This window comes from Biomphalaria glabrata, chromosome 18 (assembly GCF_947242115.1).
Source record: "Biomphalaria glabrata chromosome 18, xgBioGlab47.1, whole genome shotgun sequence".
NCBI classification, from domain to species: Eukaryota; Metazoa; Mollusca; class Gastropoda; family Planorbidae; genus Biomphalaria; species Biomphalaria glabrata.
The window spans coordinates 23,082,774-23,226,952 of NC_074728.1; the positions used below are offsets into that span (position 1 = coordinate 23,082,774).

The window sequence follows — 144,179 nt, forward strand, 5'->3', positions numbered from 1 at the left end:
GAGTGTGGTACTGACCAGGCCTGCCACATCAACATAACGTGACTCAATGGATACTTTTAAAGGGACCACAATGAATTTTGTTTCTCTATCACGAAGCTCAAACCCAGGCAGTTCCCGAGAAGGAATATTAGTTCGTTTATTTATAATATTTATTACTGGAAATGTCTTCAATTCCGAAGATTAAGGATGAGTGAAGTGTTTCACGTGACTAGGGGGAACCCATTTGCGACCTACATATTTTTCCGCAGCTCGTTCAGAAAAAAAATGGTTGCCTGCCGGCAATCTTTTTCAGTTTTCTTTCCATCTTCTACAGAGAGAGAGAGAAAGAGAGAGAGAGAGACTGGACAAAAGAGAAGTATTATCAAGGGAAACATTAAAAAAATATTTATAGTTCTTTTAGCCATAAACTATATAATTAATAGAACTTTTTCTGTATTATTATTATTGTTATATCTCTAATCGGGCCTACTAAGTCAGGCGGGCATTATGATCATCTTTTCTTATAAAATTGTTTCCATTTTTAGCATTCTGCTGAAAACAAAATCCCTTAATATTCAGATTTAGCTTGATTGTCACCCATGACTTCTGCTTTTATTTTTAAAAATGCAATTTAATTTAAAATTGGACTAGTAGGCTACTAAATAAGATTATAATAACAAAATTACTATCACACAATTATTGGATGGCCGGTTCTTAGAGACAGTAGAGTCCAGTAACCAACATTAAAAGTATCATAAATGAAAAACTGCGTCAAAACAATGCTAAACAAAACAAGAGTTTACTCCATACATCTCAAGAAATGTCTTTGTCAACAAAAAAAATAATTCATATTTCTATTCAACATTTTCTATATGTTAACATGGAATTGAAATCTAGAACCAGACAGATTTCAGCACTACTCGGCACCACGAATAGACAGATGGCATTCTTCTTGGAAGCGAATGTTTTGATCATTTTGTTGTTGTTTATTGTCTTACTGACTCTTCAAAATCTTTTCATTTGGATTATATATAAAATTACAAATTTAGTATAGTTAGACTATTAGTCTAATAAGTATTTGCTCAAAGAATCAAGTATTGTGGTAAAGTATAAAATAATAAGATAAGATATTTATCTATTAATCTTATTTACTTATTTATCTTATTTTATATTATAAAATACAGAGGTTACTTCAAAAAAAGAAGATGATGTATTCAGTCATGCATATTAACCAATGACTTAAATTCTGCCAAGTCACTGGTTTTCCTGGCTCAGGCAACCCATTCCATGCTCTAATAGCACTAGGGAAGAAGGAGTATTTGTACAAATTAGTCCTAGAATATGGGACGAGAAATGTGCCTTTATCTTTGTGTCTTTCTGAGTATTTTATTAGATTTGTTTTTCGTATTTGAAGATTATGGTGTTTTATGTATAATTGCTACTTTGCTTTTAGGCCTCTATTTACATTTGCCCCAATAAAGGTTGCCAGCTAAAGATAAAGTGTTTTTTTTTTTTTTTTACTTGACAATGGTACCCACTTACAAATAAAAAATGTTTATTGCTAATTATTAACAAAACCCTTAAACATAATTAAATGTAAGAAAGAAATACTGAAATCTTAGCAGATGTAAAATAAAGTATGCGCATGATATTAGATATATAAACTACATTCTATTCATTAGGTTCATTAACTTGTTTTAAATTATTGCGTTCTTTATAGCTGATTATGGAGTTGAAGTTTACGCATTTAAAATCAAATACTTAAAGTATGACTATGGTCGTATCCCCAATTGTTTTTATTTAGGAAAATGGCGAGGTCCTGTCAACATAAGAAGATAGTTCTGACTGCCTGTGTTGTTTTTTCTGCTACCATCAACTCGGGTAAGATATGCAAATCTGTGGATACCTTTTTTATTTTTCATAACATTATTCCCTCCCTTGTATAACATAATCGACATGTCTATGTATCGCAACGAATTTGCACATAACGAGGTCTAGAATTAAGGTTCTACCAAGGGGCGTACTGGCTATATGGGCATTTGGGCTAATGCCCGGTGAGCCGGTACCCTAATGGGCCGGTAGGGCCACCTTAAGGGCCTCATGAATGACTCTGTAGAAAATGTTATATTAAATTGTTTAAAGGTTTTATACTATTCTCTTGTAAAAGGGGCCATCTGAGCTTCGTGTTAAAAAAATCTTTTACAGTGTGATTAGTACTAATTTAATCTAACACATTTTCCGAAATAATGTACATCCATTGGCAAGTACTATTGGTAGGGTTCATCCTGTCAGGGCCTACCCTACACACTTCGCGATTAAATAGCAACATAAGGCCTACATATTTCTTACTTGTAAAGATTCATTGATAAGATTCATTGTATGCATGCGTTCAGTTATTGATACATAAGGTAGACTTAGAATTGGATGCCCATCGTATGATAAAAGTCTATAATTTGTGGGCCGGATTGTATAGAAATGCCCTGACCGATCTTAACACCCAGTCCGCCTATGGTTCTACAGTTTCTCAAACTGTTAGGCGCGCCTATATAAATCGGTTCGCGGTGAGAATGAGTGAGACAGATCAATATTTTTAAGGCTAAATAAATAAAATAAAATTCATTTTGATTCGGTATGAATCTATGTTTGAAAATAAAACATTTAAGGGGGCGTTTTGTGGGACCTTTTAATTTTAAATGTATGTATTTTTTAACTTTAACACTAAACATTTTACAGAAGACGCTTTAATGCGTTTGCGATAACGCGATTCTCTTCAAGTATCTCCTCATACGTATGTTTAATAAGCAATTTTTTTTCTCTATGTCAAGATATTCGTTCAACTGAATATCCGAATAAAGTATAGTATAAAACTGTTGAATTGTGAGTTTATATATATTGTATATTATATATTGTATTTAGTGGTCATTCCTGAGACCGTCTACGTCCTGACCACGGTGGGACACGGAGGTGCCAATTTGACCTGTTTGATTGGAGCCCTCGGCGAAGGGGTCACGGAGATAGAGCTACAGCAGCGCGGCTCTTATAACCGGACGGAGAGGATCCACAAATATGACGTCATCACAGTTCAGTTGAAAACTACAAACTTGTAAGTTTGAAACTCGCGAACATTACGACATAGCTTATAATAACTGACTCCGTCTGTCTGGACTTAGATTTTCACACATCTTTTCTACCACCTCCCATTCTCGGGTCAAGTTGACATTTGGAACCGTTATTAACATCGTTTACATTACCAGTGGCATAACTAGGGTGGGGGTGGGTGAGAATTTGAAAATTCCCCCCGGTGCCACACTTGAGGTCGGCCCCCCAAATGAGTGTTTTTTTTTACATTAAAAATTAAATATTACGCAAAATGCAGCGGCCCCAAAGAGTCAAGTCCCCGGGCCCCCAGACGATGGAAAATTCCTAGCTACGCCCCTGTACATTGCTTCATCTTTAATCCTTGACAATCTTCTTTCATTTCTTTCACCTTTCTGTTGTAAATATTTTAAAGATTAGTTTGTCATTTTAGCTCTCGTGTTTATGTTTGTAATGTTATCACAGCGCCTCGAGCCTCCATTTTGTTTGTTAACAGCGCTCTATAAATTAAATTATATAATGATTATTATTTATGGTTCCCCCAATTTACTTCGCCTAGGGGCCTCCAGTTATCTAATGCCTGCCCTGGTGCCCCTCTAAAAACAAAACACACTCACTGAGGAAACACAGCACAGACTATTTTTTCTTAACTCTTTCTCTCCGTTATTATTTTTCCACGTTTCGAAGGAATTCTTCATTCTGTTTAAGACTATTTCACTCCCCTGTTATGATAAAGCTTCAATAGCTTTGTTGTTTGTTATCAGAAAATGTTGTATTTGGGATATAATTAAAGGAAAATGCATGCACTTTCTATATAACACAAAGTCATGTTTATGAAATTAAACATTTATTTAACTAAATGAGGTCAAATCAACGATAGTATCGTCGATTAGGAGAGAAAGAGTTAACTTTGATATCTTTAAACTCATTGCATTTAACAATTTATCTCCATCGATAAACATGGATCACTTGTGCACATCTTAATAGGTCGACAGACAAATAACAGGAATGGTTTAAACAGAGCATAGCTAATGAGCAAAAGACTGACGATCAATGTATACTGACCAAAGAATAATGACCAATGACTGTTTTATTACAAAGCTTATTTCAACTCACTCTGTCTGTATAAATCTTGTATTTCGCCCGCTTCCGATTTCGGGTCAAGTTCAAACTTTGCACAATTGCTTATTGTGGTGAACAAAACGTGAATTAGAAAATCAATTATTTACTTAATTAATTAGCGGTGATTAATGATTAATTAATTTTGGTTTTATACGAGAATAGTAGATGAATATTGCAATATTGAGATAAAAAGTTGAAATCTTTGATATTTTTTTTTATTGTGGAAGACACCAAATGAATTTTTAAAAATCATTATTTACTTAAATTTGATTAATTTTGGTTTTATACTGATAATAGGAGAAAAATATTGTAATATTGAGATAAATAGCAGTAATTGTGCGGTACTTTCTGTTATATAAGCTTTGTTTTTTACGATTATTTTTTTTTAAAGTCACAAAAGTCTTTTATAAGCAGTCACAAAATCCATAATATAATATATTCTATATCTTGACCGTCACTCTATGTTCCAGTAACAGAGACACAAAACGATATCCAGCAATGGTTGTCCAAAGTAGTGGACAGTTGGCTGTGTCCCTGCTGATTGCCTCTGGGATTAATTTGGTCGCATACCTGGTCCAGCCAGTCAGTGCCTGGGGAACTATGTACATTGTTTCATCCTGCCAGTAAGTCATTGATGTCTCTGATTTAGTGATGGATACTTTTACACTATTGTGAGTACTAAAGTGTGTACTAGAGGCGCGGTGGCTGAGCGGTAAAGCGCTTCGCTTCCGAACCGGGGTCCCAGGCCCGAATTATGGTGAAGAGTTTGATTTTTAATTTCGGGATCTTTGGGCGTCTCTAAGTGTAAATCCTTTATTATTGCTCAATTTATTGGATTTTACTTTGTGATCTTGTGGCTGCCTGGTCGTGCGGTTTGCGCGCTGGACTGTCGTTCGGAATTAACAATGGTGCCGGGTTCAAACCCTACACGCTCCCATCCCCCGACGTCCTGCGGGAGGTTTTGACTAGGAAGTGGCATGTAAAACATTTTTACAAACAAACAGTCAAAATTTTCCGAGCAACACATTTGGCAGCAGACAATATATATATATATATATATCAATATGAAATAACACATAGGCAATCCATTATTATTATTATTATAGCTTTTATAATAGCGATACTTTATAGCATGCTCAGAGCGCTTTTGGTCCAATCTCATTTGTGGACCGGTGGGGGGGAGGGGGTATCTAGGAGTTAGTTTTCCGTGCTGCCTTTAGGCGCTAAGTAAACACAACTCTGCCCGAGTCGGGTGTCGAACCTCGAGCCCCCTTCTAGGTAGCCAAGCCGAGCTCAAGTTCAAGCGCACTTAGCCTCTCGACCACGCTTCCCATCCATAAAGGCGCAATGAACAACTGAATATAATTAATGTAAGGAATCATAAATCACAAATCGTAGATCCCAAATAGGAATACATTTCACAAAGACACGTAACACAAATCTACTGCTTTTAAAATCAATAATTATATGTCCTTCCTCTCTGAGGACCAAGCAACATCTGCTGTTCCAGCGCGTGGTCAGATTCAGATCGAGGTTCTTCACTTGCAGAAATAACACGATATATTCTTAGTGAGCACTAAACACTACCTGTCACAGAGATTCTCAAACGAGGCTGTGGCACTGAGTCCAACCAGCTCTAATGGGTACCTCACATTGAGGGGAAGTATAGGCTGGGGGCGCGGTGGATGAGTAGTTAAGCGCTCGGCTTTAAAATCTGGGGTCCTGGGTTCGAATCTCGGAGAAGACTGGGATTTTGAATTTCGGGATTTTCAGGACGCCCATGAGTCCACCCAACTCTAATGGGACCTGACTTTAGTTGGGGAAAGTGTAGGCGGTTGGTCGTTGTGCTGGCCACATGACACCCTGCTTGTTAACCGTTAGCCATAGAAACAGATGACCTTAACATCATCTGCCCCATAGATCGCAAGATCTCAAAGGGAAACTTTACTACTTTAAAGGCTGTTGGTTGTTGTGCTGGCCAAATGACACCGTCGTTAATCCTGGGCCATAGAAATAGATGACCTTTACATCATTTTCCTTTTAAACCGTATGAAATCGTAATCGGCTTAGAGAGAGTTGATATAAAATTACTTCTCATATCACGTGATAACCTTAGAGAAATGTTTTTTATATATATAATATAATAAAATAAATAAATAAATATATATATAAATATAATATATTATATATAATTTATAATATATAAATATATATATATTGGGACGCTTCTCTCTCGTAATCAGGCCTTCTGTAAACACTGCTAAACACAACACAACACATCAACACATCAAGAACTTGACAACAAGACTCCAAATAATCTGGTACTTTAATAAGGGTCAAATAAAACAACCAATATGACACAATTGGCAACACAACTGTAACAACGTTAGACCGTTTATCACTGTACTAAACTCTTAACTCTACTGTCTCTTCCTGGACTCGTACGTTTCACTGGAGGACTGCACCAGGACCGACTTCATGGCTGACCAACAGTCCGGGTCTCAACGCTCTCCGGTCTTGAACTGCCGCTGTCCTACAATCTGTGTCTCTCGTCTGCCAGGCCTATGATCAGATGACCATAACACGGGCGCTATTCACGTGAAATGTTCATGCCAGTACTGTCCATTGCCTTTCAATATAGCACGCTAAACTGTATTACTGGCCTGTGTCACCTATGTCAGCTGATCACACACAGTTAACCCTTTTGCGTCGCGAATAGGGTTATAACAATATATATATTTATTTATTTATTTAAATTCAGTACTTTTAGGAACTTTCACTGTAAAAGACGCTCTAGGAATTTAATGTTTCAAAGTAAAAAAAAAAAAATGAACTATAAACAAAAAGTTTAGAAAACATGTTTCTGCAGTGTTAAGAAGGGCACGCAAATTATTCTTTATTCTGCACACCGGATACGCCAAAAAGGCTAGCGATTTTTAGATCTACCCACATAGGTGAAGTAGTATAATTTAGTATAAGTTGTTACATTTTTAAAAAATTCTAAATTTTAGATTGTCTGTCAACAGTTTTAGCTCTCATTTTGAAAATGTGTTTAATTTCACAGTTGGCAATCTACACTGCAGGTGATAAGTGCTTTCAACAAGACAGAGGCGAAACTCTACCCACCAAGAGTGACAGGGTTTACTTCTTTCAGCAACAGAGAGAGAAGAAGTCTTTTTGACGCAGACGTCATCACTATGACACTGAATGAGTTTGTTGAACGTTAGGTTTTAAGTTCTTAATTAGTGCCGCGAATAAAAGTTGAATGCCTTGCGGTACGATTAGTCGTTAAAGTCCAGTTTTCTGACCAAAGCGATTTATCTGGCCATTTTCTTTTTGACTGTCACAGACCTGTTGATCTCCGTCTCGACAGGTCTGGGAAAACACTAATTCTCGACCTGTACGGTGACATGTAAGCTTTACGCAAAATTGAAGGGTTTTTGTCCAGGGCTTTAGAAAGAGAGGATTGGAACCTCTCAAGCATGACGATTTATTGGCAGATGATGTAAAGGTCATCTCCTTCTATGGCCCAGGGTTTAAACTAAAATTTAAAAAAAAAATAACTTGGATGAGGTTCATGTGATTTTATAAATGTATTTATGTCAGCACCAATTTCGAGTTTGTTTCTTTTTATTTGGGATGAGATTCGTTACGACAATGAATGCACCATATCACAGCTGTATGCCTCCATGCACTAAGGGTCCGAACTGGGATTAATCCCTTACAGCACGGTCCAGGTATCTGGCAGTGTTCTGTAGTGTCTGCTTGTCTCCGTACGAGGCAAGACCCCAGCATGCACCAGTTGTATCTGTTCCAAGACTGGTCGTATCTTCGAAAGTGTCTCTCATCACCCTGCATCCGCTGAGGATGTCTTCAACTGTCTCGTCTTCTATGAGACAGTGTCCACATCTGATATCATGGTTCTCTCAGATCCTAGCGAAGCAGGCTCTTATCGGACAGTGTCCAGTGCGGAATCGTGCCAAGATTGCTTGGTCCTTTCTGTCTAGCTGCCACCACACTCATCTTTTCTGTTTGGGAGTTGGAGAACTTTCCAGATTTTCCGTCCCGTGCTACAAAAGTACCATCTTTTGTACCGTTTGGACTTGATCCATTCACAAATCCTAGCTTTTGCACTTACATATGTACAATACAAAAAGACGGGGACTTCTTTATAAATACCCGTAATGCAGAATTTGTGGTACCCTTGATTAAAGAATGGTTTCAGTTCCTCGTTTGTAGATAGTTCAAGTGACTATGTTCACGTGCAAAAGGGTTTAACACCCAGTCGGGTATATTCAAGTGAAGAATGTCTCCCTTAGCAGAACTCGATACCCACAATAATTTATAAAGAATAAAAAGCGCGTGTTAACGTGTCTGTATGTTTGTCTGTCTGAGTAGATTTTTTTCATTTTTTTTCCTCCAAATTTCATTTTCTCGGAAGATGTTGAGATTTTGCGCAATTATTGACTGTGAATGTTCACACATGAACATGTTTTAATGATTAATTAATTAGTTAATCAATTAGTGGTAATTAATTAATTGTTTATTTTTAGTAGAAAAGAGAGGCAAAACTTGCTATATTGAGAGATGTGGCAGCTAATCAGTATGTATTTATTTAATTTAAAACATTTTTTGTTTTTAAATATTTTTCTTACTTTTGTTTTTTTTTTAAATCAGATTTCAGGTTTACGCATTAAGTCTAGCTGAAGTGAATAGTTTGAAAGGTAATACTGCAGGTAAGTTCAACTTAAAATGTAATTAATTGACTGCGTTTCTTTTAAGCCCAAACCGACGACCTTAATATATAGGAACAAAAATATTAATTGGAAATAAGCGACGACAGCAATTTTTAGATATTTCAGCAGAATACATTCCCTTTAAACGCTAATATTTTTAAAATACTATGAGGCACTTCACATCTCCAGGAGGGCGATCTGTTTCACTTTTAATTACTTACACTGGGGCCTCGCTCTAGAATCTACAATTTAAAAGCAAAAAATAGTGATACTTGTGACCAGTGTTATTGTTGGAGTCACTGGCTTTTAAAATAATTAGGGTAATTCTATTTTTTCGCAGTTTTAATTATATTTTTTTTCTATTTTATTTGGGGGCCACCAAATGTGTTAATCCTTTGAGTGCAGTTACAGAGTCGTTGAGATAGTCACTGCACAGTTCGTGTATTGTTTGATCGGATGGTAGCGGTAGTGTTGTTAATTATTATGTTTATAATTTTATATTCGTTATGGCCAACATTATTTCATATTTCTCGACACTTACTATTAATTGGAGTAATTTGAGAGTAAATATTACAGAAAATATGCAGAGTATCCGGTACCAGGAAAAGAAGACAAATGCCTTCGTGCATTTAGAAGTTAACACTCTGGCTTAAAAGGCATACAGCAACATTCATGAGAGACAAAAGCTGAGTTGGTTTGGTACTATTGTAAGACATTGTGGTGGAATAAGTCCGCAGATCGGTTCGTTTGCACTTCCCGATGGGGATGATGGCCAGCGACTTCTAGGGGCAAAGTCTTAGAGCCACAACCTGCATTTTGCGTAATATTGAATATTGTAAAAACACTCATTTGAGGCCCCCCTCAAGTGGGGGCCCGGGGAGATTTTCCATTTCCCCCCCTCCCTCACCCTTGCTACGCCACTGATAATATTCTTATATGGAATACTTCACAATTTTGTAAAAATAAATCACTTAATAGAAGATAATTAAAATTTATTTTAAACTAGAACACAAATGAACTTATTGTAGATTTATATCTACACTCTCTAATTGGCCAAAACTATTCTTTTCTCAACTAACAGCCATCTCAAATAAAAGTGACAATATTTTAATGTTGACTTTGTACTTACTAGGAACTAGAGTCTAGATTTTTTGTCTCAGAATAGTCAAATGAGTGTTTTTACAATATTCAATATTACGCAAAATGCAGGGCCCCCCAAAGAGGTCCAGCCCCTCCCGGGCTCCCAAATGATGAAAAATTCCTAGCAACGCCACTGAATATTTTTACTATTATTTTGTTTTGCATCATTGATCATCAGTATTTTTAATGCAGCGTTTCTCAAACTTTGGGTCCTCCCCCGTGGGTGGGGATGGCGAGTACCTTGAATTGGGGGATGGGGAGACGCAACTTCCTGACAAAAAGGGGTGTCATAGAGTGTGTGTGTGTGTGTGGTGTCTGGTGGCGATAAGAAGAGGTTAAGCGACTGATTTGTGTTTATGCATTGAGTATGATGAAATTAGCGTAATGCAAATGTGAAACGGCAGACAATCTTGAGACCTAGATTTCGTTTAAATATAAGTATATTTCATTAATATTACATCTCTATCAAAAGTTAAATATGTGAATATTGTAATAACAGTTAGGCTATATTGAGTTGTTCACATAAGAACTTTATTTTAAAGTTTATTAAGTTTATATGTTATTATAAGGCTTGTCTTCGAGTCCGAAGATTAGTGAGGAATGCAGTTTTTCCCATGGCTGCGCAGTCCCAGATGTGACCTATATATTTTGCCACATCCAGGGCAAGCATAACCACTGTCCGCAGGTGGTCCATTTAGTTTTTCTTTTCGCGTCTGCGTTTGTCCTCGGCAGCGGATTTTCTTTTGGTCTCAAATGTGTATCCCGCGGCCTTCGGGAGTGAACTGCAACTGACTCGTTCTAAGGCCGCATGCAACCAGGTGCTCTCTTCTATGTCAGCTAAGCAAAGTTGACACCTAAGCTGGTCTTTGAAGCGTTTCCGTGGGGCGCCTCTGTTATGGCGGCCACCTTTTAGCTCACACAAAAAAAAAAAGACTGTCTTTGGCATACGTTCGTCTACCATACGGGATACGTGCCCTACCCAGCGTAACTGCCGGACCATAAGAAGTCCCTCTATACTATCCTTACCGGTAAAAATATAAAACGCCTATATTGGTTGAATTGTACTAGCTGTTTGTAAGCGACAAACCAACGACCAACTAACAAGGAGAGGGGGCATAGAAAAAAAAAAGTTTTATTTTCAGTGTAACTTATCTGAATATTAGTATAATTACATGTTTAAAAATTAAAATATATTAAGTAGGAGATGTCATTTTATCTTCTAATAAGACCTTGTCAACTGTAGATTGCTTTTTGCGAGGCGCGTATGCACAATATGGGTTAAAACGTTTTGTAGAAAACATTTTAAAACATCTCCGCTATTGAGATTCTTCTGCATTTTTTGTCTCAGAATAGTCGAATTTCTACCGTATATTCCAATTTATTATAGTGACGACTTATGTGTGAAAAAAAAATCCTCGATAGAGACGTCTTTACACGAAGAATATTTGTTTTTTTATTATGATGAATTGTGCGTTCTGAAAGAAAGCACATCGATATTAGCCTTTTAAAAAAATATCTCTTCTTACTAAGAGAAAAAGGTTAGAATACGCTTAAAAACCTGCCGCATCTTCAATTCTATCTCCATTAAGAAATTTTTACATTGCTTAAAATGTATGTAGGCAACATTATTTTGGAAAAAGTATTGCCCATAGGCCTATTATATGTTGCAAAGTATTTGTTTTATGTAAAAATTAAACTTAAAGTGTTTTATCTGATAAATTGTATTAAACCTTATAACTTAATTTTGCTATTTAATTTTATAACATCGAACCGAGCCGAACCCGAACTTTAGACCTGACCGAACCGAACCGAACCCGAACTATACTCGTCATCGAACCGAACCGAACTCGAACTTAAATCTGACCGAACCGAACCGAACCCGAACTTTAAAAGTTGGGTTCGATTCCCATCTCTACTCAGAACTAATGACATTGGGGCCTCGCTCTAGTCTAGACAATTTAAAAGCAAAAAATTGTGATACCTGTGACCAGTGTTATTGTTGGAGTCACTGGCTTTTAAAATAATTAAGGTAATTTTATTTTCTCGCAATTTTAATTATTATATTATTTTTCTTTTTATATGGGGGCCACCAAATTCAGTTTGGGTTGCTGTGTTAATCCTTTGAGTGCAGTTACAGAGTCGTTGAGATAGTCACTGCACAGTTCGTGTATTGTTTGATCGGATGGTAGCGGTAGTGTTGTTAATTATTATGTTTATAATTTTATATTCGTTATGGCCAACGTTAATTCATATTCCTCGACACTTACTATTAATTATAGTAATTTGAGAGTAAATATTACAGAAAATATGCAGAGTGTCCAATACCTGGAAAAGAAGACAAATGCGTTCGTACACTTAGAAGTTAACACTCTGGCTTAAAGTACATAACACATTATACCCTAAAAAGACAAAAGCTGAATAGGTTTGATCCTATTTTAAGACATTGTGGTGGAATAAGTCCGCAGATTGGTTCGTTTGCACTTCCCGATGGGGATGATGGCCTGCGACTCCTAGGGGTAAAGTCTTAGAGCCACAACGTGGTCAATATTTTGTTGATATTATATAGGCACATAGACAGGCACAAGCAAAACGCAAAGCTTAATGATTTTGTGGGAGAACAAATATTTAATAAAGATTAATTAAGAAGAAATACAATCAGCGAGTAAGGGGGGGGGGGTGTACAGAATGATTTAGGATTTTATGATAACGCTTAAGATAATATCATCACTGGGATGTTGCTCATAAAAATTCGTGTATGGTTTGCTTATTCGGCTGTCTCTCACTTATCTGTATTCAAGGTTATTCTTCGGGGTGGGGTGAGTTGAAGCTCCGTTGTGCTGGCAGCCAGTTGCTGGTGCCCTGCAGGTAGGCAGGCACTAGTGTGTGATGAATATGAGGATGCCAAGCGGTGGGTTTACTCCTGTGGTAGTTGCAGACCGGTCCTGGGACTTCAGCCTGGAATGCCTTCAGTTCTGGTCGAGGGTGATGAGTGACTCACCCTCAACGGAAATGTGTGAAGAGCTGCTGAGGTCTGCCTTCAGACAACAAAACACGCCAGCCCTGGTGTAGGAGGCTATGAAATGAGACATGAGAGGAGCCTGAATTATTAAACCATACAGGCTGGTTGGCGAGGGGCGCATCCTTGATAGGAGCGTCTCACTCAGACTAACTAAGATACATGTTAACGACAGTTCACAAGGTCTGATAATAATTGCTGTACAAATGATATAATAACAATATTACGAATACACATATAAATGTACAAGGCAGGGGCATAAATGAGGAGGGAAAAAGTGGGACCATATTACAGGGTTGTAGCCCCTGTGACCTCACATGTAAACAAGTCCACTGTCGCTCGTGACCAGAGGGCCGTGACAAGAAAAAAAAAAGGGGGGGGGGGTAGAAAAGGGCACATAACTATGCAGTCCGACAAACAAAAAATAGTGGGGTAGACACGCGAGACTGATTCTCGGGCCTAAGGATGCATGGTAACAGCACAGTATGTGCATAGCAAAAACAAGTATGTATATATAGGTGTACATATACAGGTACATATGCACAGGCAAGGAAATAATCTAGACGTGAGTAGGTCCAGATGGATATGGATATGAATGAATAACAAATGCATAAATAGACAATAGGATTAACTAAGTTGTAGGGTGGATGTCCACCGTTGGAAGTACAGTCAACATTGACGAGTGAATGAGGAGCACATATTCATAGAGATTTACAAATATAATATTTAGAAGCAAACAAGTGTTAACATGGTAATGATACATGAACATAAATGTTACAGGCGAAGACACACTAAATAATAATGATAAAGTTTTTCCAACTCACCCGCTTTGCCTTACACAAGTTCCCAGATGAATCGTTGACTTGAGAGTCTTCTGACTTCTCAGTGATTCTGATCTAGAATGACATTAACCTGAAACTTTCGTCTCCGGTTTTTATAGGTTCCCGAGCAGTATGTTAGAGTAGTGACGATCCAATGGCCATCGAGTCTTTCAAATTTAGAATTGTTAAATTGGACCAATTGTTTCATTTGGGGCTCATTCATTTGACTTCTTTAACCCGCGACCTGGGGGGGGGGGGGGGGGGACGAAGGAGGATGAAAGCGGAACCATGCAACAATTATCAGACTGGACCATCGCTCGATGGCACAGCGGACTGGAGCAATTTGAATAGCCATGGGCGTTAGGAGTGTAGACTCAAAGGGATGTACGTGGACACCAAATTTTAATGCCCCTGGACTTTACGACTGTGTGTGTTTGTTCTGGCGTTTAGGGCGTAACTTGGGATGTGTGTTTATGGCCTTTAATTTGGGGGTCGGATCTAACCTTGGTGTAATAGGATATTTGTGTTCTACGCTGGTCAGTTTAGTGTTGAGAGTGGACTATACAATGCTAACTAGTGGTAAAAGTAAAAAAAAAGGGGGGGGTACTTCCGCACTGGTCAGTTCTGTATTGAGAAGGGACGCGTTTCGTCACAGACATAATTATCAAAACTCATTTTCCAAAGTACAGTGAAGGGATCAAGAAGAAAGGGTCTTTCAAAGTAAAAAGCTGACCAGATAAGGAAAAGACTGGACCGGCCCCTCTCTTGATATCCTACTAAGAACAGCTGCTGACCGGGAAAATGGAGGGACTTTGTTACGCGAACTGTCACAGCACCCCTGCGACAAAACGTAAAGAACAGATGGGATCTGAAGATGAATGATTATTTGTATACTGAGACTATAACTTACTGCCTTAGTAACACTTGCGCTTTAAGTCAAAGCAAAATAAATTGTTAGACTGTTTTTGAAGCCCGAGAGTCCCACCAGACAAACAGGCAACACTTAATAGGTGTAAATATAGTAATTTCTTGTCGGCTACTATAGAATTTTTCATCACAAGTCCCTTTTACAATCTAAGGATTAAGAATAGAGAGTAATCTCCCTGTGGGTGTCGTGGTTTCCGGAACTGAAAAGTCTGCACCAGCCGCCTCAGCTGAAGACATTGCCTTGGCGAGAAATGACTCTATTAGCTGGTAAGTACTGCGATCAATTTGGAAGTACATACCATCGTGGCAATGTACGTGGGAAGCGTGGTCGAGAGGCCAAGTGTGCTTGATCTTGGCTTGGCTACCTCCTAGATACCCCCTTATAAAAGCTATAATAATAATGTAAAACTATTGGGGTCGCGGTGGCTGAGTGGTTAGGCGCTTGGCTTCCGAACCTTGGGTTCCTTGGTTCGAATCTTGGTGAAGACTGGGATTTAGAACTTCGGAAAGGAAACAGTCCGTGTCCACGGAATAGTCACGAGCAGGCCTGTCTATTAGACTCGTTAGTCTCTCCCTCTCCCTCTCTGTCGTTTTTCTCCCTTCCTGTTTGTATCTCTATTCTTTTCTTTCTCTCTTTTCTTTTTTTCTTTCTCTCTAATTTCTCTCTCTTTCTCTCTCTCTCTCTCTCCCCTAATTTATACTTTTCTCAACCGAACTTTCCAAAATTCTAGAAACTTCTACCCTCTGGAAATAGACGTATGCTATTTTTTCCCCAAGACTTCTTTCCCTGAGTGGATGATTATAATTAGCGTGTGTTTGTTCTGGTCTTCTATGACCTGACCCCCGGCTTCTAGAATCAGGTCGAATTAGGTCACAGTGTCGACATGTGACTCTCTCTCTCTCTCTCTGGTATTCGAGGGATTTTATTTTTGTAAACATTTTTTGGTGCATATATTATACGGGGTCTATAATGTTAGGTGTCTATGTTATGATCTAGGACCTGCTATAACATGATCATCAAGTTATAGAATGTTATAATAACTTGTTATAAATACCTCTTGGTGTGAACTTGTGTCTTTACCAAGTGCAGCAACTCGCACAGCGCTTTCATGCAGTGGCCTACCTACAGCCTGGGTAAGGACTTTGTCTTGGTCAACCTGGGTGAATCACCTGTGGCAGAGTGCCTAGTGGTCAGCAGCTTTGCACACACTACAGCCAGCCTTTTTAGCGAAAGCGGTCAACTCTTGGGGATAGTGAGGTTGATCTCAAACAGCGAAACCCGAAAGGTAAGTTCTTTTATTTGTACAAAGTTTATATCTACTGGGGTGAAATGTTACTCGTCCTCTCCCCCACACCCGCTTTGAAGTGTTGCAAGAGCTGAACACACACAACTGTTGGCAGCTTTAGAGAAAGCTCGGCTTTAGTTTTGAAGTAGATGTTTAGATATTACGACAATCATAGTCGACGGTACCCTTCATTACTTATTAAAGGCACATTCCTCATCCCATATGCTAGGACAAATTTGTACAAATACTCCTTCCTCCCTAGTGCTATTAGAGCATGGAATGGGTTGCCTGAGCTAGCCAGGAAAACCAGTGACTTGGCAGAATTTAAGTCATTGGTTAATACGCATGACTGAATGCATGACGCGTAGAACGTAATCATCTTCTATTTTTCAAGTAACGTCTGTATTATATAAGATAAGATAAAATATTCAACTTCCTGTTCCACAACGTTCTACAGCATCCAGCACCTTTACAGTGTTGGCTTTTCGCTTGTTGTAGTTGGTTATTTAAGTGTTACCCCAGTTTAGACTTACCTGCACAAAACTTTGTGCAGAGGCGCCTAACAGTATATATCTACACTAAAAAAAATAAAAAAATGAATGGATTTTTTTTCTTTTTTTTTTATTCATTATTTTTAATTACATTCATAAATCAATCAGGACGTAATGTAAGAGCATAAAGGTCTCCCTAAGAACCCAAGCTAGCTAATGAAACTTGTATTCGTTTAGGGTGGGGGGGGGGATGCCACTGAAAAAAGTTCGAAAAAAAAACTAGCATTTACAATAAAACATGGGTTATATTTTCAGATTAATTTTTTAAAACATTTTCTAGGCCTTTACTAATACTGACATATACAACGTGTCTTTATGGGTATTAGTTTCAGCTTAGTGGTGCACGGTACGTCAAGAGTTCAAAGCCAGTCTACGTGTACATGTTGCGTTATACTGTCATAGACCGCAGACTTGAGATGATGGTCTTTCCAGTTCTGCCCACGGCTCTATTTTACCACATCTACCTTTTGAGGTAAGTGAGTTTTATAAAATAGTGTTACGTTCTTCTCTATCAGGCCTTCTGCAAACACTGCTAAACAACACAACAGCACATCTAACACAAGAACTTGACAACAAGAGCTTCAATAAACAATGTGGCTGTTTCAAGACAAATTACATCAACAACAGCCAATAAACACAATTGGCAACACTAACTTCAAATGCTTTGCTACACAACAGAACTGCCTAACTTAACATTGCAAGTCTCTCTAGCTCGTACAGCTACATTTTCGAGGACTCACTTCGTGGCACACAGTCTTTACTGCTTGCTGTCCTGGACTCGACTCCTTTCTAACTCGCTCTGTCTCTGGTCCGTGAAGGCTCTCGTCCGTAAAAGCTTTTTGTTCACATGACCAAAGGATGGCTGCCTGGTCGTGCGGTTTTTCTCGCTGGACTTTCGTTCGGATTTATCGATGGTCGAGGGTTCAAATCCTGCCCGCTCCCATCCCCCGTCGTCCTGCGGGAGGTTTGGACTAGGATGTAAACTATCTTCAACTCTGAAGGAACATCCGAAACATGTAAAACATTTTACAAACAAACAAAAATAACATTGGTCATTTGCGTGCATTAGCAGTAAAGTCCCTTGTTCAACATCCCTGTGTGATTGGGCTGAATCGTGTGTGTCAATAGGCCGCACACACATTAACCCTTTCAGTCCGCATCTAGGGTTATAACAATATCTACTTTGGAGAGCCGTATAAATTTACAAAAACAAAATGTTATGGAAATAAAACAACATTTATTTTTTTTGTCTTGTTGAAATTCAGATATATATTTTTTTATCGCTTTTTTGGAGGTCCCTTCGGTGAAGACCCTGTAGCCCTGCCTGGCCTCCCTGAAGTCCAATTCTGCTTACAACAGTTATAGGTCTTATGTTGTTTGTTGATCTCTTAGTGTGTAATGTGGATTGAATCACTATAAACAGCTTTAAGCGAATCACTTATATCGGAATATGTGGCTAGATTTACACGTAAAGAAAGATCTTTTAGAAAACGTAAAGCGATTTAAAGACCACATCGCAAACCAAAGATTAGAGACAGGTCTATTGCAGCGATTGGGCCAATGATGACCTGCTATACATCGAAAAAAAGGAACCTACAAATCTATGGCCATATAACACGGTCTTTGAGGCTTGCAAGGACCTTCCTTCAGGTAACAGTACCAGGAAAAAGAAGAAGAGGCAGACAGAGAAAGCGAAGGGAAGACACATAAGAGAATGGACGGGCCTGCTATTAAAGAGATTCTAACCAAGGCAAAAGACAGAGAGGAATGGAGAAAGAAGGTCGACAAATCTTGCAAGGTACCCTTAAACGGTCAAACAAACTAAGTTATAGGTAAAGGCAGTTCTTTATTTGTGGCGCTACGCACCGGTACGGCGAACCGGCACCTTTTTGAATGTGGGGAAAAATATTACTTTTCTTGTATTTTACCGTTTATTAATTGATTAGTAGTTAAAAGTTAGGCAAACCATCTTTGAGTACCGGCACCAATTTAAAAGCACTGAGTAAAGGTAAAGCGAGATGGTAATCAAGTCCACGAGGCGTACTCACATAGGCCCATTTGGCAGTCCCAACCTGCCCATTTATGCACCGGACCATGGGCATTTTCTGTCAAGGTAAAAACAAAATTAATGAACTCCTCTAGTTTTAAAGGAAATCGTAGAGAAAGGGAGGTGAAGGGTCGACTTAACAGTTTCCAAAGAATAACAACTAAGAGAGGGTGGTCTTCATCCATTTCATTCTTCTGGTGCATCATCACTAACTCAGATCCATTTCATTTCACATTTAAGTTCTTTCTAGCAATCGGCTACGTAAGGCATTAGATAAAAAAAGTTCAACTTTCAGACCATGTGGTCTATAAGGCAGATGATGTAAAGGTCACCTGTTTCAAAGGCCTACCGTTTACGGGGCTGTCATGTGGCAAGCTCAATGACCTACCGCCTTAACTTTCCTCAACTTATGTTAGGTACACATTAGAGCTGGGTGGACTCAGAGGCGCCCAAAGATCCCGAAATTAAAAATCCCAGTTTTCACCTGGATTTGAACCCGAGACTCCCGGTTCGGACGCCAAGCGCTTTTACCGCTCAGCCACCGCGCCTCCAAAGCATTAGGGGATATCGAATTACTCGAAGATTTTATTATGTGTTGTCTTGCAGGTTGGTGGAGACACAAGAGAAGCCTGTGAAATATTACGTCATCATTGTTGTACGCTCTAGAGAACGAGACAGCATTATAGGTCTCATGGACGCTAAGATCTTCGTAAGGTAAACCTTCGTGTGTGTGTGTGACTTCCTATCCAATAGAATTACGATTACTTCATCAGCATGATATTCAGTGTGTTTAGATGCTCTAAGCCACATTGGGATGCCAACTATATCACTGAAACATTCCTTTCCACAGGATCTCAGGTCATCAGCAGTTTCTCGTTCACGACCAAAATCATTCCTCTCAGCAACGCGCCAGTCAATTCTAATCATTTTGAAGCATTTCTAACATGATTAGGAAGCTTGGGGGGATTGAGCGGCGAAACGCTTGGCTACATAACCGAAGGATGTCGGGTTCGAGTCTCGTTGATGAATGGTGATAATTTAAATTTTGGGATTTCACCCAACTCTATTGGATGCCTGACATTAGGGAAAAACATAAAGGCGGTTGGTCCTTGTACTGTCCTCATGACACCCTCGTTAACCGTCGTCCATAGAAACAGGTGAACTTTTCATCATCTGCCCCATAGATCGTCAGGTCTGAAAGGGTCACTTGACAACTACTCCTTTGATAACATGATATATGGTTCACTCTTGTTCTAACCCCCTCCCCCTCCCCTCACCCTTGTTCTATCCTACCCCCTCACCGTTTTATAAAGATTATACTCCTTCTAGTAGTCTGTCTTTTACACATTTATATTTCTCCCACTTCCCATTATCGGATTAAGATGAAACTTTGCACAATTTTTCATAGTCAATGACAATACAGGACCCAATCAAAATTACGTGTACAAAAGTTGTACTATACTGATAAAAAAAAATTTGATATAAGCTTTGTAAAAAAAAATATAACAAATTGTCATCACGTGTCTTATGTGCAATACATTATTTTTTTTATATTTTTTTTTTAAGTAATTTATTAGGTTTTAGGTTTTAGTTTTGTCGTAATAATTACATGAAAATTACTAAAAAGTAAATAGTTTAATGCTTATGTAATTGTACTAGGTCTTCTCTTGGAGTTAGAAGATGCACGAAGTATTTCCCATAAATACGTATACTTAAATCGCTTTATGCGTATTTAGTCAGATCTGATTCAGAGAAAATGAATCGCAAAGGGGACTGTTTCTATAAGTCTTCGGGAAGTTTGTTTTTTTTTTCTCCGGATCTTCAATGGACCTCATTCACCAATCGTAAACAAACAACATGGTGCTCTATCTCTTCTATATAATTTACGATCTAATGTTTAATTCATGATGGTTGTCACGTGACAGGTTTTTTTTTCGTTCTTTTATCAATAAGAACGCGTGACTAAATGTTGTTTGTGTACGATTGGTGAATGAGGTCCATTCTTGTTCCGAGCCTTTTATATGAGCTAGCTACTAGCTAGCTTTTTTTTGGGTCAAATTATAGATAAATGGATACAGACAGATATAAATATATATATATAAGTAAAGTAAAGTTCCCCCTTTCAGACCTTGCGATCTGTGGGGCAGATGATGTTAAGGTCATCTGTTTCTTTGGCCAACGGTTAACGAGCAGGGTGTTATGTGGCCAGCACAACAACCAACCACCTTTACTTTCCCCAACTAAAGTCAGGTACCCATTAGAGTCGAGTGGACTCATGGGGCGTCCTAAAAATCCAGAAATTCAAAATCCCAGTCTTCACCGGGATTCGAACCCAGGACCTCAGGTTCGGAAGCCAAGCGCTTAGATAGATAGATAGATAGATAGATAGATAGATAGATAGATAGATTGATAAATAGATAGATATATAGATATAGATAGATCAATAGATAGATACCATATGGGTGATCAATATGGCAACAAAAATTAAAAAAAAAAAAAAACAATCTATAAACTAGCACACGCCTCTGCGATGCTCTAAAAGATTTATTTTCCCCTTCTTGATTTAAGTCACAGAGAACAAATACAGTCAAAATGGTTTCCTACTCCAGAAAGCAATACAGACATAGGTTAAACAGCGCTCCGTTCATAGAACGAAAGAGGGAACATCTAGTTAAAGGACAAGATTACCGCCCTTGTTGTCAAAGGCCAAAAAGCACAATCTTGTTATGAACGGCACGAGTTGTCTTCAATTACGATAAGAAGGTTGCGTCCCTTTATTTCTGGAACACTCTCCCTCCATAAAGGTCCAAAAATACTTGAAGTGTTCTATCTGAGGAGGAAAAAAAATTCGTCGACAGTTTCCAAAAATAGATCTCAACCATGATGCCCTAGATTTATTTATTTTTTTTTTTAGTGTTCTCCCCAAATGCATAAGTAGGTCATTTTTTACTTGTTTAAGAAATAGTGAGTGGGCAGCCAGACAGAGAATAATTTCTTTGTACTCTTCCCCCCTCCCACCCTATCTTTTTATATTAGAATCAAACCGCAGACTTGAGATATCTAGGTCTGAAAGACAACAAAGTTAATTTAAATTTTTTTAAGCAGGAAAATAAAGCAAAGAAACGGGAGATGGGGCTGAAAACAGGTTTCTGGAAAGGCCAGGGCGGGAGAGCAAGCTGAGATAAAAAATTACAATAGAGATTTCTATAGATAGATAGATAGATAGATAGATAGATAGATAGATAGATAGATAGATAAATAGATAGATAGATAGATAGATAGATAGATAGATAGATAGATAGATACTGATTGATTGATTGAAAGTTACGTTTTTGCAATATTTTCTTCGGTAGCTTCACATGGAGCACGCCAACGCGGCTCTTCCAATGGACGACCGGAGTATCTCGTATTAAAGGTCAAGGTCCATACCTGATTAGAAGCTCCAGATCCGACATCAACTATGGGTGTTACCTGATGGGTCTTTCAAACAAAACACAGTTCCTGCAGCCTGTTGGATCCTCCGCAACGCTGCCTCCTATTCGGGACGAGAGAATACGTCGCAGGAGACAGGTCGACAGCTCAACTATTGGAAGTGAGTCGAAGTGAACACTACTGTGGTTACTGATGTTCAGAAAGGCAAGCTCGAGCTCCTAACAATGGGTTTTAATATTCAAACCTCGTTAGAGCCCCTTTTGTGAACTGGCCCGTGAGGTCAAATTGAACAGGATTTAGGGTAACTATCATACAGAAGAGAAGAGCTTGGTGAAACGGTTTTGATTTCTATGCGTAACATACAAACACACATACATACACACACCTTACCGCGTTATAGTATAGATATAACATTCTTAATCTATGAAAAGTTATCATCAATATGTAATGTTTTTGAGCCTGTAAGGGACAACGGGCCAGTCCTCATCTTTACGAGGATGTTTTATATTATATGGAAGAATGCACAGTAATTATGGCAATGATATTTTGATATATTTCAGTTTACTCGGCATGGACTCCGTGGTCGTTGTTTCGGTGTCTTGATCCTTGCAGCATCAACGCCAGCATCGTTAAGACTAGGTATGTGCCGTTTGAAATTTAACACCGACAGTTCCCATTCGACGGAGCTTGGTGGCTGAGTAATGAAGTGGTTGGCTTCTGTAACGGTATGGTGTGTCGAGTTCGAACGCAGGTGGAGACTGGGATTTTTAGTTAGAAATTGTGTATGGTTCCCCTTGTGCTATTCGAGCATGGAATGGGTTCCCTGAGCTAGCCAGGAAAACCAGTGACTTGGCAGAATTTAAGTCATTGGTTAACATGCATGATTGAATGCACGACGCGTAGGACGTAATCACCTTCTTTTTTTTGAAGTAACGTCTGTATAATATAAGATAAGATAAGATAAGATAAAATTCGCCCAAATCTGATGGGAAAGTAAAAAGCGGTGTATCGCTGTGCTGGCACCATGGGATACCTTCGTTAGTGGTCGGCCATAGAAACAGACAAGCTTAACAACATTAGTGCCGGATTTAAGAATGTGGAGGCCCCTGGGCAGGATTTTCGTTGAGGCCCCTACAATTTTTCGAAAGCTTTAATAAAGATCCACCTATGACTGGGAATACTTATATCTAAAAGCATGCTACATTTCATAGAGGATCTCAGAGCATCGGGAAGACGTTGTCAATGACCGATCTTTATGTAGACTGCCTGTCGCCCAAAGCGCCGAACGAAGAGGAAAGATCTAAGTCATTAAGTCAACCTTGAATGGTACTACAACGTAAATAATGTTTTGTTCATATCAGCTCATTTTCCGGCCTTCTTTCTCCCTCTGACGTCACTTCCGTTCAATAATACACTCTTTTCGCACCACTTTAAAAGTGCTTCTTCTTCCCTAGTGCCATTAGAGAATGGAATGGGTTGCCTGAATCAGCCAGGAAAACCAGTGACTTTGCAGAGTTTCAGTCATTGATAGATATGCTAACACTAGATTGACACATAAATAGCGTATGACGTAATTATCTTCTTTTTAGAAGTAACCTCTGTAATATGTCTATTATATATACACCACCATGAAAAAGTCATGGAAAGATAACTCTTTTTTTTTTCTAAAAGTCGGACTAGAGTTAACCCACGTAACTTTCGCGGTGACAGAGAGCGAGGTTCGAAACAAAAAAAGAAGAGGGGCGTATGCTACGCCGCGGGTCGGCTCGTATCAGATACTTTACATTTCGCACCACGCTGGATATCGTCCGTAAAAACCTTCTAGATCCTTCCACGGGTCGAAATTAGCGTTGATCTCTTTCATCTACTATCTTTTAACATGCAGACATTGTCTGGCAAGTACAAGAGAAAGCAGAGGATCCTGTAATCTTGGGTTTCAGGAGAATATGGACGACTTGAAACCTTGCCCTTCAAAGCCAACCTGCCCAGAGAGTAAGATATTTAGATTGATGCATGGTCTTGCAGGAAAAAAATGGCAAAATATGTAGGTCTCAGCTGGGGCTGCGTACTAGTACGTAGCCACAGGAAATTCTGCATTCCTCAATAATCTTTGGATTCGAACTATCCTTTTTATTGTTATTAATGTGTTGATTAAAGCATTCCAACGAGAGAAACAATTTCCATGTAAAATGATTTATGCAAATAGTGCTTACCATAAGAGAGATGTATCAAACAAATATAAAAAAAAAAAAAAAAAAATGATCGCAGCATGTACTGCGTACTAATCCTCAGACTGTAATAGCCAGTAATAGATCTTGACCGATCCATACGATTAGAATTAATTTCTACCAATTGTTTTGCTTAGTGCTGCTTCGTGCTAATAGCCTTCTCAATACGCTATGATCCCATCATATCTGGACCAGCTAGGAAAAAAAATAAGGGGGAGGAGGGGACCTCTGTGTGGAAGTTACCGTGACATTGCTTTTTAAAATACATTTTATATTTTTTAAAAAATTGAAAAACGTTGTACGACTTTAATTCAGATTCGAGGGCTCATGTTCCTCAAGCAAACACACCAACCACTGTGCCAGAAAAGTGCTTATGAAAATCAAAGGTTTTTATTGTTAATCATTGTTCGTTTCACACTTTCAAGCGGCGAACCAATTCTCTACACAAAATATAAAGGGATTAATTCAACTTGTACCACCACATCGGTCAAGTACAATTTCTTTCCTTTGTTCGATGCCAAACATAATAATTAACTCTCAATAGATAATTTAATAACTGGCTACTTTAAACCAAAAATAGATTGTGCAAAAAAATTTCAGCCTGGTCCGAGATTGGGTGCGGGAGAAACAAGGTGTACACACCTTTGACCAGACAGAGTTGATATAAGTTTTGTAACAAGTAAGATTCAAACTCATGATATCAGTGCGAAGTATTCATTACACTAGCAGCCTCAGCCCAAAACCTTGAGAATTGTATGCTTCCAGCAGACATACGTGTCTTTGATCGCTAATATTAAGGAGCGTAGCAGAATTCAAGGTGGTAACGCAAACCCAGCTGCGCCCAACACATTTCGCCGCACCCATCTCGGACAAACAAGACACAAAGGTAAATGCAAATTTCTTGTTCCATAGAGGTATTAGAGCATGTAATGCAGCGGTTCTCAACCCCTTAAGCTCGGCAACCCCTTTTTACAATATACCACTCTGCTATTTTTGATGGTCTTAGGCGACCCCTGGCCAATCGTTAATCGACCCCACAAGCACTGGCGGATCCAGGGGGGGGGGCGGTAGGGGCGATCGCCCCCCCCCACTCGGCCGACCCCCCCCCCTTCGGGGGGGGGGGGGGGCGGACGAATTTTAGTACAGAATTAAACACAATTTGTATACGAATTTATTACTTATGTTAATAATATATACTAATTATTTATATTTCAACTTTTTTAAAGATTATTTCGCCCCCCCCCCCAGTATGTTGGCTGACTTAATGGGGTCGGGCGGGGGGGTGGGTGGCATCAATACCGCCCCCCCCCTTCCATAAATTTTCGAGTGGGGGGGGGCGGTCCAATTTATTTGTAGAAATCAAAGCTTGCTAACAATAACAATTAAACATCTATATGATTTAAACTTGTTATTAGTGTTTTAACCAATCTTTATATTATGTCTTTCCCCTGTTGGCCGATGGGGGGGGGGGCGAATACTTCTACTGCCTTTCCCACCTAAACCCTTTGAGTGGGGGGGCGGTCCTACTTTAATGGGGAAATCATAGTTTGTGAGCAAAATTAGTTGAGTTAAAATATAATTTTTATATTATGTCGCTCCCTTTATGGTATCTTGGCCGATTCGGTGGGGTAAAGGGGGGGGGGGAATTGATTGTATTGTCTTCCCCACTCTAGCCCTCTGAGTGGGGGGGGGGCAGTCCTATTTTTATGCAGAAATCATAGTTTGTGAACAAAATAAGTTGAATATCTATATAATATTAGCTACATATTGATATGTGAACCCATTGTATATTATATCGCACCACACTCTAATATCAAATTTTATCATTAGTAAATATAAAATGAAAAAGGGTTGTACCAGGTGGGAGGGGCGATTCATGCAATCGCCTTCCGCCCATCGGACAAAACAATACTTTTTCTTTTTTTGGTTTATAGTTAAGATATTACAATTTTTTAAAAAATCTGTCACTAATATTATTTATATATGCTATAAATTAAATTCTTATATCGAGTCGCCCCACCCCTATTCTTTAATGCCAAATGCAATCATTAGCAAATATTATAAAAAGGAGCGAGGATTAATCGTTTTCACTCTACCGCCCCTCTTTTTCCAGACGAAAACACGATGTTTTAAAACAGAAAAGTTAAATATGGCGACAGAGTTTTTGTAATTTCATCATTTTTTAATCATAATTTTTTAACGAAAGACTTTGCTTTGGAAAATTTGGAATTCATACCAAATTTCTCAGTAGAAGAATAACGATTGAGATGAGTTCTCAACAGAAATATTCTTTTCCAATCTGCCTTTTTTCAATCTTTACTCAATCTGCAATTTTTCTAGTTAAATTTGGGACACAGCTCACAATTTATGCTTGAATCCTAAAATTGCAAAAAAATTTAGAGTAGAATCTAATTTGCCCACTTCATTTCTCCTTCCACTTCAGAAATTTATTTTAGAGCTTTAGATTATAGTTCTGTAAAAGTTACAAACATGCCTATTGAAATAAATGTATAACTTACAAATGAGCTTTTTTTATATAAATATTATTTTTCGAAATTTTGTATTCGGCGGCGATCCTCAAAGCCTTAATCTAAATATGTGGGGTATCTTCTAATCGTTTTATTTGCAATGTAGTAAAGGCCTATAAATTCATATTAGAATATTTTTCAAGTAAAACTTTTTTCAAAAGTTCCTTTTTTAATAGGATGAATAATGAGGTGTAGATGTCATGGAAATGCGTTTCTGCAGTGAAGAATGCAAGAAATCGCTTTTGGCGTCGGGGCTACGCCCCGAACCTCACTGATTACTTATGAGCTCTAGATGTCAGGAGAATGCATTTCTGCAGTGAAGAATGTAAGAAAACGCTTTTGGCGTCGGGGCTTCGCCCCGAATCCCACTGATTAGTAATGAGCTGAAGTTGTCAGGAGAATGCGTTTCTGCAGTGAAGAATCCAATAAAACGCTTTTGGCGTCGGGGCTTCGCCCCGAACCCCATTAATTAGTAATGAGCTGTAGATGTCAGGAGTACGCGTGTCTGCAGTGAAAAATACAAGAAAACGATGAGAAGAATGAGAAGGCTTACAGTGATTCCCCCAGAACCCCAAGCTATCAAGAGAAAGGCCTCAACATGACTTTTTTTTTTTTTTCGCCGAATGTTAAGAAACACTGCTTTTTTATTTTTTTTTATTTTCATATATATATATATATACTAGACATATGTTACCCGCGACCCGCGGGTCTTTATTTGCGCATTACTTTCGATATAGTCACAGAGAGTGTTTTGTAAACAATTAAACGAAATAATAATGTAATAAGTAAAGCGAATGTGTCAATGTAAAAATAGTGTGAATGAAGCTATCAAATCAAAATAGCTAATAGGCTTAAATCCATTTTTTTTTTTTAATTAAAACATTTGCTTTTGAATAATCTAGTGGATTGGATTTATATGTATGTTAAACTTAGCTAATGATCCTTTCACGTTATTTCTCTTTCGCTACGAAAATAAAATTAGTTTTGCGAAAATGGTTTACCCGAAGTCGATACATTCTTATATATTAAAAACGAAAAGAGCGATAGCTTTGTTAAATAAATGGGATTATAGAGTAACAATAAAACGAAATAATTTTTAGTACGCGATTCATGAATGAATATAGATCTAGGCCTTTAACTCGGCTTCGCAACTTTCGTAAACGAATGTAGCTTTAGAAAACCAAATTTGAATGTTTATTTGATCAAAATATGAAATGAATGGACTTTAATTAATATGTTTATGTGTTAAAGTATAAAACTATCTGTGCGAAGAGAAGTTTTATCATCTTAGAGTTGAATTAGAGTTTTAGATCTAGGGATGGGATTATAAAGTAAACAATTAAACGAATTAATATTTAGTACACGATTCATTACTGAATTGTCTAATGAAAGAATGTTCGTCAGGAAATCTGTAATCACAGATATAAGGAACTAATTAATGTAAAAAATGCTTTTGAAACACAAAATTGAAGGTTAATTTTATTATATAATGAAATCAATGGATCTTCTTTTGTCTTTTCATGTGTCAAAGTAAAAAACTATCTGCGCAAAGTGTATTTCTTAAAATTAGATCTAGGTCTAAATCCTTTCTATCTTTTCTCATGTCAACATTGTAGACATGGCCTAGATCCATAAAATACTATAGCTGTAATAGAGTCGGACAACTTTATTTTTTTTGAGGGTCTTACATTTGTTTTAGGGCTACAATACATTCACTAAGGTCTAAGTTGGTACCCAAGGAACATTCCTGCCTAGTTTTATCAAGATTGGTCAAGCGGTTTTGATGTCTATAAGTAACATACATACATACATACATACATACATACATACATACATACCCCTCACATTCTACTTTATAATATAGACTAGACATATGTTACCCGCGACCCGCGGGTCTTTATTTGCGCATTACTTTCGATATAGTCACTGAGAGTGTTTTGTAAGCAATTAAACGAAATAATAATGTAATAAGTAAAGCGAATGTGTCAATGTAAAAATAGTGTGAATAATGCTATCAAATCAAAATAGCTAATAGGCTTAAATCCATTTTTTTTTAATTAAAACATTTGTTTTGAATAATCTAGTGGATTGGATTTAGATGTATGTTAAACGTAGCTAATGATCCTTTCACGTTATTTCAGTTTCGCTACGAAAATAAAATTAGTTTTGCGAAAATGGTTTAACCAAAGTCGATACATTCTTATCTATTAAAAACGAAAAGAGCGATAGCTTTGTTAAATAAATGGGATTATAAAGTGAACAATTAAACGAAATAATTTTTAGTACGCGATTCATGAATGAATATAGATCTAGGCCTATCTCAACTCGGCTTCGCAGCTTTCGTAAACGAATGTAACTTTAGAAAACCAATTTTGAATGTTTATTTGATCAAAATATGAAATGAATGGACTTTAATTAATATATTTACGTGTTAAAGTATAAAACTATCTGTGCGAAGAGAAGTTTTATCATCTTAGAGTTGGATTAGAGTTTTAGATCTAGGGATGGGATTATGAAGTAAACAATTAAACGAAATAATTTTTAGTACGCGATTCATGAATGAATATAGATCTAGGCCTATCTCAACTCGGCTTCGCAGCTTTCGTAGATGAATGTAGCTTTAGAAAACCAAATTTGAATGTTTATTTGATCAAAATATGAAATGAATGGACTTTAATTAATATGTTTATGTGTTAAAGTATAAAACTATCTGTGCGAAGAGAAGTTTTATCATCTTAGAGTTGAATTAGAGTTTTAGATCTAGGGATGGGATTATAAAGTAAACAATTAAACGAATTAATTTTTAGTACGCGATTCATTACGGTATTGTCTAATGAAAGAATGTTCGTCAGGAAATCTGTAATCACAGATATAAGGAACTAATTAATGTAAAAAATGCTTTTGAAACACAAAATTGAAGATTAATTTTATTATATAATGAAATCAATGGATCTTCTTTTGTATTTTCATGTGTCAAAGTAAAAAACTATCTGCGCAAAGTGTATTTCTTAAAATTAGATCTAGGTCTAAATCCTTTTTATTTTTTCTTATGTCAACATTGTAGACATGGCCTAGATCCATAAAATACTATAGCTGTAATAGAGTCGGACAACTTTATTTTTTTTGAGGGTCTTACATTTGTTTTAGGGCTACAATACATTCACTAAGGTCTAAGTTGGTACCCAAGGAACATTCCTGCCTAGTTTTATCAAGATTGGTCAAGCGGTTTTGATGTCTATAAGTAACATACATACATACATACATACATACATACATACATACATACATACCCCTCACATTCTACTTTATAATATATATATATATATATATATATATATATATATATATATATATATATATGCTGTACGCACGTTTATGCATAGGGTTAGGGTTTACTGGGCATTAGGGTTAGGGTTTGGAAAAAAATCGCCCCCCCCACTCCGAAGTTCTGGATCCGCTAGTGCCCACAAGGGGGTCGCGACCCACAGGTTGAGAACCCCCGATGTAAAGGGTTGCGTGAATCAGCAGTGAAAACTAAACGACTTGGCAAAGTATTTTATAAGATTAGACAAGATTTGAGAAACTGTAATATTACTTCGATATTACAACTAATCTGACATTTCTTTGACAGGGCCGGTCTTGGGCATAGGCAAACTAGTCAGGATTCTTAAACAAATAAGAAAGAACAACTTGTCCTCAATGTTATTGTTGGAGTTTACTAGGTTTTTAATAAATTGCGTACTTATCTTATTTGCTAAATATTTTTTATTTCATTTGGGTCCATCAAATTCAGTTGGCTTAGGGCATCCAATTATTTAAGGCCGGCACTGCTGACAACCGTTACAAAAAGAAAAAAAGTAAAGACTCTACTGGACTTAAAGTTTCTCTGTAAACAAAGTTTATTTCTTTTTTTTTTAATGTCTAAATTGTGATTACGTTTTCAGACTGTCCCTTTGGCACTTGGTACTACAACTGTACCAACAGTTGCGGGGAAAACTGCATAGGAGACTGCGACAAGTTTACAGGGGCGTGTACCAGATGTAAGACTGGATACACCCATGACTTTAAATACGAGTTCTGTCAGATAGGTGAGGCTCGGTGCATGGACAATTTGATCTTATTTTTTGAATTGGCTTTTAGTTCCTATGTGAATGAGTTTTTTGTTATTATTTTGTGAGTGAGCTTTAAGTTCTTCTTTTGTAAATGATCTTTAAGCTCTTCTTTTGTGAATGAGCTTTAAGTTCTTCTTTTGTGAATGATCATTAAGTTCTTCTTTTGTGAATGATCATTAAGTTCTTCTTTTGTGAATGAGCTTTAAGTTCTTCTTTTGTGAATGATCTTTAAGTTCTTCTTTTGTGAATGATCTTTAAGTTCTTCTTTTGTAAATGAGCTTTAAGTTCTTCTTTTGTGAATGAGCTTTAAGTTCTTCTTTTGTGAATGATCATTAAGTTCTTCTTTTGTGAATGATCATTAAGTTCTTCTTTTGGGAATGATCATTAAGTTCTTCTTTTGGGAATGATCATTAAGTTCTTCTTTTGGGAATGATCATTAAGTTCTTCTTTTGTGAATGATCTTTAAGTTCTTCTTTTGTGAATGAGCTTTAAGTTCTTCTTTAGTGAATGATCATTAAGTTCTTCTTTAGTGAATGATCATTAAGTTCTTCTTTAGTGAATGAGCTTTAAGTTCTTCTGTTGTGATTGAGCTTTAAGTTCTTCTTTTGTGAATGATCATTAAGATCTTCTTTTGTGAATGATCATTAAGTTCTTCTTTTGTGAATGATCTTTAAGTTCTTCTTTTGTGAATGATCTTTAAGTTCTTCTTTTGTGAATGAGCTTTAAGTTCTTCTTTTGTGAATGAGCTTTAAGTTCTTCTTTTGTGAATGATCATTAAGTTCTTCTTTTGTGAATGATCATTAAGTTCTTCTTTTGTGAATGATCATTAAGTTCTTCTTTTGTGAATGATCTTTAAGTTCTTCTTTTGTGAATGAGCTTTAAGTTCTTCTTTTGTGAATGAGCTTTAAGTTCTTCTTTTGTGAATGATCATTAAGTTCTTCTTTTGGGAATGATCATTAAGTTCTTCTTTTGGGAATGATCATTAAGTTCTTCTTTAGTGAATGAGCTTTAAGTTCTGTTGTGATTGAGCCACTAACTAAAGTCCACGAATGTAAATCCGCTTAAGCTCTTTCACACTGTACAATAATGTTCCTGTAGAATGCAGTGACTGAGTGTTAAAGCGCTTGGTCTCCGAAAGAGGGGTCCCGTGTTCGAATCCTGGTGAGTGAAGGCCTGGATCTTACTTTCGGGACCTTTAGGGCGCCTCTGAGTCCACGCAACCCTACTGGGTACCTGATATTAGTTGGAGAAAAGTAAAGGCGGTCGTTCGTTACGCTGGCCACATGACACCCTCGTTAACGTGGGCCGCTGAAACATATGTCCTTCACATTGTCTGACGTTTAGATCGCAAGGTTTGAAAAGGGCAACTTTTTTTTTTTTACTTTAATTCAAATTGTTATAGAGTGTATACGTGCGATTCCATGGTTACAACGAGACAAGGGAGTGTTAGTATTGGAGTTGAGTAGAACAATGAAACTACGAGCTGGTCTGTCATCAGCTTTTGTTTATTAAGACCCATCGGGTGTTCGTGGAAGTCAGAGACGTTAGAGAGAAAGGACGTGTGTTTGTAGTGAGTTTTTAAAAAAAATTAGAATGTCATTTCATATTATAAACTATAAACTATTAGATGCGCAAAATATTTCTGAACATTTAATTTTATAAACTCTTCAATGAATACAGAAATATTCAAAGATGTCTAGCCCGTACAAGATACAGAATTTCTCGTTCTTTAGCCAAGTTTAATTTTTTTTTTCTTTGAAAAGCACTCCATATCAAACTAGAGCCAACGAGCTAATATTTTTTTCCCAACGATATACATCGTTAGAGCCGTTTTTGAGATCCGTGTCAACCCACCCATAGAGCTTTTTTTTTTTTTTTACGATAGTTAGCAGGTTATCTTGGGGTCCAATTACTGTACTAACCCTGTCTCTAATCTCTTCTTTTGTCATGCGGTCGTTAAATGTGATGCCTAGGATCTTTCTGTAGCATCTCAATTCCATTTCTAGGATCCTCCTCTCTAGCTCTGCAGTCAGCGTCCCGAGACTCGCAAACATATGAGAATATGGCCTTGACCTCATTTTGGTGTCGTTTATATAGCGCCAAAATTGTTCTTCCAGAATGCCCGCCTTTGACGTTTGGTGATGAGTGTTCAGGTTCTTGTATGCAGAAGTGTGGGTCTGATTGTGTGGACAGAATAGAAGGATCATGCACCATACCTGCCTCAGGTAAGACAGCGCTAGAGGCTCCCTGGTCAATGAGGTTTGTGCGCTGGACTGTCGCTTGGTTGTCTCGATGGTCCAGGGGTTCGAACTCTCACGCTGCTACCCCCCGTCAATGTCAGGGTCATTATAGTACCCTATTATTAATATCCAGTCCTTACGAGTGGTAAAGCGCTTGGCTTCCCAAACCGAGCTCGAATCCTGGTGACGATTGGGTTTTTTAAAACATTTTTTTTTTAATTCTGTTTTCTAATTCCACCCATCTGCCGTACGTAAAGGAAGAAAAGGCGGTTGGTCGTTGTGCTGGTCACGTGACACATTTATTAACCGTCATCCCTAGAAACAGATTGGATTTACATAATACGCTCATAGATCTTCAAGTTGTTTGTAAAGTGCTTTATATGTGCTGATAACGCGAAAGTTCTTTGTATCATCATAATACCTCTTCTGGTATTATTAGAATGTTCACGGTGTATTAATTAAATTTATTTCTTCACGCTGAACTTGTTGTTGCGTATGTCTACTAGATCGACTGAGTAATACGACCTCAACGCATGTATATTTAGAAACAAACTCTCTAGCAGCAGACGAACTATTTATTCTTTATAAAAAGATAGTACACAATGAGTGACAACTTCAGCCATCGATGGGAATACTTGAAACAATCCACATAATAACGGATGGCTGCCTGGTCGTGCGGGTTTGCACGCTGGAATGTAGTTCAGATTCTTCGATGGTCCCGGGTTCAAACCCTGCCCGCTCCCATCCACCGTCGTCCTGCGGGAGGTTTGGACTAGGAAGTAATTATCTTCAGCTCTGAAGGAACATCCGAAACATGTAAAACAAAACAAGCAAAACAATTGCATAACATAATCCAAATAGAATTTCATTAAACACACAGCTGGCAGTACCTCAATGCTTCAATACTTAAATACATAAGACACGTCTGTCGTTCTTCAATGGAGCTCATTCACCAATCGTAAACAAACAACATTTTGCCACGTGGTTCTCTATCTCTTCTATACAAATTACGATCTAATTTTAATACACAGTAGCTGTCACGTGACAGTTTTTTTCCCCCGTTGTTTTATCAATATGATCACGTGACTAAATATTGTTTGTTTACGATTGGTGGATGAGGTCCATTACATGGCGTAGTAGACTGCCTCTGACCATGTGGCCAAAAACCCATAATGCACTTGTGAGTCCTTGATTTCCCCTTGCGAGATCATAGTCTCCATAAACCTGCATATCTCGTGATCCACAACCAATAAATGTCACTGACTATCAAATAATGATGTGACATTGTTAAAGGGATTGTTAAAAGGGTAATTTTCTGATTTATCAGTGTGGAACGCTATGCCCTTTACCCCCCCAAAAAATGGAAATATTAACTAATAATTTTAAAGAGAATTACGACTGTTTTCAGTTTTTAAGATTTGGCGTGGTTGGCGTGTAGTAAGGCGCTTGACATCTGAAGCGAGGGGTCCCGGGTTCAAATTTCAGGGAAGACTTGGATTTTTTAATTTCTGGATTTAAAGGGCGCCCCTGAGTCCGCCAAACTCTAGTGGGCACCTGACATTATATGGGGAAAATAAAAGTTGATGGTCATTTTGCTTTAACCGTCAGCCATATAAACAGCTGGGCTTTACGCCATCTGCCCTGTAGATCGAAAGGTCAGAAAATGGAATTTTACATTTTACGAGTGTCTGTAATGTTACTCGTCGCTTTAATAACGTGAAGCATGCAAAGTTTGATAGGCCTTGATCTTGTCGTTGTTTATGGCTGTCTGACTTTAACAGATTACTCTGGAGACGTCTGTGTTTCTTGTCCGGGTGTTTTCGATGCGTTTAGACTACAGCAAAACAATGTCCACACATTAACAAGTAGAAAGACTAAGTCCAGATTGTTATAGACTTGAATGAAGTTTAATACTGTCCGTAATACGAAATTATCCACTAGAAGTTCTAACACGAACTGCCTATTAATAATAACAATAATAGACTATAACCCACTAAGCCGTGGTGCGCTTGAACTTGGCTTGGCTTGGCTACCTAGAAGGGGCTCGAGGTTCGACACCTGACTCGGGCAGAGTTGTGTTTACTGAGCGCCTAAAGGCAGCACGGAAAACCAACTCCTACATACCCCCCCCCCCCCCCACTGGTCCACAAATGAGATTGGACCAAAAGCGCTCTGAGCATGCTATAAGCATGAAAGTAGCGCTATATACAAGCTAGTAATAATAATAAGTCGTGAAGTCACTAAATGTCGCGTTGTAAGCCAACTACGGTGCGCCTCGATACTAACTGAATGTCCTACAATACTAATTCAGTGTCTAACAAATGATACTCTACTGTGCAGGAAACAACATGGCCTGGCTGGCCATCTTCCTCTCCCTGGCCACCTTCCTGTTAATTCTCTTCTGCTTAAGACAGTAAGTATTGTTGTGCTCACACACACACGCGCGCGCTCACCGACATGTACTCACACTTTCGCGTAAAGACACACACACACGCGCGCTCACCGACATGTACTCACACTTTCGCGTAAAGACACACACACGCACACATATATATTTCATACAATACTAACGGAGGCGCGGTGGCTGAGCAGTAAAGCGCTTGGCTTCCGAACCGGAGGTCCCGGTTTCGAATCCTGGTGAAGACTGGGATTTTAAAGGAATCTTTGGGCGCCTCTGACTCATCCTATCTCGAATGGGTACCTGACAACAGTTGGGGAAAAGTAAAGGGGGCTGGTCGTTGTGCTGTCCATAAGACACCCTCGTTAACCGTTGGCCAGAGAAACAGATGACCTTTACATCATCTGCTCTATAGATCGCAAGGTCAGAAAGGGGAACTCATTTTCATCCTAACCCTTTCCCAGTGTTTCTCAAAACTTTTACGGGTAGGCACGGCGAGCGGTACACAGTTTGAGAAACACTGTTCTCAATCTAATTTATTTTCCGGAAAAATAAGCAATAAATAAATCAACTTTTTTACGCTACTATGATTGATACTTCATAGAATCCTAAATGCTGCTGGGCAAGTCATTGACCAAAAAAAAAAACCCCATTTGGGCAGCTGTTGACAATCATTAATCAAAAAGCTTAAAAGATTCTAGAAATTAAAAAAATCATCCTTTCGGTCCGGATTTTATGATTTTACGATCACAAAAGAGATACAAGACACCGATAGCAAAGACAGACACACACAAACACTCTTTTGTCCCCCTGGCAATCAAATCATTAAATAGAAACAATCTAATACAAACTTTTCGCATGTAAATTATGAGAGAGTCTGGTTTTGATGTATGCTTTGGTTTTCTATAGTTATAATGTTTTGTTTGGTGTAATACACAAATTGTAAGACAAATTTCCTTATTGATAATAAAGATTATTATTATCATTATTATCATTATTATCATTATTATTATTATTGTTATTGTTACATTTTTATCTTCAGATTCATTTTACATTACATAGATATTTTTTTAGAATTTTTTGTCAACAATTAAAATTATTTTTCACTGATTATCTTTTTTACATTTGATCAGAAATAAGAAATCTGCACTTAAGGAATCTATTGACCCAAGCTCCGAAGACTCTCATTGGGTTTCTCAAGGTCAAGACATCTCTAGCCTGAAGAAGGAAAACGAGCGTAGCGCTGCTCTCAGAGACATCGGTATATAGCTCAATTTATGCCAGGGCGGATCCAGGGGTTGGGGACAATAAAGGGTGCTCGCCCCGACACACACTCGAACGCCCACTCTCGGAAAAAAAATTGGAGGGGGGGGGGCGTACGAATTGTAGTTGAGAAATCACACAATTTTGTATAGAAATTGTTTACCTATGTTAATAATTTATGCTAATTATCTATATTTTAACAATTTTATATTATGTTGCCCACCCGCTCTGGTATGTTGACCTATTTGATGTGTGTGTGTGTGTGGGGGGGGGGAGGAGGCGATTGCTTCCGACCCTAACCCTTTGAATAGAAGGAACGGTTCAATTAATTTTAGAAATCACAATTTCTTAACAGAATCTGTTACATATCGATAGGATAAAGACAACTTATTGTTAAAATAAATTTCAATAAGGGTTTGTTGTCTTATTGATATTTAAACCATTTTCCTATTTTGTTAATATTAATCTCAAATTAGATAATCTAATATAGAAATAGAGCACTGGTAAATATGAAATGAAAGAGGGTTTTCGGTAAGAGGTGGAATCGTGGATGTGACGAGAGATGCCATAGCCCCCCTCTCCCGACTTTTCTAGCATATTTTAATGAAGAAATTACACGATGTTTTTTTTCTTTAAACAAAAATCTGACACTATCATAAGTTATATATAGTATATATTAAATTATTGTATATAGTCGCCGCACTCCCTATTGCAGCGGTTCTCAACCTTTTTAAGCTCGGCGACCCCTTTTTACAAGTCCTCACTTTGCCGCGACCCCCCCCCCCGCCCCCACCCTCACACACACAGCAATAGAAGATAACAAAAACAATCCATATTTTTCGATGGTCTTAGGCGACCCCTGGCAAATCGTCAATCGACCCCCCAAAGGGGTCGCGAACCACAGGTTGAGAACCCCTGCCCTATTGTCTAATGTCAGATGCAGTCATAAGCAATACAAATAAACTGGGGATGGAAAACTTAAAGAATAACTCGTTTTCACTCTACCACTCCCCACCCTTTCTCAAAGAAAACATAACTGTTGAACTAGACGATTGTGACGATCACACTTGCCGGGGATTATATTATCAAACTTGACAATTCAATGAAATGAAGAAAGAAACATCTTTCTGTATTTTCTTAAAACTTCTTTAATAACTTCTTCAACTTTCACATCAAATTAACTTCTTAATTCAATAACAACTTGACACTTCATAAATAAAACTTAAAAATGCATAAAACTTCACTTAGTATAACTTCAACTTCAACTAATAAAACTTTAACTAATGGACCCGCTAATATCACAAAACTTATTACTAATCGAGGACTGAGCGAGGACCATCGCTCTACAAGAACTACTACTATGCGAGGACCCCGTCTAACTGACTTTCCCCTAATTTATACCTTCTTTGATCGTACGTTCCAGAATCATGGAAACTTCTCCCCTAATTATTTTAGTAACTTTGACCTTCTAGAAGCTGACGTGTGCTATTTTTTCCCTTAACCTCTTTCTTTGATTGGATACCTAAAATTAACTTGTTTACGCTGGACACTTGCTTCTAGAAACTGGTCGAAATAGGTCACAGACTCGACTCGTGACAACGATAGACTCTATGTGATTGCGCATGTTAGACAATGTTTGTTCTCCAGCATGAATTTGTCATCATTTTTCAAAGAAAAACTTTGTTTTGGAAAACTGTTAATATCATGAGAAATTTCAAAGTCACAATAGTGACGAGTTCTCAATCGAAATATCATTTTCCTAGTTCGCATTTTCCAAGCTTTTACTCAATCTGAGATTTTCCTAATGTAAATAAAAACGTTGGTACTATAACTCACAATTCATTCTCAAATCCTAAAAATACACAGAATCTAATTGGGCTACAAAACCTCCCATTCCCCTTCTGAAATGTATTTGTTCAGAGATTTGAATTATAGTTGTGTAACCAAAAAAAAGTTACAAAAATGCGTATTGAAAAAAAAATAATCACTTACAAACGATAACACTAGAACACCATAATTTTTTCGAAGACATGTTATTTATAATATAATTTTTAAAATCAATTATGCAAGCAGTCTTTTTTTTCATAAAAATGCACCATATTTACAACTATTCATTATTAATAGAGACAAACATTAGAGACTATTTAATAAGGGATGACTGTATCTACCATATTTTTAACACATTTATGCAAATGGTATTAGATTGTTTATCAAGAAATTATTTTTTTTCACAAATGTATTGCTATGTTAAGTAAGTTCTGTCATACTTATTTACAACATTAAAAAAATGTTTACTTTTTTTTTTTAAAGAGAAAAAATCTATTTAGTATGCATATAATTCGAACATAATTTAAAACAACAATTAATAAGTAGTTCTTCATAGGAATTTTTGTAAAATTGGTGGATAGATAAAGGAAAGAAAGATAGACCTTTTAGAAAACAATTAGAAAATCGTTTTAAGACATCAGTTAGGTCATGTTCATATCCCATTGCGCATTCACTTTCACCTATCTCTTGGTCTGCTGAACCGTTGGTTCACCACACACGATCTGTCAACCTTTTTTCGCCATTCTTCTCTGTCATTTGCCTTGATAGAATTTCATTCTGATAATCTTTTGGAAAATAATGAAACCTGCCTTTTTACCTGCCTGGCTGGATCACTTCGGGGACCGATTTTGAATTTGTTTCCACTTAAACCACGGGTTCTCAACCTGTGGATCGCGACCCCCTTGGGGGTCGATTGACGATTTGCCAGGGTTCGCCTAAGACCATCAAAAATATGGATTGTTATTGTCTACTCTTCTATTGCTGTGTGTGTGAGTGTGGGGGGGGGGAGGGTCGCGGCAGAATGGGGAATTGTAAAAGGGGTCGCCGAGCTTAAAAGGTTGAGAGCCGCTGACTTAAACTGTCTTTGTTACCCTGTTGTTTTTTATGATAAAACACTGCTCTAATAACTGAAATATAGACCAAATTTATTTTTCTCTATTACATCATATATATATATATACACACATATACAGGGCTTTTTTGTGACGGTACGCACCGGTACGGCTAACCGGCACCTGTTTTAATGTGGGGAAAAAAATTCTTTTCTTGTATCTTAACGAATATTATTAATTTATTAGTAGTTAAAAGTTAGGCAATCAATCACTGACAATCACCTAATAACTGAGTACCAGTACCTATTTTTGTAAAAAAAAAAAAAAAAAAAAAAAAAAAAAAAAAAAAAGCACTGTATATATATATATATATACTGTGTGGGTGCTTTTATACATATGATTAGGGTTACTGTGGGTAAGAGGGATTAGTGATTGGAAAAAAATCGCCCCTCCCCCCCCTTTCAATAGTTCTGGATCCGCTTGTAGTGAAGTCGGTTCTGGTTTCAGATGTAGCACCTATCGACAAGACGAAGTGGAATGTACCCGGTACAAGTGCTCCGGAAATACCATCTGGTTCTTCTTTACACACTGATGTCTGGAACATTGACCAGAAGCCCCCTTTCAAGACCCCACCTTCTACGTCCGTTTCGTAAGTATGACCAGAGTGAGTACGGGGCATGAGTGGAGGGGCGGTGGCTGGGTGGTAAAAGCGAGGACTTTCGAACCAAGTGAAGACTTGGATTTTCAATTTTATGGATTTTACGGGCGCCTTTGAGTTCACCCAATTCTAATGGGTACTTTGAGACATAATGGGGAGTTAACTATTTATTTTTCATAATAGGAGTGATTCCCCTTAAGAAGGATATATAAGGCCTTGTAAAGTGTGTTTAATTGCCACTTGCTCCAGAGTTACCAGCTTGACCACTGGACCTGTGTTGTGAAGTGTATATATATATATATATATATATTTTTTTTTCCTGTTTGTTATTGGTCGTATGTCTTTGGGTAATTATTATTAGCAGTAGTAGTAGTGTCTGTAGCAATTGTGGTTTACAGGGTGGGGGTGGCTAGCCCCACACCAAACCCTCCTCCTTTCTCGCCCGGGCTTGGGACCGTCAGAATGGCGGAATTAAATGTGGCTCAACAAAAATGGCTGCGACGAACTGTGGGACTTGGTTATACAGGTCGGGTCTCAAACAAAGAAATCCTATGCCCAAAAGGGAGTTGAACACTTAGTGAGGTTTGTGACAGAGCGGGGGCATGTTCTCCGACATAATGAACTACACATTCCAAGAGTCGCGATGACATGGAGGGCCAATGCGAGGAAAGCGCAAACAGGGACGTCCTCGTATAACTTGGCGTCACACTTTCATGGAGGACCTTAAAACAGTGGACACCAGGTGGGAGGATGCTTCATACATTACTAGCGACATATCTTTGTGGAGACCAGCTTGCGCCCAATGCGCCGAACCCAAGTCTAAGTAAGTAAGTAATATATATATATTGTCTTTAAAAAGTAAGTATTAGTAACTGTGTACTATGCGTTGATTGTATTGATGATGGTTTCAATTCCATCAGATTTCGTTGTTGGATGTTTATATGTATTCGTGTAATCTTGCAGAATAACACGGCTGATACAAAAGACAGATTCCCAAGAGATGAAAAATCCGATGTCGTAAGTGCTGCGGTTGGCGTAGATAATGAGAATGATATGGATAATGTGGATGTGTTGGATAAGTGGTTCTTAAACTTTGGCCAGTGGACCTATAGGGGTCCGCGAGACAATCGTAGGGGTCTACAGAATCGAAGCAGGACGTTTTGGCGCCGCCGTTTTGGCCCCGCCGTTTTGGCGCGAAGGTCGTTTTGGCGCGAGCCGTTTTGGCGACGGGACGTTTTGGCGCGAAATACATTATGAACGTTTATTGTATTATTTCTTTTAAAAGAATTATTCATATCTATGTTTTTCATGAGTGTTTGTGTTAAGACATATTTTTCACGTACTAAATGTAAAATTGTGTGTTTGTTTTTCACATCATTTTCTTTAATAAACATTTTGGCTTATGTATGTGTGTTTATTAAGAGGCACACTTTATTTTCAAAAAAGTTTTTTAAGATATTACTTTAAAAATTAAAAACAATATGAAACGATGAAAGACTAAAAATTGATGCAATTATTTGTTTACATTAACATTTGTTTATTTAATGACTGTATGGTATCTCCAGCTATACATACCAAACATTTGCTAATAATAAGTAAAAATATAATACATGTACCATGTTTCTCAAAATACTTTAAATTACGTATACATAGACACCATGGTTATTTGCCTTAGTCGCTGGAATTCAAGGGTTCATTAAAAAAAAGCTACGTGCTTATTAAATTATCGTCAAATGATATCTCGCGCCAAAACGTCCCGTCGCCAAAACGGCTCGCGCCAAAACGTCCCGTCGCCAAAACGGCGGCGGCAAAACGGCGGCGCCAAAACGTCACGTACCGTACAGAATGATGATACAATGTCTTGGCTAAAAGCCAGTTTATCCGCTTGGATAATTGTACTAAGCATTAACTCGCCTCTCACATCTGTTTAATATTTCCATTACGTACTGTTTTAGGACGTGCCAAACCAAAGATTTGAAGGTCATTCATTACTGGGATGTTACCCATTGGGTATGGAACCATTAAACCTTGAAAAAAAAACCAGATCCCAAAGTCATATAAACCCATAGTACTACAGAAGCAGCTTATTGAAATACCCACAAATAAGGACCTTAGACTAATGTTTTAGCAAGGATACCATACATTCTGTTGTGAGAACAAATTATAAATTTATATCTTGCATCATGAGTCATTGTACAGAAGTTACAGACTGCCTTTTGGTCTTCATATTTGGTACAATTCGGACTTTAAAACTTGAGGTCCTTGGGATTTGCGGTTGATTCTTAAAAACATTGAGCCGGACATAAATACTTTCATAATATCCCAGCAACATCATCAAAGTCATTAATTTATTAAATTTTGTTTTAAACAAAAGTTATATTCTCAATAGACACAACTACAATAAAATGTTGTTTTTTTACATTGTAACTTAAACACTCTGCATTTATGTAGCTTTTTCACTCAGGGGTCTGTGGGCAAGTTTTTACTTTATCAATGGAATAGAGAATATGCCGTCTTGGTATTTCCAAAAGTTAAATCTGACAATCCAATATCCAATTCAATACGGGTAGTGTAGTATAAGTGAAGCAACCCCAGTGCAAAGCCCTCAGCCCCCTGGATGACAAAGTGGTCATCATCGAACCACGATGGACGATATATATATATAAGTAAAGAATCAATAGAACTCATTTTATTAGAATATTTTTTTTCGGAGTCCAATTCGTAAGTGTTCTCAATACTCCTACATGCATGGTTATGAAAGTTGGACCTTGACCGTTGAGGCTAAAAGAAAAATCCAAGCCTGTAAGTGTAAATGCTAAAGAAAAAATGCAGAGTATCAGATACCAGGAAAAGAAGTGAAATAAGTTTGTACATTAACAAATCAACACTAACTGTTACAGCCGCCAAATGCTATCTCACGAAAGACGTAAAAATGAGCTGGTTCTGGCAAGGTGTAAGACGGGACTCACTGGGAACAGAAATCCCCCCAGTTACAGCAGCGGTTCTCAACCTTTTAAGCTCGGCGACCCCTTTTTACAGTCCCCCACTCTGCCGCGACCCCCCCCCCACACACACACACTTACGGCAATAGAAGAATAGACAATACCAATCCATATTTTCAATGGTCTTAGGCAACCCCTGGCAAATGGTCAATCGACCACCAAGGGGGACGCGACCCACAGGTTGAGAACCCCTGAGGTACAGCGGAGGAAGCACGAAGAAAGGGTCGCCCAAAGAAAAGTTGGACAATGTAAAGGAATGGACCGACATGTCTCTCCCATATCCTATTAAGAACAGCATACCGGAAAGACTTGTGAGATTCGGCTACGCTGTTAAAACACAATGAGATGAGAAAACATAATGTACAACACTGTACTTGAAATGAGAACACACAGTATAACTAAAATTCAATTTTTAATTCACAGCAGATATATCGCAATTATTTATTGATTTATTTAAAGGTAAAGATGAAATCCATTGGCTTAATATGTCGATTCCAAACTGAATAAGATTGTCTCTTGTCTGTAAATTTATTATAAAACGCGTCAAATCTTGGAAGCTGAAGTGGAGTAAAATTTTTTTACCGGGAGGACGCTTCGTGTGCAGTGTGCCAATCTATTTATGCCAACTAATTAAAACAATGAGCATAATTTCAATAACTGAAGTCGCTCTACAAGAAAGTGTTTGTTTAAAGTATTGTTAATTAGAGACGTGTATTTGTATTGAAGAAATCAAATGTATTCGTTCGATTATTGATTTCCATCGATGTTATATGCCACAGAAAAACGCAAGAGGACACAGAAGACAAGAAAGAGAAAGGGCCAGTGATGTAAGTTGTGTAGCTGTGGTCGATTATTTCATTTACAATAGGTAGATAGTGCGGGTGGCTGTAGTAGGTCATTTAGATGTAATGGATAAAGTAGAAATTAACTGGATTATGACCGTGGTGGATTATGACCGTGGTGGATTATGACAGTGATGGATTATGACCGTGGTGGATTATGACCGTGGTGGATTATGACCGTGGTGGATTATGACCGTGATGGATTATGACCGTAGTGGATTATGACTGTGGTGGATTATGACGTAGTGGATTATGACCGTGGTGGATTATGACCGTGGTGGATTATAACCGTGGTGGATTATGACAGTGGTGGATTATGACCGTGGTGGATTATGACCGTGACCGATTATGACCGTGGTGGATTATGACAGTGGTGGATTATGACCGTGACCGATTATGACAGTGGTGGATTATGACCGTGGTGGATTATGACCGTGGTGGATTATAACCGTGGTGGATTATGACATTGGTGGATTATGTCCGTGGTGGATAATGACCGTGACCGATTATGACCGTGGTGGATTATGTGGATACAAGGGCTGTGGAACTAATGCTGATGAAGTGACACTGTAGTAATAATGATTATGTAGTGCAGTAGTGGCTGTGGTAGATTTTATGGATGCAGTGTCTTCAGCAGGTAATGTTATTTTAGTGGATGTGGTTATAACGTGAATAAAGTGGATGTATCAGATAATGTTAATTTTGTGGATGTGGTTATAAAGTGGATGTAGCAGGTAATGTTAATTTTGTGGATGTGGTTATAAAGTGGATGTAGCAGGTAATGTTAATTTTGTGGATGTGGTTATAACGTGGATAAAGTGGATGTAGCAGGTAATGTTAATTTTGTGGATGTGGTCATCACGTGGATAAAGTGGATGTAGCAGGTAATGTTAATTTTGTGGATGTGGTCATCACGTGGATAAAGTGGATGTAGCAGGTAATGTTAATTTTGTGGATGTGGTCATCACGTGGATGCAGCAGGTAATGTAAATTTAGTGGATGTGGTTATAACGTGGATGTAGCAGGTAATGTTAATTTTGTGGATGTGGTTATAACGTAGATAAAGCGGATGTAGCATGTAATGTTAATTTAGTGGATGTGGTCATCACGTGGATAAAGTGGATGTAGAAGGTAATGTTAATTTTGTGGATGTGGTCATCACGTGGATGCAGCAGGTAATGTAAATTTAGTGGATGTGGTTATAACGTGGATGTAGCAGGTAATGTTAATTTTGTGGATGTGGTTATAACGTAGATAAAGCGGATGTAGCATGTAATGTTAATTTAGTGGATGTGGTTATAACATGGATAAAGTGGATGTAGCAGGTAATGTTAATTTTGTTGATGTGGACATCACGTGGATAAAGCGGATGTAGCAGGTAATGTTAATTTAGTGGATGTGGTTATAACGTGGATGAAGCAGGTAATGTAAATTTAGCGGATGTGGTTATAAAGTGGATGTGGTTATAACGTGGATAAAGTGGATGGAGCAGGTAATGTTAATTTTGTGGATGTGGTTATAAAGTGGATGTGGTTATAACGTGGATAAAGTGGATGTAGCAGTTCATCTGGATAACGGAAGCTACAAGTTTCGATTCTTAGCCTTACACAAACTAAAACAAAAATATACCATTGTAAAAGCTTTACCCCCCATGTTTATTAATTCACTAAATCGGGAACACACATATCTTTACAAAGTAAAATAGAACGAGAAAAAAAATCATCCATATATCTTGCTAGTGAGGTGCGGTAGCGTTTGGCTTTCAAACCGGAGGGTCTCGGCTTGAATCCTGATGAAGAAAAGGAATTTTTATTTTCTGGATCTTTAGGGCGCCCCTAAGTCCAACCAGCCCTAATGGGTACCTAAAATTAGTTGGTGAAAATGAAAGGCGGTTTGGTCGTTGTGCTGGCCACAAAACATCCACGTTAACCATGGGACAGAGGAAAAGATAACCTTTACGTCATCTGCCCATGTTCTTAAAGTTGAGCGTTTTCTATCTTGTTAGTAGACATTTCAAATATAAATTCATTCATGATATTTATGACTTTGGCAGCGTGTTATTGTTTTTATTTTTAGTTATATAAATTAGTCACACATTACAATAATATATATACTGCCTTAATTATATCATATACCTACAACATTTAATTACGACTTTGACCTACAAGCTTTAATTTGGACATCAAACTATAAGATTTAACTTGGGAAATATACTTGCAAAATTTAATTAGTGCATTGACCTACAAGCTTTAAGTTGGACACATATCTACAAAATTTAATTGCAACATATATCTACAAAATTTAATTTCGACATAGAACTAGAAGCTTTAAGTAGGACACAGACCTACATGCTTTGAGTAGGACACAGACCTACATGCTTTGAGTAGGACACAGACCTACATGCTTTGAGTAGGACACAGACCTACATGTTTTGAGTAGGACACAGACCTACATGCTTTGAGTAGGACACAGACCTACATGCTTTGAGTAGGACACAGACCTACATGCTTCAATGCAGGACAATCCTACAAGCTTTAACATACGACATAGACCTACAAGCTTTAATGTAGGACATAGGGCTACTGGCTTTAAGTACCGTATCGACCTCCAAGCTTTAAGTAGGACATAGACCTACAAGCTTTGAGTAGAACATAGACCTCCAAGCTTTGAGTAGAACATAGACCTTCAAGCTTTGAATAGAACATAGACCTACAAGCTTTAAGTAGGACATAGACCTCCAAGCTTTAAGTAGGACATAGACCTACAAGCTTTAAGTAGGACATAGACCTACAAGCTTTGAGTAGAACATAGACCTTCAAGCTTTGAGTAGAACATAGACCTACAAGCTTTAAGTAGGACATAGACCTACAAGCTTTGAGTAGAACATAGACCACCAAGCTTTAAGTAGGACATAGACCTACAAGCTTTAAGTAGGACATAGACCTACAAGCTTTGAGTAGAACATAGACCTTCAAGCTTTGAGTAGAACATAAACCTACAAGCTTTAAGTAGGACATAGGCCTACAAGCTTTAAGTAGGACATAGAGCTACAAGCTTTGAGTAGAACATAGACCTCCAAGCTTTAAGTAGGACATAGACCTACAAGCTTTAAGTAGGACATTGACCTACAAGCTTTAAGTAGGACATAGACCTATACACTCTTAGTAGAACATAGACCTACAAGCTTTAAGTAGGACATATACCTACAAGGATGGCTGCCTGGTCGTGCGGTTTGTGCTCTGGACTGTCGTTCAGATTTATCGATGTTCCAGGGCTCAAACCCTGCCCGCTCCCATACCCCGTCGTCCTGCGGGAGGTTTGGACTAGGAAGTCATTATCTTCAACTCTGAAGGAACATCAGAAACATGTAAAACAAACAAACAAGCTTTAATAAGCGCATAAAATGAATTAGGACAAAGACCTATATGTAGAGAAATTGAATATGCTTACGTAGAAGGGAAAAAAAGCAAATTATAATACACTATTGCAAACTCTGTTCTTAACCACTCAGTGCCATTCTACCATAATACTTTTTTTTTCTTTAAGCAGGAAGTTTCTTAGAAGATTCTACTTCGTCTGAACGCAGACCCCTAAATGCAGAATCGATGCTCACATGAAGGGTGTTCTCAGCATCGATACACTTATTATGGATGCCATCAGCATCAATGTTTACAGTATCGAGATTACCAGTATCTGTGTTTCAAGTATTGATATTGCCATTTTTTCTTGTATTATATGGTGTCGCCCAAACACAAAGTATTATACAGAAGAAATAAAGTCACAATTTGTTACAAAAAAAGGCTAATAAAGTATTTACTGTTACATGACTTAAGCGTTGTGGACCTTCTACATAGAACGCATAAGTAAACCAATATGCAAGCCCCACCTCCAACCTGCATCTGTTAAATAAAGACAAGTACTCCGAATAACGGAGGCGCGGTGGCCGAGTGATAAAACCGGAGGGGTCCCGGGTTCGAATCCGTGTAAAGTCTTGGATTTTTAATTTCGGGATCGTTATGGCCCCTCTGAGTTTACCCACCTCCAATGGGAACATGACATTAGTTTGGGAAAAGTAAAGGCGGTTTTGCTGGCCACATTACACCCTAGTTAACCGACCTTTAAGTCGTCTGCTCCATAGATCGCTAGTTCTGAAAAGGAAAAATTCACTGGCCCTGAACTACAAAAACAAAAAAAAACTTGGAACAATCGTTACCTTCAAAAAAAAATAAATTTTATTGTATTTAAAAAAAAAAAGAGAGAATTTGAAATAAACAGATCAAATAAACAAGGTCAAGGACATTTTATTCCAAACTTGTCTTGCCAACTCCAGATCTGAAGAGCAGAAGTTGATGTTCGTATAAACTCACTTTTGTTATCAAAATTACTTTCCCATTTGTTTTTCTATTCTTTTTTCTATTTTATGATACTGTAAGACCGAACCTGTACCACTTATTTTAATCATTTTAAGACTATTCTTTGTGAGAAATACTAAAGAGTCGAATCGGACCATTGCATTCATAGTAATGGTTCATGTAGCTTTAAGCACCTTTTAAAAATTCTTTAGCGATCAATACGGGCTCTGATACTAGTAAGAATAATAATGGCGACGTCTTCAATTCCGAAGATTAAGGATGAGTGCAGTGTTTCACATGACTACGCATACCCAGATTCGACCTGCATTTTTTTACGTATCTCATGCAAACAAATCCGTTGTCGGCATTCGGGCTATTTAAGTTTTCTTTCCGTCTTCTGCGCCTGTCTTCAATAGTGTCTTGTCTTTATGTCTAAATGCGTCTGCCGTTGCTTTTGTGAGAGCTCTACAGCTGCCTCTTTCAAAGACGCCTGTATTATGTGCATAAGGGCACATTTCTTACACCATTTACTAGGTAAGAGTGCTCCTTTGTCCTTAGTGTCAATGTAAGATGGAACGGGTTGCCTGAATCAGCCAGGATATAAAAAAAATGACTTAGTAAAGTTTAAGCCTCGAATTAACATTCTAAATTAACCCCTGCGTTATCTTCTTTTTTTATGTTACGTCCGTGCCGTAAGAAAGTGAAAACAGAGCTGGACATTTATAGTTAGTCCTTATATTAGGGAAGCTAACAATTTGAAGTACAATGGGGAAACAATCGAAGACGATGCAATTAATTTGTGTAATTAATATATATCAAATTGTATTTATTTTTGGTAAAAGGGTTTGTTACTGTAATTATGTTGTTTTTTTTTAATTCTACCAGTGTTTTTTTTTTAAATAGATGGGTTGCCTAACTTTTAACTACCAAAAAATTAATAATAAACGTTAAAATACAAGAAAATTAATATTTTTTTTCCTCACATTGAAAAAGGTGCCGGTACATCGTACCGGTGCGTACAGTCACAAAAAAAAAGCACTGAAAACTACAAAAAATAAAATAGGTTTATTAGATCAGAAAGACAAATTAACAGTAGTTAGTATAGTCCAGAGTTTTGTTCTGTTATTCTTGTAAACAGGTGTAGAAGTTAGCGATAATCTGGCATTTTTGTAGGACGTGACGATAGATCAAAAACAACAATCGGGCAAGCCAGTAGACATAACACAAAGAACAACGGGTGATTGATACTTCCCCCGCTGCGGGGAAGAAGAGGAAACCGTGCCTCATATTCTGTTTGACTGCCCCAGACTGGCTGATCTCCGTCTCGACAGGTCTGGGAAACCCAAAATTCTCGACCTGTATGGCGACATGTATGCACTACGCAAGACAGCAGGGTTTCTGTCCAGGGCTTTTGCAAGAGAGGATTTGAGCCTCTCAAGCCCTCACTCTAATGGAGCTGGTGATGATGTTGGTGATGATGATGATGATGGTGATTGATACTTCATAGCGTGATACAGTGGACGAGGGCGACATCGGACTATTTCCCTTCTATGTAGTCAAACATTCAAAGTAGGACTATCAAGCGTGGGAAGCGTGGTCGAGAGGCCAAGTGAACTTGGCTTGTCTTGGCTCGAGGTTCGACACCCGACTCGGGCAGAGTTGTGTTTACTGAGCGCCTAAAGGCAGCACGGAAAACCAACTCCTAGATACCCCCCTCCCTCCAACTGGTCCACAAATGAGATTGGACCAAAGCGCTCTGAGCATGCTATAAGCATGAAAGTAGCGCTATATAAAAGCTATAAATATATATTCCTCACGTCTGCTGTTTAGCTGATATTTATCGAAGTTAGATCAACATACAAGAATGGATTGATAGAGGTTTTAAACAAGGCAAAAGACAGAGAGGAATGGAGAAAGACGGTCGACAAATCTTGCATGGTGCCCCAACGGTCCAACAGACTAAGGGATAGGTAAAGGTAAAGGGTTATTCGCTATTTATAATTAATTATTGTGTTTGGTATTAAACAAGGGAAACAAATAGTTTTTGACCAATGTGGCGGTATTAGTTGAATTAGTCCCCTTTTTACATTGTAAAGAAAAATAGGTCACCGCTTTAAAATTTGAAACTAATAATAGATATTTATAAAAACATTCTTTTTTCATAAGCACTGCGCCGTCACAGTGGTTAGTGTGTTGGCTTGAGGAGACTTGAGCCCTCGAATTCGAATTCAGGTGGTTCAACTTTTAAAAAACAAATGCATTTAATTAAAAAGCGATCACGGTAACATTCTCCTCTTTTTCCTCCCCCTCCCTCCTTTGTTTGTCCCACCTGGTTGAGACACGTGTAGGATCATAGCGTCAAAAGCGCTAAACAAAAGCAATTGGTCAAAGTATTTCTAATAGCACATATTTATTATTGTTAAGTCTAGATCTATTACACGTTTAATTATAGGGACTGATCCAAACTAATTCATACAACTACACCTAAGGCTAAGCTTTGTTTTATTATTGTTGTTAGTTATTACGTTTCAGCCATTGCTACACAAAAAACACAATAGGATGAACTAAGCAAGTCTGGACAATATTTGTGAATACAATTTCTATCATCTTTATCTGTTCCTCTCTGTCTTTTAACATGGATAGAATTTCATGCAATATCAGGCCCGTCAATTCTTTTATGTTGTCTTCCCATCGCTTTCTCTGTCTGCCTCTTCTCTTTTTTTTTTCTGGTAATGTTCCAGGTAAGTCTTTGCGAGCTCCGAGGTCCTTGTGATATGGACATAAGAGTTATAGTTTAAGTTTTGGGACAGTAGTTAGCAGGTTATCGTGGGAGCCAGTCTCTGTGGCTTTTAGGCTCTTATTAATAACGTGAGTACTGTATCTATAACAAGTGAAGCATTGAGAGTATATGGCTAGCTAGGACAGTTTACCGACACTACTTTATGAAGCAAAGACCTGGAGAACCGCTGTCACCACCATGAAAAAATATAAATCCAGGTATTCATCAATACTTGCCGCAGGAAGATCCTTACATGATTCGTTGGCCAGACGAGATCTCAAATCAGGAGCTGTGACAAACCAGTAGCCCATTGAAGTAGATATTATTCAGAATCCATAACAACAAGGCAAGCCCTCACCTGGAACCCCTAAGAAAAGAGGAACAGGATTAGCAAGAGTACACGGCGCCGCGATTTGGAAACAGATGCCAAGCAGATGGGCGAGACGTGGGGACAGTTAGAGAGACTCGCCCAGAACCGAGACGCCTGGAGGAAGCTGGTTGGTAGCCTATTACCAAGACGGCACCACAGTAGTAGAGATTGCCTACAAAGTTGCGATATCACGCAAACATAATGCTTCGATGCAAGATATCGTTTTTCAGCGGACATGGATGTACATAAAATTTCAAAATAAATAATAATTAATTATATTACATTTGGTAACTTTTCCACCACAAATCCTAGAAATTATGTAGAAATAGAAAGCATGGACATTGCCAATAATCCGGTTATGAACTTTCGCTGTCTTAATTATTTACAACAGTATTGGACCTCGTGGTATCCATCTCTATATTCAGCTTTGATGCACACAAGCAGATATAAGATTTCTGTATTTGGAATTATAAAAATAATTGTATGATAATTTTTTTTAATCCAAGAAAATATGTTCATTTTACTATGTGGAGAGAAGAGAATATTTTATTTATTTAAGAGGTGGGGGCGACAAGTTTTCCTGAGCCAGTCATGAGTTGTCCGTAAAGGATGACTTTCGGGATGCGATTGTCCTGCATCCGGAGAACTTGTCCAGGCCAGCGCAGGCGCCGTTGTCTGAGGACTGTAAGGATTCTGGGAATACCTGTTCGCCCCCACCTTCGTTACATGGATGTAATAAGGCGGGACCTTAAATCAGTGAACATCAATACTGACCATTGGGAAGACATAGCTCTGGACCGCACTAGATGGAGAGAGACAGTGACCAAGATGGCTATGGACAGCGAACAAACATGGGCCTCATCTCTGGAAGAAAAACGTAAAATGCGAAAAATGGCCAGCTCCTCTACCACCAAAGCGAAAGCCACCTTAACCTGCGATATATGTGGACGGGAGTGTCTCTCCAAAATGGGGCTTCACAGCCACATGAAAAAGTGTTCGAGATGAAACATAGTCGCCCTAAGTTTAGTACTGTGACCCACTGATTGTACTAAAAGATAGTGCACATAATATTGGAAATTTTCACGAAACACAGTCTAGGTCTCTAGATAGAATTTCACTGTTGACAAGAGAATTAAAAGAATCGAGCTATAGTTTTAACAATATCTCAATGCGTGGTATTTGTATCAAATCTCGTTTTTTACCGTTAGTTATTTGCCCATTTAAACCAAAACCAGTGACTCATCTGGGCGCATCCATTGCCTTCCGAGACAAAAAGGTGCCATATATTTGCCCATTTGTTTTTAAATAAATCATACAATGAATGTCTTATACCTCCTTCATATTGTAGATAAGTAACGTCTGTATTTCATAAGATAAGATAAGAATACAATGAAATTATAATTCGCAACAAACGAAATATCTTGGACAATATTTTATTCTGACGTACTAAAATTGAGTCTATCATTATTATAACAAAAGAGCCTATCAACACTTTACATTGTTTAGTGAACACACTAAGAAACAACAAAAAAAGCAACTAGCTAGTTGTAGTGTATCACCATGTATGATCTTCAATAAATTCAAAATGTAAGTATCATTGAATAAAGCTCATCAATTAACTTCACATTTACATGTATAGTCAACAGTACGTGGATAACCAGTTTTTGTCCTTGTCGAGAATGTACGCTGGGGCCCCGGGGGACCCCTCACACGTGTCTAACACATTCTTTTTGGAGGGCGACACATCTTGGTCAGTCGAGGGGTCCACTTTGATAGAGACGTGTTTGAACTGACCATGGGGGTGGCTGACCACGGCGATCAGCTTCGTCTCCACGTTCGAATCCTTGTAGTCGTTGAAGAATCGAACTCGGCCACTCTTGTAGGCCATTAAATTGGATGCCAGCTCGTCGGCGAGTTGCAAATCGTGGGTCACGCACTGGAGGTGGCAGATTTCCTTCTCTAAAGTCGCAATCCCAACGCCTTCAAGGGGGACTCCCTGGCTGTCTGCGTTGTCGAATCCGAAGAGGCAGGTGGCGTGGCGCGCTTCATCGTCATCAAACACAACGCTCGAGGAAGTCACGATTTTGATTTCCGCCCAGGAGTTTGCCGGACTACCGGAGGAGGCGCAAGAAGAACAAGGGCATCTCTCATTGCTGGACAGGCTGGTCACTTTCCTGACGTCACAGATTTTCCCAGTACCGATTCTCGGACTATTCTCGTTACAGGGTCTCCTCTTGTTGGGTCGCTCTGGGCTGCAATAAGGAACAGTAACTTTAACAGTCAAGTACCCGAGAAGCTTGATCAATTCTACCAGTTCCTTCTGTCTGAAGTTGAACTGCAGGTCATCAACAGAGAAATCCTCTATCGGTATCAGGTTCGAATGACCCTTGTTCTTCGTGCAATTCTGCATCTCGGAAAGCGAGCTTTCAAGCTCTCCATTCATCTCTAAAATAAAATAAACAAATATAAATTTTGTGATTCATAAGGCAATATTCATGCAATATTCATGCAATATGTTCCTTTATAAAAAGATCTCTTGTAATATTTGTTATTAATATTAGCGGACAATGGTTATGCTTGCCCAGAATGTGACAAAATATGTAGGTCACAGCTAGGGCTGCGTAACCAAGGTAAATACTGCATTCCTCATCAATCTACGGACTCAGACATTATAATTATTATTAGCTCTATAATTTAATGAATTTTTTAAAACATAACCAACCTAACCACAAATATCTAAGTAAATCATATTAGCGAAATTAACAACAGAAAGGGAAGGATGTCTATGTATATATTATATCGGTTGTAGCTAGGAATAGTGTCCATTGTTGACTGATATTGTTACCCATAATGGCGTCCTAATAAACAGCTGATTTTGTCAGTTAGAAACTAGTAGAAGAGCAGGAGTTAAGTGCTTAATCGTTAAATGTTATCTACAAACCACAATCCTTATAATGTCGATCGGTATTCTGTTCAAATTAATGTTCAAACTACTGCCCGCGTATTCTATTCGTCTCGTGACGCATTTCTATCCGGCCTTTCGAAATATTTTCCCACAGTGATAAATCCTAGTTCTGTGCTTTGGTGCATTGAAATGTATTAGCGCTATTATTGCGAATATTTTATATTACACATGAAACATCGTCTTGTAAATAAATCCTATAACTTACATGCTCATTGTTGCATTGTAGAACTTTGTTTATACTAGACTACTATAAAATGATCATCCTAGGTAACATCTTCTTCATTCATTAAGTTATACCCGACTCATTGAATTTAGAAAGCCTTCAGGAGAGAAGACTTAAAAGTAAAGTAGCAATTATACATAAAACACTGAACCATAATCTTCAAATACAAAAAACAAAATTTAATAAAATACTTAGAAAGACACAAAGATAAAGGCACATTCCTCGTACCATATGCTAGGACAAATTTGTACAAATACTCCTTCTTCCCTAGTGCTATTAGAGCATGGAATGGGTTGCCTGAGCTAGTCAGGAAAACCAGTGACTTGGCAGAATTTAAGTCATTGGTTAATATGCATGACTAAATGCATGACGCGTAGGACGTAATCATCTTCTGTTAACGTCTGTATTATATAAGATAAGATTGAATACTACCTATACAAAAGCTATATTGTAATATTGAAAGTTCAAGCCTTGCATAGCACACTATATTTGGAGTTCCATCTTTATGTGTTATATCATTGGTCTGAATCTTGATCTCATAGTTTAGAACTAAAACTAAGTTCTATAGTCATAGTGTTGACTATGTTTGTCTTTTAATAAAGCTGCACAACAAAATAGTCCCTTTAAATCACAGGCTTCATGTAGCACCAGGTAATTAAATGGAGCTTAGGTCGTGACAATGCACCAATCAATGCACCAGCCGCCCCCCCCCCCTCTTTTATAATTATGTACAGAAATCGATACGAATGCTGACAGTGGATCGAACTGAATGACTTCCCTTGTCAACAAAAGAAGAAACGTTTCTGGAACTCACATTTGAATAGAAGTTCAAGCGTTGAATTCGATTGATAGTCCTACAAAAAGTATATCCGAAGTGTACTTCAAGTTTAAAGAATTAACCGATTTTTCTAACAGAGACAGACACAGATGTAATCATAATGATTTAATGTTCTAGACTCAAGTTGGTTATATGTATAATCTGTATTTCTCTTTGAAAGTTTACAAATATTTCGTTTATGTAGATACAAAATAGAACTTAACAAAGATATACTCTTTTTTTTTCAGCACGGGACCATTATCAGGCGTGGTCACTAGGTGGTCAGCCTACTAGAAACTCGGTACTGATTCTAATCAAATGCCGCTAAAAAGTGTAGTTCTAGGTTTACAAAGTCTATTGTCCAAATGTGTTTACCAGCCATTGATCAACGCGTTCTCACAGAGACATACACTATGAATACAAAATTTTAACTTAATCCGAGAATGAGAAGTGTTAGAAAAAGGAAAGTGTAAACAAATCCATCTAGACAGACACAAAGACAGACAGACTGCGTGAGTTATTAACAGCTTTGTAAAAGGAGTAGGGCACAACCGTACACAAATACACGGATATTAACTCTTTCTCTCCTAACTGACGATACCAACGTTGATTCCACCAGAATTTGGTAAATAATTCTGGAGAGAAAGAGTTATAGATAGCCAAACGGCCGTTGCCTGACCGGGATCTATTTATTAAAAACTTTTGGATATTTCGGATTATCCATTAATCATCCTCAGTCCAACCAATCGATCTTCTACGCGAGTCCTATAAGGAATGCTAAGGATTATAAATGTTGTAATGTAATAATTATTATCTACTTACTTTTCAGAATTCAAAAATTAAAAGATGTATGTTGTGTATGTATTTAACATAATAAATAATGTAGTACAATTTCAAGAAAGGCAACCTACCTTGGTCGTCTGTGTCCATCTATTATGGGAGTTACTTCCTCCTGAAACCAAATACATAAACAGAATTAATCCCAAAATAAAATCCGATATTGATTAACTGGGAAGAATGTATCGAGTGACGTTAGAAGCTAACTATAACTTCCCCTACACTGGCAAAGTGCTTTGAAAATCTCGGGACAAAGGTAACACACTGACCTTATGCCGTCAGAGATCAGCCATTTCAATGTCACGGAAACTATACGACAGACAAGCGAGTGGCAAGGTCGTGGAAAGGTTGAATATTGAATAAAAGCAAAATGTGGGCGAAGAAAATAAATTGCAATTAAGTTAGAATTTCTTCTTTCGTTAACACGCGTGCTAAGTCTCATACAGTGTACCGTAACTAAGAAATGCACTGGAAGAACTTTGAAATGATAGGTCAGCTGTTCTCGAATTTTGTTCTTACAACTCGACCCCCCCCCCCCCCCCCCGGCCAAAAAAATGTTTTTAATACGAAATATTTTTCAAGCAATTCTAATCATTCGAATTTCGCAATTTTTAGGACGCCCGTAAGTCCGACCAACCCTTAATGGAGGGGGGGGGGGGGCTGACCTTCGTAGGGGAATGTAAGGGCGTTTGGTCGATGTGGTGGCCCCCAGTTAACCGTCAGCAAGAGAATGGGCTCATGGACAGCAGGGTCTGAAAGAGGGGTACTTTACTTTTTTTCTTTTTTTAATTACAAATCATACATAGTCAATTACTGTTCTATTGTTATTTTTATTATGGTTTACAATTTCTATTATACAGATAAATTTATTGTTTTAGAATTGGTATTATACAGATAAATTTATTATGTTTTAGAATGAAACAAAAAAAAAAGGTGATGTAACAATTTCAGATCTTGCGATCTAAGGGGCAGATCTTGTAACGGTCATGTCTAGTTCTACGGGCCACTGTTAACGTGTACGTGACGGTATATCAAGTGGTCAGCCTAACGACAAATCGCCTTTACTTTACCCACCTAATGTCACGTAACCATTATAAGTCCGAAAAAATATGGAAATTTAGAATACCAAAAATTAACCTGATTTTAACCCCAGACCCCCCCCCCCCCACACTGCTAGGAGGGCAAACACTGCAACATTGTTACAATGAGAATACATATTTAAGAAACACTATTCTTTTTGTTATTCTCGCTCGATACAAATATTACTTCAAAAAGAAAATAACGTCCTACGCATGTCACGTGTCAATCTAGTCATGCGTGTTAATTAATGACTTCAACTCTTGTACGAAATTGTTCAACTGCTAGCGTATGGAATAAGAAATATGTCTCTATTATTACAATCATCACTTTGTATTTATATTGAACTTTATAACTGCAGTTTCTGCGGTCGTCAGGATTCGAACATGTAACATGTGTTTAGCTTCACGCGCTATCGACAAATCATGTATGGTGATGAGGAGAGGAAAGAGCCTTTACTGAACCGACCTCCATTCGTTAGCCCCCCCCCCCACTTCGGATTGGTAATGCTCATTATTTCGCTTACTAAAACATGCTTACCATCAACCTATAATTAGAAAAAGGGAATTCCTCATTTCAAGACCTGTCAAAAATGAAAACACAAAACAAGCAAAGAGACGTCGATGACGTCAAATCATCAAATAAACAATGTCCCTTTTAAAGCAACATTTCATTTAAACTAGGCTTTGCAACATGATTTGTTATATTTATCATGATTTATTTAAAAAAACTTATATCAACACTGTCCGTCTGTATGTCTGACTGGTGCAAACATTGTACAACTTAGTTCTACCCCTTCTCGTCCAGTTGAAACTCTGCCAACAGGGGCGTAGCTAGGAACTTTCGTTTGGGGGCTCCGGAGGGGGGCTTGACCTCTTAGGGGGCCCCTGCATTTTGCGTAAGATTTAATTTCTAATTTAAAAAAAAACTTTGGGGGGGGGCCTCAATAGGGTCACTGGGGGATTTTCAAATTCTTCCCCCTGCTCATCCCCCCACCCTAGCTACGCCACTGAAAGCCAACCTGCCTCTATAGTTCCAAATCAATAAATTTTAAGTTTCGATATGTTGATTTGACACAGGGCTGTGTGTCAACTGCTTAGGTCACCTAACAAAACTTGATTCTTAAAAGGTGCCGCAGTCATGTGTTGCTGACATCAGTTTCTTTAATGACCCACTTCGCCCAATCGCCCCTTCCCCGCTCACCGTTTTGACCTGGATTGAAGGCAAATGTTTAACTACAAGAGGGGGTGTGGTGCCTGTGTGGTAAAGCGCTTTGCTTACGAACCAAAGGGTTTCGGTATAAAATCTCGGTGAATTTGAATTTAGGGACTTTTAGGACGCCTCTGAGCCCAATCAACTCCAACGAGTACCTGACACTAATGGGGGAACAGTAAAGGCGGTCGTTGTGCTGGCCACATGACACCCTCGTTAACAGTTAGCCACAGAAACGGATTCCCCTTTACATCATCTGCCCTATAGATCGCAAGGTCTACAAGTGGAACTTTCATTTTACTTACTTATATAGAAACGAGACTAATATCAAGGGGTCAATTTCACTACCATCTTTACCTAACAGTTGAAAGAACTCTTCGAATTGTTAATTCTGTTTGCTGTCTAGGGGGCTGCTGCCGATATGATGTTTTATTTATATGATAACTTCATGAGAAATAAGGCTCTTGAAATTGTGTGTGTGTGTTTCTTATCTTCTTATCTTATATAATACAGACGTTACTTCAAAAAAGAAGATGATTACGTCCTACGCGTCATGCATTCAGTCATGCATATTAACCAATGACTTAAATTCTGCCAAGTCACTGGTTTTTCTGGCTAGCCCAGGCAACCCATTCCATGCTCTAATAGCACTAGGGAAGAAGGAGTATTTGTACAAATTTGTCCTAGCATATGGGACGAGGAGTGTGCCTTTATCTTTGTGTCTTTCACAGTATTTTATTAAATTTTGGTTTTGTATTTGAAGATTATGGTTCAGTGTTTTATGTATAATTGCTACTTTACTTTTGAGTCTTCTGTCCTGAAGGCTTTCTAAATTTAGTAATTTAGTTTCTGTATCTGTTGCGGCTGTTTAGAAGTCTATAGTTACATAAAAATGCTTTTCAAATGGTAACATCAATGACTCATGAACTACCGAAATGTTTAGTGCTTTAAGTTTAAAAAAAAAATGTCGCCAGAGATTAAGACGACTGATATGCTTAGCGTTATCACCAGCGCAGCGACAGAAACATTTGTCTTCCGGGTACCCTGACCTGGTCTGATGTTGGTGAATCTAATCTTAGAAAATACAGACGCTACTTCAAAAAAAAGATGATTACGTTCTTCGCTTGTCCCGTAGGTCAATCTAGTCATGCATGCTAATCAATGACTTAATTTCTGTTAAGTCGATGGTTTTCCTGGCTGATTCAAGCAACCCATTCTATGCTGTAGTAGCACTTAGGGTAGAAGGATACGGACCAAGAAATGTGGCTGTACACAGTGGCGTAGCTATGGTTGGTGCGGGGGGGGGGGAGACGCGTCAAAATTTGAAAATTCCCCCCAAATGAGTGCCCGAAATGTGTCTTTACAGTGCATATCACGTCATTTTCTCATTTCATTATGACGAATGCCAAAATGCAGGGGCCCCTAAAGAGGTCACGCCCCCTCCCCGGCCCTCAGATCCCTACTTACGCCACAGTCTGCACATGGATAAACAAATGTATGTAAACCAACAGACTTGAACCAAAAGTTATATTCTACCGAAGTTTACAAGGCCATCTGTCCCATTGATTTATTATCAATATCTTCATAAACATTATTATTATCATAACTTATAATAATGTTTGTAGATGTGGGGGGTGTATCATCGCTATTTATCATCACCATCAATAACATTTTTATTATCACTAAATTGTTAGCTAATCGAGAATTATTAAAGGGGCAATTCATAGACATGAATAAATATAGACTGGCCAATTAAAGAGTTTTATGAAACGAAAATTTGTGACTTACAATTTTGTGTACTTTATTATACAGCATTTATGAGCAGTATAAAAGTGCTTTTTTAACTTTGATACACACCTATATATATATTGTAAATAAGGAGGCAGTGTAGTTTTGTTTAATCTCTAAGAATGAAGATCATGTAACTTTTCATAATTCGGAAATCCGAATACATTAGATATACATGTTTTCAAGTTACATGAAGTTACTTCCTTTTTCCAGTCTATATTTATTTATGTCTATGGGACAATTCATTGTAATCTCCCTTTTAAACTAATTTAAAAAAAAAACACAGGAAATGAAACCATACTTACCTATGTACGAACAAAGACCTGTATTCGAATAATGATGAGTTATTCTTGTGTAGACCACACCCGGTCCTCTAAAAGTGCATACGACTTATCTAGCTACATGCACAATCCAGTAGAATAGAAAAATACAACATTGTAAACACGATGAATATGCCAGGTCTAGTGGGTGGGGGAGTGAGGGGGTGAAAGGTGAAGGTCATGCTAACCACCAATTGACTGCCGCTAACATAACGTCAAATGAAAGAAAATAACTTCGCTGTGTTTCTGTGGGGGTCAACAACAAATTACTAATAGCTTGGGGGAATTACCGTTTCTAATTTTAGCTATATAGAGGGCTATCTTCCTTAAAAACTGCTAAAATGTTTTAAAATAGAAAATGATTGATTCAAGTCAACACATTTGATAACCTCAGTGGAGATATGTGTGTATATGTTTATTGAACTTTATTCATAGGCTTAGCTGCCGGATTTAAGTTTGAGGAGACCCTTGTCAAGTATTTTGCATAGGGCCCTACTCTCATCTGAGGGCTCTAATGAAAATTGAATTAATTAATGCTAAGGACATGATACATTAGAAGTAGACCTTCGTGTCCGTCTTATAACAATTTCCATCCTTTTTATTTAAATACTTTGTATGCATTTTTTAATAAGTTTTTTTTAGTTGTTGAGGCTCCCAATAAAGAATAAGGGCTATGCGGCTTCAGTGTGCGTATAGACTAGTATATTACCTCTCAGCTTGTCGCTTTCATCATCAGTATGTATTGTAACTCACTTTTGATCCCTTCAATTATGCAATTAGGATATCAAACAAGCAATATATATTTTTTTTTCAGTGCATTTGGATTAGCCTTATCTAACGAAAGAATTCGGTACTTTCAACTAGATCTATATGTCTCAAAACAGGTGGAAGTGTTATTTCCTAATAAAACTCTTGTGGTCCACATAATGGTGCTGTGAGGCTAGCAAGATGATTGATAACTCTGAATTTCCCCTACTTAGGAATAATTGTCATTCTGAGTGAAAATGGCGAATGATCACGAGAGAGAGAGAGAGTGAGAGAGAGAGAGAGAGAGTGACAAAGAGTGATATAGGGACAGAGAGAGAGAGGGAGAGACTAGAGAGGGGGAGGGGCTGCCCACATCAGTTCATTGAGTGACAGCTAAAAGATAATAAAAAATCATAACTAAAGAAAAATAACTTTAATCAACTCACATTTATAATGCTAACCCATCTTATATTCTTATCTTATATAATACAGACGTTACTTCAAAAAAGAAGATAGTTACGTTAACGATAATTGTTAATCAGTGACGTAAACTCTGCCAAGTCGTTAGTTTTCCTTTATGATTCAAGCAAACCACTCCATTCTCTAATGGCACAAGGGATAGAAGTAGCACTTGTACGAATTTGTCCTAGCGTATGAAATAAGAAATATACCTCTATCTTCGTGTCTTTCCGAGTATTGTATTAGGTTTTAGTTTTCTATTTGTAAGTTATGATTAAGTGTTTTATGTACAATCGCTACTTTACTTTTTATTCTTCTGTCCTGAAGTGTCTCTAAGAGATTTTACTAAAGGTTTTACTCTAATCAAATTGGAATACTCGTTTGTTTTAAATCTCTCTATTCTATTTTGTACTTTTTCTAGTTGTTTGATGTTTTCTTGAGTGGATGGATCTCAAACAGAGGATGCATACTCTAATATTGGCCTACCTACAGTAATTATCATAACCCAACAAAAAGACTAACAACACATTGTAATATACGTTTATTATGGAAGGCGTGGTTGTGTTGACACCATTAGTAATTAATGATCAAGTAATTAATTTATTGAATCCAATATCCATTTCCAAATGTTATGCTCCGTAGCGTGGCAGCGTACTAGTATTTCCATTAATTCATAATTCACTATTTCGTGAGTTCATTAATTCATCCAGTACCCACTAACGTTACCCTGATTGGTACTACCACTGTGTAAGTGACAGAATCCGACGCCCAGCCGCCCTAAAATGTAAACAGCAGCCCCGCTGCTCCCTGGGCAGGTGTCTGTGGTATAAGTGTACGCAGTTTCTGCTTCTCTGACAGAATTTTTAGCAGTCCATTCCCCGACAGTCACCTGCTTCGAACACCCGTGAGGATGGGAGACTATGATGACCAGCCTGTGTTCATCCCCTGCCATCCGGTATTTGTTGTAGATCTTTGCGTTCAGCTTCATCAGACTGATTCTAGCTTGTGTTATCTTTTCGACTAATCCCACGTCGTGGGTGACGCAAATGATTTCACACACGTCTCCATGGTGATCAGCCACGCCGATATCTACCCCCTCCAGATCAACAGTCAAACCGTCCCGTAAATGTTCCTCACTGTCATAGCCGAATCGGCAGCTCGTGTTTCGAGCTTCGTGCTTGTCGAAGACGACATGCCGAGCGGTGTAGACTGAAACTCGACCCCATGTTTTGTTTCCGACTCCGGTGCATTTGGAGCATGGGCAAGGTGTGTTGTCAGAGTCTTTAAACACCCGGGTGCTCCAGGCCCGTCCTGTTCCCGTCCGCGTTAAGGGCCTCCCTTGGTAGTTATAGAAAGGGAACGGTTGCAAGTCGTCTGCGAAGAACTGCGGTCTGTCCAAGCTGGTCTGAGTACAGCATATCCTCACAGTGAGAGATGCGTTCAGCTTCACGGTCTGAACAATGTCCTCGTCGCCGTATTGCAAAGGGAGGTCAGAGGCGGTGAAGCTGGGTAACGGGATAAACTTCGAGTGATTAGGGTTCTTGGTGCATCTACTGCGATACACATGTAGGCCTGCCTCACCGTTAAAGGATACCTCACACTCGTGGTTACCTGCAAAGTATGCATCAAAATACGAGACAGTTACTAGATTTTGTCTAGATCTATAGAGCTATATCAAAAACATTTGTCACAAGTATATATTGTTGTGAAGTGTGTGTATGTTTTTATGGCGACTTTGGGAAGAGATTAACAATTGGTTTGTGGCTATGTAGTGTGAATGATGCAAGATTAGCGGCATTTATCGTCAGCTGTCTTGGCTAGGACACAGACGGCTCCAGATTGCCAGAGTGAAAAGACGTGTTTTTATAATGAAATTTATTTAAAATACCATTTTATATTATTCCAAAGTCTACTATATTTATTTCATTTCATCTCAAGTTGAATTTGTCTATATTATAACAAAGGTTACATTTAGATTTGCTAAAAAAATAATTTATTCAAGTTTTTTCAAGTTTTACGAAACAGCGGTTTAGATGACTACCAGCAGTTTGGTGCTACAAGTCAACGATCGTCAACGATATATCTCAAACGTATGTATCAAAATTAAACTGAAGCTTTTTAAATTAAAAGTATATATCAAAACTATATTAACTATATAACTATATAAATATCAAAAGTATATTCCAATGAATGTTCCACAAGCATTTTGTCAAAATTATATATCAAAGTTCATATTTAGAATATGTCTCAATATATTTATGTTTACTATATATTAAAACTTAAAAGTGAACATCAAAAGATATAGAACTAAGTTGTAGAGGCCTGCGATTGTAGGAGGCTCTCCCCAAGGCAAAAGACAGAGAGGAATGGAGAAAGACGGTCGACTAATCTTGTGTAGTGGCCTAACGGTCCAACAGACTAAGGGATAGGTCAAGGGTGAACTAGGAACACGTGTAAGACGTAATCTTTTTGAAGTAACGTCTGTACTTTATAAGATAAGATTTATCCCGTTTCTGGCTTTTATTTTCTCGTAATTTATCAATGACAAAGAGTTTGTGAATGATTATTTGGAACTGTGGTAGAAATTGTTTAATTATTGAGATCTTTCATTTTGAATTTTACTTTCAGTGTCTTTGCTTTCTGCATCTCTTTCTGTTTTATTTGTTGATGTTTTTTTTCTTACAAGACTTTTCGTAACTTTCTCTGTCTGTCAGCTAGAGCACGCTATTTCTCTCACTTCACAGTGGAGCTTTGAAACTTTGCACAATTCGTAGATCGTGGTTATCATTGAGCTAGATATAGAAAAGGGGGATAAATCTCACAGTATTGAGAGATGTGGCAGTAAATAAGATTTTTTTTTATTTTTTAAGTACTTTTTAATTATTTGAATTGTTTTATTAAATATCTGCAATTATTTGTATTAGTTATTTACAATGTAGGTCACAGATGAGGCTGAGTAGCCAGGGGGAAATACGGCCTTTCTCACTTATCTTCGGACTCGAAGACACGCCTTATTATTATGTTAGAAACATACGAATATTCGTTCTCTGGCACTGCCAAGGGTCGAGTTTCGTTTAAGAGAAAAGAAACTCATTGTAGTCCCTTTATCAGTGTCCACTGACAAATGTTCTGGTGATGTGGCAGGTCTGCAGAAGTACCGCCCTCTGACAGGCAACGAGAATGCTCCTGGAATGTTAAGAGCCTTGAATGTATCTGTGAGGTCAGTTGTTATCATCCCCTCGGTTTAAATAACAATGGGGTATATCTTATCTTCTTATCTTATATAATACAGACGTTACTTCAAAAAAGAAGATGATTACGTCCTACGCGTCATGCATATTAACCAATGACCTAAATTCTGCCAAGTCACTGGTTTTCCTGGCTAGCTCAGGCAACCCATTCCATGCTCTAATAGCACTAGGGAAGAAGGAGTATTTGTACACATTTGTCCTAGCATATGGGATGACGAATGTGCCTATATTGCTAATACTATTATTATTATTATTTATAATTTCATTAACAATTAACTAAACTCGGTATTATTATATCTAGAATGTTTAGCGCATAAATAGATATAGATCTAGTACCTTGTAAAAGATTTAATTCTGTTCTAGCCTGTGTAGTCGTGGTCCCTGGGCCTTCGATATCACTCATTCTAGTTCTTATACGACTCTGTAATAAACAAGCAACGAATAGCTTATGATTTCTGCACGTCTAATTCTATTAACTAAGACCACACCATTCTCAGGAACCTAAAGGCTGGAGTTTCTATAGCTTATCACAAGAGTGACTCTTATCACAACACGCTACATTGGCTTAAAGAAGCGCTAGGCTCTGCTAAGCCTGGGAATTCTCTATATATAGCAGTACTGGGATATCCGTTGTTGTTTTGCACACATATTTCCATTTGTAACAGCCCCCATTGTGAAAGTAACTTTGTTTCGTTCATACAACGTTTCACTTCCGTGTTTTGATGACACGCTAAGCGAATGTGTAGAGACACTGTGCAGTAGTAGAGGCTATAAATCTATGTAGTTACATCATAGACTATATATATGAGTTACATTAAATGCATGCATATGGTCTAAATTCAATACAAAATAAAGGAGGACATGAATAATGAATTTGTGCTTATATGTATATAATTGTATTTATGTTTACAAGCTCCCATTTGTAAGTATCAAAGTTCCAAATGAAAGAAAAAAAGCTCTTGTATTTATGTATGTCTGTCCTGTGTTTATGTATATAAGCTCCTGTATTCATGTACGTAATCTCCTGTATTTATGTATTTAATATACTGTATTTATGTATTTGAGATCCAGTATTTATGCATATAAGGTCCTGTATTTATGTATTTGAGATCCAGTATTTGTGTATTTAAGATCCTGTATTAATGTATTTAAGATCCAGTATTTACGTATGTATTACTTCTGTATTTCTGCTTTTATTATATTTCAAGTTGTATTGTGAAGGTATTGTCTTTTGTTAAAAAAATTTTAAAAATGTTTTTCTTGTTTGCGATAAGGTTTGTGACTGCAATGAATCAACGCTGTACCGAATTGGAAGACGGGAAAGCAGTCAACAACTTCTGTACACAGACCCATAATAAAATAAATGAAATTGGATCATGTTTTTCGTATCCAGAAATTGTGGTCTTCTTGCTAAGACATTTGGGTTAATGTCCTCGTTTGTGGTCATTCCAATGAGCTGCTTCTGTATTCATCATCATTATCACTCCTTTGAGTTCCTCATGGAACATAGGGCCTCGACAAAAACACGCCACTCTCCACGGTCTCTTGCTAGCTTTTTGATGGTTTCCCAGTTCTTCCTTGTCTTCTCTGCTTCTTCAAGTACACTGCGTCGCCATGTTCTTTTTGGTCTTCCTCTGCGTCTTGTTCCCTGGGTTCCACTCTAAGGCCTGCCTAGCTCTGTTGCCGGTATCTTTTCTAAGGGTGTGACCAATCTATCTCCACTTCCTCTCTAAGATCTGGACAGAAAAATATAGAAGTGCTTCTGTATTAGTTGATGAATATTGGATGAAATTATATTCGTATGTGAGTGGGATCTGAGTTGGTCTACGCACAAAATGGTTCAATATCCAGTCGGGAATATCCAAGAGAAGAGTATCTTCAAATCTTTGGTTTAAGGTCGTCATAGAACAGTGCGTAATAGACACATTAAACAATAGTGTGGGGTGGGTCGATTATTATTCGAATTACACGATCAGATCAACTAGGGGTCCGCGGATCAGTTTGAGAAACACTGAACAAATTTACTTACACAATCTACAGCATTAAAGTCCAAAGCACAGATATAAGAATATAAGAGGACAGCAGCTAAACGCTGGGACATTTGACATGAGTCTGACAAACAATAGGGCACTTATATTCGTACCATCTGCAGTCAATAGGATGATTTGATTATATCATTTATTCCTAGACAGATTACATTAGAAAGTATTACTATTCTCCCCACCATTGTTTTCTATTTTTAGCCTTTACTGCATACATAAATTTCGGTTATTAAACTAAAGTGATCCCTTTTTATTGTAAGCTGCCTGTGTGTTCTGTTCTCCCACCCAGTAATGGTGTCGTTAGAAACCCATAGTCCTAAAGCTACCAAAACTAATTTCTTTAAAACAACGTTACAAAGACAGTTTGTGTGGAGATGCAAACTCACAATCGGCCCCCAATTGGTCGACCCAGGCAGGTAAAAAGGCAGGTTTCAATATTTTCAGAAAGAATATCAGGAATGAAATTGTATCAAAGACAAATGACTGAGAAAAATGGAGAAAGAAGATCTTGTGTGGTACCCCAGCGGTTCAGCAGACCAAAGGATAGGTGAAAGTGAATGTGAAGTTGGATGTGAACTTGGCCTAACTGATGTCTTATAATGAATATCTAATTGATCTCATTGTTTTGTAAAGGGTCAATCTCTTATTCAAATCCTCAAGAAAAAAAAAACATTTCCGTAAAAAAAAAAGGCTTTTAGTTAAGTGCTCTATGGTTGTAGTACAACTCTGCAGTTCACGCGATAATATGAAAAACTACTTATTATTTGTTTTTTTTAAATTATATCCAACTTATATGCATACTAAATAGATTTTTTCTCTTGAAAAAAAAAGTGTTTTTTTTTTAATCTAGTATTTGTTTGACAGAACTTACAAAACAAAAAATAAATAAAAAATTTTGACAAAAATTCTTTAACTATTTGCATAAATGTGTTATGGTAGTTCATAGCTCCCCTCCCCCCCTCCCATTTAAGAGCCTCCTGTGTTCGTTACTATTAATAGTGAATAGATGTAAAAGTGGTGTATTTTTATGAAAAAACTGCTAGCATAAATGATTTTAAAAATTAGACTTTTCGCTTTCATAAAAGAAAAAAGGAGCCTTTGCATCAGAACTTTGAATAGTCTAACTATTATGATTTCGGATTTTCACTATCTTGTCTAGTTTACGAGATCTAAACGGGACGGACGGACGCACATTCCACACAAAACTAATAGCGTCTTTTTCCCTTTCCGGGGTGGCTAAAAAGTAATAGATTTTTATTAAATCGCTCCATCGGCACATAACACAATTAGAGCTGGGTGGAGCACCCTTAAAAGTACTGAAATTAGAAATCCCACTCTTCACCAGAATTCGAACACCGGACCCCTGGTTCGTAAGCCAAGCACTTTACCACTTGTCCACCGGGTCATACTCTTCATGCCTAAAAATTGTTAAAGAGAGTGTTAACTATGCCGCTGTTTATCCTGCAGACCTTCACCACTTTCACATTCACCACTTTCACCTTCAACACTTTCACCATCAACACTTTCACATTCATCACTTTCACATTCACCACGTTCACCTTCACCACTTTCACCACCAACACTTTCACATTCACCACTTACACATTCACCACTTACACATTCACCACTTACACATTCACCACTTTCACATTCACCACTTTCACCTTCACTACTTTCACCTTCACCATTTTCACCTTCACCGCTTTCACATTCACTACTTTCACATTCATCACTTTCACATTCACCACTTTCTCATTTACAACTTTCACCTTCACCACTTTCACCTTCACCACTTTTACATTCACCACTTTTGCATTCACCACTTTCACATTCATCACTTTCAAATTCATCACTTTCACATTCACCACTTTCACATTCACCACTTTCTCATTTACCACTTTCACATTCACAACTTTCACCTTCACCACTCTCACATTCACCACTTTCACATTCACCACTTTCACCTTCAACACTTTCATCTTCACCACTTTCATCTTCACCACTTTCACATTCACCACTTTCACATTCACCACTTTCACCTTCATCACTTTCACATTCACCCCTTTCACATTCACCACGTTCACCTTCACCACTTTCATCATCACCACTTTCACCTTCACCACTTTCACCTTCACCACTTTCACCTTCACCACTTTCACCTTCACCTTTCCCTTAGTCTGTTAAACCGTTTTTGGGACCACACAAGATTTATTGACCGCCTTTCTCCATTCGTCTCTGTCTTTTGCCTTGGATAGAACCTCTTTCAATGGCACTCATCTTCATTCTTTTATGTTGTCTTCCCAACGCTTTTTCTCTGCTTCCTCTTCTTTTTCCTGGTACTGTTCCCTGTTATCTAGCAAACAGCTTAACAAACATTTCACACCATAGGGACCAAATCACTAAAAACAGGGGAATTAAAATCTTACTCTTGCATCATGCTTCATGCATAGTAAGAGTGTAGCCATGCCAAATACAACGCGACTACCCGAGTGCGTTTGTTAAACAAGGCCTCAACACTGACCTGTGACGTCGCAATATGTGGGTAGTTTAGAGCAATAGCTGGCTGCCACGTCGTAAGTACCAGATGTAGCTACGAGCCATTTGTTTAGAAAGCCCACAAGTTGTGACGTTGTAGTTCACTGTTTAGGCCTCTTCAATAGCAATCGGTCTCGGACTACACAGTGTAAGGCAGCGGTTCTCAACCTTTTAAGCTCGGCGACCCCTTTTTACAATACCCTACACTGCCGCGACCCCCCCCCCCCCTTTTCAACATACACATACAGAAATAGAAGAGTAGACAATAACAATCCATATTATCAATGGTCTTAGGCGACCCCTGGCAAATCGTCAATCGACCCCCAAGGGGGTCGCGACCAAAGGTTGAGAACCTCTGGTGTAAGGTATTTAACAATCAGGGCCAGCCTTATGCATTGTGAACCTAGGTCTAGTATCTCTAATTTGTGGGGGTTTCGTACAGGTCTTTTAGAAAAAAATTGCTTGATAAAATCTCAAGTATAGAACCGCTCTTTAGGTATATGTCTACAGTGTGTTATATTAATAATAATAATATTTATAATAATTAATAATAAATATATAGTATATTTGTATTTAGGCTTTTGAAAAAAGTGTACTCCACTTACTGAAATTCAGTAATTAAATAATACACGAAATCCCTAATCAACAAATTATTTATAAAATAATTTTTTGATGCTGTTTACGATTTGAAGGTTATTAAATTCAATTACAAACCTCCTAAACGACGACGTGGGATTGAGGCATTCAGGTTTCAAACCCGGAGCCCTCGACGACGGGACAGCTTTAAGAATTTAGATCATGCATGACTTAGAATAAAAGAAGATACAACCAAAAAACAAAAAAAAAAAAAAAAATAAGATTACAAAGAGAGTTTGTGTTATCACAAAAACTCAGAGGCGACCACAACAACAACAAAAAAAAAAAAAAAAAAAAAACTTAACTCTTTAGACTTATTTTGTTTTATTTAGACTATTTAATTGAAACAAATAATGAATTCGTTTCATATTCAAAGAGATGAGAAAAACGAGATCAACTTCCATTTTCCTATATATATATATATATATGTGTGTTTATTAATCAAAGAGTATTATACAAAGTTATACCAAGTTATTTGATTTATAATGCAGTATAGAACTAGCTATCATGTACATAAAAAAAAATACATTGCAATAAGCAACAAGCAGTGGCGTAATTAAGACGAAAAAGGGGGCGTAGTTAAGGTGTGGAGGTAAGGGGAGATTTCGAAAATGAAGGAGCCCCTAAAGAGGTCAAGCGAAGGACCCCAAATGATGGCAAAATCCTAGCTACGTCACTGGCAACGAGTTCAGAAAAAAACAACTCGCTAAACCAATCACACACACAACATACATTTTTCAATGGGCTGTTGGAGCGCTTAATTTAAAAAATTCAATCAAGAAACAGTTATAAGTTATTAATATTGGAAAAATGTATTCATAAAACAAATATTACATCTTTGAAAGCTCGAGTGATCCGAACCATGAGACACTCTGTGATATTTGAAAATGATTATTTTAAACGACTTATCAATCAGTCTATCAAGCAGTCCATCAATTAAGCTGTCAATCAGGCTATCAATCAAACAATCAATCATTTTATCAATCAGTGTATTGATCTGTTTGTCAATTGGTCTATAAATCAGCAATCAATAATATTCTCAAGACTCCAGAGAATTTATTAATAATGTGGCTTTACAATAATTATATACATAATATTATTGAGATTTGTTATATTATTTAAAAAATAATAATATTATCAAGATACTATTTTGATACTATATACACGACTCTTTATGTCAACTGTTAAGGGATTGTGTGACAAAAGTAGAATGTCCTACTGCAAACAATTTCTATTAGGGATAGTTACTTTTAGGAATCATAAGCTAAGCCTTTATCAGAAGTGAATTGTGGGAACTGTGATCTAATCACGTGACGGGTGGGTCCGAATGAGTGAAATGTCTAAAGATTACGTCATTAAGAAGAGCTTGGAATCCTGGACTTGAACGTCGGTTTGTGTTTTTTTATTAAGTGAAAACATAGCAACAAATTATACAGAGACATTCAAATTTGTTACTTTTGTATCAAAGTGCTTATAATAAGTACTATCTAGTTTCATTATAAGAGAGGGCTGGTCATTAATGAGCTCCTACAGTGAATACATATTGCATTTATGTCTGTATAGACCTGCTAACTATGTGTAAAAAACCGCAAACTAAAATTCTTTGGCCATATTACAAAGTCTTCGGGACTCGCAAAGACCTTCCTTCAGGGAACAGTACCAGGAAAAAAGTTGAGGAGGCAGACAGACAAAGCGATGGGAATAAAACATATAAGAATGTACGAGCCTGCCTTTGAATGAGGTTCTATCCAAGGCGAAAGACACAAGAGAGGAATGGAGAAAGACGGTCGACAATCGTGTGTGGTACCAGAGCTGTCCATCAGAATAGATGGGAAGAGGTGAACGCAAATTATTGTAGCTTATTATAGACTTATCAATCAGGAACTATTTATTCTTTATTTGGTTTCAAACATTTCCATGAAAGAAAATAATGGTTTTAACTTAAGTCAGTTTCGGGCGGGAAATTCCATTCCTTGCATCACAGCAAACGGGCGTCAAACGGAAGAGCCGTTCACCTCATCATCCATGTACAGTCGCTCTTCGGAATGGGTGGAGAGTTTGTCCATGGAGATCATCTGCCGGATCATCTGCCTCGAGCCGGTCCGTAACTGAGTGGACAGCCTCGCCATGAGGCTTTCTTTACTCTCTTTACTGTCTCTATCATTGTAGACTTTGCTCGCGGTGGCCACGTCTGGTACCTCAACACGTCTGCTCCTCAGCCTGGGGGGGTGGGGGGGGGGGGTGGATGGTGGAAGGGTTAACAGAGAATGAACAAGTTGATACGAAATAAATCGTTTTAGTGCATCTAAATAATGTACCTGGAACGCATACGGCTAGATGTGTTAGATGCTAGAAGTTAGATGTGAACCTGGCCTAACTGATGTCTTAGTACAGCGGTTCTCAACCTTTTATGCTCTAACCCCGACCCCTTTTTACAATGCCCCACTTAGCCGCGACTTCCCCCCCCCCCCCACATACACACAGCAATAGAAGAATAGACAATAACAATCCATTTTTCAATGGTCTTTGGCGACCCCTGGCAATTCGTCAATCGACCCCCAAGGGGGTCGCGAACCACAGGTTGAGAACCCCTGTCTTAGAATGAATCTCTAATACATCTAATGGGTTTGTAAAGGGTCGATCTCTAATTCGAATCCTCAGAAAAAAACATTTCCGAAAAAAAGCAATTTTCCCATTTGGTTGAGTGATCTATAGCAACAGCGCATCGCTGCAGTTCACGCGATACTATCAAAAACGACTTATTAATTGTTGTTTTAAATTCTGTCCGACTTATATGCATACTAAATAAATTTTTCTCTTTAAAAAAATATTTTTTGTGTAAATGTAGTAGTTAGTATGACATACCTTACCTAACTTAGCAATACAAATGTAAATATATTTTTTTAAATTTCAAATCTAAAACCGTTTGCATAAATGTGTTCATAATGTGGTAAATTACTAAAAGGGCCTCCAGTGTTTGTTACTATTAATAGTGAATAGTTGTAAAAGTGGGGTATTTTTATGAAAAGTCTGATTACATAGATAATTTTAAAAAAAAAGCCGTTGCATCAGAACTTATATTGATCTAAAATATCATGATGTCCGATTTTCATTTTTTCTTCTAGTTTCTGATATCTAAACGGGACGGACGAACGGAAGGACAGACGGATGGACGGACAGACAGGCCACTCAAAACTAATAGCGTCGTTTCCCCTTTTTGGGGGGTCGCTAAAAACACACACACACACAAAGCTTGTACGAGGTGTAATTGTATCAATTAGCTGTGATCAGTCATGTAATTAGATTTGTAATAGATCTTGATCAACAACAATAAAACTGTGCGATTAGAACTATTTTGACCAATTGTTTTTGTTTGGCGATATTTCATGCTTTTAGCTTTCTTAATACACTATTATCCTGTCACTTGTGAGAACCAGTTGGGAAGAAAAAAAGGAGGGGGGGGGGGAGAAAAGGATATCTTGATGAAGTTTACTGTAATCACTTTTAGAAGCGTTCATTTTTTTTTTTAAAAAAGGTGGCGATCTCATGCTGACATACAAACCTTTATTCTAGTGAGGTGACCATGAAAATAGAAGATCGTAGTGTTATCTATTGTTTAAAACGGCGACCTTTAAGGGGGACTAATTCAGCTTATACCACCTCTTCAGTCAAGTGCAATTTCTTTCCCTTTTTCGAGATGCCAAACAAAATAATTATTTACCAATAATTAGTAGTAATTGGTCATTTAAAAAAAAATTGATTCTTATGTTGTCAGGTAAAAGAAATAATTGAACGAAATTTCAGATTTATCCGAGATTGGGTGTCGGAGAAATAAAGTGTACAAAAAATTTTACAAGACAAACGGACAGACAGACAAACAGACAGACAGGCAAGCAGCCAGAGGACAGAAAGCAGGCAGACAGACAGACAAACAGACAGATAGGCAGGTAGATAGACAGACAGACAGGCAGACAGACAAACAGACAGACATACATACAGACAGACAGACAGAGTGAGTTGATATAAGCTTTGTAAGAAGGAAATGAAAATTACCACATAATCATGAGAAGCGAAATTGGTATCGTCAGCAGCAGCAGCCACGCTGGAGACGGCAGCATTTTTTCCTCCGCTAAAATTAGTGAACACAGTTAAAAGAAAAATTTTAAAAAAAAAAACGTACGTAAGGAGAAGAACCGCTAAAACCATGCCATATATCTTAAGACTGGAGGAAAAAGCTCCTTTTTTCTATATAAAAGCGTTGGACAGATATTACCACAGATAGATTAACTAGTTTGTTAATTTCTTGATTGATTTACGAATAGTCATTGACTTTATGAATAATTATGCTAAATTTTAACTTGATCCGAGAACGGAAAGTGGGAGAACAAAACGAGTAGAAAACGGGGGTTTTAGGGGAATCATTTTATATATACAGCCACATTTCTAAAAAAAGTAGAAATTACTCCACTTTTTTTATACAATAAGGAGCTTTTTGAAATGTCTACCGTTTTCACAGGTGGCGTCTTTTTCATTACATTCTGCTACAGGTTCCGAGGTGGCTAAATGGGGCGCGAAGGAAGCTGGTTTCTATTAGGTGGACGTCTCGGGTAAATATTAAAAAAACACTGGTCAAGATAATACATCAACAACAGAAGACAGCGTGGAATATTCTGCGTGTTAACATCTTAACAGAGACAGAGACTCGGACCGATCGTTCGTTGTGTAGTCATGCATTATACAACTTGGTAGTTAATGAAGACAGCTGATTCTGGCCTTATTGAATTTTTGAAATAATTAGTTTTTTTTTCGATGTATACGTCTTGAAAGTACAGAAATTGAAATCGACATTGGCTGTAAAAAATACAACAAAAAAAAAAAAAAAAAAGCACAATATAAAAAATGATAAAAATCCTAATAAAAAATGAAAAGCTTATCTAAAGTGGAAGAACTTCGTCCTTAAGTACTTGACTAATTGAGTATTTTTTTATTAGTTAAGTCCTGTTTGGTTAGGTACATTAAATAATTGTTTAAAGTATCAACTTGATCGAAGATTACGTGAGGGAGAAATAGCGCTAAGAATTATTTAAAAAAAGGGGGGGCGGTGGCTGAGTGGTTAAACGCTCGGCTTCCGAACCTGGGGTCCTGGGTTCGAATCTCGGTGAGGACTGGGATTTTGAATTTCGGGATTTCTAGGGCACCCCCCCCCCCCTGAGTCCACCCAACTCTTTAGTGGAGATGTTGAGAAAGTAAAGACGGTTGGTCGTTGTGCAGGCCACATTGTTGGCCCTAGAAACAGATGACCTTAACATCATCTGCCCCATAGATCGCAAGGTCTGAAAAGGGAAACTTTATTTTTTTTCTTTGAATTATTTAAGGGCACTAAACCCAACCAATATTTAGCTGTATCAGTGAATACTGAAGTATTTGTTTCTCTTGCTGCTATTAAACAAAATAATGAATTGCCAGTAATAAATTGGTTACATTTTTTTTTGTTTAAATTGATTCATGTCTTGTTTATGTCAATGAATAATCGTGCAACGTTTCAGCCTGATCCGTGAATGGGTGTGGGAGAAATAACATGTACACACTTTTTACCAGACAGACAGTGTGAGTTGATTTGTAAAAATAAATTGTTATAAATAATAACAATTGTTATAAATAAATGTTACAATACTTACCAATGAAACAAGTACCGTTCACTCTCTCCTGACAATCCTCTCCGTGACATTTGATTTTACATTTACCTTGACAATTTTTCCCATAATAAAATTTTCTACACTCTAAAAAAGAAAAAAAAAAAAGAACGCATTAACTTTATTAATTATATTTAGACATGGAAAAGCTTACAACAAAAGGCTTGTTGAAACATCTAGTTGTTGAATATATTGCAAAGTGATACCATGTTGTAAGATATGCTTGTAAGTAAAAGTCGTTTTAAAACGGCAATCAGGTTCTATAATTACGATTATCATGGGAAAATTAGAGGGACACAATGTGAATAGAAAATAAAGGATGCATAATAATTATAAGACAATTTTTATTGTAATAATCATAACTTATTTTAGAGTTTACCAAATATATAACCTCCTGCAACTAGGTAGATAGGCAATGATACAGGATTGGGGGGGGGGGCGGGGGTGCTTGGAGCATTGTACTTTCCTTGTAGAGCACCGTATTCCCTACGAGCAGGCCCAGGCTTCAAATCTGGGTCAAAACTGGGATTTTGAATTTATGACTTTTTCAGAACTCTCCTGAGTCCACGCAACTCAAATGGGCGCTTATTAGTTGGGGAAAGCAAATGAAGTTGGTCGTTGTGCTGGTCACAAAATACCCAATTAATTGTCGCCCATAGAAACAGATGGCCTTTATATCATTTGTCTTATCCATCGCAAGGTCAGAAAAGGGGTAATTGACTTTCTTCTATTAAGACCCTTGTGACCTCACAAAATACCCAATTAATTGTCGCCCATAGAAACAGATGGCCTTTATATCATTTGTCTTATCCATCGCAAGGTCAGAAAAGGGGTAATTGACTTTCTTCTATTAAGACCCTTGTGACCTCACAAAATACCCAATTAATTGTCGCCCATAGAAACAGATGGCCTTTATATCATTTGTCTTATCCATCGCAAGGTCAGAAAAGGGGTAATTGACTTTCTTCTATTAAGACCCTTGTGACCTAGGCTGCTAAATGGTCAAAAAAAATAATATAAAGCTTGTCTTCGAGTCCGAAGAGTGCGAAGGAGTGCAGTAGGTCGAGTGATTAATTATTTCCCCCCAGCCTGCGCTCAGTATTTTTTAACTTTTTCCCTCCGAAATTATTTTCCATGATGCGACGGAATTATTCATTTAACTCATTCGTAGTTCACTTCTGTGTTCTGATTAAGCTTCGACAACATTTTAATCAGAAACTATTTTATTTGGTATAGAGTTAAATGGAAATGCATGCATCTTTTTATATAACACAAATAAATGTTTATACAATCAGAAAATAATTTAAAAGTGGTCAAATCAACGATGGGATCGTCAATCCGGAGAGAGAGAAAGTTAAATTGATGTTTGGCTTGGGCACTCCTTATACTAAATGTCATTCACAGTGGTACGAAGGTGAGAGTTGTCTTTGAACAAAAAATAGTAGTAGTTTTTATTTCAGAGTTTTCATCTCCTAGACTGGCTGCTGACCAAAACTATAGAGCGCAGTCTGAGACTGGCTGCTGACCAAGGCTATAGAGCCCAGTATGACGATGCTGACCAAGGCTATAGAGCCCAGTCTGAGACTGGCTGCTGACCAAGGCTATAGAGTCCAGTCTGAGACTGGCTGCTGACCAAGGCTATAGAGTCCAGTCTGAGACTGGCTGCTGACCAAGGCAATAGAGCCCAGTATGACACTTGATGCTGACCAAGGCTATAGAGCCCAGTCTGAGGCTGACAATTACAAAATTACTTTTATTTTTAATTACTTTTATTTTTAAAGATAAAAAAAAATTCAATAGGCATATAAATTCAATATAATTTAAAACAACAACTAAAAAGCAGTTTTTCATATTAACGCGTTAACTGCAGCACACTGCCGGTACATGGAACATTGAACTAAAGAAAGGGAGAGAATTATTTTTTTATAGATATTTTTTTCTTTTTTTCTTGAGGGTTTGAATAAGAGATTGACCCTTTACATAACATTTAGATCAAATAGATAAGCATTATATGTCATAAGTTAGTCTAGGTTAGCATTTAAATTCTCCTTCACTTTCACCCATCCTTTGGTAAGCTGGACCGTTAGGGTCAACAAAAGATCTGTTAACCTTCTTTCTCCATTCTTCTCTGTCATTTGTCTTTGATAGAATTTAAAAATGATATTCTTTCTGAAAATATTGAAACCTGCCTTTTTATCTGGCTAGGTGGACCACTTCGGGGGCCAATTTTGAGTTTGTGTTTACACACAAACTGTCTTTGTAACCTTGCTTTTTTTTTTCTTTATTGTGGAGACCCCTTTCTTGTACAGTTTCCTGAGCAGAAGCCCTACCAGGACTCCCCTTAACTTGGCACTGAATGTTTGTAAAATGTTTGACAACATTCGGATGTTTCTTCAGAGATGAAGACAATCTACAGCTAAGACGAACGATAGTCCAGCGTGCATACCGCACGACCAAGCAGCTATCCGTTGGTGGCAGTTGTGTTATGGCTCTTCCGCCGTGTCAAATCCAAACCATGAAGTAAAAAGGAGGTAACCTTTACCAACTCAGTAAACACCGGGCGAAAGGCCGAAACAATCCAATTAGGTAGTCGACACGAGTGTTAACAAAATAAACACTTTTAATACTGAAAAAGTGATCCGTCCAATGTCCTTCGTTATTAGCCGTCTGTTTCTTCAAAAGACGTGTTGTTTCTAGTGTCCAATAGAGCGTTCTTGTTTTTTTAAAGATCTGTCACGTCACTTGTCGCTAAGTAAAAACTTTCCGCTTATTCCCGAAACAAATAACTAAATCCTAATCATGTCACAACAGTAGTCACTGACCTTTGGTGCATGACAATCTTGGGAAGCGATAGCCAGGTTTGCAGATTCTACATTCTCCGGTGTTTTTGTCACAATCAGGGTCACAGTTTATGCAGTTATTGGTACAGTTAGTCCCCCAAGTTAGACGGGGGCAATCTAAATGGTAGAGGAAAGGAGGAAAAACAAACGTATAGCCTTAGAGCAGCGGTTCTCAACCTTTTAAGCTCGGCGACCCCTTTTTACAATCCCCCCACTCTGCCGCGACCCCCCCCCCCAACACAAACACACATACAGAAGAGTAGACAATAACAATCCATAATTTCGATGGTCTTAGGCGACCCCTGGCAAATCCTCAATCGACCCCCAAGGGGTTCGCGACCCACAGGTTGAGAACCCCTGCCTTAGAGAAAATGTGTTAGACATTGAAGTATTAACAAGTGTTATAACATCAGTGAAGTCTGGGATTTTGAGGGTGCCCCTGAGTCCGACCCACTTTAATGGGTACCTGGCTTTAGTTGGGGAGAGTAAAGGTGGTTGGTCGTAGTGCTGGCCACATGACACCCTGCTAGTGAACCGTTGGCCAAAGAATCAGATGACCGTGACACCGACTGTCCTGTAGATCACAAGGTATGTGAAACTGGGACTTTACTTACATACCCCCTTTACAAAAACTCCAGGTTAAGCGAATGTATAAATCGTCTAGACTTTATAATGTTCTAATGGACCTCATTCACCAACCGTAAACAAACAACATTTAGCCACGTGGTGCTCTATCTCTTCTATAATAATTTACGATCTCATGTTTAATACATGATGGTTGTCACGTGACAGTTTTTTTTTTCCCATTTCTTTATCAATAAGATCACGTGACTAAATGTTGTTTGTTTACGATTGGTGAATGAGGTCCATTATAGGCCTTTAGATTAGACTCAAGGACGTTGCACTAAATTGTCCTTAACATTTAGTAATTTAACTCTTTAATGATTGATACCTATATGCCAGAAAGCGTATAGTCCGTTAAAGATACTTCTTTAACATTATCTAGCCAAATTTAAATTTAACTTCCTTTTGTAATTACTATGATAAATTAGAAGTCAAAATATTTTTTATTAGTGTGGCCAACAAGCCAATAATTTTTTCCCAACCGTCAAATTTCTAGGAAAATCCGTAGAGCCGTTTTCGAGATCCGTGTCCAGGTTTTACCGCCCAACCAGGTTCCATGAGGGTACAATTTGTGTAGAGGTATTGTTAAAAAAACAGCAACTATATTTTCATGTTACAAGTTCTCAAAAGGGACGTCAGCTAATCTGGTCTTGTCTTGGAAAAGTGCTTACCTTTAGGACAGATTACTTTACAGGTGGCTTGTGAATGTTCTTGATTATGGCCAATGCAGTAGACAATTGCTTCTGTAACATTTGGGTCTGTACAGTTTCTGACAAATTGAGTAAATGTCAAGTCCGGTAAATCAAAATTATGCAAGATGTAAGATTTTCTAGACATGGGCGGGTAACAAAATTTTAAAATCTTCTTAATCTTCTTAATAGTCCACAAATGCCATGGCACATTATTCAAGAAGACAAATACCTATTGTATGACATAGTCAATTTATTATAAGAGGAATATCAATTCAATCACTTACATATATAAAACCACTATTGTGACACCCATTGTCGAATCAAGACAAAACCTTACACAATTATTCGATTGAACAGACAAGACATGGAATCCATTGCAAAATAAAAAAATAACCCAATAGTCAATCAATTACTTAATCATTTTGTTTGATACCAGCAAGGGGAATTAATCCTGTAGTTACGGTTAATAAAATGTAAGGCTTCGTTCCTTAGATAATTGAACACAACATATCTCCCACACCCATTTGTCGGAGTTGTTGTCACTTGAAACGTTATACAATTATTTATTTTACTTCACAAAACGAAACAATTTAAAAAAATGAACCAACTAGTCAACTGATTATTGGTAATAAATTATTTTGTTTGATATCGAATAAGGAAAATGTTTTCTATATGTTTACATTCAGTACCCGTAAGTGCGGAGTTCTTTCCCTTATAGGTTTTTTGTTTTTTTTTAAAGCTCAGAGGTTCTCAAACTGCAATCCGCAGACCCCCAGGTGTCTAAGAAACGACAGTAGGGGGTCTGCAGAAAGATGAAATTTGCATACAATTAAAATGACAACTTTGCTAAAAATCAGTTTATCCGATCGGATAATTTTAATAATAATAAGCTCTCCCCCTGACTACTGTTTAATATTTCTATTTAGTGGCGTAGCATCCATGGCGCGATGGGGTTCAATGAACCCGGCCCCACAACCGTTAGGGGCCCACCGCGCATGGGCCCATGACTCTTGACTAGTTGAGAACTTTGGGATGATACCAAAATGAAAAAAAAAAAAGAACTTTTGTCAAATCCGATAAAAAAATAGAATTAAAAAAAAAACTTCCTCAAAATATCTTGAACTTTGTCACAGAATTTATATGTGCTTAAAAACTAGTGTTTTAAGCTTTAATGTAAGGATTTGCTTTCCATTAGGTTATGTAAATTGTAATGATGGCTAACCCTAACCGTGCTGTTTGAGGTGACAATCGTTTCCATGTTGTTCCATTCTTTTTTTTTTCCTTGTCTGCTCATAAACTTATTGGTAGTGTTAGGAATGGGGGGGGGGGAAGGGATGGGGAAGAGTTTGGTTAAGAAATAGGAATAGTCCTGATTGTCAATAATTTCGATACAGTTGCAAATTATTCAATTTTTTCAAAGCTTAATATGGTTATTTTTTGTTTTGTATTTAAAGTATGTAAATTCGATCCTCTATGTTGGTATTTAGGTAAGGTATAACCATAATAAGACTGATATCTTTTTCAGTCTGAGGTGTTTAGTAAAAGATCCCTAGCACCCCTCGGTGTCAATGTAGAAGATTAGTTGTCCCGGGCATTCATTGGGGGGAATAATCATCGTTAGACCAGAAATGCCTGTATTCATAACGACGTATATCTAGTCCACCAAATTCCCTATGAGTTAACATATGGAAGCCGGTGCAGTTCTGCCAAATTTAGTGGAGGCCCACCCGATGGTGATGTGGTGAAACGGTCAGAGTAATAAAGTTCCCCTGGATCTGCCCACAATGGCGTCCAAGTCGTTGTTCGCTGTGATTAGCCTAGCTTCAAATATACTGTGTCGGACATAAAAACATTAGAACAAGAGGAATTCACGCTGATCTGTCAGCTGGTAAACACACAGGATTGTGTTTCCCGGAATTTTCCTTCTTGGCTTCCAGGCTTCCATGGAAACTGGTGACGGCTGCCTTCGGAAGAATCCCTGTTTCATCGTTCTGCATGTTAGGACTTGTGTGATACACGTATTCGTACATGTGTATACAACAGAGAACAATGGCCATGATGTCTACAGCCGGAAACAGGACAACAAAATGAACTATGAACAATTTCCGGGGAAGCATGGTAGTACTTGTCGTGAGAGTTCATGAAATGTGCTTGCTTTGTTTTTGACAATGTAAAACATTTTAAACCACTGAATAAAAATGTCTGACATCCAAGATGGTCAATGTACCGATACATTCAGATTACTCAATTGTTTTGTCATATTTTGTATTTGTCTTATTGGGGGAGGGGCCCACCAATATATTCTTGAACCCGCCCCACGGATATCCCTCTACGCCACTGTGACTATTACGTACTGGTCTATGACGACCTAAACCATTGATATTAAGACATTCATTCCTTGGATATACTTGATTGGAAGTGGAGCTGCTTTTGTGCGTCAAGTAAGTCAGACTTCAGAACAGATGAATCAACACCAACACAAGAGCAGCATATTGAAATATTAAGACATTCCTCCCTGGGATATACTTGATTGGGAGTGGAGCTGTTATGTGCGTCAAGTAAGTCAGACTTCAGAACAGATGAATCAACACAACACAAGAGCAGCATATTGACATATTTTAATTTTGAAGAGGAGGAAACAAAACTATGTTCAGACAAGGATAGCACAAAGACTGGATACACAACAGATTACAATTTTATCAGATAAGATAAGATAATTGCTATTGGTCCAACCAAATTTGAATTCAGTTTGACTACACACTTAGCGTAAACTACTGTTACAATAACATTATAGTAATATAGCTTTTTTAAAATAGCGCTACTTTTATGCTTATAGCATGCTAAGAGCGCTTTTGGGGGTATCTAGGAGTTGGTTTTCCGTGCTGCCTTCAGGCGCTCAGTAAACACAACTCTGCCCGAGTCGGGTGTCGAACCTCGAGCCCCCTTCTAGGTAGCCAAGCCAAGTTCAAGCGCACTTGGCCTCTCGACCACCCTTACCACAGATTCAATACGAACAACACTCACGCATGAAACGCATACACACTCACATTCAGAGCATTTTATCGCCACACTTTGTTATCAGTGTATATATAACAATGAGATGCCCCTGTACCTTAGAGAACTGATTACTCCATATGTCCCCCAGAGAGCCCTGCGCTCAATGGACTCAACGCTTTTAGTGGTGCCACGTTTCTCCCTCAAAAGCTACGGTCTGCGGGCTTTATCAGTGCACGGACCAAAGGTTTGGAACTCACTCCCGATTGATCTCAGACAGACAACATGCTACACCACTTTTAAGAAGAACATTAAGACCTACTTTTTAAAAACTTTTTTAGATTAGTTTTTTATTCCCATTGTCGTGTTTGTGTTTGTAATGTTATTACAGCGCCTTGAGCCTACATTTTGTTTGTTAACAGCGCTTTATAAATAAAATTATTATTATTATTATTATCATAAATTGTGGGTTATTGTACGAAAATTGTATATTACTTTCCCATCCTCTTATCCTATAGAACGTGAACTCAGTGCCGTTTTGAACCGACTAAGAGTTGTAGGTCGTGGAATTTGTGGTTGCTACTTACAGACATTGAGCCGATTTTAATTACAAATCCTATCAACCTAATCCAAGTCAATATTTTTTAATGTATATTTTAAACCAACGTTACAATTTCGGTATGTACAATGCGAACAAATTTGTGGATTTATATACTACGCATCTTTATAGTTCCCTCACTTTGGGATCTGTGGGTAAGTCTTGACTATATAAATGGGTCCCCAAATCAAAAAGGGCTTGAGAACCACTGTGCCAGAGTGTAGCACTGTGTGCTAAACTGCAAATAAATATGCTTTGTCGCAGGATCTGCCAGAAAGGACACCAATCTCATCGGCTCCAATTTTTTTTTTCAGGATTGACACCCTAATTCCTTGTTCATGTTTGCATTTATCCTCAAGACGACGGGGGTTCGGCATAAAGATCCCGAAAGTAAAATCCCAATCTTCACCAGGATTCGAACCAAGCGCCTTACCGCTCGGCCACCGCGCCTCCCCTGGTCTGCATAAAAGGTAGAAAAATAACTTCAGTTGAACGAACGTTTAACTTTTGTATCTAGTCGTTTTAATGGCTGGTCTTCGTTACTTTTGTCTATAGAGTTAAACTCAATACTGTTCATTACTCTCTTCCCATTAAAGCCAAGTTTTATTATTTATTATTATTATTATGTATTTTTATATTTCTGTCTGGTTCTTATTTTGAAAACGTTATTTCTCCCACTTCCCATTCTCGGGATCAAGTTGAAATTTTCAATAATTATTGATTGTTCCAAATAAGAGAAGGATCAATATAAAAAAACATTACCAATAATTATGAGTTAATGGTGATAATTAATTAATTTAGTTGGATAGCGAAAAAGGAAAATAGATCTTACATAAAGACCAGTGGGTGGAAGGGGTATCTGGGATAAGGTTTTCCATGCTGCCTTTAGGCACTCAGTAAACACAACTCTGCTCGAGTCGGGTGTCGGACCTCGAGCCCCCTTCATAGATACCCAAGCAAAGCCAAGTGTACTTAGCCTCTCGACCACGCTTCCCACTCAAGTTAGAAATTGGAACTTGTCAATAGACAATTTGGATTTTTTAAAGAGAGAGAGTTAGAGCTTGGAGCTTGAAAAAAGAGTTAGTTCGAACTTGCAATTTGTAGAGAGAGTTAGTTCGAACTTGAAGCTTGTACAGAGAGTTAGAACTTGAAGCTTGTAGAGAGAGTTAGTTCGAACTTGGAGCTTGTAGAGAGATTTAGGACTTGTAGCTTGTAGAGAGAGTTAGAACTTGCAGCTTGTAGAGAGAGTTAGTTCGAACTTGAAGCTTGTACAGAGAGTTAGAACTTGGAGCTTGTAGAGAGAGTTAGTTCGAACTTGGAGCTTGTAGAGAGAGTTAGAACTTGAAGCTTGTAGAGAGAGTTAGAACTTGTAGCTTGTAGAGAGAGTTAGAACTCGCAGCTTGTAGAGAGAGTTAGGATTAGGGTCGAACTTGCAGCTTGTAGAGAGAGTTAGAACTTGCAGCTTGTAGAGAAAGTTAGAACTTGGAGCTTGTAGAGAGAGTTAGAACTTGGAGCTTGTAGAGAGAGTTAGAACTTGGAGCTTGTAGAGAGAGTTAGAACTTGCAGCTTGTAGAGAGAGTTAGAACTTGGAGCTTGTAGAGAGAGTTAGAACTAGGAGCTTGTAGAGAGAGTTAGGATTAGGGTTAGGGTCGAACTTGTAGCTTGTAGAGAGAGTTAGAACTTGGAGCTTGTAGAGAGAGTTAGGATTAGGGTTAGGGTCGAACTTGTAGCTTGTAGAGAGAGTTAGAACTTGGAGCTTGTAGAGAGAGTTAGAACTTGCAGCTTGTAGAGAGAGTTAGAACTTGTAGCTTGTAGAGAGAGTTAGAACTTGCAGCTTGTAGAGAGAGTTAGGACTTGTAGCTTGTAGAGAGAGTTAGAACTTGCAGCTTGTAGAGAGAGTTAGAACTTGTAGCTTGTAGAGAGAGTTAGAACTTGCAGCTTGTAGAGAGAGTTAGAACTTGGAGCTTGTAGAGAAAGTTAGAACTTGGAGCTTGTAGAGAGAGTTAGAACTTGCAGCTTGTAGAGAGAGTTAGAACTTGTAGCTTGTAGAGAGAGTTAGAACTTGTAGCTTGTAGAGAGAGTTAGAACTTGGAGCTTGTAGAGAAAGTTAGAACTTGGAGCTTGTAGAGAGAGTTAGAACTTGCAGCTTGTAGAGAGAGTTAGAACTTGCAGCTTGTAGAGAGAGTTAGAACTTGCAGCTTGTAGAGAGAGTTAGAACTTGGAGCTTGTAGAGAGAGTTAGAACTTGCAGCTTGTAGAGAGAGTTAGAACTTGTAGCTTGTAGAGAAAGTTAGAACTTGCAGCTTGTAGAGAAAGTTAGAACTTGGAGCTTGTAGAGAAAGTTAGAACTTGCAGCTTGTAGAGAAAGTTAGAACTTGGAGCTTGTAGAGAAAGTTAGAACTTGTAGCTTGTAGAGAGAGTTAGAACTTGCAGCTTGTAGAGAGAGTTAGAACTTGCAGCTTGTAGAGAGAGTTAGAACTTGCAGCTTGTAGAGAGAGTTAGAACTTGGAGCTTGTAGAGAGAGTTAGAACTTGCAGCTTGTAGAGAGAGTTAGAACTTGTAGCTTGTAGAGAAAGTTAGAACTTGCAGCTTGTAGAGAAAGTTAGAACTTGGAGCTTGTAGAGAAAGTTAGAACTTGCAGCTTGTAGAGAAAGTTAGAACTTGAAGCTTGTAGAGAGAGTTAGAACTTGGAGCTTGTAGAGAGAGTTAGAACTTGGAGCTTGTAGAGAGAGTTAGAACTAGGAGCTTGTAGAGAGAGTTAGAACTTGCAGCTTGTAGAGAGAGTTAGAACTTGTAGCTTGTAGAGAGAGTTAGAACTTGTAGCTTGTAGAGAGAGTTAGAACTTGCAGCTTGTAGAGAGAGTTAGAACTTGGAGCTTGTAGAGAGAGTTAGGACTTGGAGCTTGTAGAGAGAGTTAGAACTTGGAGCTTGTAGAGAGAGTTAGAACTTGCAGCTTGTAGAGAGAGTTAGAACTTGGAGCTTGTAGAGAAAGTTAGAACTTGGAGCTTGTAGAGAGAGTTAGAACTTGGAGAGTGAAAGTAGAGCTAGAACTTGCTGCGAAAAGTGAGAGCTTGTAGAACGAATAGTAGAAAGTTTGTACAAGTTGGAGTTGTACACAAAATAGAATTTGAGTTGTGCAAATATTTGTATAAGAAATCTATTGAAACTGCTTCAACGTACACTCGTCCTTGCATTAGTGTAGCATAACCCGAAAACAATAGAAATTAGCAACAGTTACAAGAACTCGCATCATAACAATATTTATATTTCTTATATTTTCATTTCATCAAGCTAAAAATGTCACGTTCATATCAATCCCTGAGCGTCAGGTGTCATTACAGTTAATTTTGTTTTTATTCCTACCCTTACATCGGTTTTATTGTCTACCAGCAGTTTGGTGCTACACGTCAACGACCGCCAACAACACCTACCTTTTTCTTAACATTCGCGGATTATAGCAGTTCAAGTTGCACTCCCATTCTGACCAGGTCGTCCAGGCCCCAGACGATACTAGATAATACAAAACAAGCAAAACATCGTTAAAATACTTTTAAAAAGTATGAATAAAAAACAAGGGAAAGCAATTCACAACCATTGCGATATTTCTATACTAAAAAGGGGATGGATGAATTGGTTAATTTTTTGATCATGTATTGTCTTGGAGTAGGAAAAACTGTGCAAAATTTCTTAAAGCGGGAAAGGGGGGATAAAGCGTGTAAAAGAGTTCCCCAGACAGACAGACGGAGTGGCTTAACACAAGTTTTGTAAATAATAACTTTAATGACGAGAATGGGTACATCAATAATGTAAACAAAAGATAAAAGTAAAACGTATTGTTATAACCCTAGTGGCGGACTGAAAGGGTTAATGTGTGTGTGTGACCTACTGACACACGAAAATCGCACAATTCAATGTGCTGTCGTGTTGCTTAGCAGTGTTTGCAAAAGGCCCTGATAGAGAAGATTAACAGTATTCAGGACGACATAATATGCGTTCGCTATCACTTATGTCTTTTTCTCTCGTTCTTCATCCATCTCTCTCTTATTCTATTTGTAATTTCTCTCTTTCTCTTATTAAAGCTCTCATTCTCTCTCTCTCTCTCTCTCTTTGAAATTTAGGTCAGCCTTATATTGACATGTCTTAAACACATTAAATGTACTTCTCTACATGTTTTAAAGTTCTGTTCTATTTCCTACTTTTCAGACCTTGCGATATATAGGGCGGGTGATGTTAACGGTCATCTATTTCTTTGGCCAACGGTTATCGAGCAGGGTGTCATGTGACCAGCACAACGACCATCCGCCTTTACTTTCCCCCAACTCAAGTCAGGTACCTTTTAGAGTTGGGTGGACTCAGGGGCGCCCTAAAAAGCCCGAATCTCAAAATCCCAGTCTTCACACAGATTCGAATCTAGAACCCCAGGTTCGGAAGACAATTGCTTAACCACTCAGCCACCGCGCTCCCCAAATATATTTTCTCGGAGCTAATTTGTCCGCGCTGTTTTGTCGGGTCACCATCGCGAAGTCGGTTGTACTGTTTAAGCTCTGAATGTCGTAGATATAACAGACTAGCGTTGTTTGGAGCCTGAGTTGTCAAGTTCTTTGAAATAGTACTGTGTTATTGAGTGTGTGTGTGTGTGTGTTTCTATGGTGACGGTGGGAAGAGGTCAGCGATTGGTTGTGAATGTTGTAAGAAAAGTAGCATTGTCGTCATTGGTCTTAGTTAGGGGAGACCACTCCAGAACGTGAGACTGAAAGGTTGTGTCATTGTAGTGAGTTAGATTTTGTTACAAAATAGTATTACTAAAGTCTAGTATTTTATCATATCAACCAGATTTTCTCTACATTATAATTACAGTTTTATTTAGAATTGTTCACAAGGAATTAATTCACTTCATTTTAAGTTCTATTCGTTAAAATATAAAACGCCCACAGCGGTTTAATTGTCTACCAGCAGTTTGGTACTATAAGTCAACGACCGGCCATAACATACTGTCGAGTGGTGCAGTGTTTGCAGAGCTTGGATTGATAAAGTTGTTACAATATATATCTAATAGATACAGCAACTAGAACGAAATTTCCCATGTTGAGGCTCTTCTGCTCAATAATAAATTGATTATACTTTGGCTTATAACATATTTCAGTAGATTTTACAATCTAAATTAGATTTAGGCTTTCAAATAAGATACCTAGCTCTAGAAATATTTGAATGAGAATCAATATTGTAAACTAGTCGACCGGCGGCGTAGCATACTCCCTCTTTTTTTTTTTTCGCCTCTTAAATTACGTTGGTTAACTCTAGTCCGTCCTACTTGCAAAAATAAAAGAGTGATCATTACATTACGTGGTGTCCAAACTCTTGAGCCATGAAGAGAATTATAAATAGATCTATAGTATATAGATTTAAGATTAGTATGATATACAGAGTCTATAAATCTATCTACTATCAATAAAGGTAATAAATACGAACCTTCTTGTGTCAAAGGTATGTTGAACAATAAGAAAATAACGCGTAAAATGATACCTAGTTTCATTGCTTAGAAGATACATAGTTTCTACACATCGTGGCATAGCTTAGACTAGTCCGGACAAACACCTAGATCTAAATCTTAAATCTTTTTGCCATGATGATTCAAAACTTGCACCCACAACATTTCGTATTCCGTTTTTCTTAAAAAGCTTAGTATACATAAGTCTATGATCGTAGATATAAATAAATATAGACTGGCCGATAAATGAGTTTTATGAAACGAAAATTTGTGACTTGCAATTGTGTGTACTTTATTATTCAACATTTATGAGCAGTATAAAAGTTATGTATTCATATCTATTTCAGCCACACACCTATATATATTGTAAATAAGGAGGCAGTGTAGTTTTTTTTAATCGCTAAGAATGAAGATCATGCAACTTTTCAGAATTCGGAAATCCGACAACAATAGATATACATGTTTTCAAGTTTTTACCTTTTTACATTTACCTATCCCTTAGTCTTTTGGACCGTTGGGGCACCAGGCAAGATTTGTCGACCGTCTTTCTCCATTCCTCTCTTTTTTTTTTGCCTTGTTTAGAACCTCTCTCAATGGCAGGCCTGTCCATTCTATAATGTTGTCCTCCCATCGCTTTTTCTGTCTACCTCTTCTTCTTTTCCCTGTCCCTCCCATCCCTTTTTCCAGTCTATATTTATTTATGTCTATGTCTATGATATAAGGCTTGTTTTCGAGTCTGAAGATTAATGAGGAATGAGGCATTTCCCGTGGCTACGAAGCCCCAGCTGTGACCTATATATATTTCCACATCCAGGGCAAGCATAACCATTGTCCACCGGTGGTCGATTAAGATTTTCTTTTCGCCATCTTCAGTCTGTCCACAGCAGCGGATTTTCTTTTGGTCTCAAATGTGTATCCCGCGGCGTTTTTGAGTGACCTCCAGCATTTTCGTTCCTAAGCCGCAGGCAGCCAGGTGCTCTCTTCTATGTCAGTTAAGGCAAGTTGGAGCCTAAGCTGGTCTTTAAAGCGTTTCCGAGGGACACCTCGGTTCATAAGAAGTCCCACTATACTCTCCATAACGGCGTTTGTAAAATTAGGCCCATAATCATTATAAAAAAAAAGAGAATTTGAGTCATTAAATTCTCAGACATTGAAGTAGATTTTTAAAAATCTTTTCAATAACCGGAAGTTATTTTTTCAGACGTGTTTAAAATTCTACACGAAGCTGAGGGGCTTGTTTACCTCGTTGCGTGGACAATGATCATAAAAAAAAATAGATCTAAATGCACAATTACCAATCAATGCTAGATGATTGCTCTGACACGTCGGATGAATGTTGTGCTTTTTGCTTTTAAATTACGTTGTACCAGTTTCAGGTCATTAGATCTAGTAGAAAAAAGGTTCTAGATTCTAGATTATAGATCTAGGATAGCTGGTCTAGATGATAGATCTAGCATTCTAGCTGGTCTAGATCTAGTATTCTATCTGTTCTTGATCTAGGATTCTAGCTAATCTAGATGATAGATCTAGCAATCTAGACCAGCTAGATCTAATATTCTATCAATTCTAGATCTAGGATTCTAGCTGGGCTATATCAGGAATTCTAGCTGGTTTAGATCTAGTATTCTAGCGGATCTAGATGCAGGATTCTAGCTGTCCTAGATCTAAAATTCTAATTGGTCTAGATCTAGGATTCTAGCTGGTCTACATTTAGGACTCAAGAGTTTTAGAACATAGTATAATAATAATAATAAAAAATAATAATAGAATTATAAAGCTATAATCTAGAATCTAGATCTATTTTGGTGTCGAAAAGGATTAAGACCGATTTTTAGTGTATTTGAAATATGTCTGAGTTGTTATTTGTTTTGTTTTCAGCTACTGGTGATGTATATGGTCAAGTGTTTGTGATAGCGTTTCCCCATTTCACGACGTGGTCAAGGGCCATATACCTTTCGCTGTACACCCTAGCGCATTACGAAATTAAGGTAGTGGCATCTTTGTATTAGGCCTTAAGTATTGCATATCTCTCTTTCATTCTCTCTCTCTCTCTCTCTCTCTCTCTCTATATATATATATATATATATATATATATATATATATATATATATATATATATATTTATGTATATGTTGTGACAAGAGGGACAATAAGGGTGGCTACTTTTATTTTTTTATTAGAGTTAGTCCCCTTTATTACTTGATTTAAGTCCCTGTTAACTGTTTACAATTGCCACTCTCTCTTGAGTCTTTAATCTGACTAGTGTATTTTGAACTAAATCTCTATAATGTTTAACTAATACTTGTGTTGTACTATTGTTGTGTTACTCAAGAGGAGTGTGCCACTGTTGTGGGAAGAGTGTTTCGATAATGAGCTAAGTAGACTTTATTTATTTGTTAGTACTAAGTTGGTTTATGTAAATAGTATAGCTCTACTTAGTCTCTTATCCTCTCCTGTATGTTTTTTTTGAAAGACATCTTTTGTTTAGATACGAGAAAGTAGTGTGTCTCATGAATGACGTCATTTCATTGTTTATGCATGTATGATAATATTGTAAACCATCTTTTTGGTTTTTCGGCATAAGACATTATTGTGCCTCTATGATGGTGGTTCTTTAATTATATTGACCGGAAACTGTTTTGCTACTTTGCTTTGTTTCATTATGTCATTTTCTTTTGTGAACCTTTATTGCCATTTATATTTTCCATGATCTTTTTTCTTTTGTCTGTAAATAAACTCCTTTTTTGTTGCAACTGAAATCTCTGACTTATTACTTGTCTGTCTCAGTAGTTTTGTACATCTAGGGGCTATAGTTATTAGCCTAGATAATATAATTGGGACCACAAAGTACCACTGGACTAACTTGCCAGTACAGTACAGATCACTGGTCTTATGTCCTATCCTAATTCTAGGTCACACACACACACACATATATATATATATCCCCTACAAAGGCCACATCACAAAGGAGAAGATTCGAAAAAGGATCACAAATTGGTTCCCAGGATGACCTGCTGATCACTTTAAAAAAAAAATACAAACAATAAAACCTACTAGTCGACCCAAGGCGTTTATTACGCCGCGATTTTGCAGGGCCGGTCTTGGGGCACTGCAAATTATTCGACCGCAGTAGGCCCCGCACTTTCATAGGCCCCACTCTAATCCTAGGTGTAAATTATTCAATAAGACCAATTTATAACTTGTAACAGATATCCGAGGCCTTCTGATTTACCAGGAGATCCTGGAAATCTCCTGAAATTGCAAAATATACGAAAGGATCCTGGAAATTTCCGGCAATTTTTTTAATTTTTTGAAAACTCATAGACATGGTTGGGCCATGAAGAGAATTATATTTAAGGAGAATGGATAGATTTAGCCATATCACAATGCTATCGGAGCTCGCAAGGGCCTTCCTTCAGGGAACGGTACCGGGTGAGGGAGTTAGAGGCGGACATGGAAGGCGAAGGAAAAACACCATTAAACAATGAACGGGACTATCATTGAAGGAGATTTGCTCAAGGCAAGATACGGGGAGGAATGGAGAAGGACGAATGGAGAAAGACGGTCGACAGATCATGTGTTTCCCCAACGGTCCAACAGACTAAGAGAAGGGTTAAGGTGATTGTTGGCATGTATGAAATGAAGCCTCGCCATAATTTGTATGCATCCCAAGGAAGAATTGGTCTCATATGGAATGTGGAATCGCTTCTTCGATTTTTTTTGGGTTCTACAAACACACTCAAACATACTCAGTTGCAAACATTAACATCTTTCTACTTTACAGTCAATTCGCTGTTGTCTGATTTTAAAATATTGCTCTATTATTTGTTTTATAATAGGTGAATGTTACGCTGAATTGGAACAAAGACAATTTAACTTCTGCGCTCGTAGTGAGTAGACTTAATCCCCTGTTTTATCATCTGGCAGAAGAAAAAAGGTAACTAAGTAAAACATCTCTCTTAGTTTCTCTTTGTTTTTTTTGCGTCTTCTCTCTTTCTGTCTCTCTCTTAATCTCTCTCTTTCTCTTTTCCGCTCTCTCTATCTGTCCTCCTCTATCTCTCTTTCTCTCTTTCCGTTTCTTTCTTTCTCCCTTTTGCAATCTCTTTATTTCGCTCTCTCTCTCTCTCTCTGCGTCTCTCTCTCTCTCTCTCTTTTGCTAACTATTCTGGAAGTTGTGAATCATCATCATCATCATCAAACTCCACTTAAGTGAGGGCTTGACAGGCTCAAATCCTCTCTTGCAAAAGCCCTGGACAAAAAACCTGCTGTCTTGCGTAGTGCATACATGCCATCGTACTGGTTGAAAATTTGCGTTTCCTAGACCTGTCGAGGCGGAGATCAGCAAGGCAGGTGCAGTCAAACAGAATATGGTGCACGGTTTCCTCTTCTTCCCAGCAGCGGGGGGCACCGTGAATCAAAATTTGGCCATAGTCGTGAGAAATATGAGCCTACAAAACAGTGGCCTGTCCTGCACTGTGCTATAATAGCTTGCTCAGGCTTGGACAGTCTCCACCACGGGGAAATGTGGTCAGGGTGCCTCATGCGCTCAGAGACTGCACGGGCTTTTTTTGGGACTTGTCCCAGCACTCAAACCAATTTTCCATTTCTGTTTTTTTTTAATTACAGCCAGAGCATGATGAAAACTTACAGCCTGTTCGGTGGGTGGAATTTGCCCTCCCTGGTGGGCCAAGGAGTCTGCAATAGTGTCGTCAGTCACACCTACATGACTCGGTTTCCACTGCATTATTACAGGAGTGCAGTAACATTGCTTTATGTTGTGTGAGGTTATGATGACAGTGTCGATATTTGGGGGGGGGGGGGCGGGGGGCATGGTCCAGGGAAATGTGGTTCAGAACCTACGTAATTAATGTCAGTGATGACCAGAGCCAAGAAAAGCTATTGTTTTGCCAACAGTAAATAATAAAATCGCCTATGTTCATTTCATTGGTTGTCTTTTAGCTATGATGGATTTAAAAAATTTAAAATGGCACCAAAGTTAAACAATATTTGGTAGCACAAGTTTAGGTGAAACCGTCCCAGTTTTCATGGGATATGCTCTGTACACATTTCAATATTATCGTTGATGAAGTTTTCAAGCTGAATGACTGTATTTTTAAGCCTCAAAAAATTTCTATTTTTATTCCCCTTCACATATCGCTTGGAGGCGCGGTGGCTGAGTGGTAAAGCGCTTGACTCCCGAACCGAAGGTCCCGGGTTCGAATCCTGGTGAGAACAGCGATTTTTTCATTTCCTGATCTTTGGGCGCCCCTGAGTCCACCCAGCTCTAAATGGGTACCTGACATTAGTTGGGGAAAAAGTAAAGGCGGTTGGTCTTTGTGCTGTCCACATGACACCCTTGTTAACCGTAGGCCACAGAAACAGATGACCTTTACATCTTCTGCCCTATAGACCACAAGGTCTGAAAGGGGAACTTTACTTTTTTACTTATCGCTTAGTGAGACTTAATTGAATCATTGGGGTACCATTCATGATCTGTCAATCCTCATATCATTCGGAGTAACGAAGGCTAGAGGCTAAGGCAACGCCCAACTTTGTCCATTCCAAATCCAAGCTGAGTATCTGCAGTTAGGTGGTTAACACCATCCCCCCTCACATCCCCCCTCACATGTTTTGGTCAGCTTGTTGAAGCTGTTTTCTTGGACATAGCGCTGAGAACAACATGCACAAGATCTAGAAGACAGTGGCGTAGCAAGGTGACCGTGGGCCCGGGATCAAGAACATCTTGGTGGGCCCCCCTCCAGCAAATTAGACACATTTAGTGAGTGACAAAAAATGAGTAATCTAAATGTAAAGACATTCCAATGTGAAGATCGTACCTTTTTTTAAATAAGTAATTATGTCTTAACGTTTGATTCAGTTAGGACTGCATATAAGTAATAGTGTCTTTAAAGTCAATGTTTGTGCAACTTCTTAACAGAGTTAAACGACTTCAAAGTGTTTCAAATGAACAAAACAAATGTTCTTCCTAAGTTCTAATGTGGGTCCTAACTGGCCATGAGTCATGGGCCCAAGCGTAATAAACTCCTTCGCGCCATTGTTGCTACGCCACAGATGTGGGCCCTTGTTGGTCGTGGGCCCGGGTTCATTGAACCCCTTCGCGCCATGGATACTACGCCATTGCTAAGAGATGGAAAGGTAACCAGTGAGGCCGTCCACCCGAAAGTTGAGCATGACGGGCCATCAAAGGTGCTGCTCCTTGTTTTACTGTCTCTGAAGATGTCGCTTTTTGATTGAAACACTGCGCAAAGAAATATTTGAATTTATCTAAACAATACCGAAGTAGAAAAAAAAAAGCACGACAAAAGGACTCTACAATCTAGTGTCCCTTGCCTTGTGCCCACGGCTAGAATAATGTTTAGGGAGCTCATCTTTTACTCCGCGTCAAAGAAAAAGTACCGAATATTCTGTGACTAAAATCGTACCTTCACAGGGCAGCTAGTGTCAAGGTTAGAGATGTCTACAGACTTGCCAGTTCTGAGAAATTTACACTGACCGTCTACGTGACGTCTAATAATAGAAGCGTTGAGTCCATGCAAGCCTTGCCATGTGAAGGGTGGGGTACAAGGTATTTTACCCACACGGTTAGGTAAGACAAACCTGTATAGTTGCATGTACAGCTGTTGGTATAGCTCTAGGTATAGGTAGCTAGCAGGGCCGGTCCTAAAGATTGCAGGGCCCAATGCGAAACGGACTGCGCGGGGCCCAGACTGTGTTGGGAAAAGGATAATAAGTGAAATTTAAGAATTTGTATTAGAAAATATATTCGTCTTTGCATTTTGTTCATACTTTACTGCGTACAAAATCACGATCAAATAAAAAAAAATATCGGTTTTGATTTTTATAAAGAGATCAAGACAGATTTAAATATATAGGCCAGTGATTCGTATAGTAAATAAAGTCATGGAACTTCCGGTTTTGGTTAAAATTCGCCCTATTATTACATTTTTAATTAAATGAAAGCTGACTACGTATTTTTATATCGCGCGTAGATTTGGCGTTTTCTATATTGAATGACACCCCAAAACGACAATTTTGTCTATTTTTTCTGGGGATTTTCGATAGCTTTCGGGAGATTTTCAGAAACATCGAAAATCTGTGAAAAGTTATAATAGTTAATTTAATTATTTACACCAAGAATTAGCGCGGAGCCTATAAAAGTGTGGAGCCCTCTGGGGCCTTATAGATTGCAGTGGCTTAAGGCCGGCCCTGGTAGCTAGTGTTGGAATTATTGAGATTAAGATTTTTTTTTTACCGCTTTATCATTTTCTGATTCTTAATTTGATCCTTCAACACAAAAGTTGATCCTCAGTGTAATGTATTCTTCTTAGGAGGTAATTGCTTCAAAACCATTAATAACGATAACTTTTTAGGCATATAACTTTTTTTTTACCCTCTAGCCTCCACTATTTGTAATTATAATTCAACTGAGTAAAATAATTAACTTATATGATGGTATATTGTGTCTATAAGGTGTGTGGTGACTGTGGTGACCAGTGGATGAAATGACCAGGGATGAAGTGACCGGGGATGAAGTGACCGGGGATGAAATGACCAGGGATGAAGTGACCGGGGATGATCTGACCAGTGAATGAAATGACCAGTGTATGAAATGACAAGGGGATGAAATGACCAGGGGATGAAATGACCAGGGGATGAAGTGACCGGGGATGAAGTGACCGGGGATGAAATGACCAGTGGATGAAATGACCAGGGGATGAAGTGACCGGGGAAGAAGTGACTGGGGATGCAGTGACCGGGGATGAAATGACAAGGGGATGAAATGACCAGTGGATGAAATGACCAGGGGATGAAATCACAAGGGGATGAAATGACCAGTGGATGAAATGACCGGGAACCTGTGACTGTGACAGGTCATGAGAAATACTTAGCCCTTAGTTTCTAATTTAAAAGAGCTCTTCCAGGAAACCTCTCTACGTCATCCTTGTGACCCAGGAGCTAAATCGGGTCAGCGTCACGTTCACTGCTGTGGACGATCCCGAGTTTGTTGTCAGGTTCCAGGGAATGGACTACGGAAACAGTGACTACTTGGATGTGGGGTTGTTAAGGTAGGGGTTGTCTGTATCACGTGACAAAATGGCGAGCGCTTCAGGCGTGGCCTGCGTCATTTTTTTTTTACAGTAGAAAAGAGAAATATTTGTAGAAAAAAAGACGTCATTACTTGCTTGAGATTTCAAGTTTCTCTATTCAAGCGCCTCTATTTGGACCCCTGCTATTAAAGAAACATCTGGTTAAAACGATTATTTTTTGCTTTCTTTTTTTTACAATACCTCAGAACTTCATGGGACCTGGATCTCAGACAGCTGATCTCAAAAAAGGCTCGAACGATTTTGCGATATTCCTAGAAATTAAACAGTTGATGTCCCCTGTCGCGGAGAAAAGAATTACTAGCTTGTTGGTTACACGGGTAAAACGCTAGTCTAACCATTATCATTTTTAATGTAAAAAAATAAAATATACTTAACTTTGGCTAGAGAATTAGATCTAGGATTCTATGTCTCTCGGTTTTCAAAGGATTATCGCGTTCTTGAAAGGATTATCGCTTACGGAAATTTCCGAATGAACGGCTTTATTGATTCCGGAGTTTAGTAAATGAATGTTTAGGAACAATTTGCGCATCGTCTGCTAAGTCTAGATCAGTGGTTTCCAAACTTTTTTGTCTCTTAGACCCCTTGCCATCTTTTCTGGATTACGGTAGTCCCCCTGCTTAACTTATATTGCATTTTCACAAATTCATCAACTCCATTTTTAAAACTTATTTCTAACGTTTAAATTTAGAGAGATCTTTTTGATTGGTGAAATTCGAGTTTAAACCAATTAATATAACAATTAATATATATTACTGGAATCTCCAAACACATTAGAAAAGTGTGGGTTTGTTTTGCAGGTTCATCATTCGTTGATCTTTCACGTCTGGCTCGAATGTTGGGTCCACGGCGCTGTTTTCATTAACAGGAGAAGGGGCGAAGGCGAGTAACTGGCGCCTAAATCACTAAGCTTTGGGCAGAAGGGACTCATTAGCCTTCGCTTGCAACCCACCAAGCAAAAGGAAAACTGAATTCAAACCTCAGCTGCCTTGCAACTGTACTCAAACCCTTATGCAGTTTGCAGCACACAGCGCTATGCCCTGTCAGAGCCTGCGACTCGCTGATCCCAAACTGTATATGCTTTCATTTTCATTTGATTGCCTGGAATATTTAAATACAAAGTACAAATCATATATTCGTGAATGAAATAATTACATTAATGGGGTGTGAAAATTAACGTCACGACCTGATTAAATGTAATCCATTATCGTAGACCCCCCCCCCCCCACGGTGGACATCTCTTAGACCCCCAATTTATTTTGTTCACTTTCGTAGACCCCCTTGGAAGTCTTCGTAGACCCCTAGGGGTCTATATAGACCACTTTGGGAATCACTGGTCTGGATCTATAAGTGCTTATCATTTGATCTAAATATCTATACATTCGCTTAACCAGGATTCATTCTCGGGGAGAAAGGGGGGAATAGGACAGGATATAAAATAAAGTTTTTAAATCTAACAATCATTCATTTTTAAAAGAAAAACAATAGCCCTGCAAAAAGCAGGTATTGTCTTTTTTTTAAACGTATTTTAACTGTTTTTCTTGTTTATATTGCTAAAAATTGTATTTGAAATAAGTGTATTTTCTTATTCTAGATATGAAAGTTATACAGTTTACTTATGCAACGAAACAAAATACTATTTCGGTAAGATTTTTATAAATTTGAAGTATAAACATTTTTAGACCAGGGGATTGCGTTTAGTGTATAGACAATTATGTGCTAATTTATTTCTTGAAACAACCAAAGCCACAAGAAAGCGTTAGAAACACATTTTTTTTACTGTCAAATTAGGGCCGGCCCTAGTTATTGGAGGCCCTAGGGGAAGTGAATAGGTTGGCTCCAAATGAAGTGTAAAAGTAAAAAATTAAGACCGAAAAATATGCAATGAATTAAAACCCTTCCTGTATCTATATGTAAGTCAACAAATAAGTTAAATTCATAATGCGCCTATAGTGTAAATACATTTCAATGATGATTCATGATCCGAAAGAATTTTCAACATTTCACCAAAAGGAAAAGATAATGTCCTTCTAACTAACTTCTGCAGTCTAACAAGTAGATCTACACATTCGGGTGTAAACCTTGAATAATAGTAAAAACTTATAGCGAGGCTAGTACACATAGAGCCATAGAGTTTCAGATTTATTCGATATTTTTTTTTTCTTTTAAATATTTGACCCCACCGATCGGCGGCCATTTGCGGCTACCTAGTTTGCCTATGCCTATAGCAAGCCCTGGTAATATATTTGGAAAAAACACTGACAATTTTTTAAAGGAGCCTAATAAATGCAATAATGCGGATCTTCCTTCAATGTTAAGGATTATAAAATCTCTCTGTTGTTGACAAGACGTTTAATAACATCAGAAGTGTCAACTAAACGGTGACCTAACTCTGACTCTAGTACTTTTACACATTATTTTAGGTCTTGATATAACCGCTCATAATTTCCCGATTGGAGTTATCACTGGATTCTGTCCTGTCAGTACCGGATTCCCTTCATGTGTAGAGCAAACAGCTATAGAGAGAATTAAGCTAGAGAACTTCGCAATGGGTACGGATTCAATTTTCATAAGAAATGATGTTATGTTTATCTTCGATCCTGATGGACGAGGTTTTTCTTTAATTGCTGTTTTTATTTGACTGTTATATGTCGTTATTATCATCATTCGTCTGATTTGTTCCTCATAGGAAGTAGGGCCGCAGTTAAAAACACGCTATCGTCCACAGTCTCTTGCTGGTTGTAGTTGTTTTACTTGTTATCCAGGAACCAGGCACAGACATTTGGGCATTAGGGCCAAAGATTCTTAGTGTAATCCTCAATGACAAGCCTTATTACAATTATATATATATAAGAGAATGAAAATTCATAATCCGAACCTCCGCTGCCTTGCGGCTATACCGAAACACAGGAAAGGCTAAGCCTCAGCAGCGGTTCTCAACCTTTTTTTTCTCGGCGACCCCTTATTATAATCCCCCACTCTGCCGCGACCCCCACCCACAATAACAATCCATATTTTCGATGGTCTTATTCGACCCCTGGCAAATCGTCAATCGACCCCCAAGTTGGTTGAGAACCCCTGGCTTAGGGAGACAACCTTGAGGAAAAATCATTAGTTTGTGACTCTTAGGCAGATTGTGACACACTGTGCTTACAGCCTGGCAAAGCCTGCGGCGCTACTGATCCCAAACTGTATCGGATATTCCGTTCCTTTGGTCACATCAGCTGTGCAGAGGGGGGGGGGAACTGCTGTGTGGGCGACAACGTTCTGACCATAGATAATGCCCTGGCTTTCATCTCGCTTGTTCGAGTTGAGCCATAGTCGCTCTACGACTGAAGGAGGCCAACTATATATGATTAATTCTCTCTTTAATATCTGCTTGACCCTTTTCATTAATAGCTACTTGTTTTTCTCTATTGAAACATTATTCAAATCCTCATTTTGTTTTTTTTACAAAGCTTATGTCAACTCACACTGTCTATCCGGTAAAAAAGTTTGTACACTTTATTTCTTCCACGCTCAATCTCGGATCAAGCTGAAATTTTGAACAGTTATTTCTTTTACCTGACATAACAAGAATAAATTTAAAAAAAAAAACAAACAATTAACAAGTTAGTTAATTAACTATTGGTAATTAATTATTTGCTTTGGAATCTTGAACAAAATGAACGAAATCGTACTTGAAAGATGTTGGGGTATAAGCTAAATTAGTCCCTTTGAGGACCCTTGAACCATAAGTAAAATTTTTTTTTATGCACAAGGAAAAAAAAACGATCATGTAAACATTCACCAAGATACCCCCCCCCCTTTTTTTTTTCCCCTTTCTTAACTGGTCAGTAACTGGTCCAGACAAGTGATAGGATTATAGCGGGGCATTTAGAAAGCTAAAAGCTAAATAAAAACAATAGGTAAAAATATTTCTGTTCGAACAGATTTATTATGTCTAGAGAGATAGTCAGTATAAATCAGTGATGCCCAACTTAATTTCATCTACGGGCCACTTTAATTTCCGACACTCGCGTTGCCACATTACCGAAACGGTACGTAATTAAACAAAATTGACCCAGTTATTACTATTACTTATATTATTACTTATATTACTTATATTATTTATTGGGATATTTGAAATGTATCTTTTTTATTTTACGCAGCAGAAAATGGCTTCATATGTGAGCAACATTTTAGCTATTTTTTTCCACCGACTCATTTTCGTGTCTCTTTTTGGTAAAGATTCACCTAAATCCTCCAATCTCTAATTATAGCTTATAGCATGCTCAGCGCGCTTTGGTCCAATCTATTTGTGGACCAGTGGTGGGGAAGAGGTGTCTGGAAGAAGGTTTTCCGTGCTGCCTTTAGGCGCTCAGTAAACACAACTCTGCCCGAGTCGGGTATCGAGCCTTGAGCCTCCTTCATAGGTAGCCAAGACTTCAGGCGTACATAGCCTCTCGACCACGCTTGTAGGCGTACTTTAAAAAATATTTTTATTCCAAGAATGCCGTCATATTAGTTTTATAATTCTGTTTATGTAATTATTTTTTTAATCATAGTTTTTTTTTTTTATAAAACAAATATGGTAATTATTTACTATCATGTTCCACCATAAAGTAAAGATCCATTCACTTTTCCGGGTAGATTCTACATTCAGAATCCCATTTCATAAACGCACAAATGTTAAATGTCAGGGTACCAATCCATCAGAAAAATAGTGAGGGTTCTAACATAGATACATTTTTCAACCTCTTTTTTTAAGGGTGGGAATTTTCTGGGCATCACTGATATAAATACATGACTGATCCAAACTAATTGATACAATGACACTTAATATAAGCTATGTGATCTTTAAATAGTATTTTTTTTTTGTTCTTGCTTGAACGGTAGAGATGCTTTTCCCGTTTCAATCGTTTGGCACCGAGTTCTTCATCTTTTGGCTAGACTCAGACTACATGAAAGGAGTACTGTTGGTATCGGCTCCTCTACCAAAAACCCAAATCACAGAATACAGTGTCTACGGAACGTCTGCGCCTTACGATGTCACCCCTAGCAAAACGGTATGGTAAGCAAACTTAAGTCATTTTAAATACGAATTTGGCTCCGTGTTTCACTACCTGCGTAGCGATTAGCGTATGTGTTTGTGTGTGTGTTTTGGGGTATTTTTTTTTTGGGGGGGGGGGGGGGGGTAAAATTGGCTGGTGGGAAGGTATCTTTAAATTAAACAAGAAAATATCTTTTTTTTTTTCTAATATCAAACCTTATACTAAACATAGTTGTATCTTGAACTTGGCTTGGCTACCTAGAAGGGGGCTCGAGGTTCGACACCCGACTCGGGCAGAGTTGTGTTTACTGAGCGCCTAAAGGCAGTACGGAAAACCAACTCCTAGATATCCCCTCTCCCCCACTGGTCCACATATGAGATTGGACCAAAAGCGCTCTGAGCATGCTATAAGCACGAAAATAGCGCTATATAAAAGCTATAATAATAATAATAATTAGTTTGGACCTGTCATGTAATTAAGTTTGTAATATTACTATACTAATAATAAAAAAAGGGTTTATAAAAAAAGTGGTTGGGGGGGGGGGACGATTTTAATTCGAACTCATGGCTCAAGCCGACATTGTAACCACTCAGCTAGTGAAGTTCTTATGAACTTAGAAGAATGTATGATTTATGCATTGTTTATAGAGTCTCGTCTTATTTCATGTTTGTTTTCACCGAGACTCATCTTCTTTCTTGAAGTAACGTCTGTATTATATAAGATAAGAACACGACACGTAAAGGGGACTAACTCAGTTTATACCACTACTTCAGTCAAGTACATTTTCTTTTCCTTGTCCCTGGACGAAACCCTGCTGTTCTGCGTAGTGCACGCATGTCAATACAGGTCAGTGGCATGTGGCTTCCCCGCTCTTTAAGTCAAAGTGAAGTGAGTCTGTGGCATTCGAAAAGAATATTAGAGAACCCGTTTCCATTTTCTCTCCGCTGTGGGGGCATCGAGATTAAAGTCTAATAGGCCATCAGGTTGGACAGTTTAATCTTCCCACAATTATTAACTTTGCTTTATAAACATAATTTGAATATATCAAAATATTCGTCTTCTTGTAGTTATTTCTACTCAGTGGCGTCACTAGGGGGGTGCGGGGGGGTGCGGTCTGTACCGGGTGACGCCGAACCTAGTGACGCCACTGTTTCTACCTTTACCAACGTTTTTTCATGACGTAAATGTTTGTTTTTCAGGTCAATATGTCTTCACCCGCCAAAATCCTCAAAAGTAACAATCCAATTCAAGTTATATTTGTTAGAAACATCTTTTGCTCAAAGCTAAGCACATCTATATCCAGTTATAACACACTTATCACAGATATCTTACCAACTACACTCTTCCTGAATGCTTATTACTGGAGGTATGTTCATTAAAACCTAGTTTATTTGTTTTCAAGCTGACTTTATGATGATATTGCTAGACTACCAGTAAGCTAATTAGAATCGCTTATTCGAAGCATTGAGTGGTATATTGTTGGTCAGCTTCTGTCGTAGAACAATTATGGTTCATCTCAAACTCTTTTTCTGTGGAGCCCTATTTTATGAGAGACACTCCCTCTTGAAAAAAACGAGATGAAAGCCTGGGCATTGTCTCTGGTCGGAACGGTGTCGCCCACGCAGCAGTTCCCCCTTCTCCGCACAGCTGATGTAACCAAAGAAACGGAATCTCCGATACAGTTTGGAATCAATAGCGCCCTAGGCTCTGTTAGGCTGTAGCACGGTGTGCCACTATCTGCATAAGGGTCACCAGCTCCTGATTTTTCCTCAGGATTGTCTTCCAAAGTATTTCCTGTGTTTGGGTATAGCCGCAAGACAGCGGAGTTTTGGATTCTGAGTTTTCCTTCTGCTACATGGGTAGCCAAACCAAGGCTAACGAGCCCCTCCAGTCCGAAGTTTACTGGCGCCTAAACCAGTGGTATATAGTGAACAATAAACGTGCGAAATGGTTACTGTGACAAGAGGGACAATAAGGGTGGCTACCTTTATTTTTTTTTTATTAGCGTTAGTCCCCTTTATTACTTGATTTAAGTCCCTGTTAACTGTTTACAATCGCCACTCTCTCTTTCAACTGACCAGTGTAGTTTGAACTAAATCTCTATAATGTTTAACTAATACTTGTGTTGTTGTGCTAATGCTGTGTTACTCAAGAGGAGTGTGCCATCTTTGTGGGAAGAGTATTTCGATAATGAGCTAAGTAGACTTTATTTATTTTTTAGTACTAAGTTGGTTTATGTAAAGAGTATAGGTCTACTTAGTCTCTTATCCTGTATGTTTTTTTTTAAAGACAGTGGTGTGTCTCATGATTGACGTCATTTCATTGTTTATGCATGTATGATATTACTGTAAACCATCGTTTTGGCTTTTTTCGTTGGCTTCAGCTGTTTTGGACTGCTATTCGTGCTTTAGATTCTTCATCCTCCATCTTGATTTTTGCTGTTACCTGCAGTGCCTGCATTCGGAGCTTTTCTCTTCTCTCCTCTGCTCTTGCGGCCTTTTCTTCGTTTTGCCGGGTAACTCTGGCAACGAGGGAACCGGTACCTTCTTACCTTAACGTGCAAGACTACGCGCTATCCAGAGGCAGCACCATTGAGAAACATTGAGAAACAGACCGATCAAGGCACCAATTTTATATCAGACATCTTCCAACAGGCACTCCGCCATCGAACGCTTTCACCAAACACTTAAAAACAACTTAAAATTATTTTTGGCGTGTTTCAAGGTATTGTTGATGGCACAACAACTTCGAAAATTCTATGGGCACCTTTCTTGTAAACGTCAAATTCTTTTAGAAGTAGGGCTATTCTACTGTATATGTGTAGGCTGCAGGCAGGGTTCTTATATTCAATATATATTTAAAAGGCTTGCCATATATCGCGCATTAACGCTTTAAAAAAAAAGTAAAGTTCCCTTTTCAAACCTTTCGATCTATAGGGCAGATGATGTTAAGGTCATCTGGCCAACAGTGAACAAGCAGGGTGTCATGTGGTCAGCACAACAACCAACCGCCTTTACTTTCTCCAATTAAAGTCAGGTACCCAGGTCGACTTAGGGGCGCATGTTAAAAGTCCAAAACTTCAAAATCCTGGTCTTCAACGAGATTCGAACCCAGAACCCTAGGAAGCCAAGCGCTTAGCCACTCAGCCACCGCGTCCCCGTATCGTGCATTGGCGTTGGATTATCTTTATGTTCAATATGTGATGAAGGGAGATGTGAGGTGTGTACAGAAGTATTGCTTTCTTCATCTTCAGGCTGTCCTGTTAAAGATTTATTAGGGATTAATAATTGTTTGACATATCTAGTGATTATCTGACGGATTAATTGACTTATTGATCTACATCAGTGGTCTTCAACCTTTTTTGGCCTACCGCCCCCTTTTCGAATTTTTTCTTTTAAAAAATCCGCCAGCGCCCCCCCCCCCCTTCTAAGAAAAACAGTTCTAAAGAAGCGTGAGAAGGCAAATTTGAACAAAATATCATCTATCTATTAATTTGTATGCTGTCAATAACACTTATCCCGGGAGACGACCGCATGCCAAAGGCGATTGTTGCGAACTCCTTGGCCTATGACTGACGAGCTTTGAGCGGGACTGAGTTACAGAGGTGCCCCCTTACCCCGTGAGCGCTATAAAGATTTATTCAGGCGCCATTTCGCTCTCACTGGCATAGAGGAAAGAACCTGGCAGCATTCTCTGGCAGCAGATAGCCTCTGAGAGAAACAGTTCGAGAGTTCTTACAAAAACTGCGGGACAAACATTTGATACTCAAAGAAAAGCCAGCATACAAAGGCTTTGTCTGCATAAACTCGGGAAAATATGTAGGTCGCTGTTGGGTTTGCATAGTTATGTGAAACACTGGACTCAGCCCAAATCTTCGGAATTAAAGGTAAAAACAGCCAATATTATCATTATGCAAAAATTATTTCAAATAATTTGCAGTGATTACACACACAAATTAATTGTAAAGACTTTCTTTCAAATCCTAAGAAGTCTCCGTTTAAATTTTAAGGTTTAATTGTAAATTTAGTTTTATTTTTTAATATAAATATTATTATTGCTGAATTCACTACAAAATGAAATTAAGCTAATGGTAACCTTGTGCCTCCTGCAGTCTGACAATATTAGAAATTTCAAGCTTTAAGTTAGCCAAGGCAAGGCAAAGGTCTCCTGTATTGGCTACATCCAGTCTATTTCTTTGCTTATTCATTAACTTTGTTACGCACTAAATCTAGGTTAACCATGTATGTTTACTGAAAAGCTAAAACATAATTCCAATTTCGACCACAGTTTTGGAATTTTACTGAAACATTTAAATGCAGCCACATCTCTGTTGTACCTCTAGAGTCGTAGCTAGGAATTTCCATCGTTTGGGGGCCAGGGGTCTTGACATCTTTGGGGGCCGCTGCATTTTGCGTAATATTTAATTTACTTAATTAAAAAAGCACTTATTTGGGCCCCCTTAAATGGGGGCCGGGGTATTTTCAAATTTCCCCCCTCCCCCCACCCTAGCTACGCCACTGTGTGCCTCCTGTGTTTACATTCTTTTTACTGAAGACATAGTTTTGTAAATCTATTTTTTCATGCAACTCAATTTCAACGTCAGTAACAGATGTTTAATAATTGTCATTTATATATATTTTAATTTTAGAAGCGAATCTTAATTTCTTCATACAGCATTGTTATGTGAATTGCATAGATATCGGTGTCCTTGGGCTGTAATTTATTTGTCAACAAACAAGTTATGTGAGATTGTAAAACTCTTTAAAATAGATTTAATATCTCGATAAAATAGAAAATAATATTATCAGTAAAAGTTAATCTCTTTCCTAGCAGTCGGAGGTTCATTTCATACATTTGTGTTAGATGCCTACCATGTAAAACAATTTTTTTTTAGCCTGCTTTAAGTCATCGCCAACTGTTGAATCTTCCCGTTTCTCAAAAAAAAAATGTATTTAAGAGCTTAAAAAATGAGCCATAACAATTAACAAACTCCTTTCGAAATCCAGCGAACTTCAGTTTACAACAAGAGTCTAACACAGTCTAACATCTTTTTCATTATTTGTTTCACAAAGATGTTGAAAGATGCGCTTATTTTCAGCATGGGTTTGTATTTTATTTACAGTTTTATAATTAGATTCAAATAGAAATCAAATTGCGGGCTAAACTTTTCTAGTGTATTTTTATAATTGTTCATGAATATTCTTAAATTATTTTTGGACATCGCTATATGTTCGTGAAGCCGACTTGATTTCATAACCTCATCTGAAAATGCCATCAAAGTAGAACTTACTTTTTTTCTAGTGGCAATTCACTAAATCTCATGGAAATGTTTTCGTAACAACATTTTATCAATGTTTTTTGTTTTTAAAAAAAATTAAATTATTCTATTAAATGTTACCTTTAATGAATTTGCAATTAACATTTACATATCAATATATTAACATATGTAGATACAATACACTATAACCTAAACGGCGTATTACCTACTTTATTTATCAAATCTTAAACGTTTATACGCGCGGATCCAAGGACAATAAATACTCTCCATTCATAGCAAAAAGAGTAAGAATTTAAAAATAGAAAATGGGATTCCCGAACTCAATTTCTAACGCTGTTTATGTTCTTAAATTAGAAGCAAGTTAATTAATTAGTCTATATTTAGTTTCCCAGCTTTAATGTTGAAGAATTTTAAAATTTGTTTTGTTTCAGAGCACCTTTAGTTTCTTCTTTATGCCGAGCGCTCCCTTATCGCCCCATTTTGTGCCCAGCGCCCCCCTACCGCCCCTTTGGCTCTCAGCGCCCCCCAAAATCTCGAAAACGCCCCCTAGGGGGCGATATCGCCCCCGTTGAAGACCACTGATCTACATAATCAGCATCGAACTCAAATGAGGGCCTGAGAGGGTAAAATGCTCTTGTAAACATCTCGACAGAAAGCCTGCTGTTATGCAGTTGTGTAACTCGGGACTAAGAATTTTTGGTTTCTCGGACCTGTCGACGCGGAATTTAGTCTGGAGCAGTCGAAAGAGACACTACTTCCTCTTCTTTCCTCTCTTCTTTCCTCTCTTCTTTCCTCTTCTTTCCTCTCTTCTTTCCTATTCTTTCCTCTCTTCTTTCCTCTTCTTTCCTCTCTTCTTTCCTCTCTTCTTTCCTCTCTTCTTTCCTCTTCTTTCCTCTCTTCTTTCCTCTCTTCTTTCCTCTCTTCTTTCCTCTTCTTTCCTCTCTTCTTTCCTCTTCTTTCCTCTCTTCTTTCCTCTCTTCTTTCCTCTCTTCTTTCCTCTCTTCTTTCCTCTTCTTTCCTCTCTTCTTTCCTCTTCTTTCCTCTCTTCTTTCCTCTCTTCTTTCCTCTTCTTTCCTCTTCTTTCCTCTTCTTTCCTCTCTTCTTTCCTCTCTTCTTTCCTCTCTTCTTTCCTCTCTTCTTTCCTCTTCTTTCCTCTCTTCTTTCCTCTTCTTTCCTCTCTTCTTTCCTCTTTTCTTTCCTCTTCTTTAACGCAGTGGAAGCAATGAGTGTCGAAGTTTGGCTTAAAAAATAACAAATCTGAGCCAACTGGAAAGTGGCCCAACCCTGCACTATGCTATAATAGATGACTTTAATCGACTTTTTAAAAACTTATTGTTCAATAGGTTTATCTCCGTCTTTAGCTAGTGATGGGACACAACTCCTTCGTCGTAATACTAACTTGTAATGTCATTGTCATGTATTGTATAAGTCTATGCCGTCATAACATGTAATATTTCAGAATAGTAAATATTCATTCACAGCACCCCGAACTCTACTATGAATCTGAAGTATCATTTCGCTGTCATTGTGTGCCGACACCAAGATTTTGATAAAGGAATATACCTGGACAGACAGCTGCTGAAGAAGTAGGTCTACAACTATTAAAGCTCTTAACACGAAATAAAATAGATTTAGGATTACAGAAAAACAAACAACATTAAGCTAATTTGAGTTATTTCCCTTGGATAACAAAAAATATCTTCTTGTCTTTCCACCTAGTTACAAGGCTGTCAAACTGAAAGGACCTGACAGTACGGACTGGACGTATAGTATCAACAGCCTAAGGCCTGGCACTCATGACCTCTACGCCAACAGCAGCAGCAAAGTGGGACTTTACGTCTACGGCGTTAATGAGCTGTACGGCTACATGCATCCAGTTGGCTTCATTGCAGCATCTCTCAACCCCTCGGTATGTGCAGTGAATCATTCTTTAGGATTGCCAAACGAATTGTATTACTGCTGTTTATCATTACTATACCTCTATCTAAGTCATTACTCGGAGGGCGGACCTTGATCTCAAAAATGGCTCTAACGATTTTCCTAGTAATTTAAAAGTTGATGTATATCGCTGAGAAAAGAATTACTAGCTTGTTGGCCACATAGGGAAAAGTCTAGTTCGACCGTTATAATTTAAAAAAAAAAAATAATAATCTACGTTTGGCTAGAGATTATAACTAGGTCTAGATCCGACATCGGTTTTGAATATATTGTTGGTAGTTCTTTGTTCATTGTTGGGAGCTACCTGTGCTTCCGAAGATGGCGTGGTAACACTATAGTATTAAAAGTCTACAGCCCAAATCTTGCATTTGTTTAGATGTATTCATCAATAATTAACAATATGGACATCGAGCGTGGATGTCTAGTAACTCAATGGGACATTACTTTAACATAAATTAGTGTAGTAACTCAATGGGACATTACTTTAACATAAATTAGTCTAGTAACTCAATGGGACATTACTTTAACATAAATTAAGTCTAGTAACTCAATGGTACATTACTTTAACATAAATTGGTCTAGTAACTCAATGGGACATTACTTTACCATAAATTGGTCTAGTAACTCAATGGGACATTACTGTAACATAAATTAAGTCCATTTTGTGTTTAAAAGATGGAAGGGGCTCCACAAAAGCTCAGCACAGAGCCTCCTCACATTAAAATTCGGCACTAAACATAATGATTATGAAGATATTTGTAGTCTAGTGTCTAGTTTAAGATTTTAGTGGCGTGTAAAACGCTTGGCTTCCAAACCGAGAAGTCCCGGGTTGTAGTCTAGTATTTTGAAATTCTGGATCTTTAGGTTGCTTTTGTCCCCCCCCCCCCCCCAATCTCTACTTGCAATAGGCATTAGTTTGGGGAAAGTTTAGGCGGTTGCTCATTGTATCGCCCATATAACTACCTAGTTAACCGTCGGCCATATAAACAAATAACATATACATCATCTGATCTGTCTTATAAATCGCAAGACTTGATAGTGGAACTTGGCTTTACTTAGAGTTTTGACTCACGCTTTGGGATACAAGATCTGAACGGACAAAAACGATCTATTTCAATGATGATTAAAAAGCGTCTAACTGATTGACAATCATTTTATTAGAAAAAGGCTTTTCATCTAAACAGTGTCCTTTTTTTTTTCTTTGTATATGAAAAAAAAACAACAAAGTATATTGCCTGACATGTATATTTTTGTATTGCTATATTTAGACCTGTGATAAAAGGATGACAAAGGGAGATCATATAGACAATGACTGCGATCAGAGAGTTGACGAGGAAGTCAGAGACAATATAGGTAAGTGAAACTGAAGAGTTCTGTAGTATAGATCTACACTCTACAGCAGGGGTTCTCAACCTGTGGGTCGCGACCCCTTTGGGGGTCGATTGACCATTGGCCAGGGGGTCGCCTAAGACCATCGAAAATATGGATTGTTATTGTCTATCCTACAATTCTGTGTTTGTGTATTGGGAGGGGGGGATCGCGGCAGAGTGGGGGATTGTAAAAAGGGTCGCCGAGCTTAAAAGGTTGAGAACCGCTGCTCTACAGTGTTAGGCAGTTACCTTTTTTAAAACTTACACTTACAGTGTTATAACCCAACTTAAGAAAACGTAACCATGACCGGTAGCGGTCATACGTACCGAAACAAACATAAAGCAAGAAGTTTTACAAAGCATAATTCAACTCTATCCATCTGGTAGAAAGCTTGAATATGTTATATTGCCATTCTCGGAAAAAAACTTTGCAAAGTTCTGCATTGAATCTGTGTAGAAATGAATTATTTTAAAAATAACCATTTTGATCATTAATTGTTGGTGATTAATTATTTTGATTGATATCGAAATAAGGGAAATAAATGCTACATAATCACGTACCTACACGTGTTTCCTCCCACTTCCCATTCTCGGATCAAGTTTAAATTTAACATAATTATTCATAATTGATGACAATATACGAATACATCCAAAAATTAAAACTAATTCATTGATTTTGTTTTATATAGCAGAAAGGGAGCTAAACCCTGTAATTTTCAGAAAAAATGGGCAGATAAATAAGCTTTGTTTCTAAATGTATACTTTTTTCTATTTCTTTTTTTTTTCTTCTGCAGACAATGATATGGATGGCAGAGTTGATGAGGACTTAGCCTTCCCAAGTCCAAGTAAGTACATTTGTCGTCTGCGATGCCATTTTTTGTTACTTTTTTGTTGTTCCTCTTTCAGACCTGACGATCTAAAGGGCAGATGATGCAAAGGTCATCTGTTTCTGTGGCCCACGGTTAACGAGGGTCGAGATGTAGCCATCACAACAGCATTTACTTTTTCATTAGAGCTGGCTGGACTCAGGGCTGCCCTAAAGTTGCCGAAAATTAAAATCCCATTCTTCACCAGGAATCGAACCAGAGAGCCCCGTTTTGGAAGATAAGCTATTTACCACTCAGCCACCGCACCTCCCCTTGTTATTTAGTAAAAAACCAATTTATTGTTTACTTTATATGTTATTTGAAAATAAAATAATGGCTGAGAATTATTCGTGGTGACAATGAAGTGAGAATTCTTGTGACGTGACAACTGTGAAACTAGTGAGTTCTTCTTATTAAGTGCTTTACTCACTGTTGGAGCTATGCTACAAAAATTTAGGGCCATATTTAGAGAGTTGAATCTGATGACCCAATATCCAATCATATGTCGGAGATTCTTCCTTAAGTGAAGAATTAATAGAATTTCTTTACGAAATAAAAAAGTACAATATCTTAAGTAGAAATCATAAAAAGATTGAACAGATGCATCAAAATTAAAAGTTTGAGAAACACTGGTACATGCGCTCATTTCATGTAATTTCAGGCAATGGCAGCTGGGGAGGCTGGAGTGAATGGATGTGTGCTGACTGTGATGGAAGCACAACACATCGTTCGAGGTAAACGCTATTTCAACACTAAAACCTTTCACGCTTTACTGAAGCATGATGTTGTGTAGTTTGGATGCGGAGAGGTCAGACTGTCCAAAATTCAGTTTCCGGTCCAGAGGTCTCGGTTTCAAATTCTAACGAACTCTCTAAACTTAATTATGTCCCCTGTGTTTAGGAAAATACGGCTGGTGTGGACAGAACCAGTAAAAGGAAGAGACGACTTTTGAGGACTCTATTGTGGTTAACATGATAATGAATAAAAAAAGGAAATTGATAACCTAGATGTTATATTACTATGGGATAGTGATACGGCGATGTCAATAAAGTAGCATCTTTTTTTTTCTTTTTTTCTTTCAATAAACAGCAGATCAGGGCGATGAAAATCCATCGTTATTGCTAGTATTGTTATTATTATTATATTATTACTATTATTATACTATGACTTCTCTCCAGAATGTGCGATAACCCAGCGCCAGTCTACACAGGCTATTACTGTGACGGACAAAACAGGGAGACGATCGAAGGCAACTGCAGTGCTCTATGCAGAAACGGTAACGTGAATTCCACATCGTTTCTTTAACGACCACCTGTATCGCCCTGTACTGCAAGGGTGGTATTCATGTATTGTAGACCCAGTATCACAATGTCCCCAGGGCTCCCAAACACCAGTACCAGGAAGAAGAAGAGGAGGAAGAGAAAGCCATGGGGAAGAAAATATCAATGAACGGACAGGCCTGTATCGCCCTGTAATGCAAGGGTGGTATTCATGTATTGTAGACCCAGTATCACAAGATACCAGGATGTCAGGGAGACATTTTTTAGAACACAAACCTTGAAAACACTATTCGACAATGTCGACCCTGTGAAGGTACTGGGCTTTGTCCGGGAAGTGGGGTTGTCTACGAAGATCGGATTTTTGAACTGTGAACATATAATATTTACATAAGATTTTTACCAAATTATTAAATTTTTATACTACCTTTACTATTTTAACTGTGAATAGACCTTGTTTTTAATGATTTAACTGTATAGAATTTAGCCCTGGTTATGTAAAGGGAAAGTGTTCTTTAAAGAATTAAAGGCACGACATGGCCTAAATTGTGCCGATGTGCCTAAACTCAAAACTCAAACCCAAGATCCTCAGGGTTCGCAAACATCAGTACCAGGAAGAAGAAGAAGAGGAAGACAGAGAAAGCGATGGGAAGACAATATCGAAGAATGGAAAGGGGCTGTCACTGGCTGTCAGTGAATGAATTTCTATCGAAGGCAAAGAGGAGTGGAGAAAGTCGGTTGGCAGATCTTGTGTGGTGCCCCAACGGTCATCAAACTAAGGGATAGGTGAAGGTGAAGACCTAGAATAAGGGGGTAATTACTAAATGTGACGAAGTCAAACTTTATTAATTTGAACAAAATTTAATTCATAGCTGAATGCTTTAGACCTTTAAAAAAAGTCTAGTAAGGAATCGGTGTCAAATGCGCCATTATCCCGTTCAGTCACAGCGTGGACCTGGAGCACTTCACCCCAAGTTCAGATTCCACAATGAGAATGACCATTTTACTGGGTTGGGTCGTACCGTATACCTTGGTCCTGGTATCGCTTGTTAGAAGCGGTAGCGCTTACTATGCTTAAATTTCTTCATATTCCGATCTTGTAACGCCACAATTCCATTTAAGGGCCGCCATTCCAGCCACGGGTCACCGATGTCGGCCTCTAACGTGAAATGGCGTGGCAGATTTGTTGAACTGCGTTGCAGGGTCTTTGCTCCATCCTTAACCCGAGAGTTATTAAAACAAGAACAATGTAAGAAATGGGCCTTATTCTTGCATATTTTCTAGTCGCTAATTTTTTTGTTGTTTTGTCAGCGTCCCTCAAGGCGACGACTACAGTGACAAGTCTTCGATTTGAGACAGCAGACCCTAACAAATCTAGCACAGGTCAGTCTGACATCAATGTATCTTTTCGTTACATACACGTTGGACGTCTGTTATGGAGTGTGTGTGTGTGTCTCTATGCTGACGGTGGGTAGAGTTGAGCGATTGGTTTTGAATGATACAGGATAAGTTGCATTGTGTCAGTACTCTTAGATAGGGGAGACGACTCTAGAACGTGAAACTGATAAGAATTGTGATTGTAGTGAATTAAATTGTGTACCAAAAAGAATACCTTTTATATTATTACTTAAGTCTACTATACCGATTTGATTTTATTTAAGGTAGAATTTGTGTATACTGAAATAAACGTTATATTTATATTGTCCTTATAAAAGTTATTCATGTTATTTCAAATTTTATTAGTTAAGATATAATTTACCTACATCTCTTAAATTGTCTGACATCAGTGTGGGGTCAGGAAAGAAAAACACACAATAACATCATATGATTTTTTTTTAGGATACCTCAGCTTTTTAGTTTTTGACTTCAGTTGTCGAGCTATTTACATCCTAAAAAAAAAACTAACCAACATATGAATATATTTGCATTTTTCCCTAAGCTATTCTATAGCAAACTTTGAAAAATTGGTAGGACGTTGTAACTCAGTGTTTGGGTGGTCTGTGATACCCTTATTTCTAAATACGAGGCTTAGTGTCTCAACATCAGGTCGAAATGATGGAAACGCAACGAAATTCCATGTAGAGACCTCTTATGTGGTTGCTAATCTAAATCATAGATATAATATAAAAAGTTAAGCTCCCCTTTCAGACCCTCTGGTCTATATGCAGATGATATTAAGGTCATCTGTTTCTGTGGCCTACGAGGGTGCCATGTGGCCAGCTCAACGACCTTTCGCCCTTAATGCCCCCAACTAAAGTCAGGCACCCATTAGAGCTGGGTGGACCCAGAGGCGCCCAAGGATCCCGAAATAAAAAATTCCAGGATTCGAGCCCGGCTCCCCCGGTTCGGGAGCCAAGTGCCTTACCGTTAAGCCACCGCGCCATTGAATTAATATACATACAAATAAACCAAGTTAATTCGCACAAAATCAAACGATATGAATAGAAATACCTTCACAATAAACTTACAAGATATAGAATCACAGAACCAAACATTGTACTCTGTATTTATATCTTTCTAAACAAGGCAGAACTAGAAACTGGTAGAAATCTGCAGAGTAGCACCTGGCCACAATCTTTAGGACCTCCCCTTTCTTACTAAGAAGAAAAAAACAACGTCCGGAATAGGGAAGATGCCTACAAATCTGAAGTACCCATATCTCACAGTGGATTTATACAGAACTCTTAATTAACAATTGTCACCGTATAATCTTGTTTAAACTCAAGCTATTTATCACATAAAAATCGATCTCTGGAGTCATTATTTATTATCAGCATCTGTCCTTAGGGATGCCGGGATTGTTTGCGAGTTGGTCCCCTTTACACTACAAGTAAGAGCATTAGGTCGTCGCTTGAAATTAACAATAGATAGCTTTAAAACCTTCTATTTTCATAAGCGATTCGCTGGCATAGTGGAGAAAGTATATGCCCTGGAGTTCGAATTAAAGTTGTACCCTTTTTTCCAAATATTAAATGTATTTATAAAGCTATCACAGTAACATTCACACAGATACACCGATACCCCCCATTTTTTCTCCCCTGTCCCCAACTGTTCCTGAAAAGTGATAGGATCATAGCACAAAGCCATATTCCTCTTTCCATATGCTAGGGCAAATTTGTACAAATGCTCCTTCTTCCCTAGTGCTATTAGAGCATGGAATGGGTTGCCTGAGCTAGCCAGGAAAACCAGTGACTTGGCAGAATTGAGGTCATTGGTAAATATGCATGACTAAATGCATGACGCGTAGGACGTAATCATCTTCGTTTTTGAAGTAACGTCTGTAGTATGTAAGATAAGATAAGATAGCTCTCTGAGAAAGCTAAAAGAATGAAATTGCGCTAAACAAATACAATTGCTAAAGATATTTCTAATCGTACAGATTTATGAATGTTAGTTTAGATCTATTACAAATTAAATTTTATGACTGATTCAAACTAATTGATACAATAGCACCAAATATGAGCTAAAGATATTTCTAATCGTACAGATTTATTAATGTTAGTTTAGATCTATTACAAATTAAATTTTATGACTGATTCAAACTACTTGATACAATTGCACTTAATATGAGCTAAAGATATTTCTAATCGTACAGATTTATTAATGTTAGTTTAGATCTATTACAAATTAAATTTTATGACTGATTCAAACTAATTGATACAATTGCACTTAATATGAGCTTTTTTAAAAATATATTTTTGTATGTTTTTCTTCTCATTATTTTTGCAGTAACTGTTCAAGGACAGATAACTCTCTGTAAGTATTCTTAAACTGTATGTTTTGTTTCAGTTGATATTGATTACATTTTAAGGAATAAAAGTTGTGTCTTGTTTTTAAAATGAACATCCTTGAATATATATTGTTTCACTTTTTAATATAAGAAGCGCACATTTTTATGACAGCTTACACATTTTTTTTTAATGGAAATGTTCATAAAGGGAGATAGATCCATAAATATTACGTTTCATTGTATCTGGAGTATAATTAGATGGAATAAGATGAGATAATTTGATATGTCCAAACAAATGTGAATTATTTTTTTTTTTACTACAGATACCCACCTCAGCTTCACTGATATAGAAATAACAAATGGATATTTAAAAAAAAATCGTTTACATGTTTCGGATATCATTACTAACTTGAAGATAATCTACTTCCGAGTCCAAACCTCTTGCAGGATGAAAGAGGATGGCTGCGAGTAGGGTATGAACCTGGGATCATCGAGACAACCGAACCACATTCCATGCGCATACCGTAAGATCGAGGAGCCATCCTTTTAAACTCGGATGGTATAGCTACAACGTTATTAATCTTCCAATCAAACCACTAAGTGGAACAAATATAAAGATCCAAAGATCAAATAAAATGCTCAATTTATTTTTTCCATATAACTTAACGAGTACCTGTCTCCCTTATTGGAGTATAGACCACCAAACAAAACATTTTCTTAGTCCTTTGTAGAGCGGTGGCTGAGTGGTTAAGTGCTTGGCTTCAGAACCTAAAGTCGTGGGTTTGAATCTCGGTGAAGACTGGGATTTTGAATTTCTGGATTTTAAGGGCGCCTCTGAGTCCACATAACTCTAATGGGTGTCTGACTTACATAGGGGGAAAGTAAAGGTAGTTAGTCGTTGTGTCGGATACATGACACCCTGCTTGTTAACAGTTGGCCATATAAACCGCATGGTCTCAAAGGTAAACTTTACTTTTTTACTAGTCCCTTGTCTTGGACATCTTCCTCTTGTTCCATGCGTAATAAAACATGAATATGTCTGCCTCTAGTTCGTGTCGCCAGGTAATTCCAGGACGCCCTCTCTTTCTCTTGCCTTGTGGGTTACATTTCAATGTCTGTCTAGTGATGGGGCATTTTTTTTTGTAGGAGGTCGCTATTGCTGGTGGTGTCTGGTCAGCGTATCTAAACAATTCTTCGTACGCAGCTAAAGGCACCTTCCTTAGGGCAGCTGTATTTGTCCTCCAGGTCTCGGCTCCATAAAGTGTCCTGGCTAGGATCTTGTGTGCTGTGCAAATCCAATACTATTTCACTCAACCAGTGTAAACTAGCCAATTGACATTACATTGAGCAAGATAGACGTAATCATGACTTCTAAATACTCCAACTGATGTATTTTTTTACACATGGGATGCTTGTCTTGTCTCTCTATCCGTCTCTATCACTATTCAACCTTCTCTAAGCCATGGCCATCTTGTTCTCTACGTACGCTTATTCTGCCACGTCATTCGTCTGTCTGACTACGTCACTACTTTTACCGTCGCTAATAAACAATGCACAATATATTTATTTAAATGACACGCATAATCTCTAAACTAAACCACTACAAAAGCAAAACGACCTTTACAATAGAGGTTAAAGAGACGAATCTTTGTTGCCAGGTAGAAAATTTCTTGGCGTCTAAATCAGGATACATAATATTGTTTGCTATTACTTTAACTAAAAACACAGTTAGTAACAATCTTTTTTTTTTATTCTTGTGTGTTTAAAAATTCAGCCGTAACAACATCTGTCTACGTCAGGCGCACTACCCCAGGTACATGGTATTTTTTTGTCCTTTAGTGTTTTTGCAAAGTATATAGAGGTATAAGCTTCGTAGTTCTAGATCAGTGATACCCAACATAAATCGACCTGCGGGCCATTTTAATTTCCGACACTGATGTCGCGGGCCAGGTAAAGGAAAGGTACAAAAACGAAATGAAATTGACCTGAAACTTTTTTTTATTAGAAACCAGTGAATCTAGTACTTTCATTAATGGGATATTATTATCTTTTTTTTTTTCGTGCGTCAGAAAACGACTTCATTTCTTTACTAAAAATTTGAGAAACAATGTAGCTAGCTTTACCAACGACTCATTTTCTTGTCTCTTTTTGGTAAATATTAACATTAATCTTCCAATCTGTAGACTTTATTTAACACTCTTTTTATTCGAAAGACGTCAAATTTGTTTTATAATGCCGTTTATATGCGTTTCTTTTTTTTTAAAAACAGCCACAATTTATTAACAACTCAAATATATTAGCTTATCATCATGTTCTACCAAAAAGTAAAGGTCCTTTCACTTTTTTCTGGGAAAGGGGGGGGGGGGTTAAATTCTACATGAAGAGTCCAATTTCATAAACGCACAAATGTTAAAGGGTCATGATAACAATCAATCGGAGAAAAATTGAGGCCCCCTAACGTAGGTAAATGACATTTTTCAACCTTTTTCTTTAGGAGGGGGGGGGGAAGTAGCGGATTTTCTACACTTTGTGCCGACATTTCGGCGGGCCGGATGGAACCAATTCGCGGGCCGGATCTGGCCCGCGGGCCGGATTTTGGGCATCACTGTTCTAGATGATTGTTGGCTATTTTTCTGTATACGCGAAGATGACTGTTGTCCAATTTGATATAGGAATCGATACATTTGATATAGCAATCGATACATTTGATATAGAAATCGATACATTTGATATAGAAATCGATACATTTGATATAGAAATCGATACATTTGATATTAACCTTAAGCAGCAGCTGGCCTATGAAAGAAACAGTTTGAGAGATCTCTCTCTCGGAGACCCAGTGACACACATTTGAGGCCATGAGAGAAGCCCTTGTAGAAGACAGGCCCAAAAGACGCAAAGAAAATCTAATTAGACCCACGTCGGACAACGGCTTTGTCTGCATTAGTTGTTGGGAAATATATAGGTCACCACTGGGTTTACGTGGCCATGTGATATTTTAGACAGAAACAGATAGGAAACAGACAATGCGATATATTTAGTAACACTGTGGAATCCAATGTTCGCGTTGTGCATAACTTAATCGGATAGTCTTAACAAGTGGTCTTAGTGTACTTGTAAATATCTTATGCTTGACAGAGTTTCATAAATTTAAAACTTTATTTCTACAGAGTTGTTTAAAGATGGCGTGTGGAGTGGCTGGACTGATTGGGAATGTTCCTTAGACTGTAAAGACGCTAGAATGATCAGAATAAGGTAAACACTTTAAAGTTTAGAGAGGGGGTGCTGTGGCAGAACAGTTAATCACTTGGCTTCGTACCTGGGGTCCTGGGTTCGAATCACTATGATGACTGGGATAATGAATTTTGGGATTTTTTAGGCGCCCCTGAGTCCACCCAACTCTAATGAATGCCTGGCTTTAGTTGGGGAAAGTAAACGCGGATGTTCATTGTGCTGGCCACACGACACCCTGCTCGTTAACCGCTGGCCAATTTGAACGGTCAACTTTAACATGATCTATCCAGTGTAGTGTCCAATCAAAAAAGGGAAAATTTACTTTTCTTTTACTTGAAAGTTTAGCAAGTATTTTTAGGTCTAAGGTACTGTGGTTAGTTTTGCTATTTTCAAAGCATTATCATAAAATATACATTGGGTGGATTATGCAACCGCAAAAGTTCTTCGCCAGCACATAATGTTTTTTTTTTCGCTTACAAAATTGACGGAAGCACGGTGGCTGAGTGGTAAAGCACTTGGCATCCGAACTGATCGGTCCCGGGCTCGAATCCTGATAAAGACTGGAATTTTTAATTTCGGGATCTTTAAGGCGCTTCTGAGTCCACCCAGCTTTAATGGGTACCTGACATAAATTGGGTAACAGTAAAGGCGGTTGGTCGTTGTGCTGGTCACATGACACCATCGTTAACCGTTGTCCACAGAAACAGATAACATTTACACCATCTGCCCAATAGATGGCGAGGTCTGAACGGGAGAAATATCCTAGTATACATGTAAAACCTCATTATTTTGTGACCATTATCTCAGTATTCTGTGTCCTTGATTTCCAGGAGCTGTGAAGTTATTTTCGACCTTGAACCCAATACCTCGCTATGTGTCGGCCAGCCAGTGATGCATAAACCTGGTCACTGCACTTCGATTTGTCCTGAAGGTATCTTAAGAAATGTGTGATTGATAAGCGAACCAGAATATTATGTCTTAGACACAGTGGCGTAGCTAGGGTGTGTGGGGGGGGGAGAATTTGAAAATCCCTGGGCCCCCACTCGTAGGGGGCCCCCAATTGAAGTTTTTTTTTACATTAAAAATGAAATATTACACTAAATGCAGGGCCCCCAAAGAAGTCAAGCCCCCCAAACGATGAAAAATTCTTAGCTACGCCCCTGCTTAGGCAATCTATATGAATCTAAACTATATGTGACATACTACTTGCAACATTATGCTTTGACCATTAAAATCAGTCTCTTTTCCTTATGCTGGAACAAAATCGAAATCGTACATGCGCTCCGTTCTCCCTAGTGCGTTAGAGTTAAACCATGGAACGGGTTGCCTGAATCAGACAGGAAATCCAATGACTAAGTAGAGTATTAGTTTTTTTATTAACGTGCACGACTAGTTTAAGACCAATAACAAAAAAAAACGTAGGTGCTATAAGGGCCCTCACTGAAACTTTGAACAATTAATTATTGGCATAGACAAGACATGAATTGTTAACACGATTAAATTAACCAATGAGTCAATTAATTTCCATCCTTCCATCCAAATTGAAAACAACAAGGTAGATTAATCTTTCAGTATTCACAGATACCTGGTACGGCAAAATTTGTAGGACTTCGTCTCCTCGGATAATTGAGCACGTTATTTCTCCCACACCCATTCTCGGATCAATTTAAAACGTTTAACAATTATTTATTGTACCTTACAAAATATGAATCAATTTAAATAATTATTGATAATTAAATATTTTATTTGATATATAATAAGGGAAATAACTTCTACATTACTGAGATATACTGTTGTAAGACACTAAGAGCGAAGTTACTTCCCTTAGATAAGCTTCACCTGTTTTCTATCATGAAAGTCCTGAGTTTTGAATGCCGTGCAATTAAATTAATCTGAATGCAATGTATAGAAATGAATACCTCTTGACGAAAATGTATTGTTTACATTTCTCATTAGATTGCCCAGTAGGTAAATGGGGCAGCAACTGTGCGGGGCAATGTGAACACTGTGACCCTGACTGTAACAAGAGAAACGGCACGTGCACGGTGTGTAGACCTGGCTACCACTACCCTCACCTGTCCTGCTCCAAACGTGAGATCATTTTTTTTCCCTTCAGTTCAGGTCACCATTTTTTTTTTCGTAATAACAGTTTATATAGCTTATATCTTTGGGAAAGATATATAGCTAATTAGCCCCGACGGTGAAAAATCTGGTTTGACATTTTTAATTTTTCAAAATATAATATTCTGTCTCTCTGTGTGTTTGTCTGTCTGGCCTAAAGTTTGTACAGGCTATTTCTCGGACACCCCATCTCGGATCAAGCTGAAACATTGCACACTTATTTCTTTTATCTGACAACACGAGGATCAATAAAAAAAAAAAATTAGTTAATTAACTATTGGTAATAAATGACTTTGTTTGGTATCTCAAACAAAGGAAAGAAATAGTACTTGAGTGAAGCGGATTTAGTCCTCTTTATAGAATGCACTTGTAGGCTTATTACAAATTTAATTGCATGACTGATCCAAAGTAATTGAACCACTTAAATATTAGCGTTATTTCTTTAAAAAAAAAATTTTTTTGTAGTTTGCTTGTTTACTGCAACTTTTTTGTTCTCGTGCCTCTAGGATGTGAGAAATACACGTTTGGGGACATGTGTCGAGGGAACTGTATAGAGCGCTGTGGTGGTGAGGACTGCATGGAGAGAGTTCTAGGCATCTGTCCGCGTAAGGAGAATAACTTTCCTTCACATACTAATTCCAGCATCACTTTATGCAAGACAACATAGGACATGGAGCATCTAATATTTATTTTCATGCAAGACAACATAGGACATGGGGCATATAATATTTATTTTCCTGCAAGACCACATAGGACATGGAGCATATAATATTTATTTTCATGCAAGACAACATAGGACATGGAGCATATAATATTTATTTTCATGCAAGACAACATAGGACATGGAGCATATAATATTTATTTTCATGCAAGACAACATAGGACATGGAGCATATAATATTTATTTTCATGCAACACAACATAGGACATGGAGCATATAATATTTATTTTCATGCAAGACAACATAGGACATGGGGCATATAATATTTATTTTCATACAAGACAACATAGGACATGAGACATATATTGATAAACTGTCATCACATTTATGTGTTGTAAAGTAAAGTTCCCCTTTCACCCCTACGGGGCAGATTATGTCAATTCATCTGTTTCTTTGGGCTTACAGTTAACGAGGGTGTTTTGTGGCCAGCACAACGACCAATCGCATTAGCTTTCCCCAACTAATGTCAGGTACCCATTAGTACTGTATGGACTCAGGGGCGCCCAAAGCATCGCAAAATTAAAAATCCAAGTCTTTCTAAGGAGTTGACACAGGTACCCCCTCGGTTCGGAAGCTATCCTTTACCACACAGATACCGCGCCTCTATCCTTTAATTATAAAAGTATATATTACGATATATATATATATATATATATATATATATATATATATATATATATATATATATTAATGATTCCTATGTGTGTAAAATAAATTACAACTTTTATTCTAAAAATTGTGATGTTACTGTGGCTGGACTGTAGTGGTCCCTTTATAACTATTATTACTAGAATATCTTGTTGTTTTTTGTTTGATATCAATGTGTTTGTTTTATTTTACAGCTAAAAATAGCATACCGTCAGCATATTGGCTATTGCTGCTAATAATACCGGTATCACTCCTGCTCGTTTTGAGGTAACTCTGCCATTCTTCTTTTTTACAATTGTCTCCCTTACTCTCTTTTTTTTTCTTTTCTTTTAGGTTGTAAAAAAAAATCAAAAACTTTGGTGATAGATTTATTGGGCAGTAGTGGTAAAGATTAAATATTTTGATATCATCCACAAGATGGATTTCTATAAATCAAATAATAACACAAAGCTGAAATGTTATTTAACGTTGGTTGGGCGAGTAATAGAATATGCATCCTCCGTTGGGACCCCTTATCTCAAGAAAACATAAAAAAACTGGTACAGACACAAAATAGAGCAGTGATTATCCGCTTATATAAAGTACTCTAATACTATGCATAGGATTCACTACATCGTTTGAACCCTTAAAAATGTTATTTGTTTTACTAAAATTTACATATTGAAGCATTATTTTTTTTGTAAGAAGGAAAATGTAATTAATTGTACAAATTGTCTCTTTTTTTTATAATACGATACGTGCTTTTAGATATTAAGTATTTCTTAAAATTAATTAGTGCATTTTTATTAAAGCTTTTTGAAAAAGTGTAGGTGCCTTCACAAAAACTCCTTCTTCTTCCCTAGTGCTATTAGAGCATGGAATGGGTTGCCTGAGCTAGCCAGGAAAACCAGTGACTTGGCAGAATTTAAGTTCTTGGTTTATATGCATGACTAAATGCATGACGCGTAGGATGTAATCATCTTCTTTTTTGAAGTAACGTCTGTATTATATAAGATAAGAAACTCTGCACTGTGATAGACACGGCAAGGGACGATAGAGGATTTTCACATTTCACAAAAGCGTAATTCTTCTCTAGCACTATAAGCCAGTGGTGGCAACACTACGGCACGCGGGCCATATACGGCCTTTCAATACTCTTTCCCACGATGTATAGCCACAGTGAGAGGCTATGGCACTGGAACATTATTTAGTGGTTGTGTCGCTCCCAACGCGCGTATTTGATAGTAAGATAACCACAGCCCTCTTTCGTGGCTCAATATAATCGCAGTCCTCTTTAAGGCTGGAATTTTTAATTTCGGGATCTTTTGGGCGCCTCTGAGTCCACCCAGCTCTTATGTGTACCTGACACTAGTTGGGGGGACAGCAAAGGAGGTTGGTCGTTGTGCTGGCCACGTGGCGCATTAATAGCACATTCCTCGTTCCATATGCTAGGACAAATTTGTACAAATGCTCCTTCTTCCCTAGTGCTATTAGAGCATGAAATGGGTTGCCTGAGCTAGCCAGGAAAACCAGTGACTTAGAAGAATTTAGTACTTGTTTAATATGCATGACTAAATGCATGACGCGTAGGACGTAATCATCTTCTTTTTTGAAGTAACGTCTGTATTATATAAGATAAGAAGATAAGATGACACCCTTGTTAAACGTGAACCACCGAAGCAGATGGCCTTTACATCATCTGCCCTGTAGATCTCAAGGTCTAAAAAGAGAACTTTACCTTAACTTTTCATTTTTCTGCAGACACCGTCACGCTACTGCTCCACCGGCTATAAAGAAAGAATCAATGCTATCCCAAGCCCCATCCAAGTCACCCTCCTCTATTAAGTCCTCCCAGAAGAGTTCTCACTCCTTGGTGAAAGAGACGAGCCTCGGCAAGAGCAGCAGCCACATCGCCCAGACCAAGCAGCCATACAAATTTATGTACAAGCCCACGGTCAAGTACTCCATGGACAACACCAAGGACGACTCAGGGGATCGCTTATATAACTACGACCAAATATATGGGACTTTTGTCTAAAAGTCTCAACAAGGGAGATAATCGTAGAAGTCTCTACCTCTTTTCAGTGTGTCTTGAATAACGATAATAAAAAACATAGTCCAGTTAGCTATAGTCTCCATCAATAAGTCTAAATGTACAAACCCCACGGTCAAGTACTCAATGGAAAACACCAAGGACGACTCAGGGGATCGCTTATATAACTACGACCAAATATATGGGACTTTTGTCTAAAATTCTCAACGAAGGGAGATAATCGTAGAAGTCTCTACCTCTTTTCAGTGTGTCTTGAATAACGATAATAAAAAACATAGTCCAGTTAGCTATAGTCTCAACAAAAGTCTAAATGTACAAACCCCACTGTCAAGTACTCCATGGACAACACCAATGTCCACTCAGGGGATCGCTTATATAACTACGACCAAATATATGGGACTTTTGTCTAAAATTCTCAACGAAGGGAGATAATCATAGAAGTCTTTACCTCTTTTCAGTGTGTCTTGAATAACGATAATAAAAAACATAGTCCAGTAAGCTATAGTCTCAACAACAGTCTAAATGTACAAACCCCACTGTCAAGTACTCCATGGACAACACCAATGTCCACTCAGGGGATCGCTTATATAACTACGACCAAATATATGGGACTTTTGTCTAAAATTCTCAACAAGGGAGATAATCGTAGAAGTCTTTACCTCTTTTCAGTGTGTCTTGAATAATGATAATAAAAAACATAGTCCAGTTAGCTATAGTCCCCCTCAACAACAGTCTAAATGTACAAACCCCACTGTCAAGTACTCAATGGACAACAGCAAGGACGACTCAGGGGATGGCTTACGTTACTATGACCAAATACATGGAACGTTCGTCTAAGCCTATTGTCAACAAGGGAGATAACCGTAGAGCTCTTTCTCGGTTTGCACTGTCTTGAAAAACGAGAAGAGAACAAATATTCTAAGACAACTCCAGTGAGCTGTACCTTTCTTTTTCAATAGTTTTAAATAAAAACTTGGACCAGAAGCTCATTTTAAGTAAAGCTGATTATTTAGAAAATATCTTTTCACTAACAGCCTGATCATACTCTAGATCTGTTTTTAAATACTTTTTCATTAAAACAAAATAAAACAGCAAAGAATGTTAGTTTTGTTCATTATTTTAACATGTTAATTAAAGTAGTTAACATTTTGTATGTAGTTCACTATTTTGGCTACAATGTTCTATCAACTCACACTGTCGGTCCGTCTGTCTGTCACGTTTTAAATACCTTACTTGTCCCACATCCCCTACTCGGCTGTGAAAAATTATTTATTAAACCTAACAAAACATGTATTAACTTAGAAACAAAATTAACCGATTTGTTTATTAAACAGTGGCAAGTAATTATATTGTGATATCTAATAATGAAAATAAATATTACTGTATTACTTCTAGGTCACTGGTTTTCCTGGCTAGCTCAGGCAGCCCATTCCATACTCTAATAGCACTAGGGAAGAAGGAGCATTTGTACAAATTTGTCCTAGCATATGGGACGAGGAATGTGCCTTTAATATGTCATGTGGCTAGCATAACGACTAACCGCCTTTACTGTTCCCCAACTAGTAATAGAGCTACGGCTGTAAATCTCAAGTTCTTCCCACTCAATAAGCTTGTTTATTTTTTATTATTTTCTATTTTGCTTGTTATTGTTTTTAACAGTTTAGATTATGCTTACATTACTGATTAGAATTTCAATTTTCCACTATTGGAAAGGTAAAAATATATTATCAAATCATATTGGAAATTTCAGCATTTTTTGAAAGCTTTTAATGATATAAATTATATATCAGAAGAATCTGTAGCTATTGTTTGCAAAAATGTTTTGTACATGTTTGACATGTTTCGGGTGCTCCTTCAGAGTTGAAGACAGTTCCCATCCTTGCCCAAACCTCCCGCAAGACGAAGAGAGAGGGCAGCGGTTAGGGTTTGAATCCTTGACAGTCGAGACGATCGAACGATAGTCCACCGTGTTTACCGCAGGACCAGGCAGCCATTGAAACATAAATAAATACATTAGTAAATAAATAAAAAATATAATAAAAACATTCGTGGTTAAGTGGAGATATTTATATCCAGGCGTATATATACCAAAACGAGGCTTAAATGTGACCTCGAAGAAGGTGTAAAGAAAACTTAAATCGACCCCCCCCCCCCCCATCCGGGGCAGACAACGTCTTAAGCGTGTGAGTCTTATCGCTCTGGGGCAGGGCCGGCCTTAACTAGTGCGGGGACCTATTGCGAAACGGATTGCGCGGTTCGCAGTCTAAGTAGGGATAAGGATAATAAGTGAAAATTAAGATTTTTTAATAGAAAATAAATTTGTCTTAACATTTTATTCATACTTTACTATGTACAAAATCATGATCAAATTTTACGAGCCTTGCATGTAGTGAAGTCATATAGTATATCATCATAAGTTCCGATTCCCACATAGATCTCGCTCAATAGAAAGAATGGCCAAATTGTTCAATCTATCTTCGTGAATTGTTTGGAAGCAGTGTATCTTTCATTAGTGGATAGATAGGCTAAAATTTCTACAGTGGTTTTGGCGGTATCTGGTACAATATGGCTTAAGGCCAAATACAGAAAGAGATTGTATTTTATAAAAGGTTTCGACCCAGTGAATGAGCATGAAGCTCCTCGTTTTTTCTGAGTCCACTTACATTCTTACCCTATAAATACAATGTAATGGTAGCGCAGGTAAAGGCCCAGTGAAATGTTTTTATCGAACCAAGACCCAGTCGTCATTCCTTTATTTAGACCTGACCAAAAGTTTAAACGTTACAAAGAAATGTAGAAAACAGTTGACCTGTAACCTTATTGATTTTCTAAAATATTATTGACACGTTCCGGACCATTGCATGTCGCGTAGGACGTAATCACATTCTTTTTTGAAGTAACGTCAGTAATAACTAAGATAAGGACCAGACTTAATGTTAAAGGGGACAGTTAGATTTAATTGTAACTTGTAGTAAACAGTGTCCTACTTTTTTTTTTTAATTATAGCAATTTCTTTATTCAATTCAGTTTTATAGCTTAAAATTCATGCTAACCAATGCTAATTCCAGGTACTCCATCCCTCAAGGAATATGGTAAACTCAAAAAATATTTAAATTAAAATAACAATAAAGGTAACAGTCCCTTATTTAATATGGTTCCCGGTCATTACATCCTCTGACCTTTTTATCAAACAAATAATAATTGTACAATAATTACAACTGTAATGTTTTAAAATTTACAACGTGATTTAAAGGGCTCTTGATGTGAACTTCCTCATGTACTCCTCTTTCGAGAGGAATGGCTTTATCGGTGGGCCGGTGCCTAAATTGGCAGGTGGGACAGTAGAAAGGGCCACATTAAATAAGTCCAGTAAAATAGATTAGTCTCGCCTTACCGTTTATAAGAGATATTAATGCTTGTCACATATTCTGAAAGAATGGATTCGCTTGTGTTCACTTATACCCTCTAAACAGTGCTTCTGTTAATTTCATCTCTCTTTATACATTAAGAGATTAACAATCAACTTAAGACCTATATTTTTTATAGTCCTATAGAAGTCAAACTAGTGTGAGCATACTCGCGTGAATCTAATACGGGACCTCGAAATCTAATTATTATTTAAACAATTAAACATGCACCCACATGCTAAAGACAGTAACCAATTTGTAATAAGATTTTCTGTAATTAGATAAGATTACACAATACACTAAGTTGAAAGATAATTTCGCACACTTTATTTACATATTCAGATCTTTATGACCCCTTCAAAGAAGCCGTATAGAGATTGTGTGGCGTAGACATTATAAGACTCAGCGGAAGTAAAACATCTTTAGATCGACTATAGAGCGACATCGAGGCTCTACTTCTATTAGTAGTGAATCCATTGTTGAGGACATTCCAGGAAGATTTGTACTTTTACTTCATTATGAATGTGGTAAGTGTGGTACTATATATGGACGCATTGGTTTGTATAGAGTTTTTGTGTAGACCAGGGGTGGGCAAATTACGACCCGCGGGCCACATGCGGCCCGCCAAAGTGTTTTATGCGGCCCGCCAACACGTACAGAAATCAGGTGTGCTCACACTATATAAATATAAAAATCCAAATTTAAAAAATAATATCTATTTAAATTATTGAAACTGTCTCATAATAAAAATTTATAAGTAAACGAGGATAATGCTTATTGGTTATACATCAAAGTACAATTCAAGACACAATCTCTGAGTGTTGGCTTGGAACAAGATGACAAGTGTAACAACTGATGGAGCGCGATCTTTGCCTAAGAAAAAAATAATTCTTGTTTGTTTGTTTGTTGTTTTTTTTAAATATCCCAACCATTAATATAATCATCATAATAATCAAACGTATTAGATTTAGGGGTGTTACCCACAGGTAGCTGCAATTTATGAAGAAAATAATCCAATGAAGTTGGTAGCTTAGCATGGGCAAGAATTTAAAATCTCAAAGAAGAAATCGTTCTTTTACTTGAAGGGAATTAACTGTGACTTTGTCACCGATATTTCTAATAAGGAGTGGAAGACAGATTTTATGTTGTTGTTTTGTTATTGCAATTGGTTGTTTACATATAAAATGTAAATGCATGTTAATTCTTTTCAAACAAGGCTTTCCCATTTCTACAGGCAAGTCAAGATTACATTTGGAAATAGACGGAATGAAACTTCATGTTTAGATACATTGGAGACAGTTATCCCTATTTAACGGGCATGACTAAAAGATTCTTGTTTTCCTAAAGACGTTTTGTTGGTTTTCTAATAGTTTTTGTCAAGTCTCAACGCCACGCACGGAAAAGATTTGCAGTGTTACAAAGAATTTTGTGACCTTCAATAGGTTAGGTACCTAAGGCTATAATGTATGTTGACTTTAGGTAAATTAAGCAATGGTCCAGGCATCCTGCTCTATGCTGGACCTGTTTTCGCCATATGTTTTCTATATGTACATCAAATCTTTACTTTGTAGTCTTACCTTTTCGATTCCTCTTTAAGGCGATATATATATATATAAATGAAAGTATTATGTTCAGGGGCGGACTGGCTATATGGGCTTTCGGGCAAATGCCCGGTGGGCCGGTACCCAAATGGGCCGTAGGGCGACCTAAAGGGCCTCATGAGAGCAACTATGGCACGTATTAAATTGTTAAAGGTTTTATGATATTCTTTTATAAAAGTGGCCCTCTGAGCGTCATGGTTTTAAAAAATTGTTTACAAACTCTACATTGTAGGTCCTAAAATACTAATTTAACACATTTTCCGAAATAATTTAATAGCCTACATCAGTAGACAGTGCTACTGTAGGCTTCATCCTTTTAGCGCCTACACACTTAGAGATGAAAAAGCAACATAAGGCTTATGTTTCTTATAAAGATATAAAGCTTGCGTACAGTTATAGATAGATTATTAAACTAACATAATGATTTTGAGGAAAGGTAGGCCTATAATTGGAGGTCCATCGTATGATATAGAATTTATGGGCCGGTATGTATAGAAATGCCTGGGCCGATTTTGACACCGAGTCCGATCCTGATTATGTTACTACAATATATCAGAAAGAGGAGAGCTTCAACTTCAAGACAAGAGTCTGCGACAATGGAGCGCTTTGGGGGAGGGGAGGAAGCGATGACGGCTAGGTGCAATGATATTGCTTCTTACAGAGTAAAAAAAGTGTTCACAATAAAGCTGCATGAATCTGGATATAGCGACCGCCCGTTGCCGACACTGCGGGGAATCAGAAGAGACGGTGGCGCACGTCTTGCAAGAGTGTCCGCAGCTCCGCGAGCTGCGGGAGGACGTATCTAGTGGTTCACTATGTTTGTACGGAAGCTATGAGGCACTACGCCAAACAGCAGAGTTCCTTACCAGGGCACTACGGGAGACCTAGGTCTCCCTGCCTTGTCACCAATTGGAGTTCATCTCAGGATATAGCGACCTGCAATAGCAAGTCTTTCAAAAATATACAATAGAGTCTTTATTGCTAGCCTATTGTGATATCAATATGTACAATGTCTATTCATTTAAACAAAGAGTTTACAACTGATTAAACAAAAAGATTGTCAATACGTACTTGACATTAAAAGAAAATAACATTAATTGTGTGATATTAATATTAACTACAATATAACAAAAAATATTTATTACGGGAACTGTTTGGCGATATCATGTTTAGGCTGTTTATTTTAGACAAGCGTAAGTCGAGAATACATCGGGAAAGTGTCGGACGGAATGAAACTTGATGTTTATATACATTGGAGACAGCTGTACATTTGTAATGGGCTGGACGGAATGAAACTTGATGTTTATATACATTGGAGACAGCTGTACATTTGTAATGGGCTGGACGGAATGAAACTTGATGTTTATATACATTGGAGACAGCTGTACATTTGTAATGGGCTGGACGGAATGAAACTTGATGTTTATATACATTGGAGACAGCTGTACATTTGTAATGGGCTGGACGGAATGAAACTTGATGTTTATATACATTGGAGACAGCTGTACATTTGTAATGGGCTGGACGGAATGAAACTTGATGTTTATATACATTGGAGACAGCTGTACATTTGTAATGGGCTGGACGGAATGAAACTTGATGTTTATATACATTGGAGACAGCTGTACATTTGTAATGGGCTGGACGGAATGAAACTTGATGTTTATATACACTGGAGACAGCTGTACATTTGTAATGGGCTGGACGAACGACTTAGAAAAGACAAACATATATTGCATGTTAAAACAGAACATCAAGACTTGCCTTGTTTCTAAACTTGTCATTTTGTTTGCTTTCTTTCATTAAAGGGCTAACATCAAGTTGTCTTACAACGCTCTATTGATGGAATTATTATCATGGGAGGAGAATTGATACTGGGAAGATGGAGGGCTAGGGCAGGGGTCGGCAACCTTTTGAGTCGGAAGAGCCAAAAATTACAATTTACAAAATTTTAAAATTTTAAAGAGCCACGGCGTTTTTTTTTTCTTGCCAGCAATACGTAGTACTCACAGTACAAATTTTTTAATGAAAAAAAAAAAAGATTTTTTTCAAAAGACAAATTATTTATTCATATATAAGTAGTGTTTTCACAGCTAAAGTAGATAATATGGCATTATTAGATAATTGTTTTGTTTATGTTGGGACGGAATAAAGCAGTTAAACATTTATTTGCAACACCAACTTGTACTTCAATAACAAGCAATTAAACAAACAAATTCAATGGGAGCGATGGCTTTGGTTTTAGAAATTGTGTATACATTTGGCTCATAACTTGTTGTTTTTAGTTTCAAACACGACTCTAAATTTTTATTTGTTTGTTGACTTCGTACTTTTAATAATATCATGCAAGAGAACACTTTCTAAGACGAATATGTAGATCCGAATATAACACTCGAAATGCCAACTTCTTCACATCAATGTTGCAAACTGGAAGATTATTCCTTGCGCCGAATCAACTCGAGGCATTCTTTAAAAAAGATGTCTACTTGTTAGGTACATGCATTTCTGGACTTTCAACTCTTCCAACTTGCTTTTCAACTCTTTAAATTTTCAACTCCAGAAAATTGTATTTTCAATCAATGGCATTTCTAGCAATCCAGTATCAATTTCAAATGGATCAATGTGGATTTCATTACTATATGTGTTGATTTACTAGTAATGCTAGAATAATTTGTTAGTTTGTAATTCTTTATAACTGTAATCCTCCTCACTTTAATCCAATTTCCAGCGCAAGTCACTTGTCACCCCCCCCCCCAAAATCAAACCAAGATGGACGAACTATATATATATATTTATATAATAGCTGTAATAGTAAATTGTCAACAAATTCATCTTTGAATTATTATTTTTTTGTAACTGTGCTGAAGTAATTCGTGTCAACAGTTGCACTGATCTTATCGCGATATTTCTTTAGACATTGAATAAAAAGTAACTTACCGCTCTTCTGAAATAATATTTTTTTTCAAAAGAAGTCCAAACCTTCTACCCAAACATCGGCTTGGTTTCCATTTCCTTGTGGTTTAACCTACAGCTCATTTAATTTTGCTGTTAAGTAAAGTTAAAATTGTTGCAACCTTTTGCCGTTCTCTAATTCAGGGTGATAAATGTCTTTTTTCATTTAGGAATGTATTTAATTCATTCAAGCACAAGCCTAAACGTTTCAACACCTTACCTTTGGAAAGCCATCACACTTCGTTGTGAAGGAGATCGTAATACTGAGTTTCCATTTTGCTTAAGAATTCTTTAAACTGACGATGGTTGAGTGCTTTTGACAAGATGCTAATAACAATCTTACCGAACTTATGACCTCAACTATTTTGGCCTGAATCGTTTGGTCCAAAAGCGCTTCTTGGTGTATTATTCAGTGAAACGTAAGAATTTCGCAATTTATTTTGTTTCGAAGAATCATAGTTGCTCCTTGTTATTTAGGTGACCGGTCACTTCATCCCCGGTCACTTCATCCCCGGTCATTTCATCCCCGGTCACTTCATTCCCGGTCACTTCATCCCCAGTCATTTCATCCCCTGGTCACTTCATCCCCTGGTCACTTCATCCCCCGGTCACTTCATCCCCCGGTCATTTCATCCCCTGGTCACTTCATCCCCCGGTCATTTCATCCCCTGATATTTTCATCATCTGTTCATTTTATCTAACAAATTGTAATTTTAAAAAGCATTAAATGAGCAATATTTAATGTATTCCTTTTTTATTTAAATGACAAAATTGTAACAGAATAAAATTAAAATTAAATGCCATTAAAAACTATAAAAAATTTAGCATGTAAAAGTAAAAAGGTAATGTAAAAAAGTGTTTTTGTGTTTATCTACATCAGTAAGATAGATAAGCTATCGATTGTAAGTACAGAAGACGATCCATCGATTCATATTGCTGAACAATGTTTGTTATTCTCTTAGCCTGTGTTGCATATTTCTTCCTTGGGCGTTCTTCAGTGCCGGCGCTAGCCTGTAAAACTGATGCCTTGTGCAACTGACTATCCTTTCGTAAACCATCTAGAAATGTCCACATAGTTGGATGGTGGCATGAAAATAGCCCTCACACCCTAAATATACATGCAAGATTATTTCCAATAAGCACTTAAACAATTAATTTTAAGGACATAGGAAACTCATCATGATGTTTAAAAGTAAGTCCGCCTTTATTAGAAAAAAAAATAAAACCTTATTTCAAGGCTAAAAATGACTCACCCATTTTCAAGAAAGAGCGATTGAAAAATAAAATAAAGTGAAACATGGTCGTACTTGAACCACACCTTGGCCTTTGATGGTTAGTTATCAGCGGCACGGTCATAATTATTGTAATCGCACTTCTATCTCTCAAAAGATTCCCACTACTTGCACTACACCTTGGCCTTTAATCATTACGCTATAGATAAGTACACATCCAGATTTACCATATAATATTAGATTTCACATTAAGAATACAAAGTGGAAGAGGAAACACCATAAACGCATTAGCAATATGTCATTAAAGGTCAAAAAGAAAGCATTCTACATAATCATATTTATATATAAAATATTTAATTGGGGATGAAATGACCGGGGGATGAAGTGACCGGGGGATGAAGTGACCAGGGGATGAAATGACCAGGGGATGAAAGGACCGGGGATGAAGTGACCGGGAATGAAGTGACCGGGAATGAAGTGACCGGGGATGAAATGACCGGGGATGAAGTGACCGGGAACCGTTATTTAAACGATTTTAATGTCTTCAAGGTATTTTTTCTCGGCATACGCTCTATCATCCCCTCTAGTTTGTCTCCAGGGCGGTAGCAATGCAAGTTCTTCTTTTGGAACTTGGGAAGACATACACGACAAAAGAGTCAACTTATCCGTGTCTTTTATGTTGCAAAACTCATCCCTAGCAAGTGACAAGACAGAAGAATATTGAATATCTTCCACCTGCAAATATGTTACATTTGAAGACATTTTAGCTATTCTATCTTGTACTGTTTTAGCTTTGATTTTTTTTTCAAGTTTTTTTTTTTCGAAATCATGAAAATGTTTTCCAGATGCAATTATAACGCAATCTTTGACATACCATATAATATGTAAATGGTTTGCCTTTTTGTGCAATTTCTAGTGGTACGTACTGATACCCAGCCCAGATCAGCATTACTTATAGATTGCTTCTAACTTTGAGAAGATAATTCGCTTCTAACTCATTTACCTGAAACAATAAACTATACGTCACAGCCAAAAGCGAATTAAAGCGTACATAGAAGCATCAGACGACGGCGTCATTCAAGAGCTTCCGACGGACTGATTACAGTGACGACGCGTGTAATGGGGGAGGGGTGTGGTGAAAAAGCGAGTACAAGTGGCTGAAGATAGAATCAGTGCATAATCCTCGTTAAACGATTCAGAACTTTTTGAAAAAAAAAAATTTCGATAAAATAAATAATATTTACGTATGGAACGAAAGAGCCGCAGCTTCACATCCAAAGAGCCGCATGTGGCTCGCGAACCGCAGGTTGCCGACCCCGGCCCTAGAAGGCTATCTATGCCGGCGCTGATTGTATGAGAATTTGTGCTATTGAACTTCAGTTCCCCATTTTAAAGCATGAGGTACTGAGATAATAACAACAATCCCTTATTATGCAAGCGTTTGTTAAAATTGCGTTCTAAGTAAGAATTAAAATCGTCACTATAACAAATATATATAGAAAATTTTGGGTTATATATATTTATGATATAAGTACTTAAAATGGGTATTGCTAACTTACATTATTTGTATTCATAAAATAAATACATGCATAGCCGTAAAACCAAAAAAAAACCCCTATATTTTACGTTCTCTTGTGACAAATGTAGAATGGGTTAAACTATATATAGCAATACATGGAGGCGTGGCTGCTGAACCGAATGTTGCCGGGTTTCAATCATGATAGAGACTGATTTTTAATTTCAGGATCTTTAGGGCGCCTCTGAGTCCAACCAGCTCTAATGGGTACCCGACGTTAGCCGGGGGAAAATTAAACGCTGTTGGTCGTTGTAGTGGCCCCCTGACACCATTGTTAACCGTGGGCCACAGAAGCAGAAAATCTTTACATCATCTGCCCTATAGATCGATCGTAAGGTCTGAAAAGTATTAGCACAAGTTCTAAATTCATCACCTAGATCTAGGGTACCTACAACGCAAGGCAATTAGCGTTTCAAACATGTAGCCGACATTTGCACCATTGCTATTTTTGTGCCGGACTTATAGCCCCGAAATGTCTTAGACTTATACAAGATTTCATTAAATTATTTCAAAAGGTTGTTTATTTTGTGTACATCTTCGCCTAGGGATTGAAGAAAAGCCACATTGCTTAAGTCAGAAAGCTAGGCTTCTTCTTAATGTCGATTTACCATCAGTGTTGTTGTTGTTGTTTACAATGTATAACCGAGTGAGGTGAAGATGTTTACAATGTATAACCTAGTGAGGTGAAGTTGTTTACAATGTATAACCTACTGAGGTAAAGATTGAAGACGTAATAAAAACCAGATTAAAGTCAATCTCATAGAATTCATGAAACACGTCTGTGAAATAGGCAGTGTTCGATTTCCTCTTTATTAAATTTAGTTTAAAATTGAATCTAGGAATTCCGATACAGTATGGAGGCACAATTGATGAGAGATCTTATTTTCTTGACACATTCAAGTATGTAATCGAGTATTTAACGTATGGCTTGGGATTCAGTTAACTGTGGTAATTAAAAAAAAAGTTCATTTGAAGACATTCATGCAATCTACCGGCAAGCTTTTAAACAACAAAATTCTGTCGATAGATAAGTCTGTGTTTAACTAACACTCAAGGTGCTGGGAGAATAGGAAGACACAAGTATGAGAGACACTTTATCAGTTGCTACTGATAATATATCTGATAAAGAGATTGTTATTTTCTTTCAAGTAATCCTATTAAAACAAACAATGATTCACCTTTATTATCAATTATCAGTTTTTCGTGGATGTCTTGATCCATATTAAAGCGAGAATACACCAATACTAATGCTTCATTACCAGATCAAGTTGACTCGCCCAGCTTTATATAGAAATATGTCAATTTGCAAGTAATTACATAAGAAGCTTTCAACGTGACAACTTATTTCAATAATGGGCTTTAAATGTGTTTCATAGCTTAAATGTATTTTATAGTGTCCGATGCCAGTTTGTGTAAAAAGAAGTTGTAAAATTTAACGGGCTGGTTAAAATCTATTTTTCGCGCTAATTAAAAGACACTTCAAGTCGCTTGCAAACAATCATCCTATCTTTTTCATGTCGATGCAAGTATTGTGTCCACTGTAAATCTTTTCTCAGCGTTATCATATTTGGCAGGTAAATATTTCAGATCCATATCTATTTTCTCAGGGTGGGGTTGTTATGTCATTACCAGGGGCGGACTGGCTATATGGGCATTCGGGCAATGCCCGGTGGGCCGGTACCCAAATGGGCCAGTAGGACCACAGAAAGGGCCACATGGATGCCACTACGTATTAAATTGTTACAGGTTTTATAATATTCTTTTACAAACGGGGCCCTCTTAAATCTCTCTAATTGTAATTTAATTTAATAAATTATTCGAAATAATTAATAGCCTACATCCGTAGACAGTGCTACTAGTATGCTTTTAGGGCCTACACACTGGGCGATTAAAAAGCAAGATAAGGGCTATGTTTTTTTGTTTTTTTAAATAGAAATACAGAGCTCATTGTTTGCATGTGAACAGTTATCGATGCTCAAAGTAATATAATGATTTTGAGGACCTATAATTGGATGTCCATCAAAAGATATGTAATTTACGGGCCTGATTGTATAGAAATGCCTGGGCCGATTTTGACATCCAGTCCGCCCCTGGTCATTACATTAAACTTTGTCACACAAAAGACACACAGGTTATTTATAGTTCGACAAAGTCACTGGAAAGGCGTCACGTAAACCTTCTTGCAGTTACCCCCTCCCCCCCCCCCCCCCCCCCACTAGTCCATAAAAGAGATTGGACCATAGCGCACTGAGCATACTATAAGCATGAAAGTAAAGCTATTTAAAAGCTAATTCGGAAGAAAAAAAATCATTCTAATTACATTTCGGCTTGATGTCTCTGCGGTTTCTGTATCAACTGTTAAGTGATGTGAGCTTGATGTCTCTGCGGTTTCTGTATCAACTGTTAAGTGATGTGAGTTTGATCGCCTAACCATCACCCTTCATCCTTTTCCCAGGCTTGGGACCGGCAGGAAAAAAAAATACAGGCAAGAGAAAATATATCTACTGTCAACTTCTGTATGAGAACCAAACAAAGAACTATTGCCAAGAAATAGACAATTGGATAAAACCAACTACCAATGTTACATGTCAACCACCAGAGTGGAATCTGCAAGCGAAGTGGGCAGGCCTAAAACAAACCTGGAAGAAGTCGGTCTTCTTCGACGCTGAGGATACTGGAATGACATGGAAGCAGATAAAGAAAGCTGCTCAGAACTGAATTCGATGAAGAGGTGGGGGCTCTGCGCAGTTCATCTCAAATGTTGGTCTTGTCATCTGAACACCCCAGCATAAAAATGAGAACGAAGAAAAAATAAGAAGTAGGCTCCACTGGGGGCTCACAGACAGAAATCATTCCAATAAGTCAAAGTCAAATTTTAGATAAAATTTGATCTTATGAAAAATTGTATTACATAATTTCAGGATTCATATCCAAGCAACAAAATTAGGTCATCGCCTGGACAAATGATTCAAATATAAATCGTTAATAATCTTATCTGCTATATTTTCGCAAGATGATATTTCGCCAATAGAGATGTTCTTATGCTGATAAAGACAAAGCCGTTCCAAGTATTATTCTTGCTTCCAATTCGCTTTCTTAATTTAAAGAAATTTGGTTTTCTAATTTTTGTTATAATATATTTTGTAATATAATACAATTGCTAAAAGATTTTCTACATCAATGTTATAATGAGCATGTGTTTTATAAATATCTCGATTATCTGGATTATCGATCCATAGACTATATTTCTTTAGAAACCTCTAAATTATTTCTCTCCTATCACTGTGTATTGCCTAATCTATCTAACAGCTTATAGTTTTACATTTCATTACAAGAATCGGAAAAGAAACGGGCATTGTTATAATCTAAATAAACAGAGAACGTCGTACTTCGACTCTAGGACTAGAATTCAATAGATGTTAAAGAATGGAAGTGCTTTAGTAAAAAAACTTATTTATCACAAGCATAAAACGAGATCAAGAGTGGATATGTGTGAAGTTCAAAGAGAGAGAGAGAGAGAGAGAGAGAGAGAGAGAGAGAGAGAAAGCAATGGAGAGACAGCGCGAGAAAAAAAAGAGAGAGAAAGACACAGAGGTGCAGAAAAGAAAAATTCAGGAAAAGGTAATAATGCCATATTTACATTTTGAGAATTTCAAATTGTGCTCTGGATTGTGGTGGTGTCTTTGTTGTATTGATACAGTAATCAGTTCTGGAGAACCCATTATAGGTGAGGTTTGAACTTACCTTACAGTTCTGGAGCCAGATAGGTGAGACTTACCTTACGGGCGCTTTGAATCTCTCCAAGCTTACAGGAGCCGACGTCTAATGCAGCACGATTGAGAAGGCGAGCAACTAGCATCGTAGTGTGCGTGTGTGTTTGTATGTGTGCGTGTGTCATGTGTAAGTGTGTGTTTGTCAATGTGCGTGTGTGTTTGTCAATGTGTGTGTGTGTGTGTTTGTCATGTGTGTGTGTACATGTGTGTATGAGTGCGTCTATTTTTAGTGATTTTAAAACAGGTTAAGAAACATTTGATCAGTGATGCCCAACATCCGGACCGCCTAAACTTTGGTACAATGTATCCTGAATCCCGCCTTCAAAAAACAAAAGAGGCTCAGAGATGTATCTATACCTACGTTAGGGTACACATTTGTTTATGGATTGGTACCATGACCTTTTAACGTGTGCGTTTATCAGTTTATGAAATGGAACTCTGAGTGTAGAATCTGCCAGTGAACGGATCTTTCATTTGTGTGGAATATGATAATAAGCCAACATATTTGTGTTGTGAAAATAAAAGCTTGGCTGTTTAAAAAAATACAAGATCTGCAACAGCTTGGGGTTCGGGCGCGGAGACGAAAAGTCCAGGAGAGATCTGATTGGAAAGATGTGTTAAGCAGACAAGAGACCACTATGGGTTGTAGCGCCACTGGGATAAAACATTTATGACATCATTCGTTGTTAAACTACGCCTAGAGATAAGATGATTTATGAGAATATTGAAAATCAGAGACATGAAAATTATTCTGTGTCTAATTTAGCTACAATGTTGCTTATATTTTAAGTAGAGAAATGAAGACATTTTTCGTCGCGTAAATAAAGATTAAACTTCAGATATCCCATTAAGTAAGTACTAGAGCCACGGGTTAATATAAAAATAGTTTCAGGTGAATTTCCTTTCTTTTGTTTATTTCATTTAAGTGCACCCCCCTGTTGACATTGTGTTTTATGTGTGTGTGTTTGTTATTGGTATGTAGAGTTATTTCCCCTTGGTAAGAAAGTTCATATTATAGTGCTGTGTGTAACCTCGTACTGTGAAGGTGTGTAAATAAATAGACTGATGAATCTGGCGTTATAGTGTTGGTGTTGTATTATAGTTATTAAGTGTAGCGTCTCTAGATTAACAAGTGGTAGCGGAGCGTGTAAGTAAACGTATTGACTTAGTTGATCCTATTTAAAGTGATAATGGCTACAAGAATTGAGATTCCATCCTTTTTGAAAGATATGTCTTATGAATTATATAAGAAAGAACTGATAGCGTGGAATGAAATCACGGAGCTAAAGAAAGAGAAAAGAGCGATGGCCGTAGCCCTTTCATTACCACAAGGCAGTGAGTCAAGGATAAGAGAGAAGGTATTTGAGCAATTAGAGCTGTCGGAGCTCAAGTGTCAGGAAGGTTTCGAGAAGCTGTAGAAGTTTCTTGACAAGAACTTGGCCAAAGACGGCCTGGCAGACAGTATTGATAAATTTGATGATTTTGAAAACTTCAGGCAAAGGGAAAATCAATCCATACATGATTTTATCTCAGAATTTGACACAAAGTATAGGAGATTAGAACAGAAACGAATGAAGATGTTACCTGAGATTCTGGCCTTCACGCTGCTCAGAAAGGCAAGATACTAGTTTTGACAGGTATGAACTTTGCTAATCGGGAGACGCTGTATGAAGAAGCAAAGGCATCTCTTAGAAAGTTCAAAGGAGAAGTTAATAAAGGGAAAGAGTTCGATGCCTGTATTAAACTTGAGCCGAGGCATTTGTCTGAGAATGAGGAGGCTTTATGGGCGGCTGGCTACAAGAGATATGAACCGTTTCGCAGTTTCGTAAGACGAGGTGAACAACAGTTGAACTACAGCAGACGTGAAAACTTCAAGAGCTTTGAAATACGAGATAAAATGCAGTTGAAATCTACCAGCAAGCCGAAAGTGGAACATCATGGAAGTAGACTATATAAAGGTGGAAGTCACTTTAGAACTGAAGGTCAAGTCACAAACATTGCTCGAGATCAGTTCTGTCAACCAAGAAAGAAAGGTTTAAACCCATTAGGTCGTGATGGAAATGTTTTGAGATGCATATCTTGTGAGTCATATAGACATCTTTTGTCTAAATGTCCAGACAGCTGGGAGAATCTGACAGAGACGCTCAAAGTTATAGAGGACGAAACGGGAATGTCCGTTTACTGGAGACCACAGAGAGAAAGATTTTACAACGAGGCTATGAGGGCAGTGCACGCTCCAGTATAGCGGTGAATTGTTTTATGATTGACAGTGTTGGAGAAGTTTTGAAGTTACACATGTGTAGTAGAGCTGCTAGTATAGTTTGGACAATACTTCTTCAAGGTCACGGCCAGAGAGAATTATAATCCTACTGTAGCTGACTGCGTGTGTGTCGAGACTACTTTCAGTTCCTGTGACTGAAAAAACACAGTGAACACACCTGTGTCGAAATATTAGGCAGAATATTTTTACTTAGTGACTTTTAATCTAGCGACCAGAAGGAAACATCTGTGTGTTGGTCTGAGACAATTTGAATCTATCTGCTCTAGTCACAAGTTTGCTGTGTATAGAGACATTGTTTTTCTTTAACAACTGGCATTACTTTCTCGTATCGCCTTTGAGTCACCCTTGACTGATACGATGTACATCAAGTTTGAAAACAGCACTGCAACAGAGCAGATTGTTAACAGTTCCTCTTCCCCTCCCCCCAGTCTTGTGACCCCACTATATTGATCAGACTCCAGAGCATTGTCAACATATCTTTACCCCACTACATTGATCAGACTGCAGAGCATTGTCAACATTTCTTTACCCCACTACATTGATCAGACTGCAGAGCATTGTCAACATTTCTTTACCCCACTACATTGATCAGACTGAAGAGCATTGTCAACATTTCTTTACCCCACTACATTTGATCAGACTGCAGAGCATTGTCAACATATCTTTACTCCACTACATTGAATCTTCTTTGTGTGGGAAGAGCGTTCTTTGAAACCTGGGCGTATGAGACTATGTGTATTTCTGGTTACTGCCTACAACACCAACAGAAAGAGGCTATCTACACTTGCCACTGTTACCATCAACGTAACCATCAGAGAATACAGAACTAGTGAAGAAACAAGGTGACGTCGGACAGTACAAGTCTTTTGGTGGGGCAGCTTACCACCATAACATCCTCAGAACAATTGACTCCATTCATGGCGTCTTTTGAGCACTACATTCTTAGGATGTATGGCTCCATACCTAGTGTTGTACCCCCCCCCCTTACATCACCAGGACATTTTTTTTTATTCCTAGTCTTATCAACCCTATGTCGACAACCCATTTTGACTCCATTCTATGTGCACAGTTTGACAGGTAGTTTTCAACTTACAGCCAATGTTTGACCAGATACGAAGGTACACGAATCGCCGTGTTCAGTGACCAAGGCCCTGCATTACCAAACACCAAATAAGAATGCTGATCAGTTGAGACGGGCACATAAAGAAGACTGGCTGAAATCTGGGGGTTTCTTATTATCAATCATTTGTATATTGTGCAACATTATGTACCGTATTATTTTGCTCTCATTGTTATAATACTTGTTCTTGGTTTTAGTTTCGCTTCACACCAGTACTTTTCT

The 144,179-nt window shown here is 37.9% G+C and overlaps 5 protein-coding genes across 7 annotated transcripts; 2 read left to right on the forward strand and 3 right to left on the reverse strand.

The window, feature by feature from the left end:
• The first annotated feature begins 945 nt into the window (after window positions 1-945).
• On the forward strand, window positions 946-48,099 carry LOC106055995 (uncharacterized). Its single transcript, XM_056017833.1, has 21 exons — window positions 946-1,081; window positions 1,784-1,860; window positions 2,896-3,082; window positions 4,668-4,820; window positions 7,262-7,408; window positions 8,875-8,933; window positions 14,990-15,104; window positions 15,928-16,123; window positions 17,001-17,146; window positions 19,328-19,435; window positions 22,075-22,313; window positions 22,714-22,792; window positions 24,039-24,145; window positions 30,854-30,997; window positions 33,139-33,246; window positions 35,602-35,674; window positions 36,793-36,920; window positions 40,309-40,450; window positions 41,423-41,476; window positions 44,241-44,288; window positions 47,853-48,099. Exons 2-21 carry the CDS (start codon window positions 1,788-1,790, stop codon window positions 47,881-47,883), a joined length of 2,337 nt encoding a protein of 778 aa, XP_055873808.1. The 5' UTR covers window positions 946-1,081; window positions 1,784-1,787; the 3' UTR covers window positions 47,884-48,099.
• Window positions 48,100-53,221: 5,122 nt separating this feature from the next.
• Window positions 53,222-61,204, reverse strand: LOC106074732 (uncharacterized). 2 transcript variants are annotated; one of them, XM_056017493.1, is made up of 3 exons: window positions 61,029-61,204; window positions 56,721-56,761; window positions 53,222-54,249 (listed from the first exon to the last, which is right to left on the reverse strand). In XM_056017493.1, the coding sequence occupies exons 2-3, from the start codon at window positions 56,737-56,739 to the stop codon at window positions 53,444-53,446; spliced, it is 825 nt and encodes a 274-aa protein (XP_055873468.1). In that variant the 5' UTR covers window positions 56,740-56,761; window positions 61,029-61,204; the 3' UTR covers window positions 53,222-53,443. The 2 variants fall into 2 exon arrangements, with proteins under 2 accessions (XP_055873468.1, XP_055873470.1); XM_056017495.1 differs by lacking the exon at window positions 61,029-61,204 and adding an exon at window positions 56,916-56,934.
• A 1,542-nt stretch (window positions 61,205-62,746) lies between these two features.
• On the reverse strand, window positions 62,747-66,097 carry LOC106074731 (uncharacterized). Its single transcript, XM_056017847.1, has 2 exons — window positions 65,837-66,097; window positions 62,747-63,860 (listed from the first exon to the last, which is right to left on the reverse strand). The coding sequence occupies exons 1-2, from the start codon at window positions 65,901-65,903 to the stop codon at window positions 62,947-62,949; spliced, it is 981 nt and encodes a 326-aa protein (XP_055873822.1). The 5' UTR covers window positions 65,904-66,097; the 3' UTR covers window positions 62,747-62,946.
• Window positions 66,098-71,039: 4,942 nt separating this feature from the next.
• LOC106058071 (uncharacterized) lies at window positions 71,040-89,829 on the reverse strand. Of its 2 annotated transcripts, XM_056017888.1 has the most exons (7): window positions 89,623-89,826; window positions 87,585-87,663; window positions 80,542-80,639; window positions 79,229-79,363; window positions 76,392-76,493; window positions 74,767-74,842; window positions 71,040-72,933 (listed from the first exon to the last, which is right to left on the reverse strand). In XM_056017888.1, exons 1-7 carry the CDS (start codon window positions 89,684-89,686, stop codon window positions 72,708-72,710), a joined length of 780 nt encoding a protein of 259 aa, XP_055873863.1. In that variant the 5' UTR covers window positions 89,687-89,826; the 3' UTR covers window positions 71,040-72,707. The 2 variants fall into 2 exon arrangements, with proteins under 2 accessions (XP_055873863.1, XP_055873864.1); XM_056017889.1 differs by lacking the exon at window positions 79,229-79,363 and having other exon boundaries at window positions 89,623-89,829.
• Window positions 89,830-90,838: 1,009 nt separating this feature from the next.
• Window positions 90,839-127,105, forward strand: LOC106070401 (uncharacterized). The gene is made up of 24 exons (XM_056017842.1): window positions 90,839-91,017; window positions 91,520-91,629; window positions 93,481-93,578; window positions 96,093-96,248; window positions 97,585-97,728; window positions 99,362-99,411; window positions 100,191-100,319; window positions 102,646-102,815; window positions 104,000-104,166; window positions 109,560-109,664; window positions 109,798-109,987; window positions 111,285-111,369; window positions 112,181-112,231; window positions 112,914-112,986; window positions 113,431-113,528; window positions 114,841-114,912; window positions 117,259-117,285; window positions 119,034-119,072; window positions 120,430-120,514; window positions 121,324-121,424; window positions 122,450-122,584; window positions 123,121-123,219; window positions 124,178-124,250; window positions 125,724-127,105. The coding sequence occupies exons 1-24, from the start codon at window positions 90,975-90,977 to the stop codon at window positions 125,998-126,000; spliced, it is 2,577 nt and encodes an 858-aa protein (XP_055873817.1). The 5' UTR covers window positions 90,839-90,974; the 3' UTR covers window positions 126,001-127,105.
• The last annotated feature ends 17,074 nt before the right edge of the window (window positions 127,106-144,179 follow it).

Coding starts and splice junctions, on each gene's coding strand:
- LOC106055995 (XM_056017833.1), top strand. CDS start 1,788: ATGGCGAGGTCCTGTCAACATAAGAAGATAGTTCTGACTGCCTGTGTT. Junction 22,314..22,713: donor CGACAGCTCAACTATTGGAA/GTGAGTCGAAGT, acceptor GATATATTTCAG/TTTACTCGGCATGGACTCCG. Junction 44,289..47,852: donor AAAGAGAAAGGGCCAGTGAT/GTAAGTTGTGTA, acceptor TTCTTTAAGCAG/GAAGTTTCTTAGAAGATTCT.
- LOC106074731 (XM_056017847.1), bottom strand. CDS start 65,903: ATGAGTGATATCGAAGGCCCAGGGACCACGACTACACAGGCTAGAACA. Junction 63,861..65,836: donor AGAATTAAATCTTTTACAAG/GTACTAGATCTA, acceptor CATACTTTGCAG/GTAACCACGAGTGTGAGGTA.
- LOC106058071 (XM_056017888.1), bottom strand. CDS start 89,686: ATGAAACTAGGTATCATTTTACGCGTTATTTTCTTATTGTTCAACATA. Junction 79,364..80,541: donor TAAAGTAATCTGTCCTAAAG/GTAAGCACTTTT, acceptor TCTACCATTTAG/ATTGCCCCCGTCTAACTTGG. Junction 76,494..79,228: donor AAGATTGTCATGCACCAAAG/GTCAGTGACTAC, acceptor TTTCTTTTTTAG/AGTGTAGAAAATTTTATTAT.
- LOC106070401 (XM_056017842.1), top strand. CDS start 90,975: ATGTTGTGCTTTTTGCTTTTAAATTACGTTGTACCAGTTTCAG. Junction 109,988..111,284: donor CAGCATCTCTCAACCCCTCG/GTATGTGCAGTG, acceptor TGCTATATTTAG/ACCTGTGATAAAAGGATGAC. Junction 121,425..122,449: donor CACTTCGATTTGTCCTGAAG/GTATCTTAAGAA, acceptor ATTTCTCATTAG/ATTGCCCAGTAGGTAAATGG.